Source organism: Benincasa hispida, chromosome 4 (assembly GCF_009727055.1).
Source record: "Benincasa hispida cultivar B227 chromosome 4, ASM972705v1, whole genome shotgun sequence".
NCBI lineage: Eukaryota > Viridiplantae > Streptophyta > Magnoliopsida > Cucurbitales > Cucurbitaceae > Benincasa > Benincasa hispida.
The window spans coordinates 13,230,804-13,357,788 of NC_052352.1; the positions used below are offsets into that span (position 1 = coordinate 13,230,804).

Genomic DNA, 126,985 nt, shown 5'->3' on the forward strand with positions numbered 1-126,985 from the left:
ATATATCTTCAAATCTCTATGTGAAATATGAATGTATCAATCATTTTAAAGTTTTGTGAATATTTATTAGAAAATTAGTTAAGATGTGATTGTAAACTTATATGGGACTTTGAAGAAATCTACCTAGTTTCAAGTAATTTAACTTACTATGTAATATAAAGATAAATCTTGTTTACCATCTTGATTTGAATTAATTTTTTTTTTCTTGTTTTTGAAGAGTACTCTTCCAATTTTGTTTCAAATCTATCCCTTTACTTTTTAAAATTATACTTTTTATTCATAATAATAATAATAATATTATTATTATTATTATGGTCAAGAATTTGACATATTGTTATAGAATAAACTATATCCATGTAAATATTAATTACAAAATTATTATAAACTATTATAATTATCCACCAAAATATTTATAAAAAAACAAAAAATTTGATTTTGGACATATTCATCAAAGCTTAAAAAATAAATCAACTATAGACCTTAGTTAATGTTGGCTATGGTATAAATTCTATTTTTGTATTGTTGCCTCAATAATATGGTAGTCTATATAGTTGGCTTTTAGACTAGTCTTAATGGACGAGAATGTCAGTTAACTTTTTCACCTTGATGTTTTTATTGACTATAACATGCTTTTAGACCATGATATTTATTCACCACGGTGCAAAATTAATTGAAATTTGAAGTATTCATCAAAGCTTAAACAATAAATCAATTATAGACCATAGTTAATGATAGTTGTGGTCTATAGTTGGCCTTCAAAATACAATGTTAGTGGGCGCTAATGTAAATTTAACTTTTTGACAATGATGTTATATACCTGTTGACTATAGTATTCTTTTAGACCATTATATTTATTCACCATGGTGCAAAGTTAATTTTATATCACGATATCAAAACATTATAGTCTATAGCACCAACTGCGTTTATTAAAATACACTCTTTTAACCAAGTTAAAAAAGCATGGTCTATTTTAAAATAATAATGAACATATAGACCACAATTAACATCAGTTGTGGTATAAATTTTAATTTGAAGACCACCTTTTTTAATACAATAGTCTATAGTTGGATTTTAGACCATAATTTTAATTGGTTGTGGTGTAAATTTCATTTTTAGATCATTGTAGTATGATATATGATCACAATTTTCATTGACTATGGTGTAACGTAAATTTTTTGACTTTCAATCATGGTGCAAACAGACCGTGGTCTATAGTAAAATGATAATGTAACGATAAATCATAGTTGACGTTAGCCATGGTGAGTTAATGTTTAGACCATGGTTTTATATACACGTGGTTTTTCTTGGGATCTTGGACCGTAGGTTTAATGACCGCGGCAAAAAGAAAATGTTGATACCATGGTTTGAAAAACCCATAGTCCATACCATGCTCACTATGGTTTCATATACATATAGCCTATACAAGGATCTTGGTCTATGGATTTTAATGATAGTGGTGTACTGATAATATTGTTACCATAATTTTTAAAATCCCTAGTCCAATATGCTTTTAGACCATGGTTTTATATATATGTGGTTTGTACTAGGATCTTAGACCATGAGTTTTAGTGACCATGGTGTAAAGATAATATTGATACTATAGTTTTTAAAACCCATAGTCCATACTGTGCTTTTAAACCATGGTTTTTAAAACACATAGTCCATACTATGCTTTGAAACCATGGTTTTATATACATATAGTCTGTACTAGAATCTTGGACCATGGGTTTTATTTAAGGTGGTGTAAAGATAAAAGTTATATAGTTTTTAAAACTCATATCTTTTAAACCACGGCTATTAAAACCCGTAGTCTATAATATGCTTTTAGAACATGGATTTATATACATGTGGTTTGTACTAGGATCTTGGACCATGGATTTTTTTTACCATGGTATAAAGATAACATTGATACTATAGTTTTTAAAACTCGTAGTCCATACTATGCTTTTAAACCATGGTTTTTAAAACACATAGTCCATAATATGCTTTGAGATCATGGTTTTATAAACATATGGTCTGTACTAGAATCCTGGACCATGGGTTTTATTTAAGGTGGTGTATATAGTTTCTAAAACTCATATCTTTTAGACCAGGACTATTAAAATCCATAGTCCATAATATGCTTTTAGACCATGGTTTTATATACATGTGGTCTATACTAGGATCTTGGACCATGGATTTTGTTGACCATCGTATAATGTTCATATTGATACTATAGTTTTTAAAACTTGTAGTCCATACTATTCTTTTAAACCATGGTTTTTAGAACTTGTAGTCCATAATATGCTTTAAGACCATAATTTTATATACAAGTGGTATGTACTAGAATCTTGAACCATGAGTTTTATTTAATGTGGAGTATAGATAAAAGGTATACTATAGTTTTTAAATCCCATAGTCAACACTGTGTTTTAGACCACAAGTTTTAAAACCCATATTTCATAATATGCTTTTAGATCATGATTTTATATACATGTGGTCTGTAATAGGATCTTGGACCATGAGTTTTAGTGACTGTTGTATAAAGATAACATTGATATTGTAGTTTTTAAAACCCGTAGTCCATACTCTACTTTTAGACCATGGTTTTAAAACCTATAGTTCATACCATGCTTTTAGACCATGGTTTTTATTAAACGTAGTCTCAAAATGGTTGTATTTATTTTAGACTACGATTAGTTAAATATATACAACATTAGACTATGATTTTTTTTTAAAAAAAACATGGTCTTATCTCTAAACAAACTACAGGACCCTACGAGATTTAGGGTATCAACCCCAACAATAATATGTGGCTATAGATAAGAGAATTTTTATAGACTTAAGCATAGCAACAGGGGGAAAAATTCCCTTAAAGTCAACCTCTTCTCTCTGGGTATAACCCTTTGCTACAAGTCTAGTTTTCAGCTATATCTCTCTTTCTTTTATAGATCCATTTGTACCCTATAGGTTTTACCCCTTCAGGTAGATCTACATAGGTTCCATTTCAAGGTTCATGGCTTTCACCCTTTGGTCATTGTCTACGTCATTCATTATTTGTTTATAGGACAATGGATCCTCAATACCATCATCTGGTATGACAACCCGAGTTTCAGTTAAACCCAAGTAGTGGTGACATTGTATCACAACCCTCCCATTGTGTACTCTCAATGATTGAGAAGGACGAGACTGACCTGAAATGTTGGCTTCTTCATTAACTCTTGATAAAGGATCAACCGCATCAATAACCCTTGTCAATTCTTCAGTAGTTTCACTTAATACTATTTTGCTTCGCAGTTTATGATCTCTCATATGGTTTTCCTCTAAAAATGTAATGTTTTTCGATACAAATACTTTATTTTCTTGAGGGTCATAAAACAAACCACCTCTCATTTACTTAAGGTAACCAACAAATTGGCATAATCTTGAATGAGGTTCTATCTTCTTTGGATTTGTTACTAACACATGTGCAGGACAACCCCAGATTGTGAAGTAACGTAAACTCGGTTTACGCCCCCTTCATAACTCGAAAGGTGTTTCAAAAACACTCTTCGAGGGAACATTGTTCAAGATGTGAACTGCAGTCTCTACTACATACCCCCAAAACGAGTTAGGCAATTGAGCATAGCTCATCATAGAATGAACCATATCTAATAAGGTTTTATTTCTCCTTTCTGATACATTGTTCTGCTGAGGTGTACCAGGTGCTGAGAGTTATGTTTGAATTCCATGTTTTATCATATAGTCATAGAATTCTAAATATTTTACCTAATAGGTTTTTAACTTCAGTCTTATACTCTTTGAACTTTTCAAATGCTTCAGACTTATGGTCCATTAGGTATAAGTAACCATACCTTAAGTAATCATCTATGAAAGAGATGAAGTATTCGTACCCTTCTCTAGCCTTTACATTCATTGGACCACAAAGATCTGAATGTATAAGCTCTAAGGGTTCTTTGGCTTTATAACCTTTTCCACTAAAATATCTTTTAGTCATTTTTCCTTTAAGATAGGATTCACATGGAGGTAATGAATCATCTTCTACCTTTCTTAGAAATCCATTCTTTACCAACCTCTCAATCCTATCGAAATTTATATGGCTTAATCTCAAATGTCAAAGATACGTATCATTGTTATTTCTGTCAAAGATACGTATCATTGTTATTTAGAGAAATTCTTCACCTTTTTGTTTGAGTATTAGCAGTTTTGAACATCTCATGATTTAAAAGTGTTTTTGATTCTGTTGGTCTTAACACATATAAATTGTCTTATAGTTTAGCTAAACAAATAGTCACACAATTTTTCATAATGAACGCTTCATTTGAATTAAAAGAACCATAGAAAAATTGTTCAATTAAACAGGAAATAGAAACAAGGTTCCTCCTCATTTTGGGAACAATGTATAAGTTTTCTAAAAACATAAATTTACTTAAAAAAAAAAAAAAAAAAAAAAAACTTAGCAACTCCCATTGAACAAGCTGAAATGGCGTCTCCCGTTCAAACCTCGAACATCATTTCACACTCTTCAAGTTGCTGGAAGGAACTAATCCCCTATAAAGAAGAACAAACGTGATTAATTGTTGGGATTGATGCCCTAGATCTCGTGAGTCCTGTAGTTTGTAATTGTAGTGTACAAACGATTTATTTATTTAATAAAATGTGAGGTATTTTATTTGACATTTAGTAGCCTTAACTCACAAACCAGTAAACTAACATCTGAGGTTATCTTTTATAGCTTAAACATGTATGTAAAGACATACATGTGGATCATGTTTAAGTGATAACCTAAATGGTCTATAGTAGATGGACAAGGTTGGTACCTTATCCTGGTGACACTGACCTGATTTTTAGATGTTACGATTGTTATAAAGTGCTATAAATTATATGATCCTCATCATTCATGTAGAGACATGTGAGCGGAGGTGTTCTATACAAAGGAGTTTGTATAAGATCGATCACAAAATGATCAGTCTCATTATATATCGTTGTTAATAATAGAGACTTACATTTCACCAGGATGACCATATGTGACATGACTTGAATTTTGAGTGAGTTGTGAACTCTTGCCTTGTTGGGGTTGATGCTCTAAATCTCGTAGGGTTTTATAGTTTGTAAACATGGTTGAAAAAACTCATTATGTATTTAATAAAATATTTGATATTTTATTCATTGTCTATAAAATATATGATATTTTAGTTGCATTGACCACAAACCAATAAACTAACATCCAAGATTATTTTTGTAACTTAAATATATATATGGAGACATACGGATGGATCATGTTTAAGTTATAACCTAAATGGTCTGTAGTAGATGGATAAGACTGGATACTTTATCCTGGTAACACTACGAGTATGGTCCGCTTTGTACGTGTTACAATTGTCATAAAAGTGCTACAAATAATTTGATCTTGATCATTCATGTATAGACATGGGAGCGGGAATATTTTATACAAAGGAGTTTGTATAAAACCAGACCACGAAATGTTTAATCTCATTATATAACGCTATTCACAATAGAGACTTACATTTCACAAGGATGACCATAGGTAACATGACCTGAATCCTGAGAGAGTTGTGAACTCCTGCCTATGAGGGTGGTCCTTTGATTTATATTGGTAAGAGTAGTCAAATCGCCGACTTAACAAGCCTACCATTTTGGGAATTCGTCTGATTGAGGAGTTGGGAACAAAGCTACACAAAATGGAATTTACTCCTTCCCTGAGGCAAGGGTAAGCAGATAAATTACTCCCTTAAGGGTTGATTTTAGGTCTTAAACAATGTGGCGTCACATCCTCTCCTAGCCTGAGAGGGGTTTAGTCATAGTTGGACTATGATCTATTGTTCATTAGAGGGATAAGTGCTACTTAAGAAGTTAGATGTAACTACAGGGGGAAAACGGTAATTTGGCCTAGTTGTACTTACTAGCAATTTGTGAAGGATCATCGTACTCTTGATGGTTATATCTAGTGGACACAGAAATATATCTGTAGTGCGAAGAGTACAACTGTCGGTCTTTAGTGGAGTGCCCGACAGTGAACGGATGGTGAATAATGTAATTAAAGAGTTTAATTAATTATTCATGTATCGTTAGAGCTTCAAGCTCTAGGTCCATGACATCCCCTTGGTAATAGGATTTAGTTGAGAATCAATTTTTGGATTGATTTGAATTGTTCAAATTAATAGAGAGATTTAATTATATATGATATAATCAAATTATTTCAATTATATATGATATAATTGTGATAATGTATTTGATACATTATAGCTTAATGGGAGGAAATGAATATTTGAATGAGATTCAAATGTAGTTTCTATGAATTGGATTCATAGTCGTTAAGTTTAACATAAATAAGATTTATATTAAATGTCATATAATAGAGAAAAGAAACTATAGTTTATATTGTATGTGATACAATATTAAAACTATAGGTTATATGTTATATTTGATGTAACATGTAATTTAATATATATATATATATATAATATGATAAATTAGTTATCATATTTATATTTATATTATTATTATTATTATTTTAGTAATAAGGAAGGGAGTTACAACTCCTTTCCCTATCTTTTCTCTCCACTCAGGTGGTGGCTATTTTGGCTAGTAGAAAACTAATTTTTTTTTTCTTCTTATTCTAAAAAAGGGGTTGTTAAATGATCAAGATTGAGAAAAAGAAAAATACAAAAGAGTTCTATGCTTCGTCTTGAGTTTTGAAAGTTCTCAATCTCCTCTCCTACACATTAAGTTTTCCCTTTTAACCAAAATAGTCAGAGCCCACCACTGCTGGGTTCTCACCCTGAGAATATCAAGGTAATTTTGTGGTAGTGTCTGGATTTTGTTCGACGTTATTCTCGAAGAAGTTTGTGATCTGTTCGAGGGAAAATGCAAAGAAAAGTCTTCAAAGGTGAGGTTTTTTGAAACCCTTTCTTTTAAAGCATGTTGTAATTTAGAATTAAATATATATCTTGTTATTTTTTTTATTGTAAACTTTGTATTCAATAAAAATGAAGTTTGGTCGATTTGCTTCTGCTCAAGGTTCTCCCAATTAGAGTTCCTTCAATTGGTATCAGAGCCAGGTTATAGGTTTCTGATTCTAAATTTCATTCTTCTATTGAATCGTTTTACAATAATTGTGGGTTTTATAATCAACATTCTATATTATTAGGGGCGAGCATGGTAGGCTGATAAACCGACACAATCGGTCGAAACCAGCTGAAATAGAGTCGATCGATCGAAAATCCATCAAAAATCGAGCGGGGGTTGGGTTGGGAGAGAACCGCCGACTGTAGCTATCGGTCAGACTCCCAACGGGTCAGGTTTTGACCTGACCCGACCGACTTTATGAATTAAAAAAAAATTATTTAATATATAAGCAGTTCGTTCAAGCTTCAGCACTGCCGCCTTCCTCACCTGGGGTTTATTTTTTCGCTCCTTGCCTTCAGTTCACACTCGCAGTCGCCCACAAAAATCGTTCCTTGCTCAGTCCACAAAAATCGTTCCCTACTCGAATCGCACCACAAAAATCCTTCTTTGCCTCCAGTCCACGACTCCAAGTCTCCAAGTCTCCACAGGTCTTCCGTTCCTCTTCGCTGCTCAGTGCTCCGGACCGCTCGTCTTCTTCCGTTCCAATTCGCAATTGCAGCCACAAGCACGCCATCCAGTCCACGACTCCAAGTCTCCACAGCTCGTCTTCTTCAATCTTCCGGACCGCTCGTTTCAGTACATAGTAAACAGTACACACTGTTCTCAAAATAGTGTTTTGTGCCTTCCTTACTCAGTTCCTCGTTTTTGATTTTCAACCCGAGGTCCGTTTTCAATTTACAACTGAAAAAATTGTCAAAATTATATATCAAATTAGTGGATGTCAACCTGAACAAATCTAAATGTATGTATGTGCATGTGTGTGCAAATACATATTGCACTTCAATGATTAATTGTCCAATTAGCGCATCAAGTGCAGTGAGAATGATGATAATATATATATATATTTGGCATAGAACTGAACTGATACTGAAATTCTTTGAATTTTTGTGAATTGTGTGATACTGACGAGTGATGTTTGTTATGTTGTGGTTCAGTTACATGGCTTCAACGGATATGGAGTTTGATGGAACTGCAGCTGATGCATCAAAAAATGAACGAGATGCAGAAGGAACGGATGCCAATACAAATATCATTAATGTTGATTCAGCAAATGAGACATCAGACGTTCCAAATCCACCGAAAAGAAGGAAGGCATTGAAAAAATCCATGGTTTAGGATCATTTTGAGAAGTTAAAAGGTGATCCTAATGACCCTCATGCTTAATGTAAGTATTGTGGAGTTATCTATGCATGTCATACCAAACGTAATGGTACTGGAACTATGAAGAATCATTTGGAAAATTGTAAAAAATACCCTTACCAGAAAAAAAGAGATCCAACCCAAATGACATTATCTTTCAAAACTAAAGCCAAAGACAATGTTGGGGATAATACGTCACAACTTGTATGTGAATCATATAGTTTAGAGAGTTGTCGGGAAGCGTTGGTGGTAATGGTAATTGTTGACAAATTGCCATTCAAGTTTGTGGAGGGTAAAGGATTTAAGAAATTTGTCGATAGATTAACATATGCAAGTCAACCTAGATTTGTTGTTTCGTCTCGGTTTAATGTGGCTAGAGATGTGCTTAAGTTGTATGTTAATGAGAAAAAGTGTTTGAAAGACATGTTTGTGAATAGGAAGTATAGAGTTTCTCTCACTATGGATTGTTGGACATCGGGACAAAATATAAATTACATGGTCCTAACTGTCCATTTCATAGATTCTGATTGGAGATTACATAAAAGAATACTTAGTTTTTGTCCAATTGAGAATCATAAAGGTGATACTATTGGTAAAACCATTAAAAAGAATTTGAAGGATTGGGGCATTGAAAGGGTAATGACTTTGACTGTTGATAATGCAAGCTCGAATGATACTGCTATTGCTTATCTTTTGAAAAGATTCAATAAGGGATTATTATTTGGTGGAGAACTTATGCATGTTTTTTTTTGTGCTCATATATTAAATCTCAAAGTATGTGATGCTTTTAAGGAACATAATGATTGCATTGAAAGGATTCAATATGTTGTATGGCTTATAAGATCTTCTCCTGCACGTTTTTTGAAATTTAAAAAGTGCATTGAAATTGAAAAAAAATCTTGTAAGAGTTATGTGTGTCTTAATGTTCCCATTAGATGGAACTCTACATATTTGATGCTTGACGCAACTGTGAAGTTTGAAAAGGCTTTTGATAGATTATAAGATGAAGATGCTTCTTATAGACACGATTTGTCACCAAATAAGGAAGATTGGACAAATGCTATGTTGATTAGGTTTTTAAAGGTCTTTTATGATGTGACATTGAAAATTTCAGGGTCTTTGTACACCACTTCAAATATGATTTTTCATCAGATTACAGTGGTTCAGAATTGTATACGTTTGAATGCTAGTAGTGCAAATGCAATGCTAGTTGGAATGGCCAATAGCATGAAGGCCAAATTTGAGAAGTATTGGGGGAAAAATGAAAAAAATAATCTGTTGTTGTATGTTTCTATTGTGCTAGATCCTCAAAAAAGTTAAGGTTTGATTCTTTTTGTCTTAAAATTTTTTTTAGGCCCGAGGTTGCCAAATCTATGAGAAATGTAGTGGAACAATGTTGTAAACGTCTCTTTCATGAGTACAGTATTCATACTTAGAGTAAGAGTGGGAATGGTAGTACTTCTATAAATACACCAATTGTCCCAGCCTCGGAGACGGAGACCATGATTGATTGTGATCCAACTGAAAAGGTGGGTGAAGACTTTGTCTATGATACAATTGATCTTGATTTTGAAAGCGATGAGACTACACCTTTCGAACAGGTGTCCGAGATTGATATTTATTTGTTCATTGGCTCCAAAAACAGTGGAGGCTCTCATTTGTAATCAAAATTGGCTAAATTATGATTCAATAGATCTTGAAATTCAGACGACATGGAAGAAGCTTCATTATTTGAAAAAGGTATTTATTCATCATTTGTATTTTGTAGTTGTAACTTGTTAGATTAAAATCTTAATGAGGTTGTCTTTCTCTTCTTGATCTTAATTATATAGGATTCAGAGCGGTTATGGACAATGAAAAAGACATTCAAGACCTTCCATATTTTGCAAAGTTGTCTGTTAACGATTAAGTATTTATCATTTGATTTTATTATAATTGGGTTGTATTGGACAATTGACTTTATGTTTTATTGTAATTGGCTTGTATTTGACAATTGACTTTATGTTGTAATTTCTATTTTCTAGTTTAATTGTATTGTATGTGTCATGTTACATTTCTATTTGTGACATATGTATTAAAGGTTTGTTTTCAATTATATTAGTTTTGTTTTGTTTTGTTTTCAATTATATTGTATGTGAGTGTGACTATGTGTCATGTGACTCTCGATTCTCATATTAGTTTTGTTTTCAAATATATATGAAATATGTATTAAAGGTTCTATAAGCAATTAAGCGAAGCGAGCAGTAACACAATCTCAAACAATGTACATGTTAATTGTTAAATATTAAGAGTTGACAAATCAAATCATTCGCTCATATCTTATTTTTAATACCTCTAGACTAGCTCTATTCCATAAGTATTAAAAAATAAAATGTGAAATAGTATCTTGAATTTTGACTCACAATCACAAATTAAACGAGAAAACTAAACATGATTGATAAGGAAGAAAACTAAACATTATGAACGATTTATAATTTATAATTGTAATTTTCATGTATAACTTCTTTTAAAGGAAGAAAAAAGGCAAAACCAAAAAAACGAGAAAAAAATCTGACCCGACAAAAACCGATCAACCGACTGACGATTCGGTCAGTCATTTTTTAACTCATTCGCCAGTCGGGGCCGGTTTGGATATATTCCAAACCGATCCTGGTCGATTCGGGGTCGGTCTGGTCGAAAAACCGACCCCGACCAGCCAATGATCACCCCTACTATTTATGCGATGAATGGTTATGGATGGATTTGTTGATGGATGTTTCGGGATAGAACTCTCTATTTAAGGCTTTCTTTAAATTACAAATTTTGGTTTGTAAAGGCCCCTACATTTTTTGGCATTAATCTTGCAATCGAATCTGTATTTTGTAAGTTTGAGTCACTCGTACTGTTTCGGGGAGGCTTGAAAGAAGGGTTGCAGAAGACAAAATAGATGTTCCATATCGTGTAGCTCTTGGTATGCGATCAGGTAGGTCTTGCTACATGATCGTGTAGCATTTGCTAAACGATCGCATAGCTAATGCTACGCGACCACACGGTCTTTAGATGCTCATCGAATAATTGCTTGTTGAATGATCGCACGGTTTTTAGATGCTCATCGCATAGTTGCTTACTGAACGATCACACGGTCTTTAGATTCTCATCACATAGTTGCTTGCTACACGATTGCGCGGTCTTTAGATGCTTATCGCATGGTTGCTTGTTACATGATTGCGTAGTCTTTCATGCTTATTGCATAGTTGTCTGCTACGCGATCATGCAGTCTTTCCTTCAAGATCGCATAGTTATTCGACGCATAGTTCATTTGCTATACAATCATCTACAAGGTGGTTCTTTGAAGAGCAGTTCGGTTCGAGCGGTTCAAGACCCGATTTACCTGTTTCGAACCAGTTGACTCAAATTTTGTAACAGTTAGCCTTCTATTTTTTTTTTTTTCTTTTGAGAGGTTCTATCTCGGTCCATCAACTATTAAAATAAATATACATGTGTATGTTTTATATTATATGTCATAATGTAGTTTTAAAACCCACCATAAGTTATGCATTTATATTCATGCATCATTTTATATTATAAGTTTTATAATATATGAATATGCATGATTTAAATTACACAAAGCATGCTCATGCATCATATAGTATAAATGTTATAGTATATGTATGCATGCATTATAGCATATCCATGCATCATTTATATTATAAGTGTTATAATATATGGTTGAATGGATGTATGGATTATATGCTATAGCATGATTCATTACTTAGTTATATAATTGTTATATATTATTAATGAATGAATATTCATGAAGCATGACATTACCTTAGGTTAATTTATAAACGTTATAATTAACTAAAGTATGTATAGCACACAATGGTTGGTTTTTAATTATTTCATTTATTTATAATTGTTATCATTAAATGAAGTTAGAATTAAAATCAATAATAAAGAGTTGCATGCAAACTTTAGGCTATAATTTTTTTTTTTTAATTTTTTAAAAACAAGATTGAGATAGACCTAAGATTACATTTCTAATAAGATTAGAAATCTAAGTTTAATCTTTTAATCAGTTTAGTAGGATTAGATTCTTAATCAAATATTAAATATATAACAAACGTATCTATAAGGGACAAAACCTTTTGTTTAAGGCGGGTTCTGGCTAGGCTGGGGTACTTAAGTCGATGGAAAAGTCGCACCCCTACCTAAGAACCTACTTGAAAAGGTGAATTAGATAGATTTGTTACATACATGGAAGTTTGATTAAAGTCTATTAAAGAGTTTAATGAGATTTCAATCAAAATTATTTAATCATTAAAGACAAGAATTATTTTTTAACAAATTAAACAAACACTTAGGTAAAATAAATAGCCGGATTTTCCTAAGTTAATTGATCCTAGGTAGAACACTAAGTGGGTGGAAGAATAGGGTATATGATACTTCATTTTTGCCTCTACATGTTTCTCCCTAAAAGTTCACATCGTGAGATCTACTCTCGACCTCGAGGCACCATGGATGTCCCCCTACGGGTGGCAATTGTGTAGGTCAATATCAAGGTGAATGGAGAGAGTGTTTATAGTAAGTGGGAGCGAGATGTTTGATAGCACATCCTTCGGTCTCTCTCATTAGGTTAAATAAAGTTTCATGCATCGCCTCAAGACATCGTGGGTGTCCCCCTAAATGATGGTTGTATTGCATGACGCTTTATTTGATCTCCAGAAATGGATAGGGTTGCTTTAGTTTCATGTCTCAATCAGCTTTTCCCTACAGTTGGCTCATTGGGGCGGAACCCTAAAACCTAAAATGAGGGGTTACGCTTACACAGAATTGTCAAGGATGTTAACAAATTCTGGACTGAACAATGGTGACTATTAGTTACAGTGACAAGAAGTCGTTTCTAACTAATGGTTGAGAATGTCTCATTTCCATGAAGGGGCACTTGATCACCCTACGGTGACTTTTGTCCTGCCTCATGGAATTATCATTGCAAAATATATGTCATTTAGGGTACACTAGACTGTTTTGTTAAAAAATGATTGGTTTTCTTAAAGTGGTTAAATGCAAGTAGACTAAAATAGTTTGTTCTTTTTTAGCAATTTCATTATAATGGCTACCGCTACTTTAAGTTTATTAGTCGCCAATAAGTTAACGGGAGAAAAATACGCTAGTTGGAAAAACATAATCAATACTATTAAGATCATCGATGACCTTTGATTTGTCCTGATGGAGGATTGTTATCCTATTCCACCTGTCAATGCTCCTCGAAATGTTCGGGAAGTAAGCATTGGACAAAGGCAAACGAAAAGGCCCGAGCGTATATCTTGGAAAGCCCTAATGAAGTCTTAGCCAAGAAGCATGAGCCCATGCTCACGGCTCATGAGATCATGGAGTCCCTGAGGGGAATGTTTGGACAACCGTTTGCACAGCTCAGGCATGACGCTCTCAAGTACATCTTCTATGCCCATATGTAAGAGGGGCATCTGTTCGAGAATACATTCTCAACATGATGATCCACTTCAACGTGGCGAAGATGAACGGGTCAAGCATTGATGAGACCGGTCAGGTTAGCATAATACTGAAAACTTTACCTGAAAGTTTTCCGCATTTCTGTAGCAATGTTGTTTTGAATAGGATTGACTACAACCTGGCTACCCTGCTCAACGATCTACAAACTTTAAATCCTTGTTAAAAAGCAAGGAGAAGAAGGGTGAAGCAAATGTTGCTTCATCTTCTAAAAAGTTCCACAAAGGTTCAGCCTCTGGAAAGAAGTCTGTACCTTCTTCCTCTAGCACCAAAAAGTGGAAGAAGAAGGATGGAAAGGGGAAGGTTGCTAACCCAGTAGTTGTTGCGAATAGGGGTAGACAACCCATCAAGGCTGACAAAGGAAAATGTTTCAATTGTAACTAAGATGGGCACTGGAAAAGGAACTGTCCTAAATATTTGGCAGAAAATAAGAAGGTCAAACAAGGTAAATATGATTTACTTGTATTGAAAACTTGTGTTAGTGGAGAATGAAAATTCTGCCTAGATTATTGACTCTGGGGCCACTAACCATGTTTATTCTTCATATTAGGGAATTAGTTCCTGGCGGTAACTAGATGCTGGTGAAATGACGATGCGAGTTGGAACCGGACACGTCGTTTCAGCGGTGGCAGTGGAGGTCTCCGGTTGACTTTACAGAACAAATTTCTTGTTTTGAAAGATGTATTTGTAATTACTGAATTAAAAAGAAACTTAGTTTCTGTAAAGTACTTATTAGAATAATGTTATCATATCAAATTTTCTTTTAATAAAGTGTTTATTACAAATAATGGTGTTGATATTCATTCTGCAAAACTGAAAATAATTTGTATGTGCTAAGGTTGTTAGAAACAAATGCCCTCTATAACACAGAGATGTTTAAAACTGTTGTAACTCAACATAAAAGACTTAAAATTTCTCCTAAGGAAAATGCCCAACTTTGGCACCTAAAACTAGAACATATCTATCTAAATAGGATTAGGAGATTGGTGAAGAATGGACTTCTAAGTGAGTCGGAAGAAAATTCTTTACCTGTGTGTGAGTCATACCTTGAAGACAAGATGACTAAGAGACCTTTTACTGGAAATGTCATAGGGCCAAAGAATCTTTAGAGCTAATACATTCAGACTTTTGTGGTCCGATAATTATAAAAGCTAAGGAAGGTTATGAATACTTTATCACTTTTACTGATGATTATTCAAGATACAAGTATGTTTATTTAATGCAACATAAGTCTGAATCTTTTGAAAAGTTAAAAGAATTCAAGGCTGAAGTTGAGAATGCATTAAATAGAACGATTAAAACATTTTGATCTGATCGAGGTGGAGAGTTTATGGATTTAACATTCCAGAAATATATGTTTGATCATGGAATTATATCCTAACCCTCAGCACCTGGTACACTCAACAAAATGGTGTATCAAAAAGGAGAAATCAAACCCTGTTGAACATGGTTCGGTCTATGATGAGTTACGCTTCCTTACCTGATTTGTTTTGGGGTTATGCAGTAGAGACTACAGCATACATCTTGAACTGTGTTCTCTCCAAGAGTGTCGTCAGAACACCTTTGGAGTTATGGAATGGTCGTAAAGCTAGTTTATGTTATTTCAAAATCTAGGGTTGCCCAGCACATGTGCTTGAGGCTAATCCTAAAAAATTGAAACCACGTTCAAGGTTGTGCCTATTTGTAGGCTACCCAAAAGGAACGAAAGGTGGTTATTTCTTTGATCCTAAAAACAACAAAGTATTTGTATCGACAAATGCTTTCTTGAGGAAGATCACATAAGGAAGCATAAACCCAAAAGTAAGATTTTGTTGAATGAGATTTCCAAAGAAACTACTGAATCTTCAACAAGAGTTCTTGAAGAACTTAGTACCTTAATAAGAGTTGTTGAAGTAGGTTCATCTAGTAGGTCAAATCCACCTCAAGTGTTGAGGGAGCCTCGACGTAGTGGGAGGGTTGCGAACCCACCTATTCGCTTATGGATTTAACTGAAATCCTGACTATGGTAGCTGATGGCAAAATTGAGGAACCATGTCTTACAAGAAGGCAATGGAGGATATTGGCAGAGATGAATGGATCAAAGACATGGATCTCGAAATGGAGTCTATGTATTTCAATTCCGTATAGGATCTTGTAGAATAACCTGATGAGGTTAAACCTATAGGTTGTAAATAGATCTACAAGAGGAAACGAGATGTGATGGAAAGGTGCAAACCTTCAAGGGTAGACTTGTGGCAAAGGGTTATACTTAAATTGAAGGAGTTGACTATGAGGATACTTTCTCACCTATTGCCATGTTTAAGTCTATCTGAACCCTCTTATTTGTTGTCTCATATTATGACTATGAGATATGCCAAATAGATGTCAAGACTACATTTTTTAATGGCAATCTTGAGAAGACCATTTACATGGTGCAGTCCGAGGGATTCATAACCCAAGGTCAAGAGCAAAACGTTTTCAAGCTTAATCGGTCCATTTATGGACTGAAACAAGCTTCTCGATCTTGGAACATAAGGTTTGATATTGCGATCAAATCTTATGGCTTTAATCAAAACGTTGATGAGCCTTGTGTATACAAGAAGATCATCAACATTTCAATAGTTTTTCTAGTGTTGTATGTAAATGATATCCTACTCATTGGGAATGATGTAGGTTTGCTGACTACAGTTAATAACTGACCGGCAACCCAATTCCAAATGAAATATTTGGGAGAAGCTCAGTTTGTTTTGGGTATTCAGATCTTACGAGATCGAAAGAACAAAATACTAGCTCTGTCTCAGGCATCATATATTGACAAGATGCTTGTCAAATATTCGATGCAGAACTTTAAGAGGGCTTATTGCCTTTCAGGCATGGAGTTATATTGTCTAAGGAACAATGTCCTAAGACACCTTAAGAGGTTGAGAAGATGAGACAGATTCCCTGTGCATCTGTTGTAGGCAACTTGATGTATGCGATGTTATGTACTAGACTTGACATCAACTATGTAGTGGGGATAGTCAGTAGATATCAATCTAATCTAGGATTAGATTACTGGACAGCCGTTCAAAAACATCCTCAAGTATCTACGGAGAAAAATGGACTACATGCTTGTATATGGTTCTAAGGATTTGATCCTTATGGGATACACGGACTCTGATTTTCAAACTGATAAGGATTCTAGGAAATCCACATCAAGATCAATGTTTACTCTTAACGGAGAGGCAATAGTATGGCGAAGCACCAAGCAATGGTGCATCGTTGACTCCACCATGGAGGCTGAGTATGTAGCGACTTGTGAAGTTGTTTAGCTTAGAAAATTCATAACTGATCTAGAAGTTGTTCCAGACATGTCAAAGCCCATCACACTTTATTGTGATAATGGTGGTGTTATAGCTAATTCTCGAGAGCTTAGGAGTCACAAGCATCGTAAGCATATAAAGCGAAAGCATCATCTCATTCAAGAGATTGTGCATCAAGGGGACGTGATTGTCACGCAGATAGCTTCAGAGCACAACGTTGTTGATCTGTTTACAAAGGCCCTCACAGCTACGGTGTTTGAGGGTCACCTACAGAGTATGGGTATATGGGATAGGCCACGTCTATACTAAGGCAAGTGGGAGATATTGTAATGGCCGCGTGTTATGCCCTAGTTTATTATTTGTGTACTTTGTATTTTTATTATATTGCACACCCAACTAGCTTTAGGTCAAGTGGGAGATTGTTGGGATTGATACCTTAAATCTCGTAGGGTCTTATAGTTTGTAAACATGGTTGAACAAACTCATTATGTATTTAATAAAATATTTGATATTTTATTCATTGTCTATAAAATATATGATATTTTAGTTGCATTAACCACAAACCAATAAACTAACATCCAAGGTTATCTTTGTAACTTAAACATGTATGTAGTGACATATAGGTGGATCATGTTTAGGTGATAACCTAAATGATCTATAATAGATGGTTAAGTCTGGGTACCTTATCTTGGTGACACTATGAGTATGGCCTGCTTTATAGGTGTTACAATTGTTGTAGAGTACTACAATCGATCTGATCATGATCATTCATGTATAGACATGCGAGCAGAGATATTCTATACAAAGGAGTTTATATAAGACCGGACCACAAAATCTTTAGTCTCATTATATAACGCCATTCATAATAGAGGCTTACATTTCACCAAGATGACCATAGGTAACATGACTTGAATACTAAGTGAGTTATGAACTCCTACCTATGAGAGCGGTCATTTGATTTGTATGGGTGAGAATGGCCAAATCGTCGACTCAACAGGCCTACCATTTTGGGGATTCGTCTGATTGGGGAGCTAAGAACACAATTACACGAGATGGAATTCACTCTTTCCCCGAAGTAGGGGTAAGTAGATAAATTGCTCCCCTAAGGGCTAATTCCAGGTCCTAAACAATATGGTGCCACACCCTCTCCTGACCCGAGAGGGGTTTAATCATAGTTGGACTATGATCTATTGTTCATTAGAGGGATCAGTGATACTTAAGAAGTTAGATGTAACTACAGGGGAAAAATGGTAATTTGGCCTAGTTGTACTTACGAGCAATTTATGAAAGGTCATCGTACTGTTGATTGGTTATATCCACTTGACACAAAAATATATATGTAGTGCGAAGAGTACAACTGTCGTTCTTTAGTGGAGTGCCTGACAGTTAACGAATGATGAATAATTAATTAAGCTCTTTAATTACATTATTCATTATCCGTTAACTGTCGGGCATGATGAATAATGTAATTAAAGAGTTTAATTAATTATTCATGTCCCGTTGAAGTTTCATGCTACAGGTCCATGAGATCCCCTTGGTAGCTCAATAGGATTTAGTTGAGAATCAGTTTTTGGATTAATTTGAATTGTTCAAATTAATAGAGAGGTTTAATTATATATGATATGAATAAATTGTTTCAATTATATATGATATAATTGTCATAATGTATTTGATACATTATAGCTTAATGGAAGGAAATGATTATTTGAATGAGATTTAGATATAGTTTCTATGAACTAGATTCATAGTTGTTAAGTTTAATATAAATAAGATTAATATTAAATGTCATATAATAAAAAAAATATATATAGTTTATATTATATGTGATACAATATTAAAACTATAGGTTATATGTTATATTTAACATATAATTTAATGTATAAATAATATGATAAGTTAGTTATCATATTTATATTTATATTATTATTATTATTATTATTTTAATAATAAGGAAAGTAATTACAACTCCCTTCCCCATCTTTTCTCTCCACCCACATTAGTGGGTATGGTTAATTTATGGCAAGTAGAAAAAAAAAAATTCTTCTTCTTCTAAAAAAGGGATTGTTAAACGATCAAGATTGAGAAAAAGAAAAATATATAAGAGTTTTGTGTTTTGTCTTGAGTTTTGAAAGTTCTCAGTCTTCTCTCTTATACATTAAGTTTTCCCTCTTAACAAAAATAGTGAGAGCCTACCACTCTTAGATTCTCACCCTGAGAATACCAAGGTAATTTTGTGGTAGTGTCCGAGTTATGTTCTAGGTTATTCTTGAAGAAGGTCTTCAAGAAGTTCGTGATTTGTTCGAGGAAAAACATGAGGAAAAGGTCTTCAAAGGTGAGGTTTCTTGAAACCGTTTCTTTTAAAGCATGTTATAATTTAGAATTAAGTGCATATCTTATTGTTTGTTTACTGTAAACTTTGTATTCAATAAAAATGGAATTTGATCAATCCGCTTCTGCTCAAGGTTCTCCCTGTTAGAGTTCCTTCATATCTAAGAAGGGTTCTTTGATTTGTATGGGTAAGGGTGGCCAGATCTTGACTCAATAAACCATTTTGGGGATTCGTCTAATTGGGGAACTGGGAAGATAACTACAAGATGGAATTCGCTTCTTCTTTAATGTCGGGATAAGTAAATAAATTGCTCCTTTAAGGGTTAATTCCGGTGCTTGAACAATGTGGCGCCACACCCTCTCTTTGCCCAAAAGGGGTTTGGTCATAGTTGGAATACAACTTATTATTCATTCGAGAGATCAGTGGTACTTAAAGAGTTATATGTAACTATAGGGGCAAAACGGTAATTTTGGTTCAACTGTACTTACGAGTAATTTCTGAAGGATCATCACATTGTTGACGGGTTATATCCAATGAACACATAAATATATATGTAATGCGAAGAGTGCAGCTGTCGATTTTTAGTGGAATGACCGGCAGTTAATACATGTTAAATAATTTAATTAAAGGAGATTAATTAATTATTAAAGTACCGTTGGAACTTCAATCTACAAATCCATAAGATCCCCTCTATAGCTTAACTGCGATTATTGAGAATTAATTTTGGATTAATTTGAATGGTTCAAATTAATTGAGGGAATTAATTATGTATGATATATCTAATATAATGTATTTGATATATTATAATATAAAGTTTATTCTTAGAGAAGATAAATATTTGAATATGATTCAAATATTAATTATATGGATTAGATTCATATAATAAAATTTAACATAAATTTGATTTATATTAAATATCGTAAATGATTAAGAGAATTCAAACTATAGATTATATTGTATTTGATACAATATAAATCTATAGGTTATGTGTTATATTCGATATAACATATAGTTGAATATATAATATATGATAAGTTGGTTATGATATATATATAAAATTAATTAATTTATGAGGGATTTATAACTCATTCCCCTTTTTTCTCTCATGATTGGTCGTGTGGAATAAGAGTTTTTACGATGGCCTCTTGGTCTGTTTCATAGAAGGTCTGTGAGAATTTTCCAACACGTTTCTCCCATAAAGAAAAATTCCTCTATTCTAAAATTCTTCTCTCCCTCTCTTCCAAAATTAAAAACACAGAGCCACGCACTCTTGTGATTCTTAACCCATAAAGAGAATACATGGGACTCTCTTATGGTGGTGTCCAAAGTTGGGTTGCAGTTTTTGTTCGAGTTTATTTGGAGAGTTCGTGACTAGTCAAGGAGGGAATTTGTTAAAATTTTGGCTTCAAGGGTAAGTTAATCCAAATCCTTAATTCTTCCTTGTAAAGCATGTTGTAAAATAGTCTCTGAGATATGCATAATTTATGTTTTCTATATTTTTTAGTTTTCTGTAAAATTGGGAATTGGGAAAATACCGTTTCCACTACAGACCTCACGGTTTCTTAATTTTTCACTAAATATTTTTCTAGAACAAGTAAATCATATTTACCTTCTTTCTCTTTCTTTTTCTCAGCAAGTACTTGCAGCAATTTCATTTCCAGTAACCATCCACATTACAGTGGAAGCATTTGCCCTTATCAGCCTTAGCTTTGTCCATGCCTTTCTCAACAGTAGGAGTCTTCCCCTTCCCTCATTTTTTTTTCTGAATCTTTTTAGAACCAGAGGTCGAAGGAATAGACTTAATTCTAGAAGATGAACCCTTTTGGAACTTTTTGGAATAGGCAACATTTGCCTCTTCTTCTACTGGTCTCTTACTGTTCATAAGGGACTCAAAAGTTTGTAACTCGCTTAGAAGGGTAGTCAACTTGTATTGTATTTTGTTCATAACCGCATTGCTGTGAAATTGAAGAAAACTCTTCGAAAGAGATTCTAAAATAAAGAGCACCTAACTCTACTCATCAATGACAGCATCATTAATTTCGACGACATTAAACTAGATCGTCAAGTCGAGAACATGTTCTCTCACTGATTGACTTTCTTTCATGCGCACATTGTAAATGTACTTGAGGGCCTCATGCTGGATCTGAATGGAGGATTGTCTAAACATTTCCTAGAGGGACTCTATGATCTAACGTGCAAACATCATGGCCTCATGCTTCCTGGTAAGAACGTTAGACAGACTTGCCAAGATGTAGACTCGGGTCTTATCATTAGCCTTCGTCCAGTGACCATAAGCATCCTTTCAAGGATTAGGATGCATTTCGAGCGGAGACTGGAGGACATTCCTTTATCAAGACAAACCGTAGATCATCAATAACCAGAATCATATTTAGGTAAGATTTTCATGTCGCATAGTTTTCGCCAATTAATTTCTCATTTTTAAACAAAGATATGATTGTGGAAGACATGTTGAAACATACAACAATCAATTGACCGTATTACTTATATTTGTCATAAATCATTACTTGATAATCCAATCAATTTAGCAAAAATATATGTAATCATAGAGCCTTAATTAAGTTGTTGCTTTTTGTTTTTGCAACGATACTTTAGAGGTTCAGAGCAACAGCCACCGAAGGGTGATCGACTACTCCTCCTCTAAATCGAGACAATCTCAGTCAATCACTAACACCAGAATAACTCTTATTCCTTTAGTATTTAGCTATTGTTGTTTCGGTCAAGGATTAGTTAACTAACTTAATTCATCTCGTAAGTATGACCCTCCCATTTTCGGATTCCAAATGTATGCTTCAACAGGCTACCGAAGAGAAAGATAATTGTTGAAGATTAATTTAAGAAACTCTATCCATTGTTGAAGTTTGTGTTGTTTTGACCCCCATGATTAGACCTTCCGAAAGTATAGTCGCTCGAGGATGACACGCAGGCAGACCATAGGAATCTCATGGTGCAACCTAATGAAGAATACCATAGGATATGTTGACACGTGTCCCTCTCCCACTTACCATGAACATTTTCTTTATTCACCTTGTTATTGACCCATGCAAACATTTTTCGAAGGGAGGTCGCGTCTAGGGCGACAAGAAGCCAAGCATGAATCTCCTAGTGTGAATTATTTGGGACGTGAGAGTTGAATTTTGATATATCACATATACCAACATCCTCCCACTAAAATATTCTAATATTTTTAGGATTTTATTATACTTAGTAACCCAACTAATGAATTTATCTAAGTCCTTTTAAATTTGCTCAATATAACATTTATATTGAATAATTTAACAATACTTGATTTCATTTATTAAACTCTATTGATAAAATCAATTATTTACTACATGCTTATAAAATATTTTCCAAATTCACCTTCCAGGTTGGTTCCCAGATGGAGATGTTCCATTTCCTTCAGCTTAAATACCTCATCCTAGACATATTTTTTTAGACAAAGGTCCCTTATGAGCAATTATTTTATAAATTTAATCTTTTAATTACATTCGTTTTATTCCTAAATTAAAAAGATTAACCTATTCTTCATCACATTGGAAATAACATAAGTCTAGGTTGATCGATTTAAACTATTTAAAATTAATTTGGACCTATGTTTGCATATAACTCCTTATTATAGATTTTAATCTATCTCATTAAAACTATAACTCTTATATTTTAATGCTTTATTAAAACCTATAGATTTGCATCTAATGACATCGATTAAATACAACAATTATATTTATCTAAGTAATGTCATGCTCAATGTAAATTCAATTTTCATTTGATAAATATAACACTTATATAAACCATTCATGAAAAACAAGCATTCACATACATCATTCTACTATTTATTATAATAATTTTAATATACAGTATGATGCATGGACATGCTTAGGTTAATCATACATCACTAACATAACACTTATATCATGATGCATGAGCATGCTAATTTAATCGTGCATCTATAAAATATAACCCTTTATATTTATTTATGATACATGTACATATTTGTCCTAAGGTGGGTAATTTTGAATCTATATGATATACAATATGCAATATGGATTCAAATATTAATTTAAACATTCATCCAATACATAAATTAATTTAACCAGCAAAATTGAACCAATTTTGGCACCCTAATACAAAATTAATTGATTAAATTATTATAATTATTATATTAATTTAATTAATTAAAAAAATACATAGGAAATTGAGGTAAACAACTTCAATCGAAGGGTTTCGCGCGTTGCTGGCAGTGTCACGACGCTAAGCGGCAAAACACTCCTGTTCTGCACATTTTCAGCTCCAAACTTATCCCGAACACCTCCGTTTCTTCCCCATCTCCTCAAAACTATTGCTCTTTTGATCGACACGAACTTACAGACTCGAAGCAAGAATTAAATTGCCCAAAAAATACAACAGACCCTTACAATTTAATCAAATTAAAAGTAATCTAGTGTCAAAATTGAAAACATCCAATTTTGCAAACTGAGATTCAAACATTCTAAATGAAGAATATTAAACTCACCTCTAAATTGATGTTGTTTCGAAAAATACAAAGAACATAGATGAAAGAAATTGTCTCTTATACCAATTGAAGGGATCAAATCCCACAGCTGAAGCGTTATGAACGTCTTGCATCCCATAATTCGATTTTTACATAAACAAATTCAATATATTAAAAGATATATATAAACATGTAATATAACACGCTTTAAAGAAAAAAAAATCAGAATCATCCTTACGTTTGTAGATTCTTAAGCTTCACAAACAATCCTCTTTAAGTTCCAACGAACGACTCCTCCAACAATCTTGATTACGAATGGTTTCTTGAAATATCTCGAACACTACCATGAGAGTAACCTCGTTATTCTTTAGGATTTCAATAGAAGGATAGGTGGTATCCAATTACCGGGAGAGGGAGAGGAGAAAAGAGTTTTTGATAGTATAAATGATTCTCTTTGTGGCTTAGGAAAAATTTTGCACAATAACACTTGTGTATTGAGAGAAAAAGCGAGCAGCACCTTGTCTTGTATAGGTTGGGCGGAGCCCGGTGGAGGACCTGTGGACTGTCTTGGAGGTATGATTTTTGTCACCGCGGAAGGGAATATCCAATTCGTGGAAAAAGAGGACTTGGATAGCAAGTCTTTTTTAAAAAGCTAGTTATACTATTATTATGGTGCCCCTTTTGATGGAATTATTGACCAAAGAACCTGAACTTTGATTATCTCTAGCTGTTGGAAAAGGGGCGGTTGAAGAAAGTCGTCTGGAGATTCGAACTAAAGCCCTGATCAATGCGAAATTGATCGAGAAGGTGAGGATGTGCTTCTTCCCTTTATAGCGGCTTCTTTTTCACATAAATGTTGTAATAAATCCTATCTCTACTTCTGCTAACGAACGCTAGAATTGGGATATCTCGAAAGAGGGTAGACCGTAGAGGGTTCAACAAAGAAAAATTTCCCCACCCCCCAAACCATTCTTCCTTCCCCTCTCATTCCCCCTTTTTCCATAAAGAAGCCCCGCTCCCTTAAGCGAAAGAAAGGGCCCCTCTCTGATTGATTCTGATAAGGAAACGAAATAATCTCAATTTGACGACAGTGGCAAAAAGAAGGAGATTCATTAGCTCGTTATTTCATCAGACTTGCTGAGATGATAGAATCCGTAAAAATTATTCAACAAGCTTTGGAAGGAATTCCAGGGGGACCTTATCAAAATTTAGAAATACGATCTTTTGATCGAGGAGAGATTTCCGTATCGGAATCTTCTCCATCTGAACTACATACCTACAAAAGGGCCATACGTAGACAGAATGTCAATAAAGTAAGTACTGGCCCTTCCATCCAGGGGTTAGTGGCTAAAGTCTCTCCGATGGTACGCTGAGGTTAGCGTAAATTACGATGTGTCGCTCGAGGTCTCTCGAGCCCCCTATTTTTTCTTGACAGAAAGAAAAGGAGATGGTTCCATGTGCTCTGATTCATTATTTTGATTCGAATCTAGGAGCACTACCAAAGTGTTTCAAAGAAGGGTTACTTTTTTCAAGGAGGGGCAGGCAATGAGAAGAGGTCATTCTGCTTTCAGTGGCACGTGTGGAAGGCAAAACGGAGTTAAACTCCTGGCTCTGACAATCTCAAAAGAGGAAGGACTCGCAAGCAGCAGTAACTCCGGGACACTTGCTGGGAATGCACTATGTGAGCATATCAATACGGCTACTAGGGAAAGTAATAGCAGTATACCAGGTTTACAGGAGATCGAGAGCCTTTCTTTCCCTGCCTGGTATGCTTTCCCGCTTATCGCGCAACTAGCCAAAGAGAGAGGGAGAGGGGCCGCCCTCTTCTCCGAGTCAGCCCGCGCTTTTTTCGATAGAATCCTGCCACCCATGGGGCATTACGGCCTGGCAGGGCCTTCCCTTTCCGCCGGAGCTTCATGGGCGTTGCCCCTGGAGAGACCGTTTTATTTTGTGCGGAAGCCTTTTATAAATCACAGGCCACTCAACTTCGGTAAGTGAAAGTGAATCCAAGCCCGGCCCCGACTCCTCCTTCATCATTCACATCTCTCTTTCTCATTCCCCGCTTGACATCTTTTTCTCTCAATGACAGTGTCTGTCAAGGGACCATAGGGAGGTCTTTATATATAGAAGAGCCAAAGCCTTTTCCTAATCATTTTCATTTTCCTTTTCCACGATTTATTAATTAAATAGCACTTATTTGATTAATTAGTCCAATTAATTAAATAACACTTAATTTAATTTGCACATTTGTTAAATAACTATTAAATCTAATTTAATGTATATATATTTAATTATCATAAACATCGTATGTATATGTGCAATACCTCTCTATTAATTAATTATTTGTGAATATAATTCACTTAAATTAATTAATTGAATCTTATTCAAATATTACTTTCCAATTTAATTTGAATTATAGATCATAATCATAATCAATTATATATTAATCACATTAATATAAGGTTTTCTCAAATTAATTTGAACAATTCAAATCATCCCTCTTAAATATCCTCTAGTAGCTAATGAGGAGACCTGGTGGACTTATAGATCAAAAGCTTCAACGATATGAGATTAATTGGCTAAACTCATTAACCAAGTTAATCAATATTCGTTAACTGTGGGTACACTCCACTAAAGATCCGCAGTTACACTCTTCTTACTACGGACATATTTCTGTGTCCACGGATATAGACTAATAACGATAAGTTAGTCCTTCACGAGTGTTCGTAACTCCAACTGAGTCAAAATACCATTTTACCCTCGGGTTACCTCTGACTTCTTAAGTACCAATGCTTCTCTAAAGAATGACTTGTTTATGGTCCAACTAAGAAACAAAAACCTCTCTCGAGCCAATGAGAGGGTAGTGCTCTTTGTTCAAGTTCCAGAGACACCATTTAAGGGAATATTCATCTACTTATCCTTAAGGTGGGAAAGAGTAAATTTCATCTTGTATTGTTATGTTCCCTGCTCCCCACTTGGTCTTGTCCCCAAAATGGTATACACATTGGGTCGGCGAACTAACCACCCTCACCCATACAAATCAAAGAACAATCATTTGTGAGTAGGAGTTCATAATATACTTAGGATTAAGACTAAGTTGTCTAAGTCATCATGTTGACTAGTTAACGGTGTTACATCTAGTCGTTACTATTTTGCGGTCCAGTCTTATGCAAACTCATGCATATGACCACTCGCATGTCAATTACACGAACGCGTTGGATCATTGCGTTTGTATCAAATACAAAGTGAATCGTATCCATAGTGTCACCAGGATAAGGTACCAAGCCTTATCCCTATACCATAGACTCTTTATGTTGTATCTTGAACATTGATCCTTGTATGTCTCCACATACAGTTTAATACTTATAAGGCAGCCTTGGATGTTAGTTTATTGGATTTAGGGTTTTTAAGACAAAATAGACAAACAACACAAACAATAATATTTATTGAATTAACATCTATAACTCTTTATCGATGACCGTTAATTAATAACATTTATTGTAACATCCCAAAGTTGTTTAAAAAAAAGAAAGAAAAGAAAAGAAAAAGAAAAAAAGAGGGGAAAGATTGGTTATTTTTAGGAAGAGAAATAGGGTTTTCAAAAGGCTTTGGGATGCATGCAAAAAAACAAAAAAAAAAAAGGTTTCTTTTTTCTCTTTTCCTTCTTCTTCTTCCTCTAGCCGCCCCCTGCCACAGTCACCATTTCTCTGTCGTTTGTCCGCACCAGCGCCAGCTTTTCGCCGGTCGGTCTCTGTTCGTTGACAGGTTCTACGTTGTGCCGTCCGTTTCCGTTTGTCGACAGGTTTCTATGTCGCACCGTCCGTTTCCATTCGACGAAAGGGAGTCCCACCCGCGCCGAGCGCCTTTTCCGCCTCTGCTCGTCAGCTTGCACACCAGAACAATGTCAGTTTCTGTCGATTCGTGGTTGGTTTTCACTTAATCCTACTGTTCGGGGCAAGTTCCAGTTCCCTTTTAGCAGCTCACTGTCTTTTAGGATTCTTGGGCCTAATTTGTGATTGGTTTCAGGAACGTGTGTCGTTGAAGGGAGTTCTCGAGCGGAGTCAGGTCTTGTTTTGGGACAGTGCGTTACCCCGAGGTAAGTGGTTTACTGCCGGTTGCCCTAGGATCTGTCTCTTATACACATCTAGATGTGTATAAGAGACAGGAGTAGGGTCTTGTTTTGGTCAGTGAGTTATCCTGAGGTAAGGGGTTTACTGTTGATTGCCCTAGGATATTGTTAGGCCTGCTGTGAAATATTTTTGTTTCATATGTGAAACTGTGATGAATTCTGTTATGGATTTTGTGTTGAATTTGATGTGTTGGATTTGAAGTATTCTTACTGTGATGAATTGGATGTAAGGATTAAAGGGATACTGGGATAAGGTTAAAGCATGGATATAATATATTAAGGCCTGATGTTTGAGTACTGATGTATGAGTATGAGTTATGAGTGAGTACGGATGTATGAGTTATGAGTAAGTACTGATGTATGAGTTATGAGTAGTTTATGAAACAGTTGATTGAAGTATGGGTAACGGTATTAAAGTTTGATGCTGAGTCATGGCCTTGATTGTATGCTTATGTTTAATTATGTACTGGATGTTTGTAAGTTCATGTCCATATGAGATTTTAGTGACTGTTAGTGTACCATTGGGCCATGCACATCGCATGTGTGAGCCTTCAGGCCCATACCCTATACTTATGTACAGTGTCCTTTTTGGGATCACCACTTGTATTTATGTCGTGACCTTTGTGTCACTACTTACGAAAGCGTGCCTTCGGGTTCGCCCCTTATGCCTATGCCTATGCATATGTTTATGATGCTCTTGTGCATTTTGGGTCCAATGGATAGACTAATAGATCACTGAGTGGGCCCAGTAGTGGGCCGCTTACTGAGTATATTTTTATACTCACCATTTTCTCTCCCTATTTTTCAGGTAAGAGTAATAACAGACTGGTGCATGACAAGAGAGATCTATGACCTGGCCATTAGGACGATTCACTGCTTCCGCATATAGCATTATGTTTTGAAATTTGGGTTAGGAGTTAGGCGTCTTTCACTATTATGCAAAATATATCAAATTTATTATTTGACTATTTAAGTTTAAACATTTGTTTTAGAAGAAATTAGGGGTACCCTGACTGGTAAATTATTTTATTTTATTTTGCTTTAGTTTATTTGTTATTATTTAATTATGTTTTCCCATTCTTGCTCGTTTGAGCATTATTAAATAAAATTTTTGGCTCTTTAATTTGATGATTTAAAAGAAATTGTACGATTCAGTCCATGCGTGCATGAAGTAGTGTCCTAGAATGTTGTAGGAAACTAGGGTCGTTACATTTACCATCTATAAGTTTTAAGGCATAAAATCCAACAAAATCATGTAAAAAAAATGGGAGGAAATAGGTTTAATTTTCAAAAATAAAAATACGAAAAACGAAATGATTACCAAACGGGATCTAAATTTTTAGTTTTTAAATTTTTGCTTGATTTTAAAAACGTGTGCATAAAGTAGTAACAAAGCAAGAAATCTGGAGGTGTAATCGGTGTTTGTAGGCTTGATTTTGAAAACTAAAAACTAAAAATCAAATGATTATCAAATGAAGTCTTATCAAACAAAATTTAACTTAAAAAAATTAATTCGTTCTTTGTCATGGAGAATTAAAACTTCACATGATTTTATTTATTTATTATAATAATTATCTTTTTATTTTTACAAAAGTAATATTCTATACAGCAAAAAGCAAAGAAAATTTCACGGCGCATAGCCAAAACAAGGCCAGAGATAAAGAGTCATAGGACAACTGAGTAACTAGCGCACCAAATTAAACATAAATGATTATTCAACTTTCTATTTTAATACCCCAAACAATATCCAAATTATTTATTTATTTATTTCAAATAAATCATTAAAAGGGTACAACCTTAATTAATAAATGACAATTATCAACAATTAAAAATTAAACGCATTATTTAAATTAAACTAGTTTTGTACACTCCTGAAATTAAAGGGAAACCAAACATCCACATAAGGCTGCAGGCTGATTATTGTGGAATATTAATTGCTATGATATCGACCATGATAGCGACCAAATAATTTAAAATAATAGTCAAAATGGCCGTTGGAGGAGGCCACGTAATCATGATAACGACATCATTATGGAGTTTCTCCAAAATTAATTGACTAATCATATTTTAATTACACTGTTTTGGCATTTAATTATTTGTCATTTAACCTTTTTGACTCTATGACGTGACCCCTTCCTTTGGGGTTTAGTGCTCCCCAAACTAAGCCCATATTATTGCTATTATTATTATTAGGATAAATATTAATTTATACTTTTAAATTTTAGAAATTATGTCAATTTAAACTTTGATTTAATAATTATATCAATTAAAATTTTAAATTTTGATAGTTGTATCAATTTAAATCCTAAACTTTGGGATTTATATCAATTTAAATCTCAAACTTATAATTATATCAATTTAAACTCTGACCTTTCATAAGTGTATCAATTTAAACTTTGAATTTTCATAAATATATCAATTTAAACCATGAGCATTCATAAGTGTATCCAAATAAAGCACAATAGAAGATTTAAGTTGATACAATCATGAAAATTCAGGGTTTAAATTGATACACTTATAAAAGTTCAGAGCGTAAATTTATACAATTATTAATTTGGGATTTAAATTGATACAATCCCAAAATTCAGGTTTAAATTAATAAAATTATTAGTTCATAGTTTAAATTGATATAAATTGATATTTGCCCTTATTATTATTATGAAAAACTATCTTTTTAGTCCCAAATTTTGAGTAATAGGCCCATGTAGCCCCTGGAGATTTAATTTGGCTATTTTAATCCCACACTTTTAAATAATAGGTTTAATTTTTAAAAGATCCCATCTTATTTTCTACGTTAGTTAGGCATTTAAAATTTTATTATTATTATTATTATTTGTAAGTATTTTGTTTTAAAATATAAAAACCACCCTCATTTTTTTTATAAAAAAAATCTGTTTAAGTGGGCCCCTATTTTATTTGTGGTTGGATTGTGTTCTCAAACACCGAACCCTTGTTGATAAATAAATAAATAAATAATGAAAAAAAAAAAAAAAAAAGTTTCCAAGCATCATCATGCTCATGTCTTTTGTTAGTTATTTGTGGGTCGAATTTTATTGGTTTCATACATATTTTAGTTTAAATACTTTTAGAAAATATTTTTCTTCCTTTTTTGGAAAAATAAAATAATTTTCTTTCTTAGAACACATCTTTAGGAAGATGATTCTAATTAAAATTCTCAGGTATTTTGTTTAGTTCCATTTTCTTAAAAGTGGTTTTTAGTCAATAATGTGTTTTGTTGCACTATTTAAATGTGAACTTACAATTGTAAAATTAGTATAAAATTATTCTCATTCAAATTTATAAATAGTATATGAACTTTCAGATTTTTAAAAAATTTCAAGTCTATTACACACATTATTCAAAGTTTTAGATTCATTTTGATATAAAATTTGAATAAATTTAGTAGATTGATAGTTTTTTTTTTTTTTTAAAGAAATTGTCAGAAACTTTTAGAACTTATAATTTGAAAGTTTAAAGATTTATTTAACAAAATAGAAAGTTTAAAACCCAAATAGACACAAAAACGTAAAAGTTCATAGACTAGGTACCCTCTAACTTAATCAAATTTATTTTTCAACTAACTTAATTGTTTTTAAAGTAATTTTTGTTTGTTATTATACTTTAAATGATCTTTCAAAATTTAGTTGTACTTCAATATATAAATAAATATCAAATAGACCCATCAATTAACAGGCATTTGGTGTTTTTTTTTTAAAAAAAAAAAAAAAAAAAACTAATCTTATATAATAAGACTATGGTTGATAATTATTTATGCTTGATAATTATTTATTTATTTATGAAAATTAAGTATAGAAACACTTATTTTACTCTTTTTTTTTTTTTTTTTTGCTTTATTATCATGCTTTATAAACATATTTCCAAAATTTAATACAAATTTTGACAATTTTGAAAAAATGGTTTTTGAAATTTTGATCTTGAGTTTTAAAATTTAGTTGAGAATTCAAATGTATTTTTAAATAAATGTGAAAAGTTTACCAACAATATAATGAGAAAATAAACAAAAAATTTAAAAACAGAAAATAAAAAACATATTGGCCAAAATGTTAATTGATTCTTGTGTTTAAATATTTTGTTTTAATAATTTAAAATTAATTTTGTAAGGCATAAACTTGACATGTGTAGCATTTAATAATTGAACTATATATTAAAAGTCTAGATACAGACTTAGGCAGAGACAAGATAAATGCTCAGTAGATTAAAATACAATATTTTAAACCTACAAGATTTGATATGTTTGTTTTCTAAACAGCTTACTAGGACTATCTTATTATAATGATTTATAGTATTTTTTATATTAAAGGATTCATTGTTTTAGAATTGTGCAAGTGGGCATAAGATAATTGTACACATTGATCGTTGTTTTAAAAGACAGTCATCATTTGAAGCTTTCAATAGTTAGACTTTTGATTAAGTATTTCAACACTCAAAAGTCTATTTCATAAAATTTTTCTACCCATTCACTAATTTTAGAGGACAATTTGTGTGATTTTGTAACATATGATTGTTAAAAAAACTTTAACCTCTAGTTGAAAATTAAACTCGATGATATTTAAAATCTAATAATTTACTAAAATTCATCTACTATATTTTTTGGTACGTGTTTGATTTAATAGTCATTAAACGCATATTTACCTGAGCAGTTTATTAACTTTTACAGTGTGGACTACGAGACTAACTGCATTCCTCATCTCAAACGCCTTACAATTAGTTTGTGGTTTTTTTTATCTATCATTAAAACTCTAATTCCATTTTGAATTGTATGTTTTTTTAGTGTGATGTTTTATTTTCTTCATTGTTTATAAGTGACTACATCTTTAAAAGAATGAAAAATAAAATATTAAATGCAGTTGTCACTTAAATCTTAATAACAGTTACGTATAGATTCCAAATTTTAAATGTCTTATAATAAATATAAATTTGACTTTTTTTTTTAATATCTATTACGGGTTGTTCCATGCAAGGAGCCAAAGTTCATGGGTGGACTCAAGGGGAACAAAATACTTCGAAGGGGAAAAGGCAGCCCATTGAGCTTCGATCGACTATCCGAGCTACTACTTAACACCACTAGCATTACATGTAAACCCTGGGTATGTTCTAGAGGTTGAGCCATATAAAAGCTCAATTTCGATAACAAAGCAAGTGACAAACTCTAAAGGAGAAACTATTTTCGAGGTATTAAATAATTTATTTTATACTATTTTGCAGCTTTAATCTCGGTTATTATTTTGCTATAGTTTGGCTTTTTACTATTGTGACACGTGTTAGGGTTTTTCTTTCCTCTACTATTTATGTTATACTTTCATCCTTTATTGAACACAGTGAAGAATGAGGAATTACCACAGGTTTCCCGTGGCAACAATATCTAATGATATAAAATTGTATCTTACATGGTCTCTCTCTTTATATATATATATATATTCGAATACAACGATTATGAGGCGGGGAATTGAACCTCCAATCTCTTGGATTAAAGTGCATGGCAATATCAATAAACTAAGCTCACTCTGACATTTGAAAAATGGTATATTCCGTCAAGGGTTACATTTAATAATATATTCGACAAAATAAGTAAAATATTTCTAAAACACACACAAAAAAAATGTATTTTAGAAATTTTATATCACGATTGAAAGTAGTTTCTTAGTGTTGGCAACGGGAGGGGCGGGGTTGTATTCCCCATCCCCATCCCCGTGAGAATTTTATAATCCCTATTCCCGTCCCATTCTCCATTTTGAGGAGTTGGGATCGGGGTCGAAAAATTCTTGTTTGGGGATCGGATCTTCACGAGGGAAAATTCTCCATTTATATTTATATTTTAATTAATTATTTATTTAAAATTAATTAAAATTTGATATTTATATTGAAATTGTAAATATTTTAGACAAACAAATTAGTATTATGGTTTTTTATGTATTTAAATTAATAATTAAAAATATTTTAATTTTTTATTATAAATTTGATATAAAGTTAAAATTAATTATATTATGAAAAAAAATTTAAAAAAAAAACAAAAAAAAGAAATTAATAAAACACTGCTGGTATATAAAAATTTCCAATAACAGTAGCTAGCTACTGTTTGTTATATATATATAAGAATAATAAAATAAATAAAAAAAATTAATATTATAAAAGAAAATTAATAAAAATATATATATCTATGATGGGACGGATGGGATATCCTTCCCATTTTCAATCGATGATCTGTTTTGTATTCTAATTTAATCTATTTTCAATTAAATCGGGGATTTTCTATTATATTCAGGACAGATGCCCGTGGAAGTTTTTGCCAGTGCTATAGTATCTCGGCTACTCGAGGAACCAAGTGGAAACGCGTTGATGAAAATCCTCGGAAAGAGTCAAAAGAAAATCATTGACCACAATATTGGACTTACGAGCTGACGTGGCGCAATAGAGACAAATATTATTTTTTCTATTTTTCTATATTTTTTTGGCGGTAAAAAGGGAAGTTAGAGAGGAAGCCGGAAGTGGAAACCGGCTAAGGCCGGTTGAAGTCACAGGTTAAAACATGACCACGTGGCTAGTTGGGAGCCCACACTTTTTTTTAATCACACGTAAATCTGCCCGTCTGTTATTCCCCACTCGGTCCGATCGGAGACACCAACTTTACTATAATACCCCCTTCCCATTTTTATTTAAATAAATAATTATGACCTATTTAGTAGAAAATCTGTTTGTGAAAACTGTTTTTGTATCATGTGATTAATAGTGGAAATTCTAACCATAACATTTTTTTTTATCTTTTCATTGTATTTAGATTCTGAATTTTAAATCTTAGAATGCATGATTATTTAAAATAAAGATAAAAACGATTAGACATACAATATGTCATATTTCTTTTTAGAAAAACGATATGTCATACTATAAACTCAATTCATTTTTTTAAAAAAATATAATATGAATTATGTAATGTATTGTAAATTCTATAATACTACAAAATAATGATTATATATATATATATTCTTTTAACATAAATCATATTCATGAAAAAATTAATAATAGTTTATTGTCAATTAGATATTGATCGATAATTACAACTAGTTTTGTGATTTATAATTTAATATCAAACACACTTTAAATTTTTGTTTAAATTATAATCCAATTTTTTAATCTACTACCAAGCACATATCTAAAAATATGAAATGAGACTGTATTTTCATTAAATTATTTGTTTTCAAATTATCTACCTAACGAGTCCTTAGCATCCCAATAAAACTTTTTAAACATCCATGTATAACATTTTTTTTAAGCAAACTATAAAGTAATCTTTTAACATCTATATCATTCCATTTTTTCCTAATGTTATCCCAAATCTTAATAAGAAAAAAAAATCTCAATTAATTTATCAATTTTTTATAAGTTAATTATTGCCGCTAAAACTTAATCACCTAAGAGATCTTAATGCAACATATGAAGATGTTAGGAGTCCATAGCCAAATAACGAAAGTCTATCCCTAACGTTCAGAGAAACACTCCAAGAAACAAAATTATATATTTAAATGATATTCAATAACTTCATATTATGACCCTAAATTGGCTATATATATAACCTAATAAATGAAAAAAAAAATGAAAATATCTAACTAAATACTAATTGATCTAAATTTTCAATTAAACGAACATTAACTAGAAGTATACTAATTATCATATCCAAATTCAACAATATGAAATTGAATATTAAAATTTTTAAACTCGATAAATTGTTTTTTTTTTTTATGATAATTAAGAGTAGAAAGATTCGAATCACATATCTCGTGGAGAATAGTACACTTAAATGTCAATTAAGCAAATATTGCTTTGACACCATCTCAATTAACTAAACTATAATCAAGTTGGGATGTGTATTCATCCAATTAAAATGTGATATATTTTCAAGTCAAATAATAAAATATGATTTTCAAGTCAAGTTAACATATAATTTATTGTCCATGTACTCTGGGATCTATTCATTTTTAGTCCACTTATTTTCAAATGTCCATATTTAGTCAATGTATTTTTAATAGATCTTAAATTTAGGGTCCATTTAGATTGATTTGAGGAAAAATATATATTTTTTCAATAAAGTCATTTTTATTTAAATATTTGTTATACAAATGGATTAAAATACATTTAAAAAGCTATTTTGAATTGTTGCCAAACACTCTAATATTTTTCAAAATGACTTATTTTTTTAATCAAACACTTGAAAATGTATTATAAACACACTCTTAGTCTATCAAAGTTAATTTTTATCGAAATTAATTAGATAATCATAATTAGTGTTATTTTTATGCAATAAATTACACCATGTGAATGTGTTTTTAAGGTTAATGGTAAAAATTCTAGTAGATAATTAAAGTTTTTTTTTTCTTTTTTTATAAAAAAACATCAACATAATAGTAATATGAGCTAAATTCAAGATTAATTAAAACTACATAGACTAAAATTAGACATTCAAAATTATAAAAATTAAAATCGAACAAATTTCAAATATAAAAATCAAAATGGTACTTAAACCTAAAATATATCTTGACACCATGTTATCAGTTCATCACTAATTTTATTAATCGACAATTGTTGTATGAAGTAAATATTAATTGAACTAAATATATATTTAGTTGCATGAATATAAAATCAAAGCTCGATATAAATTGAAAAGCAACATCAACGTTATAAACTCAAAGGGATGATTTTTTTTTTAAAAATAAATTTAGATTTATAGAGTGGCTCAAATAATTAATACTCCATAAACCTCTCAACATCATTTTTATCTTGAAACACATGGGTAAGTTGTCTCCATCATTGTTATTTCAATAATTCTCAATTAATTTATCACTAATTGAAACTATTATTGAATTGTTGAACATTACTTGTTTGAGTATCTTCTACCTTCACTTTTTATTTCTAAATACAAATATAAATATTTACTTAATTGAATTTAAGAATATCGAAAGTTATAATATCATTTTTGTCTCAATAATTTAAATATTATTTAATTTCAATTCATATATTTTTAGTTATCTAATTTTAGTCTCCGTATTTTCAATAAATGTAATAAAAATAACAATTTTTTAACAAATTATTAATAACTAATGTCCAATATGGTAACCAATTGGTTTTTTGTTTTTGTAAATTAAGTATATCTCATCCACATTTCTTCTAATAATTTACATATTTCTTAAGTATAGTGGTTGAATTTTTAGCCAAATTATAAATTCAAAAAACAACTTTTTGAAGCTATTTTCTCAGTTTTCAAAATTTAACTTGATTTTTTAAATCACCAATAAAAAGTAGATAACAAAAGAAGAAGTTTGGAGGTGAAAATAATGTTTAGAGACTTAATTGAAATAAAAAAAAACAAAATAGTTACTAAATGAGGTATAAAAAGTCACTCAAAAGGGACTAAATTTAAGATTAATTGACAATATAAAAATTAAAATTAGACAATTAAAAATATATGGACTAAAGTTGAACAAACTTTCAAAACTGTTGTAAGGGACAGATTGGTCAATTCGCCTCATTTATTACAGATCTGCTAACCGACAAACCAGATGGTCGGCAACGCAACTGTCGGCCTGTGAACAAAGGGAGACACGGTGGAGAAAATTTTCGTCCCGCTCTTTTCTTTTCTTTTTATTTTTTTCAGGACAAAATTTTTGTACATTTCTTAAGGGCACCCGACTTTTTGAATAATTAAAAAAGCCGTCTCATAAAACAAAAGTCCCGCTCTGACAGATATTTGTTAATTTATTTTTGGCATCGATTGCTTCACTTTTTTTGTGTTTGCTACATTTATTTTATTAAATTTATGTTCATTTTTTTGTCGAGATAATTACTTGGGTTAGAGTTTTAAATATTCAAACTTTAGAAAGGACGAGTTATATTTTCAAACGAGTCATTTCATTTCAGTTTTTATTTTTAAAGCCAATTTTAGTTTCTTAGTTTTAGTTTTATTTTTTTTCTTAAATAAAACTATTTTCATTGTCCAAACATAGAAAATGGACCTTCCTTCTTTCGTTGATTTCACTCTCGACTTGAATTATATATCCAAAAAGATCCGAGCGAGAAGCAGCCAGATATAAGAGAAGGAGCAAAGCAACTCGACCGAGAGGGAGAACTTTTCCTCTTGTTTCCTTTTTATGTCATATTGGGAAGAAACGCCCTTGATCAAACAAACTTTGAAAAAGATAACCATCTTAATTTTATTGACTAAAAGAGATGACATTTTAGTTATTGTTATTATTTTGTTACCTAAAATTCATTTACTCATATATATTTCAATAACATAGTTAAAGTGAGTATGACTCACTTGACGTACTAATATGTTGGCGACCAAGAGATTAGTAATTTGAATTCTCATATTCTTATTATAATATTTTGATACAAATATTTAAAACCGTATTATTCACTTATCATTTTTTGAATTAACGTTATTCGTCTATTAAATAATTAATAACATGATACCATTAAAAAATAAAATGATAACTTCTAAAGGTTTTTTTTAAAAAAATAAAAGAAAAATAGCACATGACTCATGGTCAAGTTCAAGATTAAAAAAAAAAATTGAAAGGTATTAAATTAAATACATAGGTGGAGGAATCGAATCTTTAATTTTGATGGTACAAATATTATGTGAGTTGTACTATACTCACTTTGACATGTTTTTATTTAAAACTGAAAATTCAAATATCTACTATAAATTCTACAAAATCATGAAAGAAAAAACGTTAATTCCATATAATTAAAAATAGTAAACATGATCCTAACTCAAGAACTCCTAAATTTGAGGTTAGATCCCTTTGAGGTCATCTAAAAATAGATAATTTGGATTTGCGCTCCACAAGTTTGAACTTATAAAATATAAAATAATAACTGAAAAAAAAAAAAACCAATGACAAAAGTACACGAACTACTATTATTTTAAGCCAGTTCATGAAGCAAAATAGGGTATAATTATAAATGAAAAATATTATATTTTATTATTTTATTGTTGTTTTTGTTTTTTCAACCGTGTTTTGCCATTGGGAAGTAAAAGGCATAAATCCTCTTTTCCTTTCTCTTTCTCTCTCCGTTCCGAGAAATCTGCTTACCTATTTTAAACATTTTTTTTAATTTAAAAAAAAAAAAGAAAAAAAAGAAAAAAAGTATTTGCTTGTATGTGAGGATGCGTATGATTAATGAAACGAAAATGTTTCGATCATAGGGAGCCTCCGATTCTGTTTGTTTCCTGAGAAAATTTGTGATTAATACTATTTTATGAAAGCCTCCGTGGTTGGTTCTGTTTTTTCTGGTACGTTTTTTTCTGTTTCAAATCTAGTTTTCTTTACTCTCCATCCCCTGATTTTCCCATTCTCTTACCTTCGATTCTTTATTATTTTCCATTTTCCCTTTTCCAATTCGTTTCATTCATTTTCGTTAAGATTTCTGGCTGATCGTTCTTTTCTACCGGTTCCTGTAATCCAGGTTTGAATTGGATTGTCTACTTCTTCGTTATTTTGAATGATTTTGTGCGATGGTTGTTGTTTCTGCTAAGATCTTCGTCGAGGAAGTCGTTTTCGGAATTCTTGTATGTACATATTTTTTTTTTTCTGATTCTGAAACTTTTACTGTTTTGGAATACGTTTCTGTGTAGATACCGTTTGCGAACCTTCAATTCGAGATGATTGAAAATATGTCTAAATCAGAATCTGTTTCGTCTATTATCGCGGTCTCGAGTTGTTTGTTAATTTATGTTTAATGTTTCCCTCTCAATTTTTTGTCTCGTTTAGAGTTCGATGAAATGTCTAAATCAATCAGTGTTTCCCTAATTATTCGTCATTAGAGAGATAATTGAGTAGCTATTTTATTATCCTGTTTCTTTTTAATTATTTACGTTCCATCTTCAGATGATGTTCTGTGCGTTTCGTTCATGCAACTTAGATAAAAAAAAATTGAGGTGTAGGACAATTTTTATGCGCCTTAGTATTTTGTGGCGTCTCAGTTTCAATTATTAGAAGGGTTTAGGTTGACTCATAGGCTCTCTAATTTGCTTGTGAATAAAAGTAAAGGAGGATTTTGTTAGCTAAATCAATAATGGTGTGCTTTTATTATAACTTTTTCTTTTGTGTCTGTAATCGTTGAAGAATTTCATTTGCCTTCTAAAATTGTTTTATAATTATCTCGCAATGCAGATGACATAGGCGTTCAGTATTGATTTTAAAACGTTGAGCTTGTACCATGGATATTAGTGAGGTTGAAGAAAATTTATTTGCTGCAAGTGATGCCAAGGTATGTAGAACGGAATAAACTTTAAGGTTGTATTGTGTTAAAAAATCTTCATTTCATTCAGCAAGAGAAAATAAGTTAATACGTCGTTGATTTTCTCTTTGTTCCCTTTCGCCCATGGTATTTTACTTCTGATAAGGTTTGCCTACTTTTCTTAAGCTACCTTTAAACACTCGAACCCTTCTACGTTCTGACTAGCGTGATTTTATCTTCTCTTCTGTTTTCATGAACCATCTATATCCTTTTGTTGATCCTGCAATTGTGCAGTTTATTGTTTATTTACCCCTATATTGTTCTGTTAATCTATGGTGGTTTCGCAAATACTCTTTTAGAGTGTGTTTGACCCAAGGAGTTACGAACTAGGAGTAGTGAAGTAGGAGTTTGTGAACTCCACTCCTTGTTTGGCCCAAGGAGTTGGTGGGTTCTACTACTAAAAAAACATCAATTTTATAGTGGGCCCCAAGAGTTCACAACTCCTTACTCCTTACTATTCCACTCCTTACCCCAAACACCCCTTAAGGAATCAAGAGCTGGTTGGAGTTGGTTGTGGTTGAATACGTATTTACATGTATCATTTGTTGTATGTGTTGGGTTCATGATGACCTGAAATTTCTTACACTGTTTTCTATGTTAACAACAAATCTCGCCTTCAAAAAGTGTGGTTGGACAACTGAGGGGTAAACGTTCAGTTTATTGTAGAATGATTTTTTATGTTGTTCCATGTGAATTGCCTGTGCAGACTTTTTTTTTTTTTTGGGTTGTTTTATTAGAAGTTAATACTTCAAAATATTGATAATATGGCACGAGGTAAGTAATCTAGTCTTGTCCTTTATTGTAGCTACATGGAGGAATGTGCAAGACTCTTTCTGCCATATATTGTAAAGTACTATCAATTTTCCCTTCATTGGAAGCTGCACGACCTCGGAGCAAATCTGGTATCCAGGCATTATGTTCATTGCATGTAGCACTAGAAAAAGCCAAGAGTACTCTCCAACATTGTACAGAGAGTAGTAAACTTTACTTGGTACGATGATTGTATCCCTTAAGTTTTCCTAGTCAGGATTGCTGTCTCTATGGTTGTTTAGAGCCGCTAATCTCATACAAAGCACTAACTTTCAACCCTATTGATGATGAAGTTGTTATGGTGCTTTTCTGTTACTACTTTATGATGCTGTTTAGCGCCTTAAAATTCTGGTTCTTAACATATCTTTTGTATGTTGTAGGCCATAACTGGGGACTCTGTCCTGTCAAAGTTTGAAAAGGTAAAAAAAGCTCTACAAGATAGCCTTAAACGTGTTGAAGATATCGTTCCACAGTCAATTGGATACCAGGTACCATAGCCTCGAGTTTTTCTGAGTAAATCTTATTAGGGAATATTGCTTGAATATTGTGCTTTGTCAACATCCTTCTAATTCGTGTGTCAGGTTCAGGAGATTATGAAGGAACTGGCCAGTACTCAATTTTTCCTGGATCCTTTAGAGAAGCAAGTTGGTGATGACATTATTTTATTGCTCCAACAGGGACGAACATTTAACAACACTGTTGACAACAATGAACTTGAGGCTTTTCACCAGGCTGCTATTAGACTTGGAATAAACTCCTCAAGAGCAGCTCTTGCAGAAAGAAGAGCACTAAAGAAACTAATTGACCGGTCTCGCACTGAAGAGGACAAGAGGAAGGAATCAATTGTAGCATATCTTTTGCATCTCATGAGGAAGTACTCCAAGTTATTTAGAAGCGAGGTACCAGATGATAACGATTCACAGGGTTCTGGACCTTGTTCACCCACTGTTCAGAGCTCTCTTGAGGACAGTGGAGCTGGTGGAAATGGTCAAGCCTTTGAAAGGCAGCTAACAAAGATTGGTTCTTTTACTTCGAAGCCAAAAAATCGCAGATTGGAGCAGATTCCCCTTCCACCTGATGAGTTGAGGTGTCCTATATCATTGCAGCTTATGTATGATCCGGTCATAATTGCTTCCGGGCAAACATATGAAAGGATTTGCATTGAGAAGTGGTTAAGTGACGGCCATAACACCTGCCCAAAAACTCAACAAAAACTCTCTCATCTTTCATTGACACCGAATTACTGTGTTAAGGGCCTGATTGCAAACTGGTGTGAACAGTATGGAGTTCCTGTTCCTGATGGGCCTCCAGATAGTCTTGACCTCAATTACTGGAGGCTCGCGTTATCTGAAGAGTCTCTAAATGTGTCGCCTGTGGACTCTGTTGGTTCGTGTAAGTTGAAAGATGTTAAAGTTGTTCCACTAGATGAAAATTGTGTAACTGAGGAGATCAAAGGAAATTTAGTGGATGACAAGTCTGCTGAAGACCAAGAGTCCAATATAAATATGCTTGCTAGGTATGAACAGTATTTGAAAGTCTTAAATGAGGAATCTGACTTCAAGAAAAAGTCGGAGGTTGTGGAGCAAATTAGACTGTTGCTCAAGGATGATGAAGAGGCGAGGATATATATGGGAGCTAATGGATTTGTCCAGGGACTTCTACGCTACTTAGAGATAGCTGTGCAAGAACAAAATACCAAGGCTCAGGAAAGTGGAGCAATGGCTCTTTTCAACCTTGCTGTCAACAACGATAGGTATGTAGCCTTCTTAATCCTTTTGTCTCAATTCTAGAGACCATGGACAATTTTTCATTGCTATTTTTATATATACTACACCTAGCATATCAGTAGTTTGCATGTATTGGAGTAGTACAATGATTTTCACTTATGCTTCTTTTTATTAGGTAATTACCTTTACTTTTTGTGCAGTGAAAATTCTTAATTAAACTATGCAAGCTATTAAAAATCATGCAGTTCAATTATTAAAGAAGTACGCCATTTTTATAGTTTCTTCATGAGCATAATCCTATATTGTTCCAAAGCCTTCCTCCACTTAGAAAATGTGTAAGACTAGATATATTTAACAGCGTTAACCAGTAATGATTGGAATGAAAGGAAAAGGATGGGGAACACAGAAATGCTTCAGATGGTTTTGGTCTTTAACTGTTCAGTTTATTTTAGCTTGGCTCTGTACTTTTTTGTACTTCCACAGTTTCACTATTGCTATTCAATAAATAGATATTGTCTTTTAGCATAGAAGGTTGACTAAGGAAAAAAATCCCTTTAATTAATTCAACAAAAGTAATGCTAATTATTGAAGCTGACCATTGTGCATTTTTACATGGACTTACTTTTTTGTGTAATACCGTCCTTTTTCTTAGCGAATGCAGTCCTCTTGATCTAAAATGATATTATGATGTATTATATATGTGATGTTTGGAAGTATATTTTCTCAGGAACAAGGAAATAATGCTGGCAGAACGGTTGATTTCATTGTTGGAGGAAATGATTATGAACCCAAATTCCCATGGATATGCAACGGCCCTCTATCTCAATGTCTCCTGTCTGGAAGAAGCAAAATCTATTATCGGCTCAAGTTGTGCGGTCCCATTCTTGACTCAACTCCTCCATGCCAATACCGAAACGCTATGCAAGCTTGATGCACTTCACACACTTTACAATCTCTCAACTGTGCCCTCCAATATTCCCAACCTGGTTTCTTCTGGAATCATCAAGGGACTTCAATCCCTTCTTGCATCCCGTCTCGATCGAACATGGACCGAAAAGTGCATAGCCATCTTGATAAATTTGGCTTCAAGTGAATCAGGTAGAGATCAAATGTCATCTGCTCCAGAACTTATCGGTGGGTTGGCTGCAATATTAGACAATGGCGAACCCATTGAGCAGGAACAAGCAGTGGCTTGTCTCTTGATTCTGTGCAGTGGCAATGAGAGGTGCAGTGAGATGGTCCTTCAGGAAGGCGTAATTCCTGGGTTGGTGTCAATGTCTGTGAACGGGACAGCAAGAGGTAAGGAGAAGGCTCAAAAGCTTCTGATGTTGTTTAGGGAGCAACGACAACGGGAGTCACCGCCACCGACACCGACACCGACACCGACACCAATACCGACACTGATCGAGCGATCAGAGAGTAGTGGGACATCTATGCCTGTGGCGGAATCAAAGCCACTGTGCAAGTCAATCTCAAGAAGAAAAACAGGAAAGGCTCTTAGCTTTTTATGGAAAAGCAAAAGCTATTCAGTGTACCAATGCTAAAAAAGCTCATTGGTGTTGTAAATTTAATTTTATTTTTCTTCATTTTTTTTTTTTTTGGGCGGGGGGGGGGGGGGTTTCGTTTAATCTGAAAGATGAGATGTACAGGCCAGGTGTAATTAATTCGTGGAGTTTTGGCTTCTAATTTCCAGAGTCATTTGGTGATAGAAATACAAGCACCCATTTATCTCAAATTTCAGCCCTCAATTAATGATTCCAAAATGAGAACAAATATCAAACACCAATACATTCACAGATTGAAACTGAATTAACACCATTTTCTTCATATCATTCTATTACTTTTTAATTCCTATAAGTTCGAGTTCAAAATCGTGAAATTGGTTAAAATATCTTTCAGAAAAAGGAATCTGGGTACCTTTTTTCACTTCCAAATCTTTTAGCTTAATGGATTGGGTCGGGATATTGGTTTTTAGTGTATTAACATTTTATTAATTTAAGAGTGATTTATCCCAATAAGCCCGTCTAGCTCAGTCGGTAGAGCGCAAGGCTCTTAACCTTGTGGTCGTGGGTTCGAACCCCACGGTGGGCGCTCTTTTTTTTTTTTTTTTTCCCTCTCTCTTCCAATCTCCCTTATTTTATTATTTTATTGCTAATTGTTTTGAAACATGATTATTATTGTTATTTTTATCAAGTTTGGTAAAAAAAATTGGAAAAAAAAAACTTGGGTTGTTAAACATGTTTAAAACCACTTTTGGGGTTTTTTTTTGGGTTACATAGTCCCTGAAAATTAATTTACAACTAATTTAGTCATAGTCCCTGACATATATCTTTATTTTCCTCGCGTTTCAATTCTAGTTTACAAAATAATAATAATAATAATAATATTGATTGGGTGTCAAATGAGAAATATTTGTATATGTTTTCCGCTATGGAAGTTAGGTTCGAGGACACCTTCGACTCAAAAAAGAAAACAATACAATAGTTTTTCCAATCTTGATCATTTAAAATTCTCGATCTCGAACTCAAAAATGTTTTTAGAAATACCTATTATTCTCGATGATAACAAATAGAGCTGAACTGAATTGATCTTCTTCCAAGTTTAGAAGTAAACAGAAGGGCATCAAATCCTATTATTCTCAATGATAATGATAATGAAACAAAGGAATTAATTAAAATCTGTTATGATTCACAAACCTCAAAACTTTTGTAAAATTAAAAAGACCAAAAACAATTCCATTTATACAGCATCAAGATTCTATATACAAAATATACAACCTCCTTACAAAAACCCAGTTTTGCAAAGAACACAAACCTTCAAATGTTGAGAGTTTCAGAGAAATGAAGCTGAACGAGGCATCATGTTTCCTTGCCCCCTTATTGTTGGTTTCATCAGCCAAGCAGTCTCAAACAACTCCAAAATCTCCATGCTTCCGTTGCTTCCCTTTTCACTTTCATAATCCATTAGCCCTTCTTCTTCTTCTTCTTCTTCTTCTTCTTCCTTCTCCTCCTTCACTCTTGAATTCCCTTCATCTGGAATTTCTTCATTTCCTTCTGTTTTTTCAACAGATTCTTCCATTCTAATCATCTTGTTCTCATTATTCTCATCCTTTTTGCAGCTTTCATTGTCTTCCACTACTTCTATTCCCTTCTCCACTTCCTTAGAATTGCCCTTCTCATTGTTTTTGCAGTCTTCTTTATCATCCATTTCATTTCTTGTTCCCTTCTCCACTCCGTTAGTGCTCTTTTCATTCTCTTTGGAATCTTCATCCATTTTCAGAACTTCTTTACAAGTCCCCTTCACGGAGTTAGATTTCATTTTCTCATCCATGGCAGCTTCAGCTTGTTGTGTTTCAGATACAGATGAAACAATTCCTTCTGAGCAGCATTCAGATTTATCAGTTGATTCAGATTTACGACCCTCTTTGTAGTTCATATCAACCAAAATTTCCTTCTCTCTTGTTCCATCTCTCCCCCAGTTCATTAGTATGGTTATCATGAACTTGAGCAAAGAGATGGCGTGGGTCACTGTCCAATCTAGTAACAGAACCTGGTTGAAGCAGGGAATCTCGTCAACAGCATCGTCAAATTTTGATGGAAAAGTTTCGATCAGATGAAGAAGATGGTCAATCTTATCAAAAACGAGTTTGAATGGAGGAAAAATCTTCTCCAGAATGTTAGCGATTGCTAGTAAACGATCATCAATGAAGGAGAGGACCAATAAGCACTGATATTGCAGGACAAATATCAAAGGCTTCATAAGCTTGGCTATCCGGACCATCTTTCTTGTTATTGAACCCAACCGTCCATCAAGATTCTGAGCTCTCGAGCAGGTGCTGTGGGCTACGGCCAGAAATGAAACCACACAGGTTTGCAGTGGACGTCGTCTAGAACTCATCCTGTAGATTAAAGAAAAACACAAACAAAAGTTTTCCAAGCTCAAGAGAATAAATAGATAGAAATTAATGCCAAGTACTTTGTTGGAAAGCTATTCTCAAACTAATTTCACTCTCATCTATTTTTTCTTCGAGCAATAACAATCTGTTTGCGATGCGAAAAGAAACATAATGCTTAAGAAAGCAAATTCGAAGATAATTCCTGTAATTTCCTACCATCAGTTCATCGATCATTAAGTTCTTGTACTTAATTAATTAGACCGTACATCTGAAAGGCAGCAAAAAAATGTTTGACAGAAGAAAATAAACATGCTAATTTTGCTAATAAAAATCACCGTATAAGATGATTCGTTAGGTCAGCCTCAAAGTAGAAGACAAAGGAATTTTGTCGATTTAACCGATTCCGCGAAATTAAGTCAAATAACTTCCAAATTGTACTTGAAAGAAAACAAAACCTATTTGAATGCTCAAACAGGAGACGAGACTTTTTAATCGATTCAGTCAATTCAATTCTTCTCTTCATCACTTCAAAATAATCGACGAACAAGATCATCACCATTCGCGTTAGAGTTTGAAGGTTTCTTACCTTGTAAAAATCTCCGCGGAAATCCTCAATCACCTCAGAGAATCTCCAAATCGCAAAAACAGACCCGATCAAGATTTGCTTGAAATCACTTCGCATCAAATGAAGAGAGAGGAATTGAAACTCGAATTCTCAGAGGATTCATGTGGTTACCAAAAGAGTGTTTAATGGCAGGAGAGTTACCTCGATGGCGCGCCAACAGAGGAGAATTCAACGGATGGGAATGCGAGTTCATGGAACATGAATTTGCAACCAAGAACACCAAGAAACGCTTACCGCGACCAAATGAAATGGCGGATTCACCATTTAAGCGGAACAAACCGTCTCTGACCGAAATTCTCTCTTCTTCGTTGTTACCATTTCCCTCGCACTCTTCCCTATTCAATGTTTTTCTCTCACTTTCACTCTCTCTCTCTCTCTACTTTGCACAAAAAATTTAGGAAAATTACACAAAATAGCCCAAAACAAAAGTCTTTTCTATCAACGACCTCTTTCCAAAAACGTTCAGATGAAGATGAGAGACGAGGAGAGAAAACGGAAAAAACCTGAGAGCAAAATCGCACAATAAGAAAGGTAAATGAAAAGTGTGAAACATCCTTCGTAAAGGTGTCCGAAGAGTTTTTAAAATTGGGGGTAAAATTGGTATTTCACATGGCAAAAAGTTAGTCATAAATAAGTTTTTAGGAAGAGGCTATTCATTGAAAAAAAATTTGTTTTTGGGCCATTTAGTGAATTTTACCAAGAATTTATGATTATTTTTGCACAATTCATTATATGAGTTTGAAAATTATTAATTTATATTCTAAACTTCCGAATTTTTATTGGATTTTTATCAAAATAATAATGGTCAAATCCGTAATTTTAAAAAACCAAAACCAAAAATCCAAATACATATATAAAATAAAATCTACTTTTTGCTAGTTTTCAAAACTTACATAATTTTAACAAAATTAATCGAGAAATGAAGAAACTCGCGATATTGTATTTATAAGCTCAATGTTTAAAAGTCAAAAAGTGATCTAAGAAGACGTTAACTTTTGACATTGTGCCTATATTCGGTTTGTTAATAGTTTCTAATCATTTAATGTAATATTTTGTGTCTAAATATGTAAAAGTGGCTAATCATCGGCTCTTATTTAAAAGTGATTTAATTATCTATGGATTTTTTTCATATTTTTATTGTAGTGAAAACTTATGGCTAGAAATACAACCGTTATGATCAAAATAAGCATAACTCAATCGACATATAATATGTATTCTCAAACAAGTAGACCTACATTGTGATGATTTTATATTTTTTTTGTAAAAAGAAAATAAAAATTATTCACTAAGATCCTATGAGTAAAAGTATAAAGATAAAGTCAGAGTAAACTAAATGTGTTGAATTTTTTAAATTTTTTTAAAAAATGAAGATGAATTGAGACTTGACTTGAGTGACATTGGCATTTTACTTGTATATAGAAAGAAAAAGAAAATATTCTCCTTTCTCTTTCATATCATCCAATTCTGTTATTTTCAAACTACTAAAACAAATTTGTCAATCATTACATTACAACATACTTTTGTATTTCTTCCCTTAGTGCCATTTTCTCTTAGATGTCATTTTCATATTTGATCAAATGAATGTATTGACTACTAGGATCTCAAAGAAGTGGCAATTTTAAACAAGTTAATTTCCCAAATAGGTATTTTTGAAGTTCCATGTGTATTCTTCTTCTTGTAAAATATTTAGCCATTATTAATAATGCATACAAGGAATTGTTCGTTAAATATTAAGCAATTATTTGGTTCATAAATCATACATGTATTATCCATATTTAAAAAGAGAAAATATCAAACTTAATACATAAGTTTATTTAAGAGTTGTTTTTAAATATATGACAAAATTTTATAATTATCGATGATAAACGAAGTCTATCATCGTCTATATCATTGATAATTTTACAATTTTGCTATATATTATAAATATTTTCAATAATTTTATCATTTGAAATAATTTCCCTTTATTCAAAGATTTGAAAAAACAAACTTAAATTATTATTTCTTTATTTATGTAGTAAATAAAAATTGCATAAATATTTATTATTTATATTATATTTTCTACTAGTAACATTTTGTAGTTTGTCTTTATACGTTTCATGAATTTTACCTATAATATATTGAGAAAGTCAAATCCATAAAAATATGAAAATATAGATCTACCAATTAAAAAGATAATACCAATACTAGCAAGGAGGTTGGAAAATGACGGAAAAGCTACCATTTAAATACGGTCACTCAAACTTTGGAGTTTTATAATCATTGCTTAACTACAAACGAAGTTGCTTTAAAAAGAGAGATGGAAAATCTTTATACGAATAAAATGGTGTATTATTTTTAATATAATTACCATGAAAAGAAGGCAGAAGAAAATAGAATTTTAATACTCTGCGGTCAAAAAATTTCTGGTATCATGTGAAATACCCCACTAACAGTTTTGTAGCAAGATACAAGACACCCAAGAGTAAAACATCTCAAAGATTTGAAATATAACCCATCATTCCAAATGGCGAAAAGAAAAAAAGACTACAAAATAAGATAAACTCTGTTTCCCAAGGCAATGCAGCAATCTACATCTTCATCAGACCTTTTACAACAAGAAAACACCTAAAAGGTTGCAAACAAATGTATCCTGCAAAAAGAAAACAGACACTGAACTTAAGACTATATGCATGATAATATATATATACACATATATATAAAAATAAAATAAAATTGAAGAAGATGTGCACTTAGTAACCAGTAAGATAAGAAGAAGAAGAAGAAATGTCATCTAGTGAAAGAATTCGCTTTAGGAGTCTACCCTAACCATGGAGGATTAGAAGATTTTCTTTAAAGTCATATCCATGAACAATCACGAAGTGAGTTAAGTTGTTGCGTGATATAAGAGAAAATCCAGAATAAGAGTGATTCATGATCCAAAAAACGCAAATAGACCAATGTTGAGTCTTCAGATTCTAACAAACGCATACCAAATTAAAGCAAGCAAAGCATAAGGATTTACCTCAAACATTTCAACGCCTGTCAGTTTTTCCAGTAGAACGCTTTCCTGAAAACAAGTGTTTTGGTTTCAATGTTGGGATTACCCTATCAGCCTCACCACGACGAGCGTCCTTATTCCTCTTTTTCACAGATTTCTTCGCAATCTTCAATGCCTTGACCTTTTGGACTGAGTCCTTGAATCCATCCCCAGGGGTAACCTCACTTGGTGGCCGAGACCTAGACCTAGATCTTGACAAGGATCTAGACCTCATACGCAACTTCTTACTTGGTGTTTCATCATCCACGTCCATAGAATTGTCGCCAGTAGCATCTCCCCTGTCAGGAGATCTCTCCCTCTTGCGACCTCGTGACTTACTACGTGCTCGGTTAATTGCCAAACTAGGATCCAGACCCAAGACCGATAGCTGTCTCCCCATTCTTTTTGTTGTATATTCCCGGTCTTTATCAAATTTCCTTGGTACAATGGGTCGACTTTCTGCAGTGCTCTTCTTGATCCTATGTTGTTGAATAAGCACACTTTTCTTTCTCCTGATCGCAGCCAAAGCTTCTTGTTCCTCGGGAGTCAATTCAGCACCATCCATCTCAAAATCATCCTTGGCTTCCTCTGCTTGACGATACCCTTCTTCTCTTTCCAACTCTTCAAGTCTAAATAAAATATCAGGATCGATGAAGTCAGACACATTGTGTCCATCTAGAATTTCAGGCATAATGTCTTCTTTCCATTCATCATTGGCTAAGATATAATTCTTCTTTAAACTGGCAGAATAGACACCGGCACCACCATTCTCTTCTTCCAAATCCTTCTCAGTTTTCCTAATTTGCTTCTCTGCAGCTTGTTTTGCCCTAGCTTCCAACACTGCCTCAGGTATGCATGGTGGTCTTTCCTTCTGGTCCCGAGGCTTTGGCATTGCCACATGAAGCCGATTCAAGCAATCCTCCATCCTTTTGGATTTAATCTTCAATTCTACCCTCTGATTTAATAATCTCTCGCAGGCAGCATTCTTAACTGCAATAACACCTTCCTCTGTCAAAGTGCTCATAGTAAGCAACACCCCCTCTTCACCTGTAGCCTCACCTCCTTGACCCATTACAGTTTTCATAGCTTCAGCCTTCATGTCCTGGACCAATTTCATATCTTCCTCTGATATACTATCCAGCGGCTGCAAATCAGTTTTGTTGCAGACAATAATCAATGGTTTGTTCATAAACAGAGACTTTATACTGTGAAAGAGAGCCGCCTGCTGAGCAATTGTATAACCACAAGACCCGGATATGTCTAAGAAAAACAAAACGGCAGCTCTCAAATGAGCCAAAGCAGTAATACTACACATCTCAATGATGTTACGGTCTTCAAATGGCCTATCCAAAATTCCAGGTGTATCAATAACTTGGTACCTCAAGTACTTATAGTCAGTGTGACCCACAAAGAGTGACTTTGTTGTGAAAGCATAGGGCTGAACGTCGACATCGGCTCTAGTAATCTTGTTAATAAATGAGCTCTTACCAACATTAGGATACCCACAAATTAAGATTGTTCTAGTATTAGGATCAATTGATGGAAGTCTTGCCATATGCTGTCTAATCTGCTCTAAGTAAGCCAAACTAGGCCCAATTCTCTTTATCACAGTACACATCCTTCCAAGAGCAGCAACTTTCAAACACTTGCAGCGGTAGAGTGAATCACCATATTTCAACAATTTCACATAGTCCTTAGCAATCTTGCTAATGAGGTTCCTTGCAGTGTTAACCTGTCCAAGAGCAAGCTTATAATGATCTTTATTATACAGAACATGTAGGAGATCACCATAAAAGGGATGGATGTCATCCAGCCGAGGGAATTCATCGATGATAGTAGAGAGCTTTTCATGGAAGTTCGTCTGAGTATATTTTACTTTCCTCATATAAAACTGGCGCAAGCGAGAAATGGCATAACCCTTGTGGACAACTGTGGGGGTTTGTCGCTGAGTACGGGACAGAATAATATCAATAAAATCCTTTCCATTAGGTACCACTGTAATCTTCTTGAAGTTATACTGCACCATTTTTTACCCTGCAACAAGAATTCCAGTAGTTCACATAACATTCAGAAAATAGTTCCCGTGTATCTAAAAATAAATAAGAAATGTATCATTTAAAAGCATAATATATGATAAATAAATAAGCAAATACTGCCACACAAAAACTTATAGCCTCCAGAATTACAATTGAAAGAAACCGTCTAGAAACTATAAGAAATCATAAGGATGGTTTCTAATTTGGAGTCTGTTTAATGAGCATAGAAATCACGAAAGTAAGGTAAGATTGGCATACTGAGATTCCCGACCAGCAAGAAGTTTGTCAGATATATCCAACATGATCAAAAGTGCACAACGCAAAATAAAAAATAATAATAATTAAAAAAAAAAACTAAAGCCTGAAAATTCAGATTTATTACCCAACAGCAACAAAATCACCAAAATAAAAAGATTATATTCCCTACAAATAACGTAAAATTTGTCGGATTCCGAATGTTCCTAAACCCGCGAAAATTTTCCCAGAAAATTGATTTGTTAGCTATGGGCAACAGAGAAAAACAAAAATCATACTCCAAAAAACCCAACAAACCTTGTTTTCTTCCTTTACAATTGATAGGTCAGAAAACTCAAATGGTAGATTCGATATCCTTCCCTGCAAACACAACAAAACAGATACGAAAACTACTGAAAATTAGAGAAACACAGCCAGAGATCTAATGAGTAAGGAATTGCTTTGCTGAATTTTAGTCAGTTAAAAGAGATTTCTAGAGAGTGAAGAAGGGAAGAATACCTAGCCGTATTCACCCCCCCGACGAGCCCAGGGAAACTGAAAGATGACGGCTGATGTAGGGTTTTAGGTGCCTTTATATATACTTTTGCTAAAATACCCTAATTTGTTTAAATAAGTTGTTTTTCATGGATTGCAAAATTTAATAGGATTTTAGAATAATTGTCAAGATTATCTTTTTGGTCTTCATGTTAGGAAGAGTATGTGGGAAAATTTCACAAAATGACCTAAAATCCAAAAAAATTTTTACCAATGTCCTCTTCCTAAAAACTTTTCTATCGATCTTTTGTCCATGCGAAATTCCAAAATTACCCCTAGTTTTAAAAAAACCTTCAGGCCGTTTGGTGAACGTACATCTCTACGAATGCTTTATAACGATAAGGTCTCCCTCCATTTTCGTTCATTTTCTGCTCAAAGCATTTCTCTTCGAAGCGTTTTCTCTCGATTTTGCTCCCGTTTCTCTCCGAAGTCGAGCACTCCTCGCAGGTTTCTCGTCAATCGTCTCTACGCACTTGCCATCGTCGTCGTGATCTGAAAGGTATGAGAGTCTTTTCCTTGAAGAATGCATGTCGATATTTGAGGTTTAACTATCTTTTAGGGTTTAATCGTGTGTTCGTTCGTAATCGATCCTTGAGAGAATACTAACCGATCGAATAGAGAATACTAAGCGAGCATTTAGAGAATATTAAGAGAACGTTTAGATATTACTAAGCGATCATATAGATAATACTAAGCAATTGGATTGTTTAGGTTATATTGTGTGATTGTTTAGCTAACTGTTACATGATCATTTAGACATTTGTTATGCAATCGTTTAGCTAACTGTTACGCGGCCATTTAGATATTTGTTATGTGATCGTTTGGCTAACTATTATGTGGTCGTTTAGATATCTGTTACGCGATCGTTTAGATATCTATTATGCAGTCGTCTATTTTTTTTTTATACGATCGTTTAGGTTTTGTTATGCGATTGTTTAGTTTTCGTTATGCGATTCTTAATTTTTGTTATGCGATTGCTTACTAATTCTTGTAATGTACACGATTGTCGTATTGGTAAGATGGCCTTCTCTGCCGATAAATATTTTCCTGCTACAATCGCTTGCCAAGTCCACAAAATTGCCCCTGTCATTAAGAAGAAAAAAAATTGACAAAATAACATATGAAACTGTATAGGCAAATGACCTTTGGTCCTCTTTTGGATATAGATCTTGTTTTCAATGGACAACTTTTGCACTATTTTCTATTAAGGAAGGTAGCAGATGTGAACCCATACGTTATTTCATTCAACATTCTAGGGAAGACGGTAGCATTCTCCCAATAGGATTTTAACATGATAACTGGGTTGTGGCCGACTAAGGAAACAGTGGAAAGAGAAACGAGTGGTGAAAGGCTGCGATAACTCATTCTTGGACCCAAGGACCCAAATGGAAAGAATAGTTATTATAAGGATGTGGAGATCACCTTCGAGAATTTCAAAGTTACTAATGACGAAGATGCTCTCAAGGTTGCATTGGCACTGTTCATTGAAATAGTGATGATTGGAAAATACAAGAAAACCCAGTTCGATAGCAATATATTTATGAAACCCGGATTTCAATTTCCCTACTTAAGTAGGAAATTGAGGGAATTAACTAAGTGTAAGTTAAATCTTTTGTTAAAAAGAAGGAAATTCTAAGTGTTTAAATAGATTTGTTTAGTAGCTTTGAGATAAGTTTTAACTAGTGAAAAATTGATTAAGTATAAAGCCAAAAAGAACCATGCGTTGGAAGCTAAGAAAGAAATGGCTAAGTATTTGACAATGCGTTGGCCTTATGCTAAGCGTTGGTGTGGTGTCATGCGTTGGCCATGAACATTTGAGAGGTTATTTGGGCGTTGAAAGAAGCTAAGGTATGGCCAAGAGAAAAGCTATGCGTAGGAAGGCATGCGGCAGCCAATGTCTTGAGAGGTTAACAAAGCATGCGACATCCTCAAGTGTGCACGTTCATGGGCACTGGGCATTGAAGGTGCGCGCATTGGAAGATCGTATAGTAATGAGCGAACGTTGGACGATCGTGTAACAAATGAGTGCACTGCACGATGAGGTAAGCAATCGTCTAGCAAATGTGCGGCGCTAAACAATGTGGTAGGTGATCGTGTAGCAAATGTGTGGAGCTAAGCGATGTGGTAGGCGATCGTGCGACACTAGACGATGCGGAGAGTCGTGCTATGCGATGGTCGATAGCGTTAAGTGATGAGGTGTTGGCACTGCACGATCGGCATCAGCGCTAGACGATGATGCTAGGTGATGGCGCTACGCGATGGACGTGGGCGCTAGACGATAGCAATGATGTGCTAGACGATGGGCATCAGCGAGATCTGCACGATGAACAAGAGCTGTGCGGTAGGCTATGTGCTATGCGATAGGCCCAGATGCTATGCGATGGGCTGTGCATTAGATGCTGAGCGGCGGCATTACTAGATGATGAGCTAGGCGATAGGACAAGCCATGGAGGACACATGGTGAAATGTCTTTGGGTCACTAAGGCTGGCGGTACATAAGGCTTAAGAGGTTAGTGTGCGTTGGTCTTGAGCAAGAGACTAAGGACATTGACGAGCAACAAGGGCATACTAGCATTGGTCATAGGGGATGCATTAGCAAGAGGCTAGACGATGGTAAGCTATACCATGAGGCATTGAGTTGAGACCTAACTTGACTCAAGGGTTGTTATGCATTGTAATGTTCTATGTGCCAAGGACATCCGAGGGCATGTGGCCGCATAGGATAAGTTTTGTGCAAATAATATACGTTGGAAGAGTGTTGGTCATAATCCTAGTTGACCGCATGAGCCAAGAGTAAGCCATGCGAGAAAGGAGGATACGCGACCAAGGACTTGCAATGTCTTGAGTTTAGTATGGCTCAAGTGATGTGTTGATAAGGAAGCCATGGGCTGGTGATGGTTAACCAAGAAAAGGTTAAGTTTAAGTTAGTAGGAGGTGGACTTCATGTAAAGGAAGTATGCATGAGGAAGACAACTCGAAGTAGAAGGTGGATGCACCAAGGAGCTTGCAAATCGAATTAGGTTGAGCTGGATGAAGGAGAAGCTAACACTTCAAGCTAGTTGTGGCAAGGAGCTGCATTGGCAAAAGGAAGAAGGGACGCTTGGACATACAACCAAGTAGGAGGTGTCGGTCTTGGAGAGACTTTGGACGCCTAGAAATAGAGCCAAGGACTTCTTTTCAGATCATAACTCAAATTCTCTTCAAATAACGTTAGGAAGAGTGTATGAAGGCTGATTTGGAGGAGACTATGTGTTGATGAAGGAATGCATGCATTGGTAGCAAGACCATGTGTTGGTCAAAAGGTTCCAAGAGGAAGAGATGTTGTCAAACAGGAAGGTCTATAAGTAACATCAACTTGGGATGAAGAGTTCTCCCAAATTACTTGTGCGTTTGGAGTGATTTCAAAGCCACTTAAAAGCTCTGAGAATCTAGTTTTCATGGTAGGCCTTCTAGAGAAAAAGCTTTGAGGAATTGGGCTGGAGAGTGAGGAAAGGACAAAAGGTTCGAGTTGGCGGGTAAGCTTGAGCCAGTCTTGAGGACTTAAGGATCTCAACCAAACCACGAGGAGTGCTGAGCTAAGATTTTAAAGAAAGCTTCATGAGAAATTCTATAGCGTGTTTGCAGAAGGAAGTATCTTGGAATGAGGAATAGAACTATGAGTAATCTAAGCTTTAAGTTCAATCTGGATCTTAGGGTTCAAAAGGGAGCCCGAGGTGATCAAGGAACTTCAAGAAAGAAAGGTTCCTAAACGACCAAGGTGAGTGACTAAATATTTACAATGTTTTAAAGAAACCATATTCTAAAGAAAGATATTTTAAATAAAGACAGTTCTATGTTTTTTAAAGAAAGTTGTTGTATGACTAGTTTTACTTGAAACTCGATACCGAGGGACATTTGAGAAGGTATTCGAGCAGCTCGATACTGAAGGTCAAGTTTTGAGAAGGTATCTGAGCAAAAGCACCTAAGGCATGACGACACTTCTTTTGCATAAGAATCAGTTTTCTTGTTTTTAAGTCACTTATCGGGCTAGCAAGCTCACCCCGTTTTCAAATGTTTTCCTTTTCTCTAGGTAGTGAAAGGTGAGAAGTTTCAGGGTGCTGCTAAGGTCAAGGTCTACCACAAGCCACAGTTACACTTCCGGAGGGTTTTAAGAGTGGTTATTGTAAACTTTGTAGTTAAGTCTTGGAGTTGTATAAACATTACGTTGTTGTAATAAAATGGACCTACTTAATCAGTTATTGTTATCTCTTTGACTTAAAGTTTAATAAGTGAAGTAAAGAGGTTCAGATGGGCAGTAGGTATCACAAAATGGTGGTATCTACAGTCCCTCACGCCTCTCCTCGGGCTCAGGAGGCAGGCTCGGGGCAGGGTATGACAATATTTGGAATTGTCGACGACCACGACGTCTTTGTACATTATGACTGATCTTCCCTCTTCTATGGACGTACATTGAATAGCATGGAAACTACCATACGTGGGAAGGAGGAGGCATACGATTCAAAGAAAGCAAAATGTGATCACCATGCCTCACATTACTGTATAAATGGACTCGTACTTGCTTTCCAAGTATGTACTTTTGTTTTTTATTCACTTAAATATGCATTGAACCTCTATATTATGTACGTGTAATAAAGTTTCCACATCGTAGATTTGGGCTTATGAAATTTTATCCACATAAAGTAAGTTCATAGCCACCAAAGTCAACAAGGATGGAATTTCTAGAATTCTTAGATGGACTCGTTCTCGTGCTCCATCTTATAAATCACTGAGCAATAAAGTTTTCCACCCAAAAAAAGTAAGTAACTGATCACTTATGACTTGCTCATTTGTTTATAGTTTCGTGCATTATGACTTTCTCATTTGTTTACGTACAAACTATTATTATGTCGAGACTTGTACCTAGCACAGAGGAGTTGAGGTACAAGGAGTACCGACTTGAAGGACTTAACATGATTCCTGTTGTTGGAGAAATGAGGATTAAAGGGGTTGAACACTCCATCGGCACTCGCGAGTCCTTTGGGGGACACGAGGAGCATGAACTCCATGTAGAGAGCTTTGTAAATGTGCAACGTATAGAGCCAAAACCACATATGCCGGTCAGACTAGCCAAACAGAGCCAAAACCACGTAAGCAATAAAAGTCCTCCAGACATTGTCATTCCAAAACGTACGAGATTCTTAGGGATGAAATAAAAGAAGTTCTGAAATATTTAGCGAACTTGACTACCATGGTCCATCAGATGAGAGATACATTTACTGTCAACATCATCTGATGGGCTAACAACTGAACGAGATAAAGATGATGGGCCATCGTTTTTGTGAGGTATGTATTTTTTAGAGATCGTATAGATTGTCTAAACAATAGTTTATATTTTCTATACGATCGTATAGATTGTTTAAATGATTGTATATATTGTCTAAATGATCGTTTATATTTTTTAGACGATCATCCATATTGTTTACACGATCGTTTACATTTTCTAGACGATTGTTTATATTTTTTAGACGATCATTCATATTGTCTAGATGATCGTTTACATTTTCTAGACGATCATTTAGATTTTCTAGACGATCATATAGAGTTTCTAAACGATTTTTACATATTCTTAGATGATCGATTACTTTCCCTGACAGAATAGTTCGTTTGATTTGTTCAGGATAGTAATAATACAATGGCTCGTCATGATGAGGGACCTCGTGACGATAATAATGGTGATGGTAACAATAATCAAGAACCTCATACTGATGATGCTCCCTCCATTTTGTTCATTTTATGATCGTTGAGAGAATACTGAGCGAGCGTTTAGATATTACTAAGCGATCAGATAGAGATTATAAGCGATCGTATAGAGAATACTAAGTGATCGTTTAGCTAACTGTTACACGATCGTTTGGATATCAATTATGCGATCATTTGGCTAACTGTTACGCGATTGTTTAGTTTTTGTTATACGATCGTTTAGATATCTGTTATGCGATCGTTTAGTTTTTGTTATACGATTGTTTGGCTAACTGTTACGTAATTGTTTAAATATATGTTTGTGTGATAGTTTAGTTTTTGTTACGCGATCATTTAGATGTCTGTTATGTGATCGTTTAGATATATGTTATGCAATTGTTTAGATTTTGTTATGTGATTGTTTAGTTTTTGTTATGCGATCGTTTAGATAAATTTGTGCTAAATTTATAGAATACAATTGGTGTTGTACATTTAACTATGCAAATAAATAACTAAGCGGTCGTTTAGATAAATTTGTGTTAAAATTACATATTGTACAGTATAATTGATGCTAAAATTACATATTATACAGTATAATTAGTGTTGTACAGAAAAAACGAAGTGAAAATTACATATGTTTAGTCTAGATGGATCAATGTCAGGTGTTATCAAAGTTTGTCTGCACGTTTTCTTGTTATGTCCTCTCTGGCCACATCGTGTACACCTGTGTATTTTTCGTGGCTCCTTTCCATTTGAAGGTATCCTGATGGTTTGACGTCGACCTACACTTGCTACTTCTTGCGGTGGTAGAATTGGTTCAAAATCTCCAACATTTCCAACATATGGTATTCAAACCCATTATTGACTGTGTCCGACTGGGAAGATTTGTTTGGTGTAAGCAGCAAGCATACACTCAACTGTAAACTATTTTACACATGATGTTTGAACATTCATGTTTCTTAGGGTCGCTACAGATATTGCATGGGAGCACGGGATCTCGAGGCAATTAAACTCTATACACGTACATGTTCGTGAACGAAGATCAACCAACCCCCTCAAATATCCATCGTCCACATTAAATTGTATGCATATCCACTAGAGAAACACGATATGTTCAATATATCAATTCTAATTCCTTAAGAATACTCATTGCGTAATCAATTACGATGTTTGTGCATGCCATTGCATGTGTACATCGGATATAGGACCAACCTTGTAACCACTCGCGAATATGCTCTAATAGCTTTGTGATTGATAGTTCTCGAGCATCTTTCAACACTCCATTGAGGCATCCTACTATATTTGTCATCATCTTGTCATATCTACGATGGACTTGATAAACCCTTGCCCACCGTTGTAATTCAACCTCCTCGAGGTAGGTCGTCACACCAGGATATAGATGGAGCTTAGCCCAATACATATGAAAGTCAGACATTCTATAAGCTTTCACCGCTAGGTAGAAGTGTGGGATTATGTTTTTATTATTGAATTTGTCAATCAAATTGTTCTGATTATGGTATATACACAGGGCATGAAATGCATCAGGGAATATACTTGCAGCAGCCTTTGCGGTTGAGATGTGACGATCTAATATAATCACTAAATTGAGAACGTCTCCCATCGAAGCCTTCAAACGAGTCATGAACCAAGTCCATGATGCATTGTTCTCACCATCTACGATACTAAAGATGATAGGATATATGTTGTTATTTCCATCGATGCATGTTGCTATTAACAATATACCTTTGTATTTCTCATGCAAATGGGTCCTATCAACAACGATCACTGAGCAGATGCAGTTTAGAAAACCTTTGATACACGGACCAAGTGCCATGAAGACGTACTTAAAAAGTATTGTCCGTTCTCTACTTCAACCTTAGATATCGTACCTGGATTTGCAAGCTTAAGTGCCTCACCATGTGCCCTAACAATAGCATATGATCCTTCTGGCGACCTTCGTGCATACATTAATCCGTACTATCTAGCGCGATAAGCCCGTCTGTAACTTATGTTCATTCCATAATCTCATCGGACGTCCTCAATTATATCCATTGGGTGGTAGGTTCAACCAACTTGTTCATATTTGGACTTGATCAAATGTCCAATAACCCAACTTTTTGCTTGTCGATGATTACCGGTTCTTATTTCAAAAGAACACGTATGTTCACTGGGATATTTCGTCATTTTGAATGAATCAATTTCTTTCCTTTTTTTTTTTTTTGCACGGACCCTCCACTTGCATTTCTCCACCGAACACCGGGTAGTTAGCAAGATCTTTGTTGACTTTTTTACACAGTAGTCAAAGTTCTTTCTTGTTGCAAATATAAATAATTTAATTAACAATTCATATTTCGAAAAGAAAATTTGACCGAACTTTATATCCTCGTCATTCAGACAGTCATGAGGTATTGTGATAAGGGTGTCATACGATGGGCTCTTTGATGGTATGGGTATATCAACAAATGGTTCGGTTGAAATGGTGGAATGGATTAAAACCGAAGACATCACAACTGGTGGAATGGGAGCAAGTGGGGTTGGAACATGGATGTTAGGTGTTTGAGAAGTTTGTAGTCCTGAAGATTGTCCATATCCATGTTTAGTATCGAATTGTGAAGTATATCTGGGTTCACTATTTCGACCAAACCAAGCTTCACTTCAGTCATCTCCCAAGTTACATGGCTCAATATGATAATTAAGTGAAGACATGGCATGAATTGGATTGGGTTGATCAGTTGGATTGCAGTGTTGGTACATATTGTTCGTGTGTACTCCATGACTTTCACAAGGTGTAATTGATACAAATAACGACATATGGGATATATCATTGCCTTCCAAAAAGAAGCTAAGATCTTCATTGTCGACTATGTCAATTGGAGGAGCCGGGACCAATAGATTGTAGCAACATTTGATGTGTATATCAAACATATCCGGATCGATATTTAGTCGTTGGTGCATCATACTTACCAATTCACTGACTGTTATATCATTTCCGACTTTCAGACATTTCATATGACCACCAACATGATTTCTTTTAGACTCATCCCAATCCCCACCAAATTGTACAAAGATGCAAAGTAGCGTTATTGATCTACAATGGGATAAACAAATCATTGATAAGTGAACGATCATTCATACATTACTATGCAATCGTGTATAAATTACTATGCGATCATGTATAAATTACTATACGATCGTTTATAATTTACTATACAAACGTATAGTAAACGATTGCATAGTAATGTATAAACGATCGATAGTAATGTAAAAACGATCGTATTGTAATTTAATGCTAAACGACACTTATATTGTAATGAACGCTTGTGTATATATTACTAAACAATTTGTTTATAATTTACTAAACGATCATGTATAAATTACTATACAATCGTATTGTAATTTATGAACGATCGTGTAATAATTTATTCACGATTGCATAGTAATGTATAAACGATTGCATAGTAATGTATAAATGATCATATTATAATTTAATGCTAAATGACACTTATATTGTAATGAACGGTTGTGTATATATTACTACACGATCATTTATAATTTACTAAAATTGTATAAAAATTACTATACGATCATTTATAATTTACTATACGACCGTATTTTAATTTATGAACGATCGTAGTAATTTATATACGATCGCATAGTAAACGATTGCATAGTAATGTATAAATGATCGCATAGTAATGTATAAACGATCGTATTGTAATTTAATGCTAAACGACACTTATTATGAAAGCGATTTGGGGAAAGAAATCGTAGATTGAATGAAGGGCTGAAGAAACCATTAAAAGAAGAAGAAATGTGGACTGAATCTGACGATGAAAGCGATCAACGAAGATGTTGGGCTAAAAATCTGAGAAAAAGCTGCGAGAGAATAGTGAGAGAACTTCGTGGGGAGTTCGACGACAGAAAGTGAATAATGAGAGTGACGTTTCATCCTCTTCAATGCTATTGGAAGAATATTAGTTGGGAATAAATGTTTTGGTGGAATGTCGGTGGTGTATTGAATGCACATTGTACGAATGATCGGAGAAATCGTTGAAGGAAGAAGAAATATAGTGCTCAATTGACATATTGTTCATATTATCAACCTCGTGGTTTTAGGTTCAATTCTTTCCCCACATTTTAATTACAATACCTTAAAAAAAAAAAAGAAATGTTGTATGTTCCGAAATCTTTTTAAAAATTAAGGGTAATTTTGAAATTTTGCATTGACAAAAAATCAAGGTAGAAATTTTTTTAGAAAAGGTCTTGGAAAAGTTTCTGGGTTTCGGTCGTGAAATTTTCCCAGTACTGTGATCCAAGAATAGAGGTAGCAGAAACTCGAATTCGTAATCTGGTGCCGCTTTCTTGCGATTTTACAAGTGTATACAAAGTTGAGGAGAGTACCCGAGTAGACTCAACAATGGCGCAGCTCCCAATTCTCCAATTCGAGGAGAAAATCATCGAAACAGTGGAGCAGAATCAAGTGATAGTCATAATTGGAGAGACAGGCTCAGGGAAGAGCACTCAGCTCTCTCAAATGCTCCACCGGAGAGGATACACAAAGTCCGGTATTATCGGGGTCACTCAGCCTCGCCGAGTTGCCGCCGTTTCTGTTGCTCGGTACATTCCTAATCTGTTTACTTTCTTGCAAACCGCGTCGCCTTTTGTTATAGGACTCGGAATCGTGTTGCTGTGAATGATGCAACTAGTTGTGTTTTATGAGGAAGTAATGGAGAGCATGTGTATGGAAATCCTGAATAAAAGTGATCAAATAGTTAATTTGTGGACTTCCTAAACTGGCAGACGAGTTGCAGAGGAGCTAGGCGTTCATCTTGGCGAGGAAGTAGGATACGCCATTCGTTTTGAGGACAGAACCTCAGAAAGAACTCAAATCAAGTAAGTGAAATATACTTTTGTGCGTTGAAGTTAGTGAAGTACTCTGTTGTTTTGTTTGATTCCAAGTTTTCTTGCAACTGACTGTAGGATTATAAACTGATCAGATACCTCACTGATGGAGTCCTCCTTCGCGAAAGTCTTTCTGATCCCGAGCTTGGTCAATATTCAGTCATCATATTGGATGAGGCTCATGAGAGAAGCTTAAATACGTGAGTTGCATCTCGTGAATACCAGTGCCTAGTCCCATCCTTACCTTGTTATTTGGCATTTCCTTCTCGTTGGTCCAACAGAGTTGTTTTCATGTTCTTTTGCTGTTTCTGGCACTCGCTCATTAGTTCTCCCATACTTGTACCTAAACAATGATTGCAACCTTTTTCTGATTTTTTCAGAGACACATTGATGGGGCTGATGAAACGTTTAATTAGAATGCGTAATTCCAACTTGAAGGTTCTTATCACTTCAGCGACCCTTGAGGGGGACAAAGTATCAAAATTCTTTTTCGATTGCCCTGTGCTGACAGTTCCTGGAAAGTTGTATCCTGTTGAGATACTGTATAGCAATGAACGTCCAAAGAGCTATATTGAATCATGTCTAAAAACGGCTATTGGTATGATCTCAATTTTCATCTACTTTATATCGTGATTTTAAATCTTATCCACGAAAGGGGTTGGTTTCTTACAATAATCATCCAGGCTTATTGTGGTCTAATTATTTTTTACATCCCCTGTAGAGTCTTTTTTTCTCCTCGATGTAATTGCTTCCTTAATGAAAAGCTCTAAAAGGGCTGTAGGTTAATTCCCATATATCACTCCTTTGTATCCACTTTCAGACTTTCTTAATTAAATACTGAAGAAGTTGCATTGACTACGTGCTAGATATACACACCAAAGAACCAGAAGGGGATGTTCTCATTTTCATGACTGGACAGGTACTTTTGTTTTCATTATTTGTTATATATATATATATAAATAACCAAGCTTTCATTGAGGGGGAAAAAAGAAGAAAAAGAGCATACAAGAAAGAGGGTCCACAAAAGATAGAGGCAACCTGAAGGAAAGGCCTCCAATTGAGCAAGATGAAACTAATTTCCATTCTTGAAACTCTATCGGGCATTTATTTTCAGCTAATTGTTTCTTTTATTAAAATAATTCATTTTTTAAGGATGATATAGAGAAGTTAGTATCAAAGTTGGAGGAAAAAGTTTATAATCTGGAAGAAGGATCTTGCATGGATGCTGTAATTCTTCCCCTTCATGGTTCATTGCCACCAGAGCTGCAGGCAAGTAAACTATTTTATTTCACTTAGAAATTGATTGAGGCAAGGTTGAATTCTTTATTTATCATTGGTCTAAAAACATAAAATATTTTGGGCTATTGTAGAGTTGTTCTCAAAACTTGTACTTTTATTTTATTTTATTTTATTTTTTTTAAAAAAATAAAACTTCACCACAAACAGTTTTCTTTAGTTATTTGTTAAAAGTTACAATTATAGTTGTTTGATGATTATTAGTGATTGGAAGACCCTCCTGTATAGCTCCCTTTGGGGGCAGCTTCAACCCCACCCCTAGGGTATTGTTTCTTATCATTTTTTAATAATAATAATAATTATTATTATTTTTATCAGAAAGTGCTAGGTAGATCCACCTTTTTTTTGTGGGGGGAGGGGAGGAAACGAGTCTCTTTATTGATAGAATAGTGAGACAAAAGCTCAAGGTACAAGAGTATTATACAATGAGCAATAAGGCTAAGGATCAACGGGCGCATCCGGACATCTCAACTAGATTGACACCCCCATAGCGCCATCATCATATCCAAAAAACAAAACACAAAACGGACTAGATTGCGGCTGGAACTCAACTATTACATCAGAAACAACTTAACCAGACCAAACCGTACAAGAATTAGAAACAAGAAAGAACAAAAAGTGAAAAGAATCAAGAAACAAAAAACAGCAGCTGAAACGAAAGGCATAAAGTCTGCAATTAAGGTGGAAAGATAAAAGCTCTCCAATTCAGGTTGAGCTCTTGGATACCGTAACTTTCAAAATGTTTGGAGAGGATGCACCAAGATGAAGCATTGCGACGGGCAGTTTCAAAACGATCCAAAAAACCAATTGATTTGCCATTGAACATCCTTTGATTTTTTCCAAACCATAATTCTGCCAGTAATGGGTGGGGAGATTAGATAGGATAGAATTGCATAAGGTAGCTCTTCCTCCTCTTGAAAGATTAAATCTTTTCCATTTATCTAGTTTTGCATGAACTTTATCTGCCACCGGTTCCGTAAAAGAGGATTGCTTTGGGTACCCACCCAACGGTAAGCCAAGATAAAATAAGGGGAGATGTTCAGCCTTACAATTCAGATTTGCAGCCATGGTTAACGACTCGTTCTCATCCACATTAATACCATGTAAGGTCAATTTGTGCCAATTTACTTTTTGACTAAAACACCATTAAGAAAACTCTACTTCTTGCTTTAGCTTGGCAAGCATAATGCTGTCATACTTGCAAAATAATAAAGTATCATTCGCGAATTGGAGAATGGAAACGTGAATCTTTTCTTTTCCCACCATGAAGCCTTCAATTATACCAGATTGAATGAGTCTGTTCACTAAAGCGCTCAACACTTCACTAACAAGGAGGAATAGAAAAGGTGAAAGGGGGTCACCCTATCTAATTCTCCTTGTAGCAACCACTCTCCCCCTTGGTCTTCCATTGATGAAGACTGAATATCTAGGGTTTTTGACTCAACCCATTATCCATTCAATCCATTTCTGACCAAACTTCTTATTTCTCAATACTTTTTCTAAGAAATCCCAATCAACATAGTTGAAGGCCTTCTCTAGATCTAACTTAAGGATCCACCCTTTCTTCTTTTTGGCCTGATAATCCTCCACCAATTCATTAGCTATAAAATTGGGTCAAATATTTGTCTTCCTTCAATGAATGCACTTTGGGATGGAGCAATGACATCACTTTTTTTAGCCTCTCGGCCAACACCTTAACAATGACTTTATAAGTCAAATTAGTTAAATTGATTGGCTTGAAGTCCTTAAGAGCAACAACTATTTCCTTTTTTTTTTTTTTTTTTCTTTTTCTTTAGGCAGGTGTTTTCCTGAACAAATGCATTAATTCTTCCATTTTTGTAGAATTCCTCAAATATGGAATGGAAACTCGACTTTACTAAGTCCCGAAATTTCAAAAGAAACTCAGCTGTGAATCCATCAAGACTAGGAGCTTTGCGTTTTCTGAGATTCTTGACGGCTACCTTGATTTCTGATTCTGAAAATTTGGTTGTAAGCAACAAATTCTGGTTAGAGGTGATACAAGGCCAATCAAAGTTCAAAGGAATGTGCTCCAACCCGGGCTTCTAAGGTATAGATTTTCGTAAAAATCCAGAATTAAGCTTTCAATTTCTCTAAATGATTTAGTTGGCACCCCTTGATCGTTTACCAATTCAGTAATTAAATTTCTTCTTTTCCATGCTGCAAGGAATCTGTGAAAGAAGCTCGTGTTTTCATCTCCCAATCTTAACCAATTCAACTTACTTTTTTGAATTAAGTTAATTTCCTCCATCCTATACAGTGATATCAATTCGGCTTTCAAGGAGGATCTAAGGTCATTTTCAGTGTCTGAGAGAAGAATCGATTCAGCAAGAGCATCCCATTTTTCAATTTCTTTTAATAGCCCCTCTTCTTTTCTTCTTTGTTTATCTTGAAAGTCAGTATGTCATGCCTTAACTGCTGTTTTCACCTTTCTCAATTTGACACTAAGAGCAAAACCAACCCATCCACCAGAATCACAACTCATCCATGCTCTTTCAATGATTTTACTACATTCCTTGTTAAGCAACCAACTATTGTAGAATCTAAAAGGGGAGGGACCCCAACTGAAGGAGCCGGCCTTAAGTAATAGAGGAAAGTGATCAGAAAAAATTCGGGCTTGCCTATTAACTTTCGAGCTTTTGAACTCCTCATCCCAAGCTTTAGTGATGAAAAACCGGTCAATTAAAGATCTTGCAACACAATTTCCTTCTCGAGACCAAGTGAACCTGTTGTTGCAAAAAGGGACCTCCAAGAGTTTAGCTTGATCAATAAAATCATTAAACCTTCTCATACCTTTAGTGTTTATGCCAACTGGGAACCGTTCATGAGCCCATCTTGTGATATTGAAGTCCCCACTGATGCACCAAGCTTCCATACAATAATCTGAAAGGGAAAGGAGCTCGGGCCAAACAAATTTCCTCTCCTTATAATCATTAGGACCATACACGTTTGTGATCCAACAAGTTCTTTTACATAAAGTAATACACTTAACTGATAGCGAATGCCCACCCTTCAACGTTTCAACTACCATTATCTTACTCATATCCCACATTGTCAATATACCACCTGACGTGCCAAAAGATTCCACAAATTCCCAGCCTATATCCTTTGGGATTTGATGAAATTACATCGAAGTTTTCTTTCTTTGACTCTTGAATTAGCACTAAAATAGGATTATGCTTTTTCAAGAATCTTTTGAGAGGCAATCTCTTGTTTGCATCTTTTAATCCTCTCGTATTCCATGACACAATTTTCATTATTATTCAGAAAATTTATAGAACTCTGCCTCCATTGTCGATATTCAATCCGAGACAAGTCTGCAATCGGTGACTACGGACTTCAAATGAGCTGGAATTTCAAAGGATTGAACTAATGAGGGGCTGTCAGAAGCTTTTTTATCAGTTAATTTTTCTTCCTTCGTCTGAAACAGGGCATTGAGGTTTGTCTCTAATGGCCCCTCTTGTCTCAGCTCCTCTGGACCTTCATTTTTATCAATTCGACCGGCTTCTTCACTACTTACGCTGAAAGGAAATTCAAGGAATGCTTCACCCTTTCTTTTTGAAGAAAAAACTGAAGTGTGGCTTGGAGTACCTCTAAAAAATTTTACCCTTCAAGTTAGGCAAGGAAAAAGTAGTGTTTAAATTGTAGAGGATGAGAGGATTGAGAATCTGACCTGTTAACTTGAGTGGGGACTTGAACACAACTTGCTTCCAACAGATCCAAATTTTGCTCTAGTAATAGCTTGGCTTTGGAAAATTTCTTCTTAGAAGACTCCTTCGAACGCTTTCTTCTGACAAAGTGCTTAGGAAATGATTTGAAAGGGTACAAGGAACACCTTACTTTTGAATGACATTTAGCCTTTGTTCGGGTCGTTCTAGACACTGCCTTGATCGAAGAGGAGATAGCTAAAGAGGAATTCACTTAAGAAAATGAGGAGCTACTTGAACTCTTTTCGAAGGACGCTTTGTTAGGTACTTAAATGGCAATAGAAAGAGGTGCCAACGGTTATGATATAACAGGGGATGAAGTCTTGCTATTGGAGGAGCTTGGAATGACTAGAGTGGGGCTGAGTGTCGATTGGACTCCTGTTTTGGGTATGTCAACCGATTTGGCCCGCAATGGGTCTAATTTTTTATTTGCTACATCATTTAAACTTGGATTCTCATTGGACATAAAAAATGGTTCAGCCGTAAACTTCTCTTTCCTCTGTAAATGAGGCGCTTCGACTTCCTTTGATGAGTTCACACCGCACTTGGATCCCATCATCGAAACTTTTGTAGTGGGAAGAGAGCTCTAATGAGAAGAAGGTGGTTCTCCGACCATCTTCCGGTGATCTTCCTTCGACCTCATAGCTGCAAAAGGATTTCTTGAGAATCCTGGCTTCGGTTGAACTGAAGTTAGGAAGGCCCATTCTGGTTCCAAGATGTTTAAATCAACCCCTTCATCCTTTAAAACTTGATTTAATCTTGCTAAATCTATCGGGTTTGAAAAATCTTTAATGAATAAATCTCCTTGGACAAATTTAGGTTCTTCAATAGCTTCAATATCACTGAAATTAAGGAAGAAATTACCACGGTTTTCATCTCTCAATTCAATTGTTGCCGGCATTTAACCGCGTAAATTTGGTTTAACTTTAACCTTTGCTTCCGAGCAGTTGATCAAGTTCAACGTATCTAAAGAAATGCTTTCAAGCCCTCCAAAATAAGCTCCCATTGCGTTAAAAATGTTATTGTTCCAGCAATCGAGAGGCAGATTTTTTATGGAGTTCCAACCACCAAAACCTTTTACTACTTCTGGTCTATTATGCTCGAGGCTGCTCCATTTTTCAAGTAGAAGATGGAAAGGCCTGAACTTCTGCCACTTACCTGGGTTCTCAACCAACTCGTCCAGATTTCCTGAAGAGATTCTAATAATTGGCTTATCTACGATCAGAGGATTAATGAAAACCTTAGTCTGAAAGTAGTCCTCCAACAATTTTGCAATGTCCTTCCAATCATTAAACACAAACAGCCTTGATACCCATAGACTACTGAAATCTTCCTTGATCACAATCTTATTTTTATGAACCCAAATTGAGGAAATGCTTTGTTTTGTTAGAAATGGAGTGCTATGTTTTGCTGGTACAGAAATAGGGGCTCGCTGCTCTTCAGAAATTTGGTGGTTATTTTGGGGAAAAACAATCTTGTCCATGTTCAGCTGTTCTACCACATTCCCTATAGTGTTTTTTGGAAGCAATACTGGTAACTCAACCAACCCCACCCTTGACGGCAACACAACCTTTTCTCTTCTGTCCTGGTTAGAAAGCTTTTCAGCATACCAGAGAATGACCTCCAACCCTGAAACTGCGGACCCATCGACACATGAATGAATGAACGACCACCGGAAGCAGGCCAAACAACACATCTTCCACGAAGAATTTTTCTTCTTCGAACCATATGCAGAAGAAAGAACCATTCACTTTGCAGCTTTGAGTTTCCATTTTACGAATTGATATAGGAACAGTGGAGCATGGAAAACAATTCTGGCCGAAATTGCTGTTGGAGAAGAGAAGGTGATCGGAGGAGGGAAGAAGGGAGAGGAGAGAGGAGAGAGCAAACCTTAGATTCAACCTTCTTTAAAATGTTCTTAAATAAAAATGTAAAATAATTTGAAGAAAATCTCCCAAACATGCCCAAATTTTGGTACTTTGTTTTGGGCAGTTACTTTGTAATTTTAATTTTCATGGAGGATTTTGTTTTCTCTTGCATTGTTGCGAATATCCATTAACTGATATAATACTTTATTTTATATCCTTAACCTTGCTTTAGGGACAAGAGTAGGAGATTAATAAGCCCACGTGCCTTCATTTTCTTGACCTTAGTTTATCACGTATGATTGTGCCTCCAATGATAGCATTTACCTCCAATCATTCTTGGATTTCTAATTATTCTCCTCCCTGGGGTTTACTTGATAGTTGGATCCTATAACATTTTGATATTACGTCATACTTTTTCATGCAGTGCAGGCTTACATTTTGATATCACATCATACTTTTTCATGCAGTGCATGCTTAAATTTGAAAAACAGAAGATTAAAAACAAAATCGTTACCAAACTTGGTCTTAATGATTCTTATTTAAAAGTTAGAGAAGCATAAGAAGAAATGATGTAGATGTTACATGTAGGAGCGATTCAGTTTTCACGATACTTTATGTCTGACGCATCGTCTTTACCGCCCAGGTGCGTGTATTCAGTCGTCCACCTCCAAATTGTAGGAGATTTATTGCAGCAACCAATATTGCTGAAACTTCTTTGACTGTTGATGGTGTTGTGTAAGTAAATTAGGTAAATCTCTTTGGAAGTTCTTTATTTTTAATTCATATTAAACTGCATCCCAACGATGAGCATGTACATAGGTATGTCATCGATTCTGGTTATGTCAAGCAAAGGCAATACAACCCATCAACTGGCATGTACTCCCTCGATGTTGTACAAATTAGCAAGTATGTACTCTACTTCACTGACTATTATTAAGTTCTCTCGTTGGAATGTTTTAAAGCTAGCTCTTAATGAAAGTTATGTTTCTTATTAAAAAAAGAAAAGATGGTTGTCATTGTCTTTTGCCTCTCTATACTCTTTGCTGACTGTGTTCGATGCTAGAATTTGGCCGAATAAATGATCATCCTGGAATTATCCTTTAAAATTCCCTCATATTGATTTGTTTATATATTATAAGACTGGTGGCAAAGTTTGGTGCCTCTTTGTCTTTGGGCAATTGGTTTCCAAAGACCTCTGGGAAATCTCTTGTAACTATGAGCATATTTTGCCATCTGGCGTCAAGATCATGATGGGGAAGGGTGAAAATACCAAATTATGGATCCCTTTCTTCTGCTTTCCCTGACCTGATCTCAATGCAATATCCAACAGAAAAGGTCTAAAGATCGGCCAAGTGTGAAATCCCCGACTCCCTCCAACTATTCTCTTATGGCCACCTTTGGATTTCTCCAAGACCTCTCTTGCAGGTTAACGCCTGTGGAAAATAAATGAAGTTGGAATTGTGACACCTCTAGTTCCTTATGTTTCAAGTTTATTTTTGAAGACATCAATGACAATGACAATGACATATCTTTGCAAATGGGTGTGAAAGGACAAACATCCCATTGCATTTCTACACACTTCTGATATATATGCAAGCGTAAACTTGATCTTATCTATTTTTAGCTGCCCCTGGCCCTCAACTTCGAGATTTTCCTTCTGGATGATTTTGGTTGTTTTGCTTCTGTTCCCAATAACATTCCAACCTAGTCGGCCTCTCTCTTAAGAGGACAGACATTCTTTCTGGATAGAGCTAAGTTATATATATATAGACAGCAAAGCTTTTCCTTATGTGGAAAACTCCTGTCTCTCTGTTTTTTTTTTTGGCAGTAGTAACTGATTTTGTAGCTGCTTGGTGTAGGCTCAACAATTCCTTTTCTGGAACTATATACCGTATATTCACTTTGGTCTGGTTGGAACTTTCTTGTATTTTCCCCAACTTGAGATGAGGGTTGCCAGTGGTAGACTTTGTACAATCTGTATTTGCTGAATTCACGTACACGATCATGTACTGGTTTCCTCATCTTGAAATTTATGTCTTGGGCATAGAGTGCAAGCTAATCAACGTGCTGGGCGAGCTGGAAGAACACGTCCAGGGAAGTGCTATAGGATGTACACTTCCATGGATTATCAAGAGGAGTTATTGGATGTAACAGTTCCTGAAATACAACGATCTTCTCTTGCTGGCAGTGTCCTTTATTTGAAATCATTGGACCTTCCAGATATTGATATTCTGAGATTTGATTTTCTTGATCCACCTACCTGTAAGTATCAATTGAGTTCTACAATCTTTCTTGAGTGCAGCTGAATATGATAACTAAATCTAACTGGTTTTGGCAGCCGAATCTTTAGAAGATGCATTGAAGCAACTATATCTTATTGATGCTATTGATGAAAATGGATCTATCACTAGAATTGGGCAAACAATGGCTGGTACTACTCTCAATAACTACCGCTATCTAATTACTTCATTTTGTGCTTATGGAGTTCATAAACGGTACATTCTTATTCATGATTATGATTGCGGCAGAATCACAATCCTGCAATTTAGGTGTGGGTGTTTTGTCAAAAAGGATGACATTGTATTCATATTGTATCTATTTCTATCATTGCTGAATTAAGATTCTGTTCAAGCTTCAATGCTTTATGTTGGTTTTTTGGTGTACAAGTTCTTTTTGTTTGATAACTGATAGATGTACGGGATAAAAGAAAAAACGACAGTTATACTGCAATTATTTCTCCTTCTTATTAACTCTTTTTGCATATCTAATTGTAGGTCAAACAATTAATCAGTTTTGGTGCTACTTTTTATGATCTCTTGTGCAGAGCTTCCATTAGAACCTTCACTCTCACGAACATTGATAGAGGCAAATGAGTATGGCTGTATATCCCAGGCTTTGACTGTTGCTGCAATGTTATCTGCAGAGACGACCTTGCTTCCTGGTCACAGGTATATTGCCATTACAAAATTCATTTGAATTCTGTCCGTCTGTAGACTTATTACCATAGACTATGCACTGCCAGTTTATCTGATTTTCTTTGAAGTCCCCAACTTCTTTGATGTAATTCATATGTTATTTCAGTCTATTTAGGAGCAAATTTGTGTCCTGCATATTTTTATTTTTTCATTCCACCTAATTTTAACTTTTTTTCGTTCTCAATTTGATGAAATCTAGTGAGCCATTTCTATACAAATTAGTTTGTAGTGTCAACGAAATGATCATACAACCTCAGAATTTATCTCATGGCCATTGCATCACAACTTAGAACAATAACTATCATTGTATGGAACTACATATGTTGATGTACACCGCTCAGTTTCCGATTGTACTGTTTGGCCAATAAAATCTGAACTGTCTCACTTGTTATGGAGGCTTCATCGTTGTTTTCCGTTGAAAATAGGGTTATTAACCTAGGAGCATTTATATAATTGTGTAGACCCCTAGGGTTTTCTACTGTCTATTTATACAGTGTGTCCCTATGTATTCAGTGTGTTAGATAATAAGAAAAGTCTTTATATCGTGGTTTTTCTCCCTGTACTAGAGTTTCCACGTAATCTTGTTGTTCCTCTCTTCCCTATTCTTTATTTTTAACATGGTATTAGAGCCTAGGTGATAAAACCCTAGCCGTTATGGAAGAGAATCAACCCCAATCTTCTTCTGCTGATCGGTCTTCGAGTTTTGACATGAAAACGGCTATCCGAGCAGCTGTAAAAGAATGTTTTCAGGATGCCCTACCGGAGTTACTTTCTGCTGTCCAGTTGCAATCATCGGAAAGTCGCCATTAGTGGGAGCCATCACATCAGATCACGCCGATTGGGTCTCTCCACGCAGAAATGAGCCGAACTCAGGAATCGCAGGTGGATCGTTCGGTTGCGATCGAAGCAGGCCGAGAAGAACAGACAAACAACGGTCTGGGAAGAATCGACCAACGGGTGGAGTATCAGGTCACGACCGGAGCTGGCCGCGAAGAACAGACGACCTATGATCGGAGCCATCACGAACAGGGCAGAATCGACAGCCTCGGACGCGAAGAGTAGGCTTATCGGTCCGATTTGAGTAGGGTTGGTACCGGTCTAGAGTAGACCGGGCCGTTCCGGGTTGAACCAGGGCAGACTAGCGATGGGCGGACCCGATTTTTTGATTCCCGCTCCGACCTGATGGTGTTTGCGCCGGCCGATCTTTCCTCCTTCACAGCCCGACCTGATGGTTCTTCCACGTTCACAGCCCGAGGTTTTGTGCCGGTCGATCCTTCTTCCTTCACAGCCCGACCCGATGGTCCTTCCACGTTCAACGCCCAAAGTCTTGAACAGCCCGGCCGACCAGCACCTATTCCAACCACTTGTAGTTCAACCCGTTACCCAGACGATGTGAGACAAGGGTTGGCTTACCTACAACAACAGATTTCTGATTTGGATAGATGTTTGATGAAAATCCTCAACCGATTTATACAGAAAATCCGATAAGCTCATTACCTGTCTCTTATACACATCTAGATGTTTATAAGAGACAGGTGTAGTTCAACCCGTTACCAGACGATGTGAGACAATGGTTGGCTTACCTACAACAACAGATTTCTGATTTGGATACAATGTTCGGTGCAAATCCTCAACCGGTTTATTAGGAAAATCCGATAAACTCATTACCTATTGTGCTTAATGTTTCTTACTTATTTGGTTCGATGGATAATTCTGCAGGATTTATCGTAGGGGAAAAATTAAATGGCCAGAACTATTTCTCCTGGTTCCAATTAATTCGGATGGCCTTGGAAGGGCGTCACAAGTTTGGATATTTGACAGAGAAAATTCCAAAGCCGGCCCCAGGTGATCCACAAGAACGAATTTAGAAAGGAGAAGATTCGTTGTTATGGTATGTGTTGGTGAATAGTATGGAACCCCTGATAGGAAGACCACTACTATATGCTGCAACAACCAAAGATATTTGGGAGGCAGTGCAAGATATATACTCTAAAAGACAGAATGTCTCTCGGCTATATACACTCCACAAACAAGTCCATGAATGCAAACAAGGGTCCATGGATGTTACTTCTTATTTTAACAAACTGTTAATGCTGTGGCAGGAGATGGACTTGTGTAGAGAGATTGTCTGGAATTGTCCACAGGATGAGGCCCAATATTTGAAGATTGAGGAAGCAGATCGTGTTTATGTGTTTTTGGCTGGATTAAACCCAAAATTTGATGGTGTCCGTAGTCGGATATTGGGCCAGTGCCCGACTCCTTCACTTAGAGAAGTTTGCTCTGAAATACGAGAAGAGGATTGGTCGTGTGCCATGAATAATACCATTCCTACTACTGATGCAGCTGCCTTCGTCGCCAAGCCGTCCGATACTGATGGTGATAAAAAACCTCCACCTGTTTGTGAACATTGTAAGAAGCTTTGGCATACAAAGGACCAATGTTAGAAATTATACGGGAAGCCCCCAAACAGCAGACGACGATAGTCTCATGACAAATCTAATACTAGTCGTGCCCTGGTAAGTGACTCAGTAGATGAACAAACTCAAAAGCAATCTTCTGGTGATAGTAAACACAACTTGAGTACGGTTGGGATGAGTGCAATTGCATAGTCTGGTAATTTCCCTTCTTTTGGCCTGATTAGTATAAATGGTAAAAAACCATGGATTGTGGATTCAAGGGCCATTGATCATCTTACGAGTTCCTCAGAGTTATTTATGTCATATAATCCAAGTGCTGGTAATGAGCGTATTCGAATTACAAATGGGTCTTTTGCCCCTGTTGCGGGAAAGGGCAATATCTCTCCGTTTAATGGTTTAATCCTACGTGATACCTTACATGTGCCTAAATTATTGTATAATTTGTTATCTGTCAGTAAAATGACAAGAGATTTGAAGTGTAAGGTGATTTTCTCACCAGATTCCGTTTTGTTTCAGGATCTGAAATCGGGGATGACGATTGGCACTACCCGGCACGATAGGGGACTATACTTCCTTTCTGACAAAGCTTCCTCTAGGAATGATCACCAAATTGGGTTTATGTCTTTAAACTTCTCTGTTTCTAAACATGATGTTATGTTATGGCATTTCCGCTTAGGACATCCGAATTTTCAATATATGAAGTATTTATTTCCTCATTTATTTCGTAATGTTAGTACTTTTTCTTTTAATTGTGATGTGTGTATTCGTGCCAAGCAATATCGTGTTTCTTTCCGTTCTCAGCCTTACAAACCCTCGAGTCCGTTTTCTCTTGTTCATAGTGATGTATGGGGTCCCTTACCGGTTACTACTTCCACTGGAAAACGGTGGTTTGTCACATTTATAGATGATCACACCCGTCTCACCTGGATTTACCTTCTTACTGATAAATCTGAAGTGTCCTCTGTTTTCCAATAGTTTTACACAACTGTCGAAACTCAATTTAAAATAAAGATTGAGATTTTAAGAAGTGATAATGGGCGAGAATTTTTTAATGCCTTATTCAAGGATTTCCTTGTTTCTAAGGGTATTGTCCACCAGAGCTCGTGTGCTTGCACTCCGTAACAAAATGGAGTAGCTGAGCGTAAAAATCGGCACCTGGTTGAAGTAGTCCGGTCTCTTATATTATCCGCCACTCTTCCGTCGTACCTCTGGGGAGATGCAGTTCTCACTGCTGCCCACCTCATTAATCGGATGCCCTCTCGTATCCTTAATCTTTATACTCCTTTAGAATTGTTTAAAGAGTTCTTTCCAACTACTCGATTGATTCTGATGTTTCTCTTCGGGTTTTTGGTCGTGTTGCTTTGTTCACTCCCATGGTCTAAATTGCACGAAATTTACTCCCCGTGTTCAAAAGTGTGTCTTTGTTGGATATCCACTCCATCAATGTGGATATAAGTGTTATCACCTGTCATCTCGGAAATACTATGTCTCCATGGATGTTACCTTTCTCGGGGATCAGTCGTTTTTCCCTGTTAGTCATCTTCGGGGGGGGGAGAACATAAATGAAGAGACTAACTGGTCATCTTATGCTATTCCTTTAGAGTCAACGTCCATTCAAACCTTGTCTAACCCTAGTGCTAAGCATGATAGTCTGGTCCTTCCTACCAATCAAGTTCCTTGGAAAACTTACTACAAGAAGAATCTCAGGAAGGAAGCAGTATCACCTGTTGAACCGGAACTGCCGGCTCCAGTGCAGGAGTCAGACCCGCCATCAGGTCTAGGTACGTATATTCCTAATGATGTTGATATATGTATGGAGACTGATAAAGGTAGGCAAGACAAGGGGGAAGGTAGCAGTAATACTAAAAGAGTGATATAAGGGAAAACTGTAGAAGATGAAATGATTGAAACTGCAGAGAATGAAATGATCCTTGCTAATGATGATGTGGAAGATACTACTGAAGTTTCTGATACACAGAAAGTCAATCATGGTGAGGAGCCTGGAGAGGCGAAAGAACGTGATGCATCACTTGATCTTCCTATAGCCTTGAGGAAAGGTACTCGTTCATGTACTAAATACCCTATGCATAGTAATCTGGTATCCGAGTTCAAAGCATTTACTACTAGCTTGGACACTGAGGGGTTCCAGATAACATAAGTGTTGCAATGAAAAAACCAGAATGGCGGTCTGCTGTTATGGAAGAAATAAGAGCTCTGAAAAAGAATAGAACCTGGGAACCAGTAACTTTGCCTGAAGGGCACAAGACAGTTGGATGTAAATGGGTGTTTACTATAAAGTCCAAGTCAAATTGGACAATTGACTGGTACAAGACTAGACTCGTTGCAAGAAGCTTTACTCAAACCTATGGAGTAGATTATTCTGAAACTTTTTCACCTGTGGCTAAACTTAACACGATCCGAGTGCTTTTGTTAGTTGCTGTGAATAAAGATTGACCTCTACACCAACTTGATGTTAAAAATGCGTTTTTGAATGGGGAACTTGAGGAGGAAGTCTATATGAGTCCCCCTCTCGGGTTCGAGAGTCAATTAAAAAATAAGGTGTGTAGATTGAGGAAATCACTATATGGATTGAAACAGTCTTTGAGGGCCTGGTTTGACAGGTTCACAACTTTTGTGAAAACACAGGAGTATGGTCAAGGGCATTCCGATCACACTCTTTTTATAAAAAGATCAACATCTGGGAAGATAGTTGTTCTTATTGTCTACGTTGATGACATTGTTTTATCTGGGGATGATGATGTAGAGATCACGAGGCTAAAAACAGAGATGACCAGAGAGTTTGAAATTAAAGACCTCGGGAAACTAAGATACTTTCTGGAAATGGAAGTGCTCGCTCAAAAGAGGGTATATCAGTTTCTCAACGAAAATATACTCTTGACTTGCTAAAAGAAACAGGTATGACTGGGTGTAAACCTGTTGACACACTAGTAGAATACAATGCAAAACTTGATGATAAGAATGATAGAATTCCTGTTAATAAGAACGGTATTAGCGGTTAGTTGGGAAGTTGATATACTTGTCTCACACAAGACCAAATATTTCTTATGCAGTAAGTGTTGTGAGTCAGTTTATGCAAGTTCCTTGTGAGGATCATATGACAGCAGTTGAACGTATTCTTCGGTATCTGAAAGGAACTCCTGGTAAAGGCCTAATGTTCAGGAAAACCGATAAACGATCTGTTGAAGCCTACACTCGTTCTGACTGGGCAGGGCCTGTTATTGATAGAAAATCGATGTCTGGGTATTGTACGTTTGTCTGGGGAAATCTAGTCACTTGGAGAAGAAAGAAACAAGGAGTTGTTGCTAGAAGTAGTGATGAGGTTGAGTATCGGGCCACGAGTCTAGGGATTTGTGAAGAAATCTGGTTGAAGAAAGTATTATCAGATCTCCAGCAAGATAATGAGCTTCCAATGAAATTGTTTTGTGATAATAAAGCTGCCATCGGTATTGCAAACAACCCAGTTCAACATGAGAGAACTAAACACGTAGAGATAGACAGACACTACATGAAGGAGAGGTTAGACAGTGGAAACATATGCATCTCTTATATTCCTTCAAACCAACAAGTTGCTGATGTACTTACAAAAGGGTTACTGAGACAAAATTTTAATTATTGTGTAAACAAGTTGGGTCTTGTTGATATCTATGCTCCAACTTGAGGGGGAGTGTTGAAAATAGTGTTATTAACCTAGGAGCATTTATGTAATTGTGTAGACCCCTAGGGTTTTCTACTGTCTATTTATACAGTGTGTCCCTGTGTATTCAGTGTGTTAGATAATAAGAAAAGTCTTTATATCGTGGTTTTTCTCCCTGTACTAGGGTTTCCATGTAATCTTGTTGTTCCTCTCTTCCCTATTCTTTATTTTTAACATTTTCAAGTGCCATTATTTGAGAACTTCCTCTGTTGTATCAGTTTATAGTACATTAGTTTGTTTTCAGTTTGTTTTTACACTTTTGTTAAAGTCCTTCATTTTGGGAATAATACGAGATCAATTAAGTTTCTACAATTGGTTCACACCAAATTTGGTATCAGAGATGGAAGAACCTGGATCTGATGGCAGGCAAGAAGCCAACCAACAGCAACAACCCCGATGTTGTGGACAAAGAAGCAACTTCATCTGCTGCCTTGTCACCAAGGGCCTTGACGCGATGCATGTAGTCCGTTGAGGAAGCCATTGATGGTATTCACTGAATGTGGGAGAGAATGACCTTACGTTTGGATCAAATAGCGGGCAACTTCAACAACTTAAATCCTGAGCCGTAAATCCAAGAAAATCAACCAAGAAACATTTTGCCACCCCAAGAAAGATAGAACCCGATTGCGCCACAACAAATTCAGCCAAGAAACGATCAAGAATTGGCGTTTTTGTTCCAAGAACGACCAAGACGACAAGTTTACCCGAGGAGGAATAATGAGGATAGAGATTCTTCTAGCGAGGATGAAAGAAGGATGATAGGATGTCTTGGACGGTGGAGAGCTAGAGCATTCAATCAGTACCAGCCAGGCGAACAAAGCGAATATAAGGTAGACATACCTTCAGTGGCAAGAGGGACATCGAAGCTTCTTGGAATGGGTTTAAAAATGTAGAAGGGTTCTTCCAATATGCCAATACTTCGGACCACAAGAAGGTGCAATTGGTAGCCTTAAAATTCCGTGGGGGAGCATCGGCCTGGTGGGAGCAAGTGGAAGTTAATAGGTTCCGAAGTGGGAAAAATCCTATCACAAATTGGGAGAGATTAAAGTGGATGATGAAAGATAGGTTCTTGCCAACAAACTATGAGCAAATATTATACAACCAATATCAGAATTTGCGCCAAGGGACAAGAGCTGTTGCTAAATATACTAAAGACTTTTATCGCTTGGGAGCTCGAGTGAATTTACCTGAGAATGAAAACCACTTGATAGCAAGATTTGTGGGGGCTCACGAACAGATATCAAGGAGAAAGTAAAGTTACAATCTTTAGATTTTTTCACTGATGCCATTTCCTTGGCAGAAACCGTCGAAGAAATGAATGAAACCCAAATAAGAAGATATTCACGGAGAAACCAATGGGAAGCCTCTTCTAGCGGACTAAAGAAAAATACAACTCCACAGAAGGGACCATCAGGATCCAATGATGAGGGACTGCCCAAAAACAGAGAAGAAATTCCTATAACCCAAAAAGAAACAACCTTTGAAACTACCAAGAAGAGTACCAATACCTATGCAAGGACAACACTGGGAAAATGCTTTCGCTGTGGCAAGAATGGACATTTGTCCAACAATTGTCTTGACAGAAGAACAGTGGCTATAGTCGAAGATGAAATTGCTTAGATGAGGGAATAGATCTTCTAGCACCAAACGAGGGTAACAATGTATGATGTGTGCTCCAACGGGTACTTTTAACTCCGAAAATTGAAACTCACCTGCAACGGCACTCATTGTTCAAAATGAGGTGTACGGTGAAGGGGAAGGTTTGTAACATCATCATCGACAGTGGGAGTTCCGAGCATATAGTTTCTAAAAGGTTAGTCAACACTTTTAATTTGAAAATGGAACCTCATCCACATTCATACAAAGTAGGGTGGATAAAAAAGGGTGGTGAAGCTTAGGTAAACAATGTGTGCTCGGTGCAATTCTCCATCGGAAGTAACTACAAGGACCAGATTGTATGTGATGTCTTAGATCTGGACGTTTGCCATATTCTCCTAGGCCGTCCATGGCAATATGATCGACAGGCTACTCATAAAGGAAGGGAGGATACGTATGAATTTATGTGGCATGATCGAAAAATTGTTCCTCTACCATTACATAAGACAGACATTATTCAGTGTCCTCATGGGGAAGCAATTCATCATAGAACATGAAGATGTGATGTGGGGAGTAATTGTTAAAAAGAGATATAGATCAAAGGAATAACGAAAAATTTCCAGAACAAGTTCTGGAGTTGCTCAAAGAATTTCCCAGCATTGTGAACCCACCTTTAGGCCTTCCACCATTGCGTGATATACAACATCAAATAGATTTTGTTCCAGGGGCTTCACTCCCTAACCTTCCGCATTACAAGATGAGCCCGAGTGAGTATAACATTTTACATGAGCAAGTTTAGGAGCTGTTAGAAAAGGGATGTATTCAGCCAAGCATCAGTCCATGTGCCGTACCAACTCTCCTTGCCCCAAAGAAAGATGGTAGATGGCGTATGTGCATGGACAGCCGAGCTATAAACAGAATTACTATAAAATATAGATTTCCTATACCACGAATTGGTGATCTGTTGGACCAACTAGGTGGTGCTTACATTTTTTCCAAGCTCGACCTCTGAAGTGGATATCATCAAATCAGAATAAGACCAATGAAAGGTTGTTCGAATGACTAGTTATGCCATTTGGCTTTTCCAATACTCCAAGCACATTCATGAGGTTAATGAATAAGGTTTTTCTTCCATTCCTTAATAAATTTGTAGTAATATACTACTTGTATTCAGCAATACTTTACAAGAACATTTACAGCATGTACACACTGTCTTCTCAACTTTATCATCACATCAGTTGCACATAGACACCAAAAAATGTGTGTTTTTTACTACAGAAATTTCATTTTTAGGATTTATTATTGGACATAATGAACTTAAAGTTGATCCTAGAAAGATTGAAGCCATTTCGGATTGGCCAAAACCATCTACTATAAAACAAATTCAATCTTTTCTAGGCCCAACATCATTTCATAGGAAATTCATTCGAAATTTCAGCACCGTAGCTGCTTCTCTAACTGATTGTCTTTGAAAAAATAGCTTCCAATGGGGTAAGGAACAGGAAGACAGTTTTTCAAAACTTAAACAATACCTTTGTAACAGCCCTGTTCTCGAACTTCCAGATTTTACTATCCCTTTCCAAGTGGCTGTGGATGCTAGTGGGGTAGGCATAGGGGCAGTCCTATCCCAAAATAACCATCCTATCGAATACTTTAGTGAAAAATTGATCATGGCACATCAAAATTGGAGTACTTACGAGCAAGAATTCTATGCATTAGTTAGAGCCTTGAAACAGTGCCTTGAAACAGTGGGAACACTACTTGTTGCATAAAGAGTTTATTCTCCTAATTGATCATTTTTCCTTGAAGTATTTGCTAGAAACAGGTTAGTAGAATGCACACCTGATGGTTATCTTTCTTACAAAGATTTGACTTTGTCATCCGACATCAGGCGGGAAAAGATAATAAAGTTGCAGATGCTTTAAGTAGAAAAAAGGAATTACTAACTGTTTTAGCAGGGGAAATCACAGCTTTTCATCACCTACCTGAGTTATACCCCACGGACATCGACTTTGGAACAATTTGGTCCAACTGTTCCAATCACATTAATTCGGGTGATCACCACATATTTGATAACTTTTTATTTAAAGGAGACTGCCTATGTATTCCTCACACATCTCTCTGTTAAACATTGATCAAAGACCTACACTCGGGAGGTCTAGCTGGACACTTTGATATCTCCAAAACACTGAACCTAGTTTCTGCACATGTCTTCTGGCCCCAAATTCGAAGAGATGTCCAAAACTTTGTAAAGCGTTGCTACATCTGCCAAACAGCAAAGGGAACTTCAACAAATGTTGGAGTCTATACCCTTCTTCCCACCCCAACTTCAATATGGGAAGACCTTTCCATGGACTTCGTTCTTGGCCTACCAAAAACACGAGCACATGATTCAGTGATGGTAGTGGTTGACAGGTTTAGTAAAATGGTACATTTCCTACCTTGTAAAAAATCACATGATGCTATCTATATTACTAATCTTTTTTAGAGAAGTAGTTCGCTTACATGGCATTCCAAAAACTATTGTATCGGATAGAGAGATTAAGTTTCTTAGCCATTTATGGAAGACACTTTGGCGGAAATTCAACAACTCACTCAAATATAGCACAAGAAGTCACCCCCAAACCGATGGACAAACAGAGGTTACTAATAGAACGTTGGGCAACTTAATTCGATGTTTATGTGGGGATCATCCCAAACAGTGGGATCTTGTTCTTGCTCAAGTAGAGTTCGCCTTTTAACTTCATGAAAAACTGATGAACAAAGAAGTGTCCCTTTGAAATCGTGTATACCAAACTTATTTAAATGTTGACCTTGCTAAACTTCCATCTTCCATTGTTCTTAGCAGCGAAGGTGAAGAAATGGCAGAGAAAATTGTTCGTTTACACCAAGAAGTTCAAGCCAACATTGAACAAGCTAATTCCTCCTATAAAAAGGCAGATGACCAGCATAGACGTCTTCAAACGTTTCGTGAGGGAGATTTGGTAATGGTACATTTAAGGAAGAGCAGATTCCCAGCGGGTACATACAACAAGCTTAAGAACAGAAAGCTAGGCCCTTTTTAAGTTCTTAAGGATTTTGGCTCCAATGCCTATCGTTTGGATTTACCGTCAGATCTACACATCAATCCTATTTTTAATATAGCAGATTTACATCCGTATCATGTTCCGGATGACTTTCAATTAGCTACTTGACTGCTTGGATATGATGAGGGTGCTATGGGGTGTCAGATGTCCTGGTGCACCTACTAATCCTTTAGTATTTTTTCCTTTTGTATTATCTTATTATTTCGAGCCTTTATCATTTGAACTCGAAGATGAGTTCATTTTAGGAAGGGAGGAATTGATGTATTAGATTATAGTACATTAGTTTGTTTTCAGTTTGTTTTTACACTTCTGTTACTAATCAGTACCTAAATCAGTTTGTAAGTCAGTTTGTAACTAACTCTAGCCTATAAATAAGGGCTAAGTCCTTCATTTTGGGAATAATACAAGATCAATTAAGTTTCTACAATTGGTTTACACCATCCTCATAAAATTATGAGGACTATTAACTTTTCAATTTTCTTGAAGTGTCATTGACTCAATGGTGTATAAACCAAAGGAGTTTTATGAATCAATTCTGAAAATCTTATTCAAATGAAAGGTTCAGCCCTTATTTATAGGTAAGGGTTACAACTTATTCTAACTAATTAATTTTGATTGGTCATCAACTAATCTCGATTAGTTGTCAACTAATCTTGACCAAATAAACAAGTAACCGGTTTAATTAAATCTTAAAATCCCTAACTACAAGTGATACATCAATCATTCTTAATATTAAGATAGGTGCTGATCCGTACATCTTTTATGGTTTATCCATTGAATATATAGAATAGAACCTACACATTGACAATAGAATGTGTGAGTTTGTATTCAGCCTCACATCATATTCTTATGATCGTTGGTTACACGACATTAATGAAGTGAGCATGTCTGGTCTTTGATCCTCTCAGTGATGATATTCCTGCTTTTTCCTATAGAAAGAATGCTGATAAGAAGAGGAAGCACAGGTCCTTGGACCTTCCTGATGGCTCAGGCTGGGGTGACCACATCCAGTTGCTACAAAGCTTTGAGCTCTGGGATCAAAAGAATTATGATATTAACTGGTGCAAAGAGCACGATTTGCAGGCAAGTTCAAATATTCTGATTCTGAAATCATATTCATGCTAGGCGTTAACTGTAAGATAGAAATTAGTAACCAAACTATATGGCCTGTACATGCTATGGGAGAATTTTTAAGGAATATACAATTGGGTGAAATTTTTGAATTAGATCGTACTACTTTGAATTCCCATGAGGTTTTTCGTAGCAGTCCAAGAGGGCTGGTTTACTTTTGGGCATGCTTTGTTTGCCTGTAAAACTAGGATAGATAAAACTTATCCCATTTTTATAATTTGATGGTTGGCTGTTTCCTCACTTTCCAGTGGTCATCTAATAGAAAAGAAAATGGGGAAAAAAAAAGAGAGAATTCAGAATTTTATTGATGAGCTCCATAGGCACTTCTTTGAAAAGTTTGGTAAGAAAGAAATAGGATAAATTTCGACTGAAGAGAAAAGGATTTTTGTGATTTTTCTGTTAAAAGAAAAGAATTTGCCAAAGAAATTTGTTAGGGTAAAAAATGGTACTTTTTTCCTCTTCTAATGCTCAAGATCCGTCTATTGAATTTTATGGATAAGCTAGTAATTCCCGTAACCTATGAAGCACGGATGTGGACTCAAATATGCCCATACATCAATTTCTGTGAAACTTGGACGCAATATGTTGGGTACACATTTTTTTTTTGTATGTGTGTACTTTTTTTCGTTGAAAAATTATATATTGATCTTTTTAGTACTTCCCAATCATAGTATATAAAAGATATAAAGTTAACCTAAGAAAAAAATGTAGTTAAAAAAAACATAAAACGTAAAATGTCAAGTCAAATGACAATAGTACAAAATCCATAATTCCACGTTTAGCAAAACAAAGCACCATAAACTAGAGTAGGGTCTAAAGACTTTTAGATTAGAGAATAAATTGAGGGAGGCTGGAAATTTGCAAACTATGGTGAAGTGTCTTTTGGCGACGATGAGGGAAAGTGGAGACTGGAGAGTGAATGTACTAATGCATGTCTGACTTTTCTACTTCGTCCTATTTTCTTTGAACATTTTATATTCTAATCTTAGGACTTTTCATTTAACTTGATTGTGTCTTAGCACGTTGGAAATTTAAAATAATAATAATTAAAAAAGATTCGTATTTTTGCACGTTCATCACGTCTGACACATGTTTAACATAGACATTACCCCTAGTGTTTGTGCTTTATAGGTCATAGCAGTAGTGGGTTCTTTCATGTACCTTGTAAAACTGCCCATCACACTATGGAGTTGCTGAAAGCAGTGCTAGATTTAAGTCAATACAGGGTAGCTAATATCTCTAAACCAAAAACATTTTGTGAATGCCCACCATAGGACATGTGAGCATCCTACAATAATCAGAACACAGAAATTTTATTTTTGGCTATTCTAAAATGTTTCTCAATATACAAATTCACAGAAAAAAAAAATGAGAAGGAAAAAAAACCAATTAATTTATTAAGGAGAGTAAGGTGAATGAGGTGAATGAGGAAGTCATTTTATAAAGGGAACAGGGAGGCTTCTCTCCCTAATCATCCTGTGTGCTTTCATATCAAAACCTAAGAACCATGAGTGGAATTCACATGGGTTTGATCTAAACCCAAGATTGATGAGTGGACAACAGAATACCCACATGGATTTGGCAATTAACTAGGACTTCTTATTTGGAGCGCTTACCTTCTATTTGGAAAATAAGAAACATGAGCGCTTACCTTCCTTCTTTAATGTCTTCTCTTACTAATGATTTTCATGTTCCCTATGAATAAAACAGAACAAAACAAAGCAGAATGAAAGTAAATAAATAATTAGGAATCAACCTCTTTTCCTTTGAAACTAAGTAAATAATTAATGGTGGGAAATTAACTGTCAGAGCTTACTATTGCAGGTAAGAGGGATGTTGTTTGTCAAAGACGTACGAAAACAGCTGTGTCAAATAATGCAGAAAATAGCCAAAGGTTGGTATTATTTCTGGTTTCACGTTTAAAAAATTAATGTGAAAATATTGACTCCTAGTTTCTGGTTTAGGAAAGATGACACAAAGGATGGTATGAAATATGACTCCTTATAGTTTGTTTAGAAAACGAATTTTTATTTGTTTTTAATAATTGGAAACCACTAGTTTTGTGTTCAGCAATCATAGTGATGGATGTCCCGGTTGGCTACTTGAAATATCAAATTTAATGTATTACAGAGTTTAATCAAGAAATCCTTTGGTAAATACTGTAAAGACGATCATGAAGGCTGCAGATCATGTTTTTATGTGTTCTGTAGCTATCTAACTGTTGAAGAAGATTCTCAACTTTTTCAAGCTACAGATTATCCCTGGGACTTGGGAATATGAAGGACCGTTTTTATGCTAATGCCAACAGCTAAGAGGCCATCTTTTAGGGAAGAGCCAAGATCTTATGGCTGAATTGGTTAGAGGGAAATTATCGAGCTTTTCACTATGAAGAAACAGAAAATTTCAATTAGTAAAGTGTGTTTGTATGCGTTTGTGTCTTTTTTATTTAAAGAAACAAAAAAAAAATAAAAAAAAAATCTTCATGAAATAAAAAATTACAAATAAGTAACGAGAGTTTGCATGGAAAAAAGACCAGGAAGCAACATGAAACGAACAGTAAACCAAGAAGATCCAAAAGCAACTAAACAGACCATTTACCCAAACAACTAGATTTAAAGACCCTCCTATGTCCTTAGCAAAACAATCCAAAACAGCAATTATATCATCTAACAATTTGTGAAGTGTGTTTGTAACTCCTTTTTCTTGGGTTTTTTAGTGACACATTTTGTTTCCTGTTTATTTTTTTTGAAAAGGAAACAATTCATTGATTTAAGAGAATATCGAGCAAAAGCTCAAAGTACTAGAGGATTATACAATGAGCTAAATAACAATCGAATACCAAACATATTTTGTTTCCTGTTTATATCTGACAAACATTTATGCTATCTTTTAGTCTTTGGCCTTTTCTTTTCCTCCAATATTATAAGCACCCCACCACCTTTCCAAGTTCACGAAGCTTGAAATGAGGGATTACTGTATATCAGTCAAGAAACTTGTTGCCTTTGCCTTGGCCATTATCTTAGAAAAGTTGGATTTTCTAATGTCTCAAGTAGTTGGTTCAACCTAATTGGCTCTGAACTGAATATTATCATCTTCAATTCTAGGGTGCATACCTCAATTTCCAAAGCATGGGAACCAGCCAAACTTGAGCCTCAGGTTAACGTATTGAAATTCTATTTAGTGTCCCCCCAGGATTTTGGTGGCTGTTTAAGGATATCTGAAATTGGCATGTTATCTTGTTTATTATTTTGTTTAGTTATTATTTTTCTTTTCTTCCAGAGGTATGATTAAGATTATTCCCTCTAGTTTCCTAATTATTCTAGTGAAACACAGGATCATTGGACGTATGGTCATACAGAAACCAAAAGGAGAGTCGAGCAGAGTACTGGAATTTGAGGAAGGCTTTATGTGTAGGTTATGCCAATCAACTTGCAGAGAGAATGGTTCATCACAATGGCTATCGAACTCTTAGTTTTAAGCCCCAAGTCGTTCAGGTATGTACAGTATATGTTTTTGTTGGAAATAGGGTTTTTTACTCTAGGGGTATTTTTGTAATTGTCTCACCCTAGGGCTCTCTACTGTCTATTTATTCACCCTGTTCTCTTGTATTCAGTAGATCAATTAAAAATAATAAGAAAATATCTGTATCGTGGTTATTCTCCCTATTTTAGGGTTTCCACGTAAACTGTGTGTTGGTTTCTCTCCTTTATTATTTTCATCATGGTATCAGAGCAAGGGGACGAAACCCTAGCCATTATGGAAGAGAACCATCCACAGTCGCCTTCAGCTGGTGGATCTTCGAGTTTTGATATGAAAACTGCTATTCGGGCCGCGGTAAAGGAGTGTTTTCAAGCTGCCTTACCGGAATTAATTTCTGCCGTCCAGTCTTGGCAAGTCAACAGAGAGCCGCGGTCAATGGGGAGCCGCACACGGACAGATCTGAAAGAATACGCAAACAGAGCCGATCTGCCTCGTCTCCGCGCCGCTGTCGACTGATCCGGCTCAGATCAGTACAACCGCAGCAACCCCTCAGACCCACTGCAGGAGCGGATCAGATCTGGCTCCGATCGGCGGACGGTCCGCATCTACAGCAACCCTCCGGCAGACAGAGTCTTCTTCGATATAGCTCCCGATCGCGCCTTCGACCTGCAGATACTTGACGAACAGGCTGGGCTTCCATGATCGCGTCTAGGGTTCAGGACCTTTCGACAGCTTCCGAATCGTGCCTAGGGCTTCGGCTTCGACCTACAAAAACTTGACCGCGCCGCGTACTAGGGTTTTCGCGTCAGATCTGGCGAACCCACTCGTTTGGGCACAAGGAGGAACAATCGGACCTCTCTGATTCTGCCCTAGGCGCATTCGACCAGCGGCAGCCCGACAGCCACCTCGAGCAGCACAACCGGCCGGGATCCTCTTAGCCGGCGACCATCTTCCCGCCGGCGACATGTAGTCAGTCAGCCATGGCAGCCCAGTTTCCAGTTGCTTGTAGTTCGGTTCATTACTCCGACGATCTGAGAAAATGGTTGGCCTCTCTGCACCAGCAGATTTCAGATCTCGATACAATGCTTGGCACAAATCCCCAATAACCTATTTGTCCAGAGAATCCGGTAAACTCGTTCTCTATTTTGTCCAATACAACTTACTTAACTGGTTCAATGGGCAATTCTACAGGAATTCTGGTCGGAGAAAAACTAAATGGGGAGAATTATTTCTCATGGTCCTAGTCGATTAGAATGGCCCTAGAAGGAAGGCACAAATTCGGGTATCTGACAGGAGAAATTCCGCAACCTATCTCAGGTGATCCTCAAGAAAGAATCTGGAAAGGGGAGGATTCTCTGTTACGATCTGTTCTTATCAACAGTATGGAGCCCCAGATTGGCCGACCTTTACTGCATGCAACAACTGCCAGAGATATCTGGGAGGCAGTCAGGGACCTGTACTCGAAACGACAGAACGCATCCCGGTTGTACACGTTACACAAACAGGTCCATGAATGCAAGCAAGGGACCATGGACATTACTTCCTACTTCAATAAACTATCAGTGTTTTGGCAAGAGATGGATTTGTGTCAGGAGATTGTCTGGAACTGCGCACAAGATATGGCGCAATATTTGAAACTTGAAGAGGCAGATCGGGTTTATGTGTTTTTGGCTGGATTGAACCCAAAATTTGACAGTGTTCGGATTTGCATATTGGGTCAACGACCTACCCCGTCTCTCAGAGAGGTGTGTTCAGAGATTCGACTAGAAGAAGACTGATTACAGGCTATGAACAATCCTGTGATAGCCTCTATTGATGCATCAGCCTTTGTTTCAAAGGCGTCCAATTCCGACAGTGATAAAAAGCCCACACCTGTCTGTGAGCATTGTAAGAAGCCGTGGCAATTATGAAGGACCAATGTTGGAAGCTGCACGACAGGCCCCAAACAGTAAGAAACGACAGTCACATGACAGATCAAACTTCGGGCGTGCTCTTGTAAGTGATTCTGTTACTGAGAATACACAGCATCAGTCCTCAGCCGATAGTAAGACCAATTTGAATGCTGTCGGGTGATAGTGCCATTGCTCAATCAGGTACATTCCCATCTTTTTGGCCTTATTAGCATTAATGGCAAGAAACCCTGGATCGTAGATTCAGGGGCCACAGATCATCTCACTAGTTCTTCAGAGTTGTTTGTTTCTTAGTGTCCGAGTGTGGGGAATGAACGTCTCAGAATTGCAGACGGGTCTTTTGCCCCGGTTGCAGGAAAGGGAATACCTCCCCGTTTGATGGTTTTGTTATTACGTGATACACTTCATGTGCCTAAAATCTCAATATAATCTTTTATCGGTCAGTAAAATTACAAGAGATCTAAACTGTAAGGCTATTTTCTCATCAGATTTTGTTGTGTTTTCAGGATTAGAAGTCGGGGATGATGATTGGTACTGCCCGGCACGATAGGGGGCTCTATTCCTTTCTGACGATGCTTCTTCTAGGAAGGATCACAACATTGGTTTTATGTCTTTAAAGTTTTCTACTTCTGAAAATGACTTTATGTTATGACATTACTTTAGGATATCCGAACTTTCAGTATATGAAAATATTTATTTCCGCATTTTATTCCGCAATATTAAATAAGCGTCTCTAAATTTTGATGCATGCATTTGTGCCAAACAAAGTCATATTCCATTTCGTTCTCAACCTTATAAGCCGTCCAGTCCCTTCCCCTCATTCATAGTGATGTCTGGGAACCGTCATCAACTACTACCTCTACTGGTAAACGTTGGTTCGTCACCTTCATAGACGACCATACACGCCTTACTTGAGTGTTCTTACTCGCCGATAAGCCAGAGGTGTTTTCTACCTTTAAACAATTTTATACCATGGTTGAAACCCAATTCCATGCCAAAATTGGGATTTTGAGGAGTGATAATGGACGAGAGTTCTTTAACACCTCTTTCCATGACTTTCTTGTGTCTAAGGGAATTGTCCACCAGAGCTCGTGTGCTTATACTCCCCAACAAAATGGAGTAGCCGAGCGTAAAAATCGCCATCTGGTGGAGGTTGCCCGGTCTTTAATGTTGTCTGCCACTCTTCCGTCCTACCTATGGGGGGATGCCATTCTTATAGCGGCTCACCTCATCAACCGTATGCCTTCTCGTGTTCTTGACTTTCATAATCCCTTGGACCTTTTCAAAGAATCCTTTCAGACTACTCGCCTGATTTCTGATGTACCCTTCCGTTTCGGCTGTGTCGCGTTTGTCCATTCCCATGGCCCAAATCGTACCAAATTCCACTCTCGTGCTCAAAAATGTGTTTTTGTTGGGTACCCTCTTTACCAACGTGGGTATAAATGCTATCATCCGTTCTCTCGAAAATACTTTGTCTCCATAGACATTACTTTCATTGAAGACCAACCTTTCTTCCCCGTTAGTCATCTTCAGGGGGAGAGCCTAAGTGAAGAGCCTAACTGGTCCACCTATGATATTCTCTTAGGGGATTCCACCCTGATTCCTTCTACTAGTTCTGAACAAGCCTGTCCTGTCCTCCCTACCAACCAGATTCCTTGGATAACCTACTATAGGAAGAATCGTAGAAAGGAAGAATTGTCACCTGTTGATCAGCCGGCTCCGGTCCAGGAATCAGACCCTGCATCTGATTCAGGTACGTGTATTCCTGAAACTAATGATGTTGATATATGTATGGAGACTGCTAAGTGCAGGGAAGAAAAGGATGAAGGAGGTGGAGGTGGCAATACTGAATATGTGACAGATGAAGAAACAGTTGAGAGTGATAATAGTAAAGGAAAAAGTCCTGTTGTTGACAAGGAAGTGGAAGATACTACTGAAAGTCTTGATTTACAAGTGACCAGTCATGCTGAGAAACCAAGAAAGGTGGAAAATCATGATGCCTCTCTCGATCTTCCAATAGCACTAAGGAAAGGTACTCGTTCATGCGCAAGGTATTCTATGCACAGCTACATGATATATAATAATTTGTCTCCCGAATTTAAAGCTTTTACAATCAGCTTGGACACTATCATGGTCCCAAGCAGTATTCGTGAAGCAATGGAGAACTCTGAATGGAAAATGGCTGTTATGGAAGAAATGAGGGTGCTTGAGAAAAATGGCACATGGGAACAGGTGCCTTTACCTGAAGGGCACAAGACAGTTGGATGCAAATGGGTATTCACCGTAAAATACAAATCAGATGGGATGATTGATCGATATAAGACCAGACTTGTTGCTAAAGGTTTTACCTAGACTTACGGAGTTGATTACTCTGAAACGTTCTCTCCCGTAGCCAAACTCAATACTATTCGGGTTTTATTGTCAATTGCTGTAAACAAAGATTGGCCACTGCATCAGTTGGACGTTAAAAATGCGTTCCTTAATGGAGAACTTGAAGAGGAAGTCTATATGAGCCCGCCTCCAGGCTTCGAGAGTCAGTTCAAGCACAGAGTTTGCAGACTGAAAAAATCTTGAAACAGTCCCCAAGGGTTTGGTTTGATAGGTTCACCACATTTGTTAAAGCACAGGGGTACAACCAAGGGCACTCAGATCATACACTATTTACGAAACGGTCTGACTCCGGGAAGATTGCCGTCCTCATAGTGTATGTTGATGATATTGTTCTGTCCGACGATGATGAGAATTAAATTTTGAGGCTTAAAACGAGAATGGCTAGAGAATTTGAAATTAAAGACCTTGGTAAGTTGAGATACTTTCTGGGAATGGAGGTGGCTCAATCAAGAGAAGGTATTTCAATGTCGCAAAGGAAATATACACTTGACTTGCTAAAAAAAATAGGCATGACTGGTTGTAAACCTGTTGACACACCTGTGGAGTATAATGCAAAACTTGGTGTTACAAACAACGGAGTTCCTGTTTGCAAGGAAAGGTACTAGAGGTTGGTTGGGAAGTTGATCTACCTATCCCATACAAGACCAGATATTTCATATGCATTAAGTGTGGTAAGCCAGTTTATGCAAGCTCCTTATGAGGAACATATGAATGCGGTTGAACGTATTCTTCAGTACTTGAAGGGGACCCCCGGTAAGGGTCTAATATTCAGGAAGTCTGGGAAAAGGACTATTGAAGCCTACACAGATTCTGATTGGGCAGGCTCTGTCATTGATAGAATTCGACCTCTGGATATTGCACCTTTGTCTAGGGTAACCTTGTCACCTGGCGAAGTAAGAAACAGGGAGTGGTGGCTAGGAGTAGTGCTGAAGTTGAGTACAGGGCAATGAGTTTAGGGATATGTGAAGAAATCTGGTTAAATAAGGTGCTGACTGATCTTTACCAAAATAGGGATTTTCCAATGAAGTTGTTTTGTGATAATAAAGCTGCAATAAGCATCGCAAACAACCCAGTTCGGCATGACAGAACCAAACATGTAGAGATCGATAGACACTTCATTAAAGAAAGACTGGATAATGGGAGCATTTGTATCCCCTATATCCCTTCTAATCATCAAGTGGCAGATGTTCTCACCAAGGGGCTACTGAGACCTAATTTTGACTGTTGTCTTAGCAAGTTGGGTCTTATTGATTTATGCACCAACTTGAGGGGGAGTGTTGAAAATAGGGTTTTTTACCCTAGGGGTATTTTCTGTCTATTTATTTACCCTGTTCTCTTGTATTTAGTGGATCAATTAAAAATAATAAGAAAAGATCTGTATCGTGGTTTTTCTCCCTGTTCTAGGGTTTCCACGTAAACTGTGTGTTGGTTTCTCTCCTTTATTATTTTCATTAGTTTTCTTAACTAGGCTAGGCATCAAGAGGTAAATTCTTTATGTGGTTCAAGTTTTCTTCTTTGCTGAATGCTCAACCAATTCCAGCTTCATTGGTTGAAAGTTATCTAAACTGAAGGTTTCTATTGTAGGTACATCCCTCGTCTGTTATGAAGCCAGATGAAGAGGGGAAATTTGCCGACTATGTCGTGTACCATGAGCTCATTACAACGTCACGACCCTATATGCGCAATGTCTGTGCAGTACAGGTTGATTGGGTTATGCCAATTTTAAACAAGGTTAAGAATCTAAATGTAAACAAATTAAGGTAAGCCGGTTTCACTTGATACCCTCTTTTGTCGAGCAATCGGTTTTTTACAAATTGAAGTTTGTTCATGGACCAGCTCAGTAGTTTTCTTCCATTCACAGTGGTGGCAGTGCTGATCTTACAAGTGGGACAATAGAGGGCAATGTTAAAAACTCTCCGAAGAAAAGGGATGCTAGCACTACGTCCACTCTCGATGGCCATGAAAACAAAGTTCAGGCTGCTCGAGAACGGTTTCTTGCACGGAAAGGGAAAAAGTGATGATATGTGGTCAAACAGCAGGATTGATACATGCTGGTGAGTTATTTCTTAAACATCATGGAACCTGGGAAACATGTGCAAATTGACTACATTTGTGGATGCTTGTTGCCCCCTTTTCGGGTCCACGGTCTTCCATAGTTTGATCAAAGCATGTGGGAGACAGGTAGTCCCCCCAACATTTTTTTGGGGGAAGTTCTTGCTGATGTTTCCCTGCCCTGCAAAGCCTTTAGCTGCAATCGACGATAATAGACATTTTTTTTTTTGGTTCAGCAGATTGGAAGGTGTTTCACCTGTGGTATTTAATGTCTAATGGTCTTGCAGATTGGAAGTATTTTGCCTCTGGATTAGTACAAAATAGAATGGAAATGGGATTTGGTCATAATGCTGATTATCATAGAAAGCTACGCTTTCTTATTCTCCATTTTTGTTTGTTTGCCAGCAGCTTTATTGGCTGAAAATTATAAATTTGCAGCACCGCAAAGTGGTAGATACGAATCTTGAAGCCTTACCAGGCTACAGAGGTAAAACTATGTATGGATCGATATTAACTTCTAACACCACATTAGTAACTGTTGCATCTTCGAGAATAGCGTGCTATATATACATACATATACACACACATATAGATATATATACATATATACATATATATACACATCTATACATATACATATATACATATATACATATATATACACATCTATACATATATATACACAGATATACATATACATATATACATATATACAGATATACATATACATATACACATCTATACAGATATACATATACATATACACATCTATACAGATATACATATACATATACACATCTATACAGATATACATATACATATACACATATATACATATACACATATACATATATACATATACACATATACACATATACACATATATACATATATACATATACACATATATACATATATACATATACACATATATACATATATACATATACACATATATACATATATACATATACACATATACATATATACATATATACATATATACATATATACATATATATATATATATACACACACACATATATATATATATATATATATATAACATTTTCTCAAACGATGTTTGCTTTTCATTTTAAGGAGTAGCTATGAAATGTAGTCACCGGAAGGAAGTGGTCGAGCATCAAACAAAGATTTCAATTGGATGTGTTAATTTAAAAGAAAACGAGAGGAATGCTATTCATTTTTCCATTTGGGCAAATTACAAAAACTATCGTTGAGTGAGGTATAGTGGTAGTTGCAGTTATACTCTCAAACTTTTAATTATAAAAGTTAGCGATCAAATTTATAAAGTGTTAAAATTAGACTCTCAAACTTACAATAATGGTAGAAATTTAACTCCAAAATGATAAAAATTGAACCATCAAACTTATGTAATTGTTACAATTTCTATAATTATGTAAGTTTGAGGATTTAATTGTAACACTGATATAAGTTTAATTTGTCCGTTTTATTGATATCAATTTAAAATTTGAAAATCAATTCCTATTTCACACATGGTTAAAGTCCTCTCTATTGTGGATTTGATTTGAAGTTAGTTACAGTGACCATAGGACCATTACCAAATTTACTTTCTGTCTTTGCAGTGCCTTTTAAGCTAGATCTTGTTGCATAAAAAATAATAATTATTATAATATTAATAATTTCCTAGATCTTATTGGTGACAAGATATGAGAAAATAAATCGGGTTTCGAACACATATAGCTTTAATTATAATTCAATATTACACTTTTGCCAGGAATTTTCCATTTTTTTCATAAATATGAGCTTCATATTTTCAAGAAAGTAAGTGGTATTTTACTATTAAACTCTCCCAAAATTAAAAGAAAATAAAAAATACAAAAGAGGAAAAACTTTTTATATCTCACCCATGCTTCATTAATGATTTCTTTTTAATACTTTCATTTTTCTCTCTCATCTTTTCATATCCAACCCACATTTTATCTTTTTCAATTTCTCTCTCAAAACCTTCCCTCTCAAAACTCTCTCTCTCATCTTTCCGTCGCCACCTCCCTCCCTCCGTCCACTGTTGACAACGTGTCTGCCAAGATCCAGTCACCGCCTCCCTTCGTTTGGGCCACTAACCAGTTGTCGTCGCCTTCTTCCTCAGATCCGACGTGTGGAACGAATCTTTCGACACGGGGTGAGTATATTTGGTGCATCTTTCGGCATGTGGCGAGCAGATATGGCGCTAGGCGCTTTTTCCATCGTCGGGCTAGGAGATCCTGCGTGGGGTGATTTTTCCGGCGTAGGCAAATAGATCGAGTGTAGAGTTATTTTTTCGGGGTGGGGCGAGTTGATCCAATGCGGGATGATATGTCTGCATGGGAGTCTGGATGATGACAGTCGAATGATATATAGGGTTGTTATATATATATATATATATACTATGATATATATTGTCATATGGAAATTTTTTTGATACATACAGTCGTATGGTGATTTTTCGTTTTCGATATATAGGGTGTTTTATATATATATTGTGATATATGTATATATTATTTTTTCGATATATAAGGTGATTTTTTGATATATATTGTGATATATATCTTTGATTTTTTGTTGAGAATCTTACTAGTATATTTCATATATTGTTTATAATATCTGCAAACATCTAAGGCAAATGTTCTAACGTATATTTAAAAATAACCATGAATCTAAACTATGGTGTATATATATATATATATATAATTTTACTAGTATATTTAAAAATACGTTGGAATATTTAAAAATGTTTTACTATTTTACTAGTATATTTCATATATTGGTTTGAATATTTGCAAACATCTAAAATAATGTTTCAAGGTATAGAGATATACATCTCAAAATAACGAAATATCAATACCTAATTAGAAGTACATATATATCATAATACTTGAGATATATACATCAAATAAACATTGAAATATATTAACATACATATCAAAACATATTTGAGTTCTAAGGTATATTAAAAAATAATCATCAATATTTGAGTAGATATCAAATATGTATATCTGTATATTTCATATATTTTTTAGAATGTTTCCAAATAAGCAATGAAATATATTACATGCATAAGTGAACAAACAATAAAATATTTCACATAATATAAAAAATCAACATGAAAAACGAAATGGTGATTTATGTCACTGAATCAATCTCTAATTTATATCTTGTGGTATATTTCATATATTTGTTAGAATATTTTCAAATATCTAATAAAATGTTATGAAGTATATTGTAAATAATCATGAATCCGAAAAAAAAAAATACCTAAAACCAATGAAAGTAGAAAATAAAATTTAATTAATGCATTTTCTCTCTCTAATTAAATTAAATAAAGGGAAAATTCTCAGATTTTCTCCCTCCATTTGAAAATGTTAAAAAATCATATTAAATGTATTTTCTCCCTCCATAATAAATGCAATTTCTCTCTCCATCATTAAAAAAACTTCGTAAATAGGAATATATATATATATAAATAAATAATAAATAAAAACAATAAAAAGGGTAAATTTGTCAAAAAATAATACTAAAAGTTTTTTTTTTTGAAAAAATTCAGACTTAAAAACATTTTTGAAAAATATGACCTAAAAAGGATGTTTTATATAAAAATCCCAAAATAAATTGAAGAAAGAGAGGTTGAACATTTATGCCCCGTTTGGTTCATGGAAATAAGAGATGGGAATGAGAAATGATATTCTATCACCGTGTTTGGTATACGTTTTTAATCTTGGAAATGAGAATATCTTATTATAAAACATTTCATATTCCCATCCATGGAGGTTTTTCATAACCACCCAAATAAATAAGTTTTCTCAATTTCTAATGGTTTCTTTCTCTCTTATTTGTTAGCTTTTTATTTTATTTGTTTTTCTTCTCTGTTGATCTTGGTTAATTTATTTAATTTTTATAAATATGTTTAAATTAAATTTATAATTGACATATATGATTATTTTTATTAATAATAATACTAATATAATAATTTATTCTATTATTATGAATTAATATGAAAAACCATCATCTTTAAAAAAATATGATTAATCATAATTATATTTTCTTAATTTTTTTTATTAGTAGTATATATTAACATCATAAATGATCTATTAAATAAGTTATTTTTTTTAATTAAACAATTTTGTACAGTTATACTTCTAGTTTTAATCTATAATCATAGTTATTCTTTTAAACTTGAAAACATTGTTTGATGATTTAAAATCAATTAGTTTATATCAACTTCTTTTGTATATATATAAGGCTTATAATTGACATAATTAGTTAATTAACTCTTTAATTAACAAAGTTATATTAAAAAAAGAAAGAAAGAAAGAAGATATTTAAATTAATTACTAATATTTCTTAATAAAAATTGATAACATAAATGTGCAGCGTAAAAAATTTAATTGATAATAAATATATTAAAATGGAGGGTGAGTGTGTAAATTTAGTTTAATTTTAATGGCTTAAAATTGATTTAATAACTTAATGTAATAAAAATAAATTAACAAACAAAAATTAATTATTATTAATTTTATACTTTATAATTACATAAAAAGTATAACACATTTCTAGACATCCTATTCTCATTCTCATATATAACAAAACAGAGTAATTTTTTATTCCCAAACATCTTATTTCTAGATATCTTAGTCTCCGACATCCTTTATTTCTATACATCTATAAAATTTTAATCCAAATGATCCCAAAGTGAGTGTGTCAAAAATTATATCAGGAAGAGAATCTCTTTGTATTACTTTAATTTATTTTAGTCATTCATGTGATTTTTATTTGTTATTATTTGTTTGTTTATTTTTATTTTTTTATTTTTTTGAAGTTTAATCGAGTGGCAGATGAAACCTTTGATCTAAACAATATTTTTGTTTGTTTGTTTTTTGGGTTAAGAACACCTAATTTAAAATTAAAGCATACAAATCAATTAACTGAATATCTTTAACATTGAACTTATTAAATATCAATTATAATTGGTCAGGCTGTAACCCTTCGAGTTGATATTTCTTAAAATTTTTGTTTAATATATAAAAAATAATAATGGTTCTGACAAATATGCAACACTTATTTGAAATAATTGAATCAACAATCAAGTGAGCAGTTGCAAGGACACGATCCTTAATAATATTGAGATTAATTTATGCACCTAAACTTTAGGAGTTGTAATAATTTAAATATCAAATTAATAATTATATTAATTTAAATTTTAAACTAATAGTTATATCAATTTAAATTTTAAATTTTTATAAAAATATATCAATTTAAATTTGAACTTAATAAGTGTATCAATTTAAATTCTGAATTTTGATAAGTATATCCAAATAAAATATAATGTAGAGTTTAAATTGATATAATTATTAATTTAAAATTTAAATTTATATATTTATGAAAATTAAAGAAAGTTCAGGAATATAAATTGATATTTTTCATAACATTCCATTATTATTATTATTTGTTTTGAAGAGATCGTTATTAAATATTCATTTAAATAGTGCAATAAAAAATTTCACGATGAAGGTGAGTGCCGTGGCGGTAATGTAGCATGTACATTTTTTTTNCATGTACATTTTTTTTATAAAAAAAAATCTTTTCAATAATAATAATAATAATAATAATAATAATAATAATAATAATAATAATTATTATTATTATTATTATTTTGTTAGTAATGTAGCATGGGTTTTTGGGTATTTGTCAGACGACCACTGGAGCTTATTTTATTTTATTTTATTTTTATTTTGAAGATGCTTGTTGGTGGAGTAATTTTAGAATGACAATAAGTGGTAAGAAAGAAAAGAACAAAGAAAAACAAAAAAATTAGTCATATGTGCTTCAAATTAGATGAGAATTGGAGTTTTTACTTATAGTTTAGAGGGAAACCAACTTACTTTGAGATTTGCATTATTCAAAATAAAGGAGAGATTGATATACTCGACAAGATTTAATGAGATAGTATATAAAAAAAAAGTAACATTAAATACCATTTTAATTCTTATATTTTGAAATTTGTTCAATTTTAGTTCACGTACTTTCAAATGTCCCATCTCAATCATATACTTGCAATAGATCTAATTTAGTCTCTAGACCCCTTACTACTAGTTTAATGTTATTTTTCAAAATCTTTTTATTATCTATTAATTTTAACTATAAATTTTGGAAACATGTTTGTATTATATATTTTTTTGTATGACAATTATTATTATTATTATTATTTAATCAATTTCGATAAAAACCAACTTTAAATATGTCACATTTAAAATTTATTGAAAGTACATTATTTAAAAATATTTAAATTAAAATTGAACAAATTTTAAAAAGGATAACTAAAATGATCTTTGAATCGAAAGGTCAAAGATGGAAAGTTGGAAAAAAGAAAAAATAAAACAAAAAAATTAACAAAATAAATTACTGAGTCTTCACGTGACGGAGTAAAGGGAGTTGGATGAAAAGCGATATTCTTTTTCTGGAAACATCACGTGAGGGTGGTAGTTTGAATGAAAGATTATTTTACAAATTATCTATTTACGAGGGGTAGCGAAAACGAATAATAATAATAATAATAAAAACTATTTAATAGGAGGAGAGGACAAAAAATGTGTAGCATTCGAGAGTCAAATTTCAAAAGACGTACCATTAATCAATGTATTAAAAATTCGAATTTTGAAATTTCTATATATTTTTGAACTGCAAAAACCTAAATTTTTTTTATTATTTACTTTATGAAAATAATTCATAATTTATGATATTGTTATAAGTCGTTCTATTTGGTAAGAAATTGAAATATTATGTGAATGGTTTATTTTAAGAAATATTTTATTGTCTAGCTAACTAGTATTACAATTTCAAGAAATTTATAATTATCTATGAATTTAGAGTTAATTATTATAGAAATTTAAGTAATTGTCATGAACTTTTAATAATTTACGATGCCAGATGAAATTATTGTTTTAGAAATATTTTAAACATTTTATAATTATTTGAAAATTTAGAAGTGTTTTATATCTTTTGAAAAATGTTTGTGAAGGCTATGAAATGTGTTGCTTTAAAGAAAATATAATTTTTAGAATGGTCTGAGAACTTATAGGTTTTAGGATAATTTTTTTTTTGATTTCATCCAAGTTTAGCTAATTAAATTCTACCACTTATTTTTTTGTGTATGTATATGGACATTAAATTCTTTGTAAATGGTGTAATTAGCCTCATTTTATTGAGTTGTAGGTGTAAAATGATGGTATAATATGTGCTCTTACCTTCCGAGTTATGCCTATAAGTTGAGTTTGATTATAAATTCAAATATTTTACAACAAATTTGGTGGATTGACCAAGCGAATGTACCACATTTTGTGGCTACCTCATTTTGTTGGGTGGTGTAATCCACAACCATTTCAATGCTTAAATCAGAAGGTTGGAAGGAGAAGAGAATATTTCATCTTGGTTGGAGAACTTACTTCGTTTGTGCTCTACACTGTCTTATTTATGAAGGAAATCTAAACAGAGATCTCCAAGAGTGGAAGCAAAATCTTTCCAAGCTCATTGTGCAAGAATAAATGCATTAACAAACATACATAACAATTATACATCTTCAAGAAAATTATAGCATGCTTTCTTAATCAAATACAAAAGAAATTGAGAGACATACCTTTGAAGAACTCTTCTTTTGGAAATCTCTCGCTCTCGTGAACAATTGCAAAGAAATATCTCGCTCTCGCTGCAATCGTCTAGCAAGCAATCTCTCGCTGTCACTATAATCACGAACATACTGCTCCTCGAACAGTAACCCTTTGATACTTTCACTCAGCAACCTTGGTATTCTCAGAGTGAGAATCCATGAGGTGTGGGCTCTGTGTGAATTTGGTAGAGGGAAAGAGGAAGAAAATGATCGAACTACACGATCAAGTAAGTGGGAGAAAGGTTATGTCTATCGCATAGATTGAGAGTACTTGATCGTTTAGTAAATCTCGCTCTCATGAGAATCGTCTAGCCAATCGTTTAGTCTCTCGTTCAATCATTTACATGATCGTTTAGCAAATCTCGCTCGATCGCTTAGTATCTCGCTCAATCGCTTGGTCTCTTGCTAGATCGTTTACACGATTGTTTAGTCTCTTGCTAGAGGGCTATCGTGTAATCTCTCATCAGTAAACGATTAGCAATTCACTAAAGCAAGTGATCGTTTTATAAAATGAAAACACTTTTCATTTTATTTTTCAGTAATTAAAAACTGAATATAACCTCCCACTTGCACGGTTAAAGGAGAAAATTAATAACCAACAACAACAATTATTTCATAATTGTTTTTATTATAAATAAACATAATAACTAACTTATCATATTATATTTATAACCTATAGTTTTAATATCACATCATATGTAATATTTAAACTATAGCTCTTTTCTCCTTTCTTTAATATAAATCATATTTATATCAATTCCTCCAATCAATGTATCTAATACATTAAATCAATTATATCACATATAATTGAACAATTCCCTCTTGTTAATTTGAACACTTCAAACTAACCCAAAAACTGATTCTCAACTTGAATCCATTGAGCTATCAAGGGAACCTTATGGATCTGTAGCTTGAAGCTCTAACGATACGTGAATAACTAACTAAACTCTTTAATCACGAAATCTACCATTTGTTAACTACCGGACACTCTACTAAAGACCGACAATTGCATTCTTTTTACTACAAATATATTTCGGTGTCCATATAACCAATCAACAATGCGATGACCCTTCACAAATTGTTCGTAAATACAGCTGGGACAATTTACCGTTTTGCCCCTGTAGTTACATCTAACTCCTTAAGTACCACTGATTCCTCTAATGAACAATAAGTTATAGACTGAGTTCTCTCTTCCAAAGAGAGGGTCTGACCACTATGTTCAAGACCCGAAATCAACCCTTAAGAGAGCAATCTATCTATTTACCCCTGCTTCGGGGAAGGAGTGAATTTCGCCTTGTGTAGCTGAGTTCCCAGCTCCCCAATCAGACGAATACCCAAAAGGTAGGCTTGTTGAATTGGCAATCTGGCTACTCTCACTCATACTAATCAAAGGAATGCCCTCATAGGCAGGAGTTCCCAACTCACTTAGGATTAAGGTCATGTTACCTATGGTCATTTTAGTGAAATGTAAGTCTTAATTATCAATGACGTTATATAAAGAGACTAATCATCCCGTGGTCCGATCTTATACGAACTTTTTGTATAGGATACCCCTGCTCACATGTCTTCACATGAATGGTTAGGATCAGACCATTTGTAGCACTTTACAACACTTGTAACATCAACAAAGCGGGTCGTATCTGTAGTATCACTAGGATAAGGTATCCCTCCTTTATCCTTATACTACAGACTATTTAGGTTATTACTTAAGCCATGATCCACTTGTATGCTCACATACATGCTTAAGTTACATGAAATAACCACGGATCTTAGTTTATTGGATTTGAGTAAATGCATATAAAATAACATTTATTTTATTAATAACAATGTGTACAAAATGTTTACAAACTACGAGACCACCAGGAGAATTAGGACACCAATCCCAACAATTTATGGGTTTTGGCCTTCTCCTTATTCCTTATCCGATTAGGGCTTCTGACTGGGCTATCTGTTTGGGAAATCCTTTTGGGCCAAGGTCAACCAACCCACATCCTTACCCAACACTTTTAGGGTTTTATCCCTTCCCGGCTAAGCCTATGTTGGGCCGAACCAACCTTGGGCCCTCATTGATAGGGTTGGCCTCGATGCCGAGATCGATCGAGCTTACTTTTTTTTTTTTTTTACTCTTCTTCATTTGTTGTTTGTTGTCCATTTTACTCTTGATTCCATAATCCACCCACAACATTAGCCCCCACTCCCAAGGGTTCGTGGTTTCCTAGAATTTTTTTTCGTGGATTTTATTTCTTGGAACCTATCTTGGGAATATAATCGCCCCTTTAAACTCCACACCACCTTGCCACGAAGCTCAATTCAGACTTGCTATGTTAGGCCTATCAAGCCAAACCTTTTTAAGGTTCAACTGATTTTCTAATGCGCTTCTCCATCTCATGACGAAGTTATCTACCAAATTTTGCCAGACCTATCCTTGGATAAGCTCTGATAATAGGTTATTGCTCCACTAGTCTTAGATTTATTCTGAACTAGGAGTCAGCCTTGAATATTGTCCAGTTAGATCCTGGCTTCCACACATTTTTTCTTTCTCTGGTTGTAGTTTGTTATTTGTCCCTTTTTCTGGCTTGTTGTCACTTCTTGCCTCGATCTGGGGTGTAGTTTGTCATCTGTCGTAGCTTGCTATCTATCACTTCCATTCCACTTAGTTAGGATTGTTTGACCCATTCTTCTCGAAGCCCCTCTGCGTAAAGCCCCTGTGATGTTCATTTATGGGCTTCCTTTAGTTGGCCTTTGGGCCGAGGTCACATAAGTTACTAATTTCTTGGGCTTCTTCATTTTGTGAGTTTTTCTTGTTTTGTTGCTTCTCTCATTTTCCCTATCACCTTATTGATGTGCCTATTCCTTCATTTTTTCCCTTATTCTAATTGTTATTGTTTGATCAAAGTTCTCTCTTATGCCAACTTTTCCTATAGCTTCATGTCTTTAAGTGTCGCTTGGTTCGTCTACACTCATCATGTAGCTTCCAGTTGCCACTCTTCTATGGTTGTTCTCGATCGAGGCCAAGGTTAAGGACGATCATGTTTTTTCTCTTTTGGGCTTAAAACATCAAATTAGGAATTTTCTAGGGCTCAATCTTGACCTATAACAATTTGACCAATAGTCTTTTTATTTACTCTTGTAGACATCTTTAACGATAATAAATTTTTAGATGCTCGGTGTTCCATGGGTGTGAGAGAGTCTTTCCGTCCTGATCTGCCAATGTGTATGTGTCGAGTCTAACTACTTTGATTACTTGATATGATACTCCCATGTTGGCCTAAGTGCTCACACATTTGAGTCTTGAATTTTTTGCATCACTTTCCTTAATACTAAATTTCCTTCTTTAAAGCTTTGCACTCTCATTGTTGTGTTGTAGTACTTAACGATCCTATTCTTGTATTCTACTACACGTAAACATGTTGTCTCACGGTGCTCCTCCAATAGGTCTAAGCTTAACCTCATTGAAGTTTCATTTCCTTGAGGATCAAACTACTCTACCCTTGGTGATGGTATTTCAATTTCTACTGATATTACTGCTTGAACCCCGAAAGAAAGAGAAAATGGGGTTTCTCCTGTAAAAGTTATTGTCGTCGTTTGATATGCCCACAATAAGCTTGGTAGTTCTTCTGCCCATAATCCTTTGAATCCTTCAAGTTGTCTTAAAATTTTGTTTAATGGTTTTATTTACCACTTCTACTTGTCCATTTGCTTGGGGGTGAGCTGGGGAGGAGCATCGATGTGTGATATTGAGATATGAGCAAAATCTTCTAAATGTCGAATTATCAAATTGTTTTTCGTTGTCCGTTATAATTATGTTAGGGATCCCAAATCGGCACACAAGGTTTCTCCAAATAAAGTTTGTAACATTCTTTTTTGTTATAGTTGCAAGTGCTTCAGCCTCGACCCACTTCATAAAGTAATCCATTACTACCGTGGCAAAACTTTGTTTGCCCTTTGCTTTGAGGAAGTGGCCCAATAAGCTCTATTCCCCATCATACAAAAGGTCAAGGACTTACAATATTGGTTAATGGTTCAAGTGGTTGCCTTGGGATTGGTGCGTATTGTTGGCATTGGTCACATGTTCTCATAAAGTCCCACACATCTCGAAGCATTATTGGCCAAAGATATCCCTACCTAATAATTTTGTGGCATAAAGACCTTGCTCCAGAATGATTTCCACACATCCCTTTGTGTATTTCTCTCATCATGTATTTTACCTCACTAGATGTGAGGCATTTTAGCATGGGCAATGAATAACCTCGTTTATAAAGCTTGTTTTCCCTTAGAACGTAAGATGATGCTCACCTCTACAATAGTTTGGCCTTTGTTTTGTTCTGAAGGCAACTCTCTGTTTTTCAAATATCTGATTATCAAATCCATCCAAGTTAAACTTCTTGTGATTTTATCATCATCTCTTTCTTCAACCCCAACCTCGGGCTCGTCTTTAGAAGGATCAGTGTAAACCCTAGAACTTATTTTCTTAACTAGTTATGCTGGGAAGTTTATGTTATTGTATGTTGCCTTAAAGAATACTTGATAAAGTTAGTTTTTATTGTTTAATTTCAAGTTAATAGGCTAGTTAAGGAAAAAGAATTTTTCTAAGTGTAAAAGCCTTAAAAGTGAAGGTTCTAAGTATTTGATTGAAAAATATTCTAAGTGTGAAAGAAGGAGCTCTCGGGTGGAAATAAGAGTTTTCAACACTTAGTGAAATTTTGAGGAATGTTTGAAGTATTGGGGTTGATGTCCTAAATCTCGTAGGGTCCTATAATTTGTAATTGTAATGTACAAACTTCTTATTTATTTAATAAAATATATGATGTTTTATTTTAAGTTTTTAGTTTCATTATCCACAAACCAACAAACTATGATGTTTTATTTCAGTTTTTTAGATGCATTAACTACAAACCAATAAACTAACATCCAAGGTTATCTTGTAGCTTAAACATGTATGTAGAGACATATAGGTGGATTATGTTTTAAGTGATAACCTAAATGGTTAGTAGTAAATGGATAAGGCTAGATACCTTATCCTGGTGACACTACGAGTATGACCCACTTTATAGATGTTACAATTATTGTAAAGTACGACAAATTATCTGATCCTGATCATTCATGTGGAGACATATGAGCGGGGGACATTTTATACAAAGGAGTTTGTATAAGACTGGACCACAAATTTTTTAGTCGCATTATATAACGCCGTTCATAATAGAGACTTACATTTCATCAGGATGACCATAGGTAACATGACCTGAATCCTGAGTGAGTTATGAACTCCTACCTATGAAGGCAGCCATTTGATTTGTATGGGTGAGGTGGCCAGATCGCCGACTCAATAAGCACACATTTTGGGGATTCGTTTGATTGGGGAGTTGGGAATACAGTTACACAAGAAGGAATTCACTCCTTCGCCAACGTCAGGGTAAGTAGATAAAATGCTCTCTTAAGGACTGATTTTGGGGCTTGAACAAAGTGGCACCACACCCTCTCCTGACCCGAGAGGGGATTTTTCATAGTTGAACTATGATTTATTGTTCACTAGAGGGATTAGCGGTACTTAAGGAGTTAGATGTAACTACAGGGACAAAACGGTAATTTTGACCTTGTTGTACTTACGAGCAATTTGTGAAGGGTCATAGTACTGTTAACTGGTTATATCCAATGGACATAGAAATATATATGTAGCACGACGAGTGCAGGTGTCGGTCTTTAGTGGAATGCTCAATAGTTAACGGATGGTGAATAATTTAATTAATTATTCACATATCGTTAGAGCTTAAAACTATAGGTCCATAAGCTCCCTTCGGTAGCTCAATGGGAATTAATGAGAACAAGTTTTTGGATTAACTTGAATTTTTCAAATTAATTGAGGGAATTAATTAATTATATGTGATATATTTAAGTTAATATAATTATATGTTATATAATTACTATAATGTATTTGATACATTATAATATTAAGTATTTATGAAAGGAATAAATATTTGAATATGATTCAAATATTAATTATATGAATTGGATTCATATAATTATATTTAATACAAATGAGATTTATATTAAATGTCATTAGTGAGAGAATATAAACTATAGGCTATAAAATATTTAATATAACATATAGTTTAATGTATATATTATATGATAAGGTAGTTATCATATAAATTTATATATTAAATGATTTATTAAACAAATTAATTATTTAATTTATTTAAAATCATTTTATGGGAGGGAGTTGTTACCCCTCCCCATTTTTCTTTTCAGTACGTGTTAGTAGGAGTTGTAGTTATCATCTCCTCCCTTTGGTTTTTACAGAAACGATATACATAGAAGAGAATACATAAGAGTTCTGGGTTTTTCCTTCTCAATCATCTCTTCTCATCTTTCTTAAATTCCCAACCAAAATAGCCAGAGTATAACTCCTGGATTCTCATCCTGAGAATACAGAGAAAATCTAGTGGTGGTGTCAATTGTGGATTTCGTTCTGTTCGTGATCGTTCTTGGAAGGGAATTACATGAAGCTTTAATTCTTCAAAGGTAAGAATTCCAAAACCTATCTTCCTCTTTTGTTTTGTTTAGAGCATGCTGTATTTTTAGTTTTAAATGCATAATTCTTCTTCTTCTCCGTAAAATTATTGTTCTTTGAAAAATTGGGAAATTGGGAGGATCCGCTTCCGCTCAAGGATCCCTATCTAAAGGTTCTTCAATTGGTATTGGAGCCACATGTTTTGATCCCAATTTTCCCTAATTTTTCAAAATGATTTTTGCAGTGTTAGTGGGTGATAGCTTGTAGAAATATAAGCTATTGCATCCTTTTACTTAGAATTATGAGGGTTTATGGGCAAAATATGCGTTAAAATGACTAAAGATTCATGTGGAAAAATGAGCTTGCATCGATCAGAACTAAAAATCCCCGCTAACCTTACATCATGCGTTATTTTATGTCAAATTGTTTATTTTGTAGTTTTCACAGGAATCGATCGCATGCATTGATCCCAAGCCATCACAAAGTTGATCGCATGCATTGATCTTAATGCAGACAAGTTGGTCGCATGAAATGCCGCAACTACAGAGTCATAGCCATGATAGGAGGATGATCGCAAAGTGGGTGGAATGCGTTGATACTTAAAAAGAAACAATCATGAATGCTTGCATTGGAAGTATCAAAGAGATAAGATCATGATGACATTTCACCAACCGCGACAGGAATGACAGTGACTTAGAGTGGGATTACCAATGCTGTCGGTGTTTGAGCTCTATAAATAGAGCCTTGAAACCCACATTCAAAGCATCCGGGACTCTGTATTAGGTAGATTCTTGTGATCACAAACAAGAGTATGAGCAGACGATCTTTGAGAGTTTTTCATTCCCACAACCCTTTCCGATTAATGACTGGAGCTTCGCCAGAGATAGAGCTCGAGAGAGACCACTCTACCACCCATCAATGGCATCATCGACAGCCTTGATACACATCTGATGGAAGCAAGAGATTGCCTACATCTAGCCCTCTACCTCTCTTCTTACCTTTGTATTGTATTACATTTTGGCTTAAGACATTAATACATTTTGTAATCAATGCATCTCTTTAGTTCCTTCAACATCATCTTCTACTTTACCATCTTTTACTTTCATCGCAATGAATTAAGTGCAGATTGCAAGAGTTATTGCATACTCAATCATGCGGCATAGAGATATGGCGCATGTAGCAAACCACTGAGAGGTGTGTGCTACACAAGTATAATAAGTCAATCCTATTTGCTTAGTGTGAGGTTATCCCAATGCTTGTATATGAGTAGAGTAGCTATAACCAACTACCCGAGAGGGTAATAGTGGAACTCACTAAGCAAAGTAAGCAGTGTTCCTAGAGATAGGAATAATCTTGTGCTCAATGCAACCATGAGTTATAGAGATATAAGCATGTGGTTGACCACCGAAAGGTGTGTGATGCGTTAGTGTGGCGAGCTAAGATTACCCTTGCGACCAAACTTAATGACTTGGTGAAATTTTCCCTCAACTCTACTTCTCCATGCATCTCATTATGCGTTCAGTGTTGCTGCATCTCTACCAATTCTCATAGTCAAACTTCAATTACTCAATCTGTTTAGCTAGGAGTAGGAGTAGCACATAGCAATCAACTTCATTCTTTTTATTTTTATTCGTCGCCTCAAACACATTACTTTACATTCATCTCTTAGTTGCAAGTCTCCGTGTTTGACCTCAGATCATCCCAAAAAACTTACATTCTCGTTATACTTGGCGAGAGAGTAAGAAAACTTGTGACAGGAATGCATGGTCATCACATACACGATTAATGCATATTGCATATTCTTCAGATTATCGTATGATCATCATATACACCATTAAGGCATATTCATCAGATTAAGGCATGATTAAAACATGACCATCAACGCATATCAACAACAACAAATAAATATTTCCTGCATCAGTGGGTAAATCATTATGTTTATTCATATGATGAATTTTGTGTTGAATGGTTTGCGTTAATGGATATTTCGGGATTAGCTGCATAGATTTTTTGCATTGTTTTTTAAAACTTGGTTTTGTAAGGGCCCATATTTTTTAGGAAATTTTTTTTCCAGTCGAGTCTATATTTTTGTTTGTTGAATTGTTTGTGATGTTCCCAGCCAAATTCTGGAGAAAACGAGGCGAATTTCCATGGCATTTCGAAGAAGTTCAAAGCAGTATAGTGGGCAATTGTGCCCACTTTACTGGAGTGTTGCAACGCTGTGCCCTAGTGTTGTGACGCTGCGATGCGGTGAATGAAGAAAATCTTTGTATCGTCGCGACACTCCGAGATGGAGATTTCATGCGGTTAAACTCCCGTTCGCGCGTGGTTCATGGTCTACTGGTCCGGTCCGGTTCGTGGGTTCTCTGGTTCGAGCTATTTGGATTCATCTGGATCGGTTTCTAGTTTAGTTCGAGCGGTTCAAGGCCCAGTTAACCTGTTTTGAACTGGATGGATAATTATCTTGTAATAGTTAGTTTTTTTTTATAGGTGTCCAATCCCGATCCATTAATTGCTTTTATATTATGCATGTGATGTACGATTAAATTTTATTATTATATGCCATAATGTATGCTATAAAGTATAAAATGCCACCATAGGTTATGCATTTAATTTCATGCATCATATTATAAATGTTATAATTTTAGATGTGCATGATTTAATTTTATAGCATGCTCATGCATCATATAATATAAATGTTATAATATATGCATGCATGCATGCATTAATAGCATATCCATACATTATTTATATTATAGTTGTTATAATATATGGTTCAATGTATATATGGATGTATGCTATAGTATGTTTCATTACCTGATTATATAAATGTTATATATGTTAGTAATGAAATGAAATTGCATGAAATATGACACTATCTTAGATAATTTATAAATGTTATAATTTACTAAAATATGTCGAAACATGTAATGTATATTTTAATTTGTTTCATTTGTTTATAATGGTTATAACTAAATGAAATTAGAAATCAAAATCGATAATTCAGAATTGCATGCAAATATTAGGTCTATCTAAATCATGTTTTAAAATATTTTAAAAAGATGATTTTAACCTAAGATCACTTTTCTAATGAGATTCGAATTTTAAGTTTAATATTTTATTGGTTTAATAGGATTAAATTGATTCTTAATTAAAAGATTAATATTGTAACAAATGTATCTATAAGGGACCTTTTGTCTAAGACTAGTTATGTCTCGGCTGGGGTATTTAAGTTGATAAAAACGTAATACCCCTACTTGGAAACTTACTTGCAAAGGTGAATCAGATAGAATTGTTACAAGCATGCAATGTTTGATTAATATTTGTTCAAGTGTTTAATAGACCTTAATCAAAATTATTTAACTATTGATAGCATTGAAAATGTGCTATTTTTATCTTCTTAATTCTAGATCGTTACTATGTTTAATGTGTTTATTTAGTGATTTTACAGGTATTAAGCATCTTGGAGGTAGAATTCGTCATTACAAGTTGTTCAGAGTTAAGTTTGAACAATTAGAAGCTAATTTGAGCAACCGAACTTCAATAAGATGTGGACGAGTAAAAATGCCCCTGAACGGAGTGTTGCAACGCCCAAACGAGCGTTGCGCAACGTTACAAGGTAGTAGCTGATTGTTGCTAGAGTGCAGAGTAGCGTCGCTACAGGCAGCGTCACAATGCTCTGGATTATGACTGATGGATGCACACATGCGAGGTTCGCAGTGTCGCGACGCTGCTGCAATGACTGCTATATATTTTTGTCTTCGATTTAGGGCAAAAGGATCGACCCCCTATCGGCTCTTAAGCCAATTTTCTCCCTTTCTCACCTCTCCACTTGTATTTTTCTCCCTTTTTCTTACCATCTCATGTAACTAATAGAATGATATCGGGATTTGCCTTCTCCAACTCCATGGAAAGGTAAGTTCTAGCTATTTTCTAGTTTAGGGGATTTTGGAACAATGTAGTTCTTGGGAGTTTTGTTTGAATGTAATCTTTTTATTCTTGTCTATGGGTTTCAATATGAAATTTGTGTTTATGAATTGCATGATTTAATTATTGGCTGACAACCAATGATTTTGTTGTGTGATTCTAATGCTTGGAGATTGGCTTGTAATATATGACATGAAGTTATAGGTTAACCCCATTGGAAGCAATAGGTTAGTTAGGCTTGCGATTCTTTAGGCCCGAGATATGTTGCCTAAAAAGAATAGTATTGCTCCTATCAAAGTAGAGAGAAATCGTATTGAATGTTTGGTTAGACGTTGGAAGTCGAACACTCATCCTAGCGTTATCACTAGAACTTAATGCAATTCGTTAATTTGTATGGAGCGGATTCGTTTTCTATGCATGTTGATTAATTAGGTAATTAGGACCATTGATTGGGGTTCCAATCAATTGGGCTAGACATAATCAAGAAACTAAAATTGCATTTAAACAACTCGATGAACAATAATTACATTGGTCAATTCTAATTTCCTTAAGCTAGATCGTTTCCTTTAATTGCATTTCTATCTTTTATTTTCTCGTATTCTACTTTCATGCACTTTCAATTATCAATCCACACCAAACCCCCCACCTCCCCCATTTATCACTTTAACTAAAAACGTGCCTCGATGAACTAATCTTCCACGCTTCGCTGAGATTCGACCCCATACTTGCCGCTTGTACTGCCAGTTAGTATAAGTAATTCGTTTGGTGATTTGTAAATTTTGTTTGTGTAGCAAATGTTTATGGGTGACGATAAACTTTGATCTTACCAAATTGGTGTCATTGCTGGGGAAGCCAATTAGTTCTTCTTAGTTAGTTTTCAGTTAAAGTTTCTTTTGATTTGATTTATTTTCTTTTTGTGTCAGTTAAGCATGACAGGATTTCTGAATCAATCTTGCATGCAACGGAAGCAACAAGGATCAATAAGCACTCTAATTCATTAATTTTGGCAGTAACTAAAGCATACTCATCAATCACAAGAGGGTTTGAAGCTTTACCTTCGTAGAACTCCTTGAAATCTTGATTCTCAACTGTAATCTTCTCCGGAACTTGCTGTGAACCACCTCAAGATCTTCCTCACTATTCTCTTAGACTTTAGGATGAGTTATGGAACTCACAATTAACTTGAATGAAAGTAAACTTGGAGGAGAACCTACTGCTACAACCCACTTGAAGAACTTCTTCTTTAGCCCGAATTTTTCACCAAAAACTCTTTAGATGCATGCCTCAATTCCACTTAAATCTTCTTTATTTATTGCTAGTCTTACATGCAAAGAAGATGACTGCATAAGATGCAGCTTATGCTTGAAGTTATTGAAGCCAAAATAAGTGGGTTTGGTGTAAGCTAATTGAAGGTTTAATGGAAAAAAACCATATTTCCATTTTGTGTTGTTTTTCCAAATTTTCAATTTTTTTTTCATCAAATGATTTCAAAAATCAATTTGATTTTATAAAATTAATTTCATAAATTAATTTTCTAATAAAATTAATAAATAATTATTTAAATAATTCAATTAATTCTAGTTAATTTAATATCAAATATTAAATTAATTTTACACAAATCCACCTTCATATATTTAAATCATATTTAAATATAAATTCTCCTATTCCGTTTAATTCTAATTTGAATGTTTCAAATTAACTTATCATATTACTCTAAAGCTAATCCATTTACGAGCTAGTAGGGGGACCTCGCAGACCTACAGATCATGGGCTCCAACGATTCGAGATTAATTGGCTAAACTCATTACACCGAATTAACCCTCATTCGTTAACTAATGGGCCATTCCCCTAAAGCCCATAGTTGAACTCCCCTCACTGTAGATATATTATGTGCACTTGATATAACCATGATTAGTAAGTAGATCCTTCGTAGGTCGTTCGTAATCACAGCTGGGTTAAGATCACCGTTTTACCCCTGTGAATACATCTCGTTCCTTAAGTTCCCACTGACTCTCTAATGAACAATTCGATTCATAATACTTATGAATCAAGTTCTTTCTTTATCATGAGAAGGTGGGGCCCCGATTGTCCAAGACCTGGAATCAGTACTTAAGAGAACAACCTATCTGCTAACCCTAAATCGGGTTAGAGTGAATTCTATCTTGTAGAGTTATGTCCCCAACTATTCATCCGATCTTATCCCCCAAATGGAAGGCTTATTGAGCAATGCTTGTTGGACTACTCTCACCCATGCAGATCAAAGGATAATCCCGAACAAACAGAAGTTCATAGCTAGCTTAGGAATAAGACTGAGTTATTCTAGGTTACTTAAAATGAAATAGTCAGTTTTAACAGTAAACAGTCGTTATAAAGAAAAGTGACTATTTTGTGGTCTAGTCTATATGCAAACTCATTGCATAGGATGCCCCCACTCACATGTCTCTACATGAATGATCTATGGATCATATCATTTGTATTACCTACAAAATGGGCCGCATCCAATAATGTTACCAGGATCAGATACCCAATTTCATCCATATACTTTTTAGATCATTTAGGCTATATACTGTTAACTTGATCCTGTTTATGTCAACTCATAAAGTTAAAGCATTCACACGATAGCCATGGATATGTTTATTGGATTTTCATAATAGAATGCAAAATCAACAACTTTATTGAATAAATTATTCAATAATATTTTATTGATAAATAGATGTTTATCACGAGCTGTGAGTTCTAGAACATTCCCAACAATCTCCAACTTGGACTAAAACTCTAGTGAGAACAAATATATACAATACAATGTTGAGAAACATAAAGGAAAAATACAATAAACTAGGACATCTTTAATACCATTATTCTCCCACTTGCCCTAGATTACATCGCTTGGAGTGCTAGTCTAACCAGGTAGCCCTCGAACATTTTAGCCTAGAGGGCCTTTGTAAATGGATCAGCAAGGTTTTCTTTAGAGGTTATCTTTGTGACAATCACATCTCCTCGGTGTACTATCTCTCTGATGAGATGGTACTTTCTCTCGATATGTTTTCCATGTTTGTGACTCCTTGGTTCTTTCAAGTTGGCAACAACACCACTATTGTCACAATACAGTGTGATAGATAGGTGCATATCTGAAACTACTTCCAAATCAGCCAAGAATTTGCGTAGCCATATTGCTTCTTTAGTAGCTTCACATGCAACCATGTATTCTGCTTCTATTGTGGAGTCAACGATACAACTTTGCTTAATGCTTCTCCAAACTATATCTCTTCCATTGAGAGTGAAAACTGATCCTAAAGTAGATTTCCTTGAATCTACGTCAGTCTGAAAATCAGAATCAGTGTATCCTGTAAGGATCAAATCCTTAAGTCCATACACAAGCATATAATCCCTCGTTCTCCTTAGATACTTGAGGATGCTTTTGATAGCAGTCCAATGATTGTGTCCTGGATTGGATTGGAACCTGTTGATGATTCCAATAACAAAGCATATGTCAGGGCATATACATAACATTGCGTACATTAAACTCCCAACTGCAGATGCGTATGGAATTCTTGTCATTTCCTCAATATCTTGAGGTGTCTTAGGACACTGTTCCTTTGACAAATAAATTCCATGTCTAAAAGGTAACATACTTTTTTTGGAATTTTGCATATTATATTTTGACAACATCTTGTCAATATAAGATGCCTGAGATAGTGCTAGAGTTCTATTCTTTCGATTTCGAAAGATCTTTATTCCTAGAATGTATTGAGCATCACCCAAATCTTTCATTTGGAATTGTGTTGCTAACCATCTCTTTACATCAGCAAGGAAGGTTGTCTCATTCCCAATGAGCAAGATATCATCAACATAAAAAACTAAGAATGATACAGTCTTGTTGGCTATCTTCTTGTATACACAAGGTTCGTCAACATTATGTTCAAAGCCATAAGATTTGATCGCAATATTAAACCTTATATTCCAAGATCTTGATGCTTGTTTCAATCCATAAATGGATCGTTTAAGCTTACAGACTTTCTATTCTTGTCCCCTTTCGATGAACCCTTCTGGTTGAGACATAAAGATACTTTCATCAAGATAGCCGTTTAGAAAAGCTGTCTTGACATTTATTTGCCATATTTCATAGTCATACTATGTGGCAATGGAAAGAAGTATTCTAATTGACTTTATCATGGCAACAGGAGAAAAATTTTCTTCATAATCAACCCCTTCTCTTTGGGTAAAATCTTTTGCCACAAGTCTGGATTTATAGATTTGCACCTTGCCAGTTTGGTCTCGTTTCCTCTTGTAGATTCATTTGCAACCTATAGATTTAACCCCATGTGGTTGATCTACAAGTTTCCAGACAGAGTTTAATTACATAGACTTCATTTCAACGTCCATGGCCTTTATCCACTGTTTCCTGTCAACATCTTTTATTGCTTGTTTAAAGGTTAATGAATCCTCTAAACCATCATCCTGTATGATGTTTTGAGTTTCTGTTAAACCCATATAGCGTTCAAGTAATTGAATAAGCCTCCCACTACGCCGAGGCATACTCAACTCTTGGGATGGACGTGATGGGACAACAACAGTTGTTGATGGACCAACTTGATCAACATCTTTTGTTGATATTTTTGTAGCATCTTTGGTCATTTCTTGCAATATTAGTTTACTGCGAGGTAGATGATTTTTAATACGATCTTCTTCCAAGAATGTAGCATTTGTCGATACAAATACTTTGTCTTTTTGGGGACCATAAAAAAATCCTCCTTTTGTTTTTTTGGGGTATTCTACAAAAAGGCATAATTTCGAACGTGTTTCCAATTTCTTAGGATTTTGTACCAACACATGTGCTGGACAACCCCAAATACGAAAATGACATAAACTAGTTTTGCGTCCTTTCCATAATTCATATGGTGTTTTTGAAACACTTTTTGAAGGAACAATGTTTAGAATAAATAAATACTGCAGTATGTATTGCATTGCCCCAAAAGGATTAAGGTAACTGAGCATAACTCATCATTGATTGGACCATGTCTAACAAGGTTCGATTTCTCTTTTCTGCAACACCATTTTGTTGTGTTGTTCAAGGTGTTGTGAGCTGGGATTGAATTCCATGATCTACTAGATAGTTCTGGAATTATAAATCCATATACTCACCACCTCGATCAAATCGAAGNCTCCTTTTGTTTTTTTGGGGTATTCTACAAAAAGGCATAATTTCGAACGTGTTTCCAATTTCTTAGGATTTTGTACCAACACATGTGCTGGACAAGGTGTTGTGAGCTGGGATTGAATTCCATGATCTACTAGATAGTTCTGGAATTATAAATCCATATACTCACCACCTCGATCAAATCGAAGTGTTTAAATTTCTTTTACTTAACAAATTTTCTGTCCCAGTCTTAAATTCTTTGAACTTTTCAAGAGTTTCAAACTTATGACCGATTAAGTAAATGTAGTCATATCTAGAGTAATCATCAATAAAACTGACAAAATACTGATAGCCTCCTCATGCTTTTATATTCATCGAACCACATAGGTCTAAATGTATAAGTTCGAGAGGCTCTTTGGCACGAAGACCTTTGTCAGAAAAAGATATTTTAGTCATTTTTCCATAAAGACACGATTCACATGGAGGTAAAGAGCTATCTTCTAACTGATTTAGATGACCATTTTTTACTAATCTCTCAATCATGTAGAGATTAATGTGACCAAGTCTGAGGTACCAAAGATAGGCATTAGGAGATATTTTTCGTTTTCTATTTTAAGTCTTAGCCGTTTTAAACATCTCTATATTTAGAATGGCCTTTGCTTTAATTGGTTTTAATATGTACAAGTTATTTTCGAGTCTTGCAGAACAATTATGAATACCTCTTGAAAAAACAAACACTTCATTAGATTCAAAAGATATTCTATACATATTTTCTAGCAGATAGGAAATGGAGATTAAATTTCTTTTCATCTTAGGTACGTAATATACATTCCTAAGTAAGATAAAAGACTCTCCAAAAAATAGCTAGACATCTCCCACTATATGAACTGAAATGACTTCACCCGTTCCCACCTTGAAGTCATTTCTTGTTTAGAAATTTCTCTCCAAGAACTAGTTTCCTGTAGAAAAGTGCAAACATGATTAGTAGCGCTTAAATCCAAAATCCAGGTAAGGTGAGTATTCTCCATTAGACATGTTTCAACTACTAGTAAATCTGATTTACCTTGTTTTGCCTTTTCTGCTTTCTTTTTAGCCAAATACTTTGGGCATTTATGCTTCCAGTGCCTATCTTATCCGCAATGGAAATATTTTCCTTTGGGAGTTTTGTTTTTGTTTTTCTTAGCAGTGATTTTCTTATTCCCTTTATCCTTTTTCTTCATTTGTACGGATTTGTCTTTCAAAGAAGAAGGAACAAACTTCTTGTTATCAGTGGGTCTTGTTCCAGACATTGACCCCTTAAAAAAATTCTTGGGATTAGAAATAACATTTATTTCTTTCTCCTTAAGTTTCATCATAAACTGATATGTCTATAACTCATTCAACAACGTGGTTAGATTATAAGTAATTTTGTTCATAACAACATTGGTTCTGAATGGCAGATAACTCTCCAGGAGAGATTTAAATATCATACTTACTTGACTTGTTTCATCTATCATCGCCACATAAGCCTCGACAACATTAAAATGGACCATCATATCGAGAACATATTCTCTAACATTGGTTCCATCTTTCATGTGAGTAATGTAGACATATTTAATGGCTTCATGTCTAACAGAGGATGACGGTTGCCCGAACATCTCCTGAAGCGACGCCATTATCTCACGGGCGGTAGGCATTACCTCATGTTTCTTATTAAGTACATCAGATATACTTGCTAAGATGTAGGCCTGGGCTTTCTTATTAGCTCTTACCCACCGATCATAGATGTCCCGAACATTTTGGTTCGTTGTTGTACTGGGAACCAGAAGACATTCATCCGTCAACACAAACCTCAAATCATCCACAACTAATATTGTATTGATGTTGAATTTCCAGTTTGAATATCCTTCACCATTAAATTTATCGAAAGCTAGCAATTGTATGATTGAATTCGACATTGCTGAAACAATTTAAACAAATTCTATTAAACATGTATGCATCTAAATCCAATTTTAGCAAAATAATAAAGTACCCAATAAATATTTATCTATTTGTAACAATACTTTAGTGATTTAGAACAATTACTATCGAGGGCAGTCAAGAATTCCTTCACTGAAGTAAGACAATTCTTGACCAATTACTGTATCAGAATAACTCTTTACTTCTATAGTTCTTTTGGTTATCGTTTTTAGTCAAGATCTTTACTAACAATTAGTAATTCTTGTAAATGTGACCCACCATTTTTAGATCTTATAGAACGGTATGAATATGCCCCCGAAATAGAAGACAATACCCAAGATGAAACTATAAGACCTTATTCATTTATTGAAGCTTGGGTTGTTTCGAATCCTATGTTATAACCCTCAAAGGGGATCACCGTGGTGAACGACTAGCTAGTGTCGCTTAAAAACACAGTAGATGCAATATAGGAATCTCACGGTTCAAACTAATGGAGGAGACCATAGGACAATGTTGACACATTTCCTTCACCCACTTACTATGAACTACTTCCCTCATTCACCTTGTTATTGACCCATGCAAACACTTTCCGAATGTAGTAGTCACGGTAAAAGCAACACGAAGCCGAGCATGGATCTCATGATGTGAACTCTTGAGAACGTGAGAGCTAATAACTATATATCAAATATATTGTTAATCTCCCACTGAAGTGTTCTATATATTTGGGTATCTTTTTACTTAGGTACAAAACGACTAAATTTTAACAACCTAAGTCTATATCATTTTTATCCAAGTATAACAATTATATTTGGATATAACCCTACGATATCTAAGTGTTTAAACCAGTTTTAAACCTCACACCCCTCACGCAGGCTCATAAAATCAGTTAACAATGCTCAATTTTTTGGTCATAAACCCCAGGTAGGAGGTGTTCCATAAACCGTCAACTTAAGTACCCCCAGCTTTAGACAGGTTTATGAACCGATTTGAGTTTGTAACAAAATTTTATAAGGTAACAATCTAGTTTAATGGTTAAAACTAGTTGTTAACCTAAGTGAGCATGTTGTGTCTCTTTGTTATGGATTTTAAAATCTAATTCAATTTTATAACAGCTTACAAAACTTTAGACGTGCTAAACATCCACAACATACATCAAAGGCATTTAATATTTAATATAACAATTATATTAAATAAAAGAAACCCTAATATGCATACTATATATTATAACATTTTATAACGTATTTTCAATGCATATAACATGCTTCCTATGGTGGGGTTTTAAATCTACATGACATACTGTATGCATATACAAGATTTATTTAATTATTACATACATCACATGCATAAACAATTAAACACAAACTGATATGGTTTTAGTTTTGGTATAAACGAGCAAACAAAAGCCTAATTATTATAAAACAACAAGAAATAGCTTCAAAACCGCTCCAAACCGAACCCAAACAACTTGAACCAAACCAGGATAGTTTGAACCGGACCAACCAAAAGAGCTTTAACCGGACAAAACCTCAAGAAAACCGGTCAAACCGGTTGCTCTCGTTAGCTCTAGTGTCGCTTGGTTCATCGTGTAGTATTGACGTCCATCGTCTAGTGCGATCATCTAGTGTCTACCTGATCGTGTAGCGCCATCGACTTGTGTCTACCAACTATCGTGTAGTGCCATCGTCTAGCATTGGACAAAGCCACACAATTGTGTAGTGCTGTCGATAGTGCCTCTTCACATCGTTGAGCACTCGCACAATACTACACGATCGGTGTAGTGCTATCATATAGCGCCTTTTCACATCGTTGAGCGCCCACACAATGCTACACGATCGGTGTAGTGCTATCATATAACGCCTTTTCACATCGTTGAGCGCCCGCACAATGCTACACGATTGTGTAGTGCTATCGTATAGTGCCTCTTCACATCGTTGAGCGCCTGCACAATGCTACACGATCGTGTAGTGCTATCGTCTAGCATCTGTAGCCACACGATCGTTTAGTGTCTAGCATTTCAACAACGAGATTTGAGCAGAGGCTGAAGAACTGGAATCTGCAGCTTGGCCTTCTTCACTTGTTTCTTCAATTACATATTAATTTAAACTCTAATGATTTCAAATAAATTACAGACTCTTGAGAACACATATAAGCTCATGGATCAAAAGCCAATTATAAATTTAATTAAGAAAGTAGAGAGAAATTAAATGCCAAATCTCAAAAAACCATATCAGTGCATCATGTTCATATAACTCATGAAAAGCACCCACCACACCAAAATTAAACCAAATTGAGTGCTTAAATGATGCTCTGATACAATTTGTTAGAGTATATCAGCATGCAATGGAAGCAACAAGGATCGATAAGTACTCTAATTTATTAATTTTGGTAGTAACTAAAGCATGCTCATCAATCACAAGAGGGTTTGAAGCTATACCTTTGCAGAATTCCTTGAAATCTTGATTTTCAACTGTAATCTTCTCCGGAACTTATTGTGAACCATTTCAAGATCTTCCCCACTATTCTCTTGGAGCTTTAGAATGAGTTGTAGAACTCAAAATCAGCTTGAATGAAAGGAAACTTGGAGGAGAACTCACTGCTACAACCCACTTGAAGAACTTCTTCTTTAGCTCGAATTTTTTACCAAAAACTCTTTAGATGCATGCCTCAATTCCACTCTAATCTTCTTTATTTATTGCAGGTCTTTCATGCAAAGAAGATGGTTGCATGAGATGCAGCTAATGCTTGGAGTTATTGAAGCCAAAATAAATGGGTTTGGTGTGAGCTAGTTGAAAGTTTAATGGAAAAAATCATATTTCCATTTTGTGTTGTTTTTCTAATTTTCCGATTTTTTTTACCAAATGATTTCAAAAATCAATTTGATTTTAAAAATGGAAAATATTATTAATTTTGTAAAATTAATTTCATAAATTAATTTTCTAATAAATAATTATTTAAATAATTCAATTAATTTTAGTTAATTTAATATCAAATATTAAATTAATTTTACACAAATCCACCTTCATATATTTAAATCATATTTAAATATAAATTCTCCTATTCTGTTTAATTCTAATTTGAACATTTCAAATTAACTTATCATGTTACTCTAAAGCTAATCCATTTACGAGCTAGTAGGGGGACCTTGCGGATCTACAGATCATGGGCTCCAACGATTCGAGATTAATTGGCTAAACTCATTACACTGAATTAACCCTCATTCGTTAACTAATGGGCCACTCCTCTAAAGCCCATAGTTGAACTCCCCTCACTGTAGATAAATTATGTCCACTTGATATAATACTTATGAATCAAGTTTTTTCTCTATCACGAGAAGGCGGGACCCCGATTATTCAAGACTTGAAATCAGTACTTAAGGGAACAACCTATCTACTAACCCTAAATCGGGTAGGAGCGAATTTCATCTTGCAGAGTTATGTCCCCAACTATTCATCTAGTCTTATCCCAAAAATGGAAGGCTTATTAAGCAGTGTTTGTTGGACTACTCTCACCCATTCAGATCAAAGGATAATCCCGAACAAACAGGAGTTCATAGCTAGCTCAAGATTAAGATCGAATTATCCTAGGTTACTTAAAATGAAATAGTCAGTTTTAACAGTAAATGGTCGTTATAAAGAAAAGTGACTATTTTGTGGTCCAGTCTATATGCAAACTCATTGCATAGGATGCCCCCACTCACAGTCTTTACATGAGTGATCTGTGGATTACATCATTTGTATTACCTACAAAATGGGCCGCATCTAATAGTGTTACTAGGATGAGATACCCAATGTCATTCATATACTTATTAGACCATTTAGATTATATACTATTAACTTGATCCTATTTATGTCACCACATAAAGTTAAAGTATTCACACTATAGCCATGGATATGTTTATTGGATTTTCATAATAGAATACAAAATAAACAACGTTATTGAATAAATTACTCAATAATATTTTATTGATAAATAGAATGTTTAACATGAACTGCGAGTTCTAGGATATTCCCAACATCTTGGACATCTGAAAGTCAAGTTATAGATTTTGACGACGAGGTAAGTGGCTTTCGACGCCACATTGCCAGTTGACTTCCTTAGTTGGCCACTTGGTGGAAAGGAGTTCACAGCAGGTAGAGATGTGCGGGAGTTGCCTATTTGAGGGGTATCCGACGGAAGCATGCCCAGGGTTGTAGTGGATGCTAGCACCGTATGGATTCGCCGATGAGGGGTATTATGGTTCTTGGGACTACGAGTCTCACCATTCTTGGTGGGAGGAGTCTTTTGGGAGGCCAAATGAGCCGTCACCAGACCATTCCTTTGATTTTTCAAAGACCCAGATGTATGAGGTAGTCCATGTCGACGCGGTGTAGGAGCAATAACCATTTCCTGAAGATTCATGCCCAGGTATGACTTTGCAGTTTTTAATTTATGAACTTGCTAATAACTTTCTTTAGTTTCAGCGGAGGTTCAAGTTCAGCTGCAAGGCATTATCGCCCATGTTGCCCAGCTGACAAAGGTCATGCAGAGACTGAGGAGCATGCCAGAGCAGCGCTTTGTCTGTACCTTAGAGGCAGAGTCCCTTGTGGAGTGCTCCTACTCTAGTGATGAAGAGGACATCACTCCATGCTTTCCAGTTTGTGAGGTTAAGGAGGATTCTAAGCCTGAATCCGATGAGATCTAGGTGCTAGAGTTAAAGGTCAAACAACCTCACCCTGTTCTGACTGCTGGTATTTCGTATATATTCGAGTTTTGTTCCCCTAGTCCGTACGAGTCCGTTGCGTCTTTTCTTTCTTTGGACTCTTTAGAGTCACTTGAATCTTTTGATTCTTTCTTTTTAACTTTTTTTTCCATATTCTAAGAAACCCAAATTCGACCTGTCTGGTTCTTTTCAGAAGATGAGAAGCCTTATAGCCTTATCGGGCTATATTGACTCATCCAAGAAAGGACCAGAGAAATACAAGAATTTCTTTGTGAAGGAACTCTTATAAAAAAGTACCTTTGAGAGGAAGCAAGATCGTTCAAAACTCATTGTGATAGAATTACTGCATTCACAATCTAACAGACTCGATATGCATTAACAACAAATTACAGGCATACTTTGAAACTTTAAACAACACGAAAACGAAATACATACTAGTTGAAGGACCCTTCTTCAGCAAAATCTTGCTCTCGTCAACGGACTGCTCCTCTCGCTCTCGCTGAGAATGTCCAAACAATCATTCACCAAATCATGATCATTTACCCATGAACAGACTCCACACGAACTTGGTAGCAAGGAAGACACCACCACTCGGAACCCTTGGCATTCTCAATGTGAGAATCTAGGAGGTGTGAGCTCTGTTGGATTTGGTAGAGGGAAGGAGGAAAAACCAATCATATACCACGACCAAGCAAGTGGGAGAAGTGGGTGTCTATCGTATAGATGATGCTTGATCGTTTAGGTAGAGGTACACAATCGTTTAGTAAAAAGGCCGTGATCGTATAGACGATTGTTTAGTAAACACTCGAGCACGCGATCGTTTAGGAAAAAAAGCTAGACGATCGTTTAGCAAATCCTATGCCGTTTAGTAAACTGCGCGCATGTATACGATCGTATAGAAACGTTGAGCTATCATGTAGGCTCTCGGTTTGCTATGCGATAGGTGATGACATGTCATCTTAGGCCTTTTACTTAGAATTATGAAGGCTGTTAAGCAGAATATGTATCAATTGTGCTAGGAATTCATGAGAAAATGAGTTTGCGTCGATCAGCATGATGAATCTCGACTAACCCATTATTATACGTTATTATGCGTTCAATGTTCTATTTTTGTAGCTAATATAGGAAGTGGACACAAACGCAGAAACCGAACCATCGCATAGACGACCGCATGCGGAGAAACTCTCCATCGCAAAGGCAAATGCGTCGATCAATGCATGGATGTTGCGGTAATCAGCCGTATGCGTCCATCGCATGGGAGTTGCGCTTGTCAAGCGATCGCGGTCATCGTGTAGAGTTGCGGTATTAAACGAATGCGGTCATTGAATGATTGCGGCTATGCGTTAACGCATACTAATGGGATCAACACAAGGTTGATGGAATGAACGCATCAACGCATCTACCTCGAGAAGATCATGAGCTGATGCTAACATTTCACCTACCACGCCGTTGGCAGCAGAGGTTCAGAAAAGGACTAATGCGCCGAATGTCAGACTCAAAGTAGTCCATTAATGTAGTCGACGATCCAAGCTCTATAAATAGAAGCCGATGAGCAGAAATTCAAGTAATTCAGGGTTTTCGTCCAAGGTTTAATC

The 126,985-nt window shown here is 35.1% G+C and overlaps 5 protein-coding genes and 1 non-coding gene across 18 annotated transcripts; 3 read left to right on the top strand and 3 right to left on the bottom strand.

The window, feature by feature from the left end:
• The first annotated feature begins 39,058 nt into the window (after positions 1 to 39,058).
• LOC120075667 (U-box domain-containing protein 45-like) lies at positions 39,059 to 44,622 on the top strand. 9 transcript variants are annotated; one of them, XM_039029266.1, is made up of 7 exons: positions 39,059 to 39,330; positions 39,504 to 39,606; positions 40,211 to 40,307; positions 41,143 to 41,328; positions 41,528 to 41,635; positions 41,825 to 42,900; positions 43,602 to 44,622. In XM_039029266.1, the coding sequence occupies exons 3-7, from the start codon at positions 40,257 to 40,259 to the stop codon at positions 44,416 to 44,418; spliced, it is 2,238 nt and encodes a 745-aa protein (XP_038885194.1). In that variant the 5' UTR covers positions 39,059 to 39,330; positions 39,504 to 39,606; positions 40,211 to 40,256; the 3' UTR covers positions 44,419 to 44,622. The 9 variants fall into 9 exon arrangements, with proteins under 9 accessions (XP_038885194.1, XP_038885195.1, XP_038885198.1 ...); XM_039029265.1 differs by lacking the exon at positions 39,504 to 39,606 and adding an exon at positions 39,461 to 39,503 and having other exon boundaries at positions 39,060 to 39,330; positions 41,729 to 42,900; XM_039029262.1 differs by having other exon boundaries at positions 39,060 to 39,330; positions 41,729 to 42,900.
• Positions 44,623 to 44,892: 270 nt separating this feature from the next.
• On the top strand, positions 44,893 to 44,965 carry TRNAK-CUU. Its single transcript has one exon. It is a non-coding gene; the product is annotated as a tRNA-Lys (tRNA).
• Positions 44,966 to 45,518: 553 nt separating this feature from the next.
• Positions 45,519 to 47,915, bottom strand: LOC120074981 (myelin transcription factor 1). Of its 2 annotated transcripts, none has more exons than XM_039028107.1 (3): positions 47,536 to 47,915; positions 47,356 to 47,398; positions 45,519 to 46,772 (listed from the first exon to the last, which is right to left on the bottom strand). In XM_039028107.1, exon 3 carries the CDS (start codon positions 46,769 to 46,771, stop codon positions 45,707 to 45,709), a length of 1,065 nt encoding a protein of 354 aa, XP_038884035.1. In that variant the 5' UTR covers position 46,772; positions 47,356 to 47,398; positions 47,536 to 47,915; the 3' UTR covers positions 45,519 to 45,706. The 2 variants fall into 2 exon arrangements, with proteins under 2 accessions (XP_038884035.1, XP_038884034.1); XM_039028106.1 differs by having other exon boundaries at positions 47,356 to 47,443.
• Positions 47,916 to 49,756: 1,841 nt separating this feature from the next.
• On the bottom strand, positions 49,757 to 53,294 carry LOC120075624 (nucleolar GTP-binding protein 1-like). The gene is made up of 4 exons (XM_039029190.1): positions 53,200 to 53,294; positions 52,999 to 53,061; positions 50,396 to 52,444; positions 49,757 to 50,023 (listed from the first exon to the last, which is right to left on the bottom strand). Exon 3 carries the CDS (start codon positions 52,434 to 52,436, stop codon positions 50,406 to 50,408), a length of 2,031 nt encoding a protein of 676 aa, XP_038885118.1. The 5' UTR covers positions 52,437 to 52,444; positions 52,999 to 53,061; positions 53,200 to 53,294; the 3' UTR covers positions 49,757 to 50,023; positions 50,396 to 50,405.
• A 6,773-nt stretch (positions 53,295 to 60,067) lies between these two features.
• Positions 60,068 to 60,787, bottom strand: LOC120076085. The gene has a single exon (XM_039029864.1). The coding sequence runs from the start codon at positions 60,785 to 60,787 to the stop codon at positions 60,068 to 60,070; it is 720 nt and encodes a 239-aa protein (XP_038885792.1).
• Positions 60,788 to 63,224: 2,437 nt separating this feature from the next.
• Positions 63,225 to 96,040, top strand: LOC120075294 (probable pre-mRNA-splicing factor ATP-dependent RNA helicase DEAH4). 4 transcript variants are annotated; one of them, XM_039028528.1, is made up of 17 exons: positions 63,225 to 63,570; positions 63,754 to 63,846; positions 63,951 to 64,055; positions 64,236 to 64,453; positions 64,722 to 64,774; positions 65,008 to 65,124; positions 71,388 to 71,479; positions 71,564 to 71,650; positions 72,792 to 73,006; positions 73,083 to 73,175; positions 73,569 to 73,692; positions 85,469 to 85,616; positions 87,489 to 87,558; positions 88,998 to 89,158; positions 95,030 to 95,205; positions 95,307 to 95,499; positions 95,906 to 96,040. In XM_039028528.1, exons 1-16 carry the CDS (start codon positions 63,371 to 63,373, stop codon positions 95,461 to 95,463), a joined length of 2,109 nt encoding a protein of 702 aa, XP_038884456.1. In that variant the 5' UTR covers positions 63,225 to 63,370; the 3' UTR covers positions 95,464 to 95,499; positions 95,906 to 96,040. The 4 variants fall into 4 exon arrangements, with proteins under 4 accessions (XP_038884456.1, XP_038884455.1, XP_038884454.1 ...); XM_039028527.1 differs by lacking the exon at positions 95,906 to 96,040 and adding an exon at positions 95,737 to 95,884; XM_039028526.1 differs by lacking the exon at positions 95,906 to 96,040 and having other exon boundaries at positions 95,307 to 95,884.
• Positions 96,041 to 126,985: the final 30,945 nt, after the last annotated feature.

Bases quoted from the DNA above. Each gene is read 5' to 3' on its own strand.
- LOC120075667 (XM_039029265.1), top strand. From the start codon at position 40,257: ATGGATATTAGTGAGGTTGAAGAAAATTTATTTGCTGCAAGTGATGCC. The intron at 41,329-41,527 runs GTACGATGATTG...TGTATGTTGTAG, and splicing joins AGAGTAGTAAACTTTACTTG to GCCATAACTGGGGACTCTGT. The intron at 41,636-41,728 runs GTACCATAGCCT...TTCGTGTGTCAG, and splicing joins CACAGTCAATTGGATACCAG to GTTCAGGAGATTATGAAGGA.
- LOC120074981 (XM_039028107.1), bottom strand. From the start codon at position 46,771: ATGAGTTCTAGACGACGTCCACTGCAAACCTGTGTGGTTTCATTTCTG.
- LOC120075624 (XM_039029190.1), bottom strand. From the start codon at position 52,436: ATGGTGCAGTATAACTTCAAGAAGATTACAGTGGTACCTAATGGAAAG.
- LOC120076085 (XM_039029864.1), bottom strand. From the start codon at position 60,787: ATGGCACTTGGTCCGTGTATCAAAGGTTTTCTAAACTGCATCTGCTCA.
- LOC120075294 (XM_039028528.1), top strand. From the start codon at position 63,371: ATGGCGCAGCTCCCAATTCTCCAATTCGAGGAGAAAATCATCGAAACA. The intron at 64,454-64,721 runs GTATGATCTCAA...ACTACGTGCTAG, and splicing joins ATGTCTAAAAACGGCTATTG to ATATACACACCAAAGAACCA. The intron at 89,159-95,029 runs GTATGTACAGTA...TTTCTATTGTAG, and splicing joins TTAAGCCCCAAGTCGTTCAG to GTACATCCCTCGTCTGTTAT.